Raw genomic sequence first — 144,179 nt, 5'->3', positions numbered from 1 at the left:
TTGGTGACTTATTACATCTGGTTTGGTGTCAATTTATTTCCTTGATGTTGGGTATGGCTGGGTACACTATACAGAAAATGTATCCCGATGCAACATCTTTAACAATTTTATCAACAACAGATATGTAATCATGTAATGGTGCTCCACTGGCATAATAATGTGTGAGTGCTCTGCTGGTATAGTAATGTAATGGTGCTCCACTGGCATAATAATGTGTTAATGCTCCACTGGTATAGTAATGTAATGGTGCTTCACTGGCATAATAATGTGGGAGTGCTCTGCTGGTATAGTAATGTAATGGTGCTCCACTGGCATAATAATGTGTCAGTGCTCCACTGGCATAATAATGTATGAATGCTCTGCTGGTATAATCATGTAATGGTGCTCCACTGGCATAATTATGTGTGAGTGCTCCGCTGATATAATCATGTAATGGTGCTCCACTTGCATAATAATGTGGGAGTGCTCTGCTGGTATAATAATGTGTTACTGCTCCGCTGGTATAATCAAGTAATGGTGCTCAACTGGCATAATAATGTGTGAGTGCTCTGCTGGTATAATAATGTGATGGTGCTCCACTGGTAAAATTAACTAATGGTGCTCAACTGGATTAATAATATGTGAGTGCTGCGCTAGTATAATCATATAATGGTGCTCCACTGGCATAATAATGTGGGAGTGCTCCACTGGTATAATTAAGTAATGGTGCTCCACTTGCATAATAATGTGGGAGTGCTGCATTGGTATAATAATGTGATGGTGCTCCACTGGCATAATATTGTGTGAGTGCTGCGCCAGCATAATAATGTGATGGTGCTCCACTGACATAATAATGTGGGAGTGCTCTGCTGGTATAGTAATTTGATGGTGCTCTACTGACATAATAATGTGTGAGTGCTCCACTGGTATAGTAATGTGATGGTGACACACTAGCATAATAATGTGGGAGTGCCCTGCTGGTATAGTAATGTTATGGTGCTCCACTGGCATAATAGTGTGTGTGAGTGCTCCGCTCATATAATCATGTGATGGTGCTCCACTGGTATAATAATGTGTGAGTGCTCCGCTGATACAGTAGTGTGAGAATGCTTCACTGGTATAGTCATGTTTGTAGCACTGCTGAGATCAGAAAATTGGTCCATAGGATCTAATACCTTGCCAAACACAGTGTAGAGTAAATTAGCTCAAATGATGATACATGCTGCAATGTAGTTGCATTTCTCAAAACTATGCAGTTTCCCTCCTCATACATAAATTCTATTCAAAAATATAAAAGTATTAAACTTGTGGGTATTAGCAGGCAACTTCTGATACCTGAAACTGAATCATAGATTTAACTCCCATGGGGACTTCCTAGTTATTTTTTTGGTTTGAGACTTGGTACTCGCATAAAAGATAGACATATACAGAGGAACATACAGTCCTGACTCTCATGGTGTACCGTCTATCAATATTTTACAGCTATATCTCAGTCAATAATATATAATAAGGTTTCTGGGGTTATACCACAATAAGGATGTTTGAGAATGAAAGAGTGATATCTTAAATCAGCTGTAGCTGTACTCTATTATGCAAAGAATATAATGTACATCTTATATACACAAGTAAAGTTATTAAAATATATACATTACATTATACACACAACTACATTTTGATTTAAAAAAAAGCATGATGACAAACACTGTGATGACTTATTTGGAAGTTTAAGATGATTTAATCACGTTATGTTATGATGATAACAAAGAAATAGGGTCCGAAATAGAAAAAGTGTCACCAGTTGACTATAACTAAATGTCATGAACAAGTCTATGAAGTGCAGAAAGGTCCGTTTGGATTTTCTTTTCAATTTCCAGGCTCAATGTATAAAAAATGGAATGGTTACCTAATGTACTCCAAAACAAGTCAATTATATTGATGTTTTACAATTTTTATTTGAGGAAATCATTTAGATATTATATACTGTATAATCACAGATGACTAAGCAACCAGTGGAGGATTATGGCACAGAGGGCCTAAGTCATTAAGGAAAGTAAGGCAAAAATAAGAAGTAAATGTTCTACGTCAGGGGCTGGCTGGCAGACTTTAGCCCGGGGGCAAGCACACAGCACATAGCGGTCCTTCCTTAAAGGGTGGTTTTCGGCACAATATATATTTATCAATATAAAAAGAGGCTATTTTAGTGATGCTTAATCCAGCGATACTTTATTATTATAAATAATAAATCTTAAATAATACAAATAAATAATGCAACAACAAAACAGACCTCACTTGATATTGCATTTTATTTTATATGTTCCTTCTCCCTACACCATTTTTTTTTTCTTTTAAAACATACCTGGCTGATTAAAATGGGATTTATCAAAATGCAAAAAACCCTATATACTAATAGGGTTATTTGTTTTAGGGTTAACCTAAACCAAATAATATTAGGGGTGGTACTGGAAGGAGGAGTAGAGCACTAGGTGACAATCTGACACCCTGGCCCAGAGCTGGGGGGCCAGGGTGTACTTTAGACAGGGGGCCCCTATGATGTAACATGGTTATCATTTTAGACAAATACACAGGCAATACTGTATGCACTACAGTTAGGTGCACGCAGTTCTGCTTTCACAAGCAGTACACGGTGAAGCGGGACATACCTCCCAACTGTCCTAAGCGAGACAGTCACCCAAATTCGGGTTTGCTCCACCAGATTCAGGACAGTTGGCAGACTGTCCTGCTCTCTCCTACCTGTTCTTGTCATTTTCACCAATTGTGGCTGCTGGCTTATTAGCTCATTTGCTGCTTGTCTGGATCCTGGAATGTTGGATGCTCTATTTGAAAAAAAAAATGGGTACATAAAATTTAGAAAACTCCAAACAGTCCCGGTGTTAAGTTAATTGCACTCACGATTAATAATTAGGCCTTCCTCCAGCCCCAACATTAAAATAATAATATTCACATTTGCTAAATAGATCTATTTCCCTCCAACCAACCCTGACATTAGGTAGCAAACACATTTCATATATAAACCTATTTATCTCCCTCCAAACAACCCCACCAATAAATTAAATTGCCCCCCCAACACCCCACAAACAAAATAGCACCCATTAAATAACTAGCTCCCTTCTACCTCCCACACTAAATTAAGACCCTACTTCCCTCACACATAATAATGACATACTCCACACACACACTGTACTGACATCACACACACACACATAGACACACTGTACTGACATCACACACACACTGTACTGACATCACACACACTGTACTGACATCTCACACAAGCACTTTACTGACATCACACACACACATACACACCACTTACCCTGTTCCATCCGCGCGTGCTGATCTTCACACATGGGGCGGCACCTGTCACGTGGTGCGCGTCCCATGTGTCACTGGGGAGGGAGGGGAGAGACAAGTGGAGCCAGTGATGGATTGTGGCTGGTTCCAGAGGAGGGGCCAGCCACAAAGTAATAGAAACTTGGGCCAGTCCCTGTACTGGCCTAAAATTGCCTTTTTCTTGTCCGTCCTGGGGGGCTGGGCTGGGCTGGGCCCCCCCGGCCCAGCCCAGCCCGTTCCTGTTCTCCGGGACAAACCATGTTACAATGCAAGGGGTGCAAATTAGTTTATTATTTTGCATATAGGTTAAATACTGGCTGATTTTTCATCTAGCACACAAATACTTGATAGTTTTATTTTTACACAGAAATTTAAAGTTAATCGAGGGCATGCCCTACCCCAACTATAAATCTGTCCTCACATTTTAAATTTACCTCCCCCTCCAATGCAACATGTTTTTTTGCCCAGGTAATAAGTTACTCCATTATTATACAGACCAATATTCTCTCCTCACCTTCCCACTCACAACTCACAAACACTCTGCTATGTCATCTAGCTCCCTCATTTTCCTTCAGCCGACAATATACCTACTTAAGGCCACTATCTATCTACTTATCCACTATCTATTTCAAACATGAATGTTTTTGATAGGTCATGGTTAACAAGCACCTGTAGTTCTGTCACTTCATTGTCCTCAACGTGTTCAACACGTTACCTGATTTGCAGAGAGCTGTGAAATTATTGCAACAAAGTAACAACCTAATTGTAGTATTGTCTGCCTGCCTCTATATTTCAGCGTAAACTTTCAGTGTAGAAAGTCATTAGAGGCACCACAAAAGTTATCAACAATTTGATAACATTGGTTGGGGAATAAATATTATTTTAAAAAATATCATGTTGTTTAAATTCCAATATAATCTACTAAACAATTCAATAGCTTCCATTTTCAGCACAGTGCAGAAGAAGTGTTACTAGGTCCTGACACCGGATGGCCAAGTATCAAGCAAATGTCCCAGATCATTTGTTATTTTTATTTGTTCTACTGAAATTGCTAAGTGATATCAAAAGCCTCCATACAGTGATTCCAAAAATTCTGCACAAGTAGACGTGCCCACAATATAGCCAGTACTATCTTTTATTTTAATTACACCTTTGTTTTTTTTTTAAATCATGCCAATATTCCTTAAGGACTTACAACCATACGCCCAATAAAAATGAAATATACTGTAGTATTCAGCCATAGCTTGCAGAGAAAGGGTTAATAGGAGCTGATGTGTATGTCTGTGTCTCTCCAGATTCCTGCAGAGTATCAAGCAGCCATAGAATCCCCTCCTCTGAACCAGCTCACTCAGCACAGGACACATAAAGTGCACAGGGATAGCTAGAATGAGCCTGGCAGTAGCTCAGTGGTTACTTCATGACTTCAATTTATTGAATGAATCCTCTGGATTCAAAACCCATGGGGCACTGCCTGACATTTTTTTGTATTTTATTGAACCAGATATTTACTACACAGTTTCCTTATATGGTTCAGAATGATAAGAAAATAACCCACTGTAATATAATGTTCACAGAGGTTTAAAAGGTCCTCTCCACTTCCAGCAACAATATTGAGTGATTAATTTCTTTTTTTTTAAACCAATGCTACTATGTGACTCTGATGCCTTCATAAATGCAGGTGTTAATTTTAAGCGTTTAATGCACTTTGACACGGATAGTCCAGAAAATAAGAGAATATATATATATATATATATATATATATATATATATATATATATATATATATAATACTTATATAGACTTAATAATATACAATGGTGTTCTATAGGAAAGTCCATTAAGCACAGTACACGATGTTGCCATAAGGTTTTGCTAACACTTTGAACACTCTGTAAAAGCGAGGACAGAGTATACAATTGTTTTTCAATGCCTGAGCGTAGGAGACTTAACTGATAAACAACCACAGTCACATAGTTAAAAGATTCCTGACCCTGATAAGCTTTACAATATGAAACCTTCAAATTCAAACTCATATTGGTCTTAAGCGAAGGATGAACATGTTATTGACCCTGTAGCCTTAAACTCAGAATTGATTGTAGAGTTGAATAGTCACAGAGGTGAAATGAAGAAAACTTTCCATTTAGCCTTAGGAGTATGAAATCCCTATTCTAGAGGCTATAACATCTGACAGTGATTGTAAAAGGTAGAATAAGTGACACTCCAATGGGGCAGGGACTGATGTGAATGAGTTCTCTGTACAGCGCTGCGGAATTAGTGGCGCTATATAAATAAATGGTGATGATAATGATGAGATGCACTCACCTCCTAGGTACAGGAGTTTACATCTAGCAAGGGCTGGCTTGTGAGCCACATCCAAATGTGCCTTATATAGGCTTGATGGACAGCTGCTATGGCAATAAGGCAATACTTTGAATTATGCTGCATGGCATTATATTGTCACGCAGCTGGTACGATATACAATATGGGATATACCGAGCACGGGCTCATTTTGTCTCTGGTCTCATTAGAAATGTGGGCAGTCCATGACATAGGTGGAGGTGAATTGTGTGGTAATACAGACAAAGGGCACCATGCATTAAGGAGCGTAATTTGAGATTGGTTGTGTATAATGCACACAATTAGCTTGCGCATGTCCAGAACCAGACCATATGCCATAAAATGCAGTAGCTTCCAATTCACCTTCGAGTGCAAAGGACACCTACTACAGCCTAAGATTTCAGGGAGGGAACGGGGTGGGGGAGGGGCGTATGCACATAATCAATCTACAGTAAGGGCGTGCCAAGCTCAAGTGCACATAGCAGCATCTGATTCAAGTTCTGGGCATTTCTAATGCACGTGTTTTTCAGCAGTATTTCTTGCTCCAGATATAGGTCTAATAATTTTCTTTCTGTGCGTTCTTTTGCGAGTTTATGTTCCTTATATATATTGGACGGATCCTGCATCTACTAACGCAGAGCAAACCTACATCCATATTCATAACCGCACTGGGGCACAGTCATGTTGGAATAGAAAAGGGTTTTCCCCAAACTGTTGCCACAAAGTTGGAAGCATAGCATTGTCCAAAATGACTTGGTATGCTGAAGCATTAAGATTGCCCTTCACTGGAAATAAAGGGCCTAGCACAAACCCTGAAAAACAGCCCCATACCAATATCCTTCCTACACCAAACTTCACAGTTGGCATAATGCAGTCAGGCAGGTAAAGTTCTCCCCATTTCCGCCAAACCCAGACTTGGCCATGTGACTGTCAAACAGAGAAACATGATTGGTCACTCCACTATATCCGTAGGAGGGAGTAGGGCTTAACCTGACAATTTACTTAGGATTTCTACTACTAGAGACTAGGATAGAATATAACTACTTTATACGCCATTGCCCTCTGTGTAAAGTAGGTAGGTCTCCCATCAAACAGATTAGAAAGAAGAATGGGAATTAACAGAACAACTTACTTAGAACTGAATGGGGGTGGAAATATGAAGTTGAAAAAGGTAGATATTGTTTTTTAGGGACACACATCACTGCATTTGTAAAACAAGTGACTACAATAACACATAGCCACAAATCCATTTTAAGTGGTTCCCTAAAAATAGGAGTATTTAAGTCTATGAATTTTAAAATACCTTGTATGGTGTTGAACAATTTGTTTGTAAATTATAATTACATTAACATTATTGCACCCTGCATCAAAATACATCTATATGCCCTGAGAGTGACACAGAAATGCAATATTATATGTATTATAATTAAGAGTAAAATTAGAAACTGCCTAATCTTAAAAACAAATGACATGTAACACGGCTAAATTAAATTAAAAGAGACATCTATTAATTTGTTTAGCATAATGCTAAATTAACACAAAAAAATTCTTGATTCCTGCAGTCACCTTGATACCATCAATATAATGCGGTTTTGCAAATTATGGCAATTAAGTCAAGAAGCAGTTTAGGCTGAAGTGTCCTTCCGGTCATGATTTCAAATCTCTAATTAGATGGCAAAAAAAGAAGGAAGAACTCTCTGTATCTTTTTCACTGAAATTGTAATGAGATTATTTTTGTGCCAGGGAAAAAGAAGTAAAAATAATGCATGAAGCTTAATATTAGGAGCTAGGGAGAAATGACAAAAATGACCGTTGGCAATAAGATCCAATGCGCCTTGGTGCTGAGGGGCATTGGGTGAGTTGTTGAACTTCAGACTGACCGAGTTACTGTACAGCCTCCAAAACCACTGCAGGCAACAGTGAAGAAAAATAGATCTGTCTAACAGAGCAACAGAAAAAAAAAAATCATTGAATACTTACCATAATCTCTTTCTAAAAATACACAGAGCTAAAATAGAAATAATATCAAGGGAGAAGTCTGGCAAATACTATCATGCAGACCTCCTTATTCATGATTGCTCTCAGTAATCATTCCCCAGCACTCCCACACCTAGTGTGGAATTATCTGTAGCCAGAGTGAAATAAACCATTGTAATTACCCACTGACTGCTGAACATAAATTAAAACCATTGTAATCTGTATTACTAATTCCTATGGGGGACTCAAATCACTTTAAGAGTAATCAGCTGATTTGTGTTCTTGTCATTAACCCATTTGCTTCCACAGGTGCCTGCAATTACCTGACCATCATGTACAATACAAAGTCTAATTATATTGCGACAAGATTGGCAATTATGTTTGTCAAGTGTATTCTACGCAAGGTGTGTTTTGCAGAATGCAGTTCTGTTCCTCCTTTCATTTTCAAATGTGTTATTATTCTCTTTGATTTCCCTCTCTTCTGTTAGATATGCCAGCTTGGTGAAAAAAATATGTGGATTGAGCCAGCCAGCATTATTGTAATTGCAAACTGGAAGTTGTATAAAGAGAAATCAAGCATGCAAACAAAATGTAATGAAGTATATTTACTAACATTGCTAAAACATGTACATCTGCAGCAAGCCATAGCAATCGATCACATATTTGCCATCATCATCAGACTTGTACTACACGGTTAAAGGGCAGTTGCTGGCTGTTTGCCATGGGTGACTGTACATTTGCAACTCTGAGCAATATTCGTAAATAATCTTTAGTAAATTTAACAGCAAAATTTATGACAAGGGGCGGGACATGGTCTCCATAGCAAAATCTGGGGGTCGGCCCTGAAACGCCATCTACTCTCCACAGGCCAACGCTCTGCTCTTCTAAGCAGACAGCCATCGTAGCTCAATGCGCCAGCCCCAGAAGAGCAGAGCAGGGGCTACAGAAGGGGTCCCCAAGTGCTGTCTCCTTCTCCCCCGCCGCATGTATAACTATCTGGACTTGCTACACAGTAAATGCTGGGCTATTGGTGCAGCAGCACTTCCACAGGCACATACCTCCCAACATTTAGGTATCCGGTCTTGGGACAGGGGTGTGGCACATCAAACTGGGGGGGTGAGCACATCATGCTGTGGGTGTGGTGACACCCCAGGGGTGTATCTAATGCTTATGAAGTGCTAGACTACACTACTCCCCTCCAAACACCATTCATTGCCGTGAGCACCAGTATGAGTGGCACCCGCTCATCGCTGTCATTTAGAGCAGCAGTGAATGAAATATACTTCCCACCCACAGGAAAAAAACAGATGGCAGGACCAAGCCCTCAAATTGGACTGTCCCTCCCTATATCGGGACAATTGAGAGGTATGCTTGTATATGGAACCAACTGTTTGAAATCTGTAACTCAAGATCTCCATCTAGAAAGTATACCGTGTCTATTCTCTAGGAACCACACACCCCATGTCCATTTTATCAGTGACACCAAGGTACGCTTATTAAAATGAATGAGAAGTGTGCAAGTAAATGAAATAATTTGAAAAAGTGCAGCCGGGACAATTAAGACCACTGTGTATGTGAAGACAAAAGAAAAGAGAGTCTGCCATTCTGAAACAGATAATATATAAATCACTATGTGTCAGTATAGACATAAGTAGGAGAATTCTTGTACCCAGTATAGCTATATTGGTTTAAGCTCACCTGCCAATGTCAAGGCATCTCCTGTAGGTGAGTCACTAGTATGTGAAACAAAAATATATGCTGAGTGTTACAATTAAAACCTTCCCTGAGCCTCTATTTTTAAAGCATCCAGGATCTGAGGTGCCTCAAATTTGGGCACCTTCATTAATAAACAGTGATAAAGTGTCTAATCAAAATATAGATTTATTGTTTGATTATTCACTTCTTACAAACAAAATAACACATTCCTAAAAGTGTGCATAAAAATGCACATTTGACTGACATCTGCCAAGTAGTAAGACTACAAATCGGCATATTTTGACTAGACCACAGAAGGACAGAAGCAACTCTCCTAAAGCCTCGGGGAGGGCTGCAACTAAGACCCTGTGATTAAGAGCAAGAACATCCAAAAACATAACATTATATGCCATAAACAAAATCTAATATGACAGTAATAATTCCCATCAAGATCTTAATGATGATGCACATTGAGATCTAATTTGCAATTGTTAATGCTCAACAAAATTAATATACTGTTGTTCATGTCTAGCAAGAACTAAAATGCCAGTGGTAATACCCAGCAAAATATACTCTGGTAAGTTCAACTGCTATTGTGTCCATGGTCATTGCTATTGCCAACTCAGTTCCTTCTTCAGTGATCTCTACAGTCTCCTTGATGACAGCAGCTGTCACCGAAAAGTAGGGTACATTGGCCTTGCTCTTTCGCCAGTAAGATGCCAGGCTACTCAGAGCTACTCACAGTAGGCAGCTAATCACAAGCGTACCTGTGCAGCATGAAAACAAATGCCTTCTCCACAACCAGAAAAGGATGGAGGTTCAATCAATATAAATGATATAGGCAGTTATGCTTGACAGCAGTTGACTATTTTGAGGTTTATAAAGTGACTGGTTCTTGTTTCACGGATGCCACACCTGCTATTGGTGTGTATTGCAATGGTGGAAGGGAGGTTTCTACAATCATGGCCAAAAGTTTTGAGAATGACACAAGTATTGGTTTTCACAAAGTTTGCTGCTTCAGTGTTTTTAGACCTTTTTGTCAGATGTTGCTATGGTGTGAAAGGCTTTTATTGACAATAACATTAAGTTTATGCAAAGAGTCAATGTTTGCAATGTTGACCTACTTTTTGAAGACCTCTGTAATTCGCCCTGGCATGTTGTCAATCAACTTCTGGGCCACACACTGACTGATGGCAGTCCATTCTTGCCTGATCAATGATTGGAGTTTTCCAGAACTAGTGGGTTTTTGTTTGTCCACCCGGCTCTTGAGGATTGACCACAAGTTCTCAATGGGATTAAGGTTTGCAGAATTTCCTGGCTATGGACTCAAAATTTCGATGATTTTATCCCTGAGCAATTTAGTTATCACCTTTGCTTAATTGCAAGGTGCTCCTTCATGATGGAAAAGGCTTTGATCATCACCAAACTGTTCTTTGATGGTTGGGAGAAGTTGTTCTTGGAGGATGTTTTAGTACCATTCTTTATTCATGGCTGTGTTCTTAAGCAAAATTGTGAGTGAGGACACTCCCTTGGCTGAGAAGCAACCCCACACATGAATGGTCTCAGGATGCTTTACTGTTGGCATGAGACAGGACTGATGGTAGCGCTAACCTTTTCTTCTCTGGACAAGCGTTTTTTTCAGAAGCCCCAAACAATCTGAAAGGGAATTCAGCAGAGAAAATTACTTTACCCCAGTCCTCAGCAGTCCAATCCCTGTACCTTTTGCAGAATATGAGTCTGTCCCTGATGTTTTTCCTGGAGAGAAGTGGCTTCTTTACTGGCCTTCTTGACACCAAGCCATCCTCCAAAAGTCTTCGCCTCACTGTGCATGCAGATGCACTCACAGCTGACTGCTGCCATTCCTGACAAGCTCCGCACTGGTGGTGCCCCAATCCCGCAGCTGAATCAACTTTAGGAGACGGTCCTGGCGCTTGCTGGGCACCCTAAAACCTTCTTCACAACTATTGAACCTTTCTTTGAAGTTCTTGATGATCCGATAAATGGTTGATTTAGGTGCAATCTTACCAACAGCAATATCCTTGCCTGCAAAGCCCTTTTTGTGCAAAGCAGTGATGACTGCACATATTTCCTTGCAGGTAACCATGGTTAACAGATGAAGAACAATGATTTCAAGCACCACCCTTCTTGTAAAGCTTCCAGTCTGTTTTTCTAACTCAATCAGCATGATAGAGTGATCTCCAGCCTGTCCTCGTCAACACTCTCACCTGTGTTAACGAGAGAATCATTGACCTGATGTCAGCTGGTCCTTTTGTGGCAGGGCTGAAATGCACTGGAAATGTTGTTTTTGGGTTAAGGTTCATTGTCATGGCAAAGAAGAACTTTTAAAATTAATTTCAATTCATCTGATCACTCTTCATGACATTCTGGAGTATATGCAAATTGCCGTCATAAAAATTGAGGCAGCAGACTTTCTGAAACATAATATTTATGTAATTCTAAAAACTTTTGCACATGACTCAGGCAGCTTAGTGCTTTATAGCGCTAGGCAGCATTCTGGGGATTGACCATACCCACATCATGATGTCACCACTCCCCCGGTCCTGATGCTATGTTGATGCCAATGTTGGCATCAATGTCCTGATGCCTGATGCCAATGATGGGAGATATGGTAATCATGATAATATGAGCAGTAGTAGCAACACCGGGTTATATATGTTAAGCAGTATGTGTGTTAAGTACGAAGCCAAGTAGAAGTATCGTCCACTTTTATGGTAATCAGTAGCAGTGATTATAATATATCCATCAGTAGTATATTCATATACAAGTAACCCGAAATGACTGAATCTGTTCAGTGTCTTTTCTGAGCCTGTTTTCTTCACTAGTTTTCCAGTTCCAGAATGAGGTAATTGGCATTGGATGCAATGACTGGCAGAGAGTTGCAGCATTAATAAAACAATAAGGAAAATCAGTCTGGAAGCCACATTTACAATGGATCAAGGCGGTGATAGTTTGGTTGATGTAAGGCCGATTAGCAGAGGGTTAGAATAATCAAGCCAGGAAATGATAAGTGCATGTATTAGTGCTTTAATAGTAGTTAGTGAAATAAAGGCAGATGCTAGACATATTTTGAGGTCTAGGTTAATACAAACAGATTGTATTTCGATAAACTGTAAAATATAGAAATCCAAAACATAGCAAATCTTTAAAAAAAAAGTCAGATCTCCATCCTTGAGTTTTTACAGCGGATTATGTTGGTGAGATGCTGTATTGTGTGTCACCTAGGGAGATATACATAAATGCACGTACCCAGCAGCAATATGTCACTGGGATTTTATTGCAATATTAGTATCTATGCAGGCCTATGGCACCCTACAAAGAATCTTGATTTATTCATGATTTTGTTTTATTCAAAAACTAGATTTATTGTAGCATTTGGAACAGTAAAACATATGCCCATCAGTAAGTTGGTGTTTTTTTTTTTACTACTATATATATATGTTTATATTGTATGTGTAATTATTAACTTAAGTTGACAATACGATTGGTTGCCATAGATCATAGCTTATTTTTGCACCATTTTATTAACTAAGCCCCTTAAACTTCAGTGGCACTGCTGTCATTGTGAAATGACTGTATATCTTTACTAAGTCTTACCTGTAGAACAAAGCCCCTTGCAGACATAAATTATATCCATATAATATATAAAATGAAGTTTCTCTAAATTGGTAAACAAATGGCTGTGTGGAGAATGTTTTGTTTGCTGGGAAATGCACAATTAGAGGAAAGAGGATAGGAATAAATTTAAATTTACTAAAGAAATGGAATCAGAGTATTTGATGGCAAACAATTGACCCACCAGAAAATTCCTTTAATGCCACATAATTAGCCTTTCCCATATGCTATTATCTTTTCTTTTTTTTACTGAAATTGCATGTACTTATAGAAGGATTGAGAAGTGAAATTGGCAGATGAATGCTTAATGCAGACATATTGGTCTTACTAGCATGCAATTAAGGCAGTCCATTGCTTGAAAGGAAAATTAATCTGAAGTACAGATCCAATCAATGTTAGTGAACATACTGGTCTTTGTGCTACCTGCTCAAAAAAGAAAAATGTATGGAACCTTTCACTGTCAAACTGGCGTATTCCCTGGAGCTTATATTCTAACAACTTTTTGCATTCACCTATGCCTCTTTCCCCAGACCCAAAACTACACCTCGATAACACAACCCAGATTCCTATCATGAAAAGGCTTTTCCTGCACTTCTGCTTTATGTCATCTTCTTTTTTTGCTAGTATAAATTGGGTGAGCAACAGGTTTTGTAGAAATACTAGAGAGTCACCTATAGGTGGTCTTGTGCAGCCCGGGTGAAACTAGGTTAAAACCACCAGCCTAAAATTATGTAGGTCCCTCTCGTGGCACCAGAACAACTCTGACCCACCGAGGCATGGACTAAATATGTCTGAAGTCCTGTGGTATCTGGTACCAAGACATTAGCAGCAGATCCCAGGGCCCTCTTAAGACCATCTTGGGCCCCCGGGCACAGCAGTGCACCGGCGCCCCTATATATACAAAAAAAAAAAAAAAGATTATATATATATATATATATATATGGGCCCTGCAGCCCAGCGGGGCCGTCGGAGGCAGCAAAAAAAAAAAAACCTGAAAAAAAAAGAAGAAAATACTTACCTTGCGGTCAGCTGGCGATCCGGCTCCCTCCATGGTCTCCTCCTCCGTCGCGCTCGCAGTGCATGTTGGGCGTGATGTCATCACGACCGCCAGACATCCATTGCGGAGCGCGACGGTGGAGGAGACCATGGAGGGAGCCGGATCGCCAGCTGACCGCAAGGTAAGTATTTTCTTCTTTTATTTCAGGGTTATTTCAGAAGTATCTTTCCCTCCCTCTCCCCTAATACTATATAGATTATATATAATATATATTTTATGTAAAGAAAAAGTGATTATATGTATGTGTGTGTGCATATATATATATATATATATATATATATATATATATATATATATATATATATATTATATATTAGGGCCCCCCTTAACTTACCTTTCAATCGCCTAAATCTGACCCCCTTCATGGAAGAGAGGACCAGGGAGGGAGCTGGATTATGACCGCAAAAAGTAATTTTTTATTTTTTTATCTACAGAATTTTTTTTTCATTGCCTTGGGCCCCCAGGCACCTGCCCATCGTGCCCAGTCGGAAAGATGGCCCTGGTTCATGAGCTGGAAGGGGGTTCATCGGGAGGGGTCATGGGGGGTGTGGGTCATTGGGGGGGCCCTGCCTGCTTCATTGTACTGGGCCCCACAATTTCTGATGGCTGCCCTGGCTCCATGGTCCATTTCTGGCACTCATGGCCACTGTAGGCACTTTCGGCAGAGGACAGGGATCAGCATGGGGCACTTGGACCGGTGTGTGGCTATGCAGCCCCAACTGCAGAAAGCTGCGATGCACTGTGTATTTTGACACCTTTTATCATAGTCAGCATTATCTTTTCAGCAATTCGAGCTATAGTATTTCTTCAGTGGGATTGGACCAGACAGGCTAGCTTTTGCTCCCCACTCACATCTACAAGCCTTGGGCGCCCATCACAAGGGCTGCCAAGAGGAATTTGGGGCCCTGGTACAACAATTCCCTGCCCCCCTTCCCTCACAGCCAAGCAGCACGGGAGCTGTTTTCCGCCGCTCATCCGCGGCACCGCCGAAGGGGCATGGCTGCATAGTGTAGGGGCACGGTCAACATGGAGCGTGGCTGCACTACTTTAGACCTGACAAATTGGGGGAGATTTAATTGTCAGCTATATGGCACGCAGACATCACACAGCGCCCATTGATGGCAATTGCAGTAGAAAACTCTGCCCTTTTGCCCTTGCACCCCATAGAGGTGCAAGGGACAAAGGGAGATTTCTGTAAAATTTCTGCCGCTAAGTGTCTCTGGAGACACTTCACAGCTAATTGAATTCCCCCATTATGTAATAAAATCGCGTTACTCACCTACCTTTTATTGCATATTGCAGCGGTCACTACCTTGTACTGGACTCTTGCATGGATCCTGGAATGTTGGGACCTGTTGGAAAATGTAACTATGGAAAACTAAGCAATAAGTAAACATGTGCATCCGCGCATGGTGGCTCAGTGGTTAGCACTTCTGCCTCAAAGCACTGGGTTCATGACTTCGATTCCAGACCATGACCTTACCTGTGTGGAGTTTGTATGTTCTCCCTGTGTTTGTGTGGGTTTCCTCCGGGTGCTCCTGTTTCCTTCCACACTCCAAAAACATACTTGCTGCTAGTGTGTGTGTGTGTGTGTGTGTGTGTGTGTGTGTGTGTGTGTGTGTAGGGCCGCCGAGAGGGGGGGGGGGTGGGTACTAATTACCCGGGCATGCCAGGGAACCCGGCACGGGCCCTCGCGCCAACGATTTTTTTTAAAAAAAAATTTGATTTTCCAAAACTAATTTTTTTTTTTCTGTGGCAGGCAGGGGGGGGGGGGGGGGGGGTTTGGTCATTGGGGGGGGAGCAGGGTAGTTAAAGAAAAATAAACTTACTCACGTGATCGCGGCGCCCCTCCTCTCTGCAGCTCTCGGCTCCATCTAGACTGAACGTGACGTCATCATGTCACGCCCAGGATTCAGTCTGAATAGAGCAGAGAGCAGCAGAGAGGTCCAGAAGAGAAGAAAAGGAAATGGTAAGTAAAGGGAGGAAAACGGGAGGGGTGTCGTGGCACAGAGGGGTTAAAAAATGAGTGGGGGGGGCAAAGCACAGAGGGGTTAAAAAGTGAGGGAGGGGCATGGCACAGAGGGGTTAAAAAATGGGGGGAGGGCATGGCACATTGGGGTTAAAAAACCGGGCAGCATGTCACAGTGGGGTTCAAAAACAGAGGGGAGCATGTCACAGTGGGGTTAAAAAACAGGGGGGCAGTATGGCACAGTGGGGTTAAAAAATGGGGGTCAGCATGGCACAATGGGGTTAAAAAACGGGGGGCAGCATGGCACAGTGGGGTTAAAAAGGGGGAGGCATGGCACAGTGGGATTGAAAAAGTGGGGGAGCAGCTTAGTATAGTTTGATGAAGAGGAGCCAGGTGAAGGGGCAAAAGCAGAATGGAGGACGCAGTGTGATCATAAGGTATGGCGATGATGAAGGGGCACATTATTGTAATGTTGGAGCTGGAGGAAGGCCTAATTATTAGTCGTGGGTGGTATTGATTTAACGCCAGGGTTGTTTGGAATTATCTAAATGTAGCCATTTTTTCCCAAATAGGGCCCCCAGCATTCCAGGATCCAGACAAGCCGCAACTAAAGAAATCTGCAACCACAGGTGGTAAAAGTGAGAACAGGTAGGAGATAGCAGGACAGTATGTGAAATGTTGTGATTCTAGTAGGGACAATGCTAATTTTTGGTGAGTGTTTTGCCCAATGTAAGGTGCAGGCCAAGACTGAACTCTTTGTGTACACACTGCATTATTTCTATACTACACTGTGGTGCTAGATGTCCTGAAAGTCGGGAGTGCTTGGACATATGTGACGCTATGGCGAATTCAGAGCCTAGTGATTTTGATGTGTTAGCCACGCCCCAATGATGCGTTTGCCACGCCCCCAAATGCATGACCACACCTCCGAAAAATTTTGCACCGCCGTAAGGCGTCGCAATTTTTTTTTAGCCTACTCGACTATAAAGTGGGCCCTATGAATTTGTTGTACTGGGGCCCTGAATTCCTCTTGGCAGCCCTGTGTGTGTGTGTGTGTTTGTGTTTAGACTGTAAGCTCCAAAGGGGCAGCGACATGTGAGTGAGTTCTGTGTACAGCGCTGCGGAATTAGTGGCGCTACATAAATAAATGATGATGATTGCACATAAAATATTACATTTTTCACACCCTCCCCAGCCACATCATGCCACCCCCCCGGGCACATTACCACCACCCCCTCAAGACACATTATAATCCCCCTAGCCCACTGTACGTACCTATGTTGCTGACGAATAATGTTACGCAGGGAAGCCGTTAGTCTCGCAAGCTTTCACAATTGCGGGCGATTTGAAGATCCTGACTTACTCTGCAGGCTGTTGGACAGTCCCTACCCAGCACAGAAAAAGGACTTTAAAAAAAAAAGGAAAAAGTTTTTTTCTTTTTATTGTTTGTTTTTAAACTATAGGCAGGCATGGGCCCAGGTAATTTGTATTCAACCCCTCCCCCCCTTTCTGCGCCCCTGCCCATGACCCTGTCGCCAGTTCATTTTTCCTTGGACCACTTTTGGTACCACTGCATACCGGGAACATCACACAAACCCAAAACCTGCCATTTTGGGGATGCTCTAACCCAGTCGTCCAGCCATCACAATTTGGCCCTTGTGAAAATCGCTCAGATTCTTATGATTGCTTATTTTTCCTGCTTCCAACACATAGACATCAAGAACGTACTGTTCACTTGCTGCCTAATATATCCCTCCCCTTATCAGGTGCCATTACGAGATAATCAATGTTATTCACTTCACTTGGGAGTGGTTTTAATGTTGTGGCTGATCAGTGTATACACAAACATCTCTCTCTCTCTCATATATATATTATATAGTCTATATATTTTTATCTAATACCTAATATTTCCTCATTAAACTGTTTAGTAGTGCTCCTCATAGTAACTATAGAATGACACGTGTGCATGTATGACTCATTGAACAGTAGCAATTATTTACGTTTTGTCTTATCTGGCTTCCGAAACAACAGATTCTATACCTGGAGAGACAGAGTGTGAGTATCACTTGTAACACCCCCCCCCCCCCCCTCCCTCCGTCTCATCTAAAACCCCAAGGCACACGTCTCCTAGTCTTCTCATATATTCAGATATCCAGTAGCTATTTTGCCCTCTGATGGGAATTTTGAGTCTATTTTGTTCTAACTGCCATTAAAACTAACTTGCTCCCAGCAATGACGATGGCTACAGAATAGAAACCAGCAAATCAGCTATGCCACAGTAAGAGTCCCTCGAGAGAAATTATATTTTATTATAGAGGAGAGGGGGGGGGGGGGAATGTTATTATAAATATTACAAAAAAAAATTCCCAAGATGACAATGTTTGAAATGTGCTGTGGATAATCCAAAATAATTTATGTCATGTTTCCAAGAAACATTATTTTAAGCAGACTGGGCATGTAATGTATTTATGATTGTGGCGCTGTACCAGTAAACCTGGTGGCTTATTCCGCATACAGTATCCATAAACATGTCACTATTACAGTTTTTCCTCCAGGAAAAATCTTTTTATACAGGAACAAGAGAAAAAACAAAACAATAGCAAATGAAGATGTCACTACAAAGAAAATCTAATTTCCAATGTCCTTCCCTGACCTTGAGAAAGAACAAGGATGAGGATATGGATTCATTCAACTCAGGGTCTTGCTGAGGAATTGAAAACAATTTGTCGAATGCATGTATGTACGTACGTTGTGTCCTTCATTTATGCAATACGGACGCTACTTGCTGCATTAAATAGATACCAGCTGCTTGTCTTCTGTACTCTGGCTTGAAAAACATAAATTACAAAAATTAAATTGCCTTGGAAGAAAAAAATGTATCAAGAATCACCATTAGCTGTAGTCACTCGGTTAGGGTAGAGCGCAATATTGTGGCAGTTGGAATGTAGGATTTTACATTTAAAGTGTTTTTAAAGCTTAGCTATATTCCATTGGCTGGCAAAGTATATTATAGCTAAAACGAAAATGGATGATATCAGTGTCGTCTATTTGCAGAACACTGTCTCAGGTCTCGCCTTTAGTGGGCCCATCAGGTGAAGATTTAAAGAGCAAGTAAAGTCTCGATTTAACATTTATATACTCTATGTCATAGGCTGTGTATTGTCAATATGATCATATATAAAAGAAGATTGGAATGTTTATACTTAACTAAATGTGTCCAATGGGCTCTTTTTCACTCCTCTGCAGCAGTTTGCCATTGTAGAGGAAGTTGTTACTTCAATTTAAGCAGCAGTGAGTGACTGATAGCTAAACAGACTTGCTTTGGAGAAATGCACAGGTATTCTGGTTTATTCATACACAGGAGCAGGACCAGTGATGTCCCAACCACTTAGTCTCAGCTTTTTTTTTACCTGAAACATGTCCCATTAACACACTGTTCTTTAGGTTTGGGGAGGTAATACTTTTTAGCAGAGCTGCAGTGTACAGTGGGTTCAAAGCTGCACCGCAGGAAGAAGCAGAGTATTACTGTCTCACCACTTTACAAAGCCCAGGGGGCTGCTACGTGCAGCTATTTTTCCGTGGGCTCCACTGTTAGTCTCACAGCCCTTAGGATGTAAGCTCGTGTGAGCAGGGCCCCTCTGCCCTCCTGTCTCCATACCTGTTCTTCTGCTCCGTCTTTACCCAGAGTTTGTGATGTATTGGTACTTTTTGTTTATTGTTCTGTACTATGTCACCCTGTATGGTCTACTGTTTATACTGTGTACGGCGCTGCGGAAACCTTGTGGAGCCTAACAAATAAATAATAATAATAATAGTTGAAAATTGGACATGGGACGTTTTGGAGAGGAGTGTGAGTGGTGGGAGCAATGAGAAGATGCAAGCACAGACATGGCTGGTTCTCATTGGTCCATCCACTCACAATGCAGTTTTGCAGCCATTGTGAAGTGCGAACAAAAGTCTTTACCACTTTAGGGGGTACTGCAGCTTGAACAATGTATTTTACCTTCATGGTTCACACACTACCTGACCAAAAATATGGGGACACCAATTCTAAATAGTGTGTTGTTGATTTCTGCCAAAACAGGTGCATGATAATAAGCATACAGCCATGCAATCTCCACAGTCAAACATAAGCAGTAGAATGGGTAATACTAAAGAACTCAGTGACTTTAAACATGGCATACACATAGAATGCCACCATTCCAATATTAAACATGGCTTGCTCATAGAATGCCACCATTCCAACATTAAACATGGCTTGCTCATAGAATGCCTCCTTTCCAACATTAAACATGGCATGCTCATAGAATGCCTCCTTTCCAACATTAAACATGGCATGCTCATAGAATGCCACCATTCCAACATTAAACATGGCATGCTCATAGAATGCCACCATTCCAACATTAAACATGGCATGCTCATAGAATGCCTCCTTTCCAACATTAAACATGGCTTGCTCATAGAATGCCTCCTTTCCAACATTAAACATGGCATACACATAGAATGCCACCATTCCAACATTAAACATGGCTTGCTTATAGAATGCCACCTTTCCAACATTAAACATGGCATGCTCATAGAATGCCTCCTTTCCAACATTAAACATGGCATACACATAGAATGCCACCTTTCCAACAGGTCAGTTTGTTCACTCTTTGCTCTGCTAGAGCAGCCCCAGTCAACTGTAAGTGGTGTTACTGTGAAGTGGAAACATTTAGGAGCAACAACAGCTCAGCCATGAAGCAGTAGGCCACACAAGCTCACTGAACGGGGCAGAGTGCTGAAGCACATAAGCAATGTCAGCACAGAAACTGTTCAATGAGAGCTTCATGAATTGGGTTTCCATGGCCTAGCGCCGCACACAAGCCTCAGATTACGATGAACAATGTGAAACAACGACCAGAAGGATGTAAAAGTACACAACCATTGTACTCTAGAGCAGTGGAATAGTGTTCTCTGGAGTGACGAATTACGCTTCGCCATCTGGCAGTCTGACGGATGATTCTGGGTTTGATGGATGCCAGGTGAGCACTTACTACCTGAATGCACATGGTGTGGCTTGGGGCCCTTCGTTCCAGTGAAGGGAAATCATCCAACCTCACTAATGCTCATGGCTGAATGGATTCCATTGTTCCAAAATCTAGTGGAAAGCATACGAGTAGAGTGGAGGCTGTCATTAATATGGACCAACTCGATATTGATGCCCACAGTTTTGAGATCATATGTGCAATAGGCACTTTTTTACATTGTTTTCATAAGGTTGACATATACTTGTAAAGGCTCATTTACAATATGGCTTACAAGTGGTGCTCACAGGCACAATATTCTACACTCACAAGAAAGGACACCATTATATAATAATATTCTCACAACTTAATAAGTCCCCTAAATTAATGCATACTGAATTTTAAAAAATGCAGATGTAATTGAAGCACTAGTAGTGTAAATTGATGGAACCCAAGAGGAATATATATTATATAAATTCTTCTTTAAATGCTGATTGGCTGAACACTTTCAACCATTTAGAGACAATGTAATAGGTTCCACACCGTTTCCAAATTTCTGGTTAGTTAGAAGCGTGTCCTAGTATTCAATTAAAATGTAGGAATGCCTAGATTTCCCCCAGGGCCTTACAACTCCGATCCCCACAAGGAGACAGCGGCTAGTCGAGAGGAGCCTCTGGTTAGCAGCAAGGGGCAAAAATATATCAGAGTGACAACCCTGTTTATTCTCATTAACTGTTTGACCTCCGAATCACCACTACTTTTTTGCTTATTCCCTACAAAAGTCATCAGTGATAAAATTAAAAGTCAAACAAAAAACTGTTGCCCTTTAGTAGAAATGTAAAACGTGATGCAAAGCCTACAATGGAGAGTGAATAAAGAGTGACGTTAAACAGAGGTCTTTAATGAGAGTAAATGCAAACTGACACATAAAAAGGCACTACCTAAGAAGCAGTATATAAATCAGAAAAAAAAAAAGAAAAAAAAGATTATAGTAAAGGCACCTGTACACTCTAAGATTTCAATGACTGTGAATATTGTGTGTGAATATAATTTAGAATTGAATTGTCAAATTTTTCCATATAGAGCAAGGAGTTAACTAGACAATTTAAAACTAAAAGTTTTAAAACGCATTGCTGTAGGATGAAACCGAGCACAAGATTAATGGTATGAGTGCAGTGACATCAGAAGCAGGCAGGCCTAATTTATCTTAATTAGTACAGTCTGTAACTAATCACTTGGGACCTCATTCACTTAAGGATGTCTACCATTCTGTGCCCGTGGCACATACATGTATTGAATATGCTGCTTAATGAGCACTTTTAATAAGGTTAGGAATGTGACTATTCAAAGCTTCATTCACTGCAGTTGTGGAGAAAAATCATGCCAAAAGATGAGGGATAATGTTTAATAAAATGTCAGCTCCCACAACCCATTGTTTTATTAATGAGTAGTACCTCATTATAAGAGATAATGGGCACTCGGTTGGAGATGTTACAGAAAACGCATTAAAAAGCGATTAGCAACAGGCATAGGATTCAAACTGTGTATTATGTGTTTAGTGTGCATATATAGTTAACAAGAGGCGAGAGAGGACTGACAGATGTCCAGGGCTGGTGAGAGAGCTGTATTTTCAGGCTAGGCAGAGGTCACTCACTAAAGGACACATTGTATCAGATGGCACTGCCAATGGTTGAATAAACTCAATGATTTTCTTGCAGGGATTAAGTTCTGACTTGGAGGAAGTGATGTCTCCAGCAAGACAGCTGTCAAAAGAGGTCAGCAAATAAAGGATTACACCAGAAGAAAAGCAAGGGAGGTATGACGGTTTATGAAGAATAATGGCATAGGCTAATTCTAGATAAACATCTGCATGACAAGAACAGATCGGGGAATTGTGCTTAATGCAGAACAACATTTAAAACCACTATTGCTTCCTGCAAACAACCTGTCAAGCAGAATCATCGAAGGGCAGAGGTATGAAGGTGTATGATCGATGGATGTGGAGGGGGTAAAGCACAAAAACAAATATCTGTCAGATGTGTTAAACATCCCTCAAAGTTCACTAATCTAAACATCTATGGAAAATGGCATAAGGCATAATTTCCTCTCCAGCTGTCTCTGGCAAGGTGATCCTCATGTCTAGCTGTGTTCTGGTTCTAGTGAATTTGCTTTACATATATAAAAAGTGCTTTCAAATGAAGAGACATCATGGTGCAAGTAGATGGGGAAGTCATGGTGCAAGTAGATGGGGCTTTCCTGTTGCAGACATATAAATAGATGGGAAAGGGCAGGTTGGGAGGCCACTGGCAAAATACACCTCAAAAGCAAATAATAAAGTAACCATTAAAGAGAAAATGTAAAAATACCAAAACACATGCAAAGTTTATTGCTGTCTGTAACAGTTATCTATCTCATTTTAGGCTCAGATAGGCTGATTGAAATGTCATTCAATGGTCATGCGGGCAGGAAGTATTGGGTGCACAGGAAAAATGCATCCCCCATGCTGTAACCTATAGCTTCAAGGTCTTCATTTCTGATAACCATTTAAAACCTTGTGTGTATTTGTTAATGTTATGAATAGCTCCTTTATGTAAAGGGACCTGCATTTCATGTTTAGTGGTCTTTCAAGGGGAAAACAATAATTAAGAGGCTTTTTTTTTTTTTTTTTAAATAACTTGAAATAAAGTGCAATTTTTTGTTACCCCATAGCCTGCCCACTGCTGTGTAATGATACAATATGTCTTCCTCGCGAGGAGGACCTGGTGGCACAACACTGGGCACATGTTAAGTTTCCTGCAGTTTACTTGCAAATTCAGAATCCCTACAGTGCCCCCACCCTCCCTTTGTCATTACCTTTGTGTGCACCAGTGGCAGGCGAGCAAGGATACACCGGCCAACTTCCCCAGAGTCGGGTCAAACATGCCGACTCTCAGGACAGTTGGAGGGGATGGATTAGAAGACCTGCAAACAGTGGACTATACTTTCCAGGGACTCTGTGCTGCTGTGCACATGGATTTATGGACATCATATACAGTGTATTATTGGAAGACAGAGAACTAAAACCACCAAATAATAATGTACACTAAACCATAATCATAAACGCCATTGTAAAAGTATCTTAAATAAAAAAAATACAAAGTAAAAGTGGGTGCCGACAGGTATATCCAAAACACATAAGATAAATGGCAGTGAGCAGAATAGTAAAAAAAAAAAATTTGGGATATTTATCAGGAACAAAGTCCAGATAAACAGTGAACTGGCCCTGATGTTCTTTCATAACAATTATGAAATAATTCTGTTATTTTATGTAACTTATCTGTTGACCATTGTTTTTTGATGTTCTGCACATCTGCCCTAGAAGCAGTAAAACATAACTATAATACAGCAAATAAAAGGATCTGAAAACTAAAAAAAAAAAAAAAAAAAAAAAAAGGGCACTTTACAGGACGACATTGAAACATGCCCAATGTACTGTAGATCTAAAATATGGATGATGTAAGTGCATTTTGCAGAAAAGAAACACGTGGACCATCTGTCATTGAGTAAGCATCCAATTGAAGGCTCCAGTGTCCTTGAAAGTGCATTGCAGAATATATGAAGACAAAAGAGCTGGTGTAAGGATGACTTTCTTTTTTTTTTTTTTTTTTAATTAAATAATGCTTTAATGCTTCAATTTTCTGAAAGCACTGTATGACCCAATTGTTCTAGTGGATAAATAATATACATAAACCTTAACCTGCTGGTGACATTCCTTTCAGTAGCTTTTATATCATGCAATTAAATCTTTTGAAGAGTTTATTTGCTTGCAATGTTATTTACAGTATATAAAATTCTGCTTTTAAAATGAACTACACTGTATGCAGTGGATTGATCCAATGTAGTTAATTATGGTTAGTGACAACCCAATGTTGTCTCTCATTGCTATTAACCAATAGAGAGCAGCTTTCCCATGCTGTGACCAATCAGAGAGAAGCTGCTCAGTATTAAGTCAGTTTGGTTGCAGCTCTGCTAGGAGCAGGTCATCCCAATGGATTTTCAATCTGGAAGAAAGAAGAGGAACTCCCCCAGATTTTGGCAAGCAATAAAGTGGTGAACAACACTGTAGGTGTTTTCTTTTTATAAAGTACTTATTCAAAGATATTTATAGTACGCTATCTTAACAGGTGCACTACAGATCTCAGCAGGATCTACAAATGTCACCATGTCAAGACTACACCCCAAACTTGATGTTTCTCCCATAGGCACTGGCCACACGCTTTGTTGCCTATATAATGGAAACAATTTGATATCCAAATTGTAAATGGAAATAAAAATGCTTTAAGAGGGCTAAGCATAAATACCTAGACAAGAAAGTAATACTGAATACGGTTTTTAAAATGTATTTCTTTGTTGTATGGTTCATTAGCTTTAAGCAATTTAGGGGTCTATTCATTCTGGCGGTCGATAGTCAATGGGCTGACTTAGCTTTTGTGCCTGAGAAAAAGAGGTTTTGCATGCTTGGGCTATAACCATTTTAAAGTGCTTATGATGTAATCTGTGCTACATAGGATCAAGAAATAAAAGATTGTACTTCCACTTTGAACTAAATATACCAAGAAACATTACATTTTATAAAGTGGGTTTGGAGAATCGTCTATTCAATGAAAGTTTATATTAAAATAGTTTGTTCGTTTTAATTATTATACAGTTTTGGTATAATGGACATGGATCTTAGGGCACATTAGAAAGGGGCCACTGGGGTATTGGGAAGAGCCATGGCACTGTCCATAGAGGCAGCCCTGCCCGTTACAGCCTAGAGTTGGTTTTCACTGTAGCAACGTTCTCTCTGTTAAGGCAGAAACCAGCCTGGGCTTTCTAGCATTGGCATCATTTAAGGATTTGGGGAGTGGAAATGCCACCCATCTTTTAATGATTTACAAGTTAAACTGTCTGTGGGAAGTGTTTTATCTCATGCCCCATCCACAAGACTTGTGTTGGTAAACAGTTTCTGCAAAAATTGCTATGAGTGTCACGGGATGAAGTTACAGTGACCAAGAAGAGACACGCATAGGGAGGTGGGGCGACTGTCAACACAAGCCTTTCTTTACACAAGCAAAAGAGTAAAAAAAAAACAAAAACAAATGATCTTTAGTTAAATAAATGACTACCGAAACCCTTGTTTCCCAACTGACCGCCACACTAAGTTACGTCAGGCCACAAAGCTTGCTGGAGGATACATTTGTATGCATAATATGTATTGTCCTTACAGAGACAGCAAATGCATTGCAAAGAAAAACAACTCAGTTTAAGGCATCAGTTGGGGTAGTTCAACAGCAACAAAAGCAAGAAAATTCAGCATTAGGGTTCAACACCAGGCATGTAGGTAAAAGCCCAAAACATAACCAGTGACAAAGTAAAACACAACTGTATAAATGTACTTCAAGACATCCACACCCACCTGACCAGGTACTGCAGGCTCAGTGAAGACAAGCAGCAAAACTGAGGCCATGTACACAAATCGTACACAGCCCTGAATGCGGGTACACACAATGTACCACACCGGTTACATGGCCTCACTTGATGAACTCTAACACTGAACTTTATGTTTATGTAGCTGTGGAACCAAGAATGCAATTGTCCTGGATATAAATTCTACACATACCAAGTTGTGATGTACGGGATAATGTCAAATACTGAGAAAGTCCTTCTCACTGAAATCATTGACTTGGGTACTGTATACAAACTAAACTTATGGTTACCAGTAACATCAAAGAGGTGCTCAGAAATCATCATGGCAGAATTCATTTTTAAACTTTTAGGGGCAGGAACAGTTACCACGGATGTCGTTTTAGCACAGGTATTTTCATTTACTATTTGCAGTTCCATTTAAATGAACCAGTTGTGGTTCCTCTCCAGCAACCAGTGCCCACACATCACTGTCAAACCACCTCTCTCCAATCCCTCTACCCTCCTGATACTCCTCACTAATGGTAGTTGTTACAGAGGAGGAGAACTATAAAATTACTCGCCAGATTGTCCGAACGCTTAACACACACCACCTATATAAACTATGGTAAATACAATCTGCATATTCCATAACAGTACTCACTCATCGCCTACCTCAAAATTAGGTTTTATGTTGTGAATCTAAAGTAAAACAAATTAGAAGCGTTAACTATAGAGGTTGACAAGACCCGACAGGTAAAATGATGATGCATAGTTCCTTGGACGCAGTTGCATAAACAAAATTTAAATAAAAGTGCTATAAAAGAAAAGAGTGTCTGGACTCGGCCTAATGTTAGCTTCAGTGCTTGTGTCCACTTGAATATTTTAGTTTTGCAGTTGTGTGGACACATACAATCATTGATCCCTCAATCAGATGTTGCATATGGACTATTCCTATGAAAAGCAAAGCCGTTAATATTATCTTCTGTTCATAAACCAGGCTAGGACCGATTCCACTTATCCTACAATCCACGCCTTGAACGGAGGCCCCAGGCATATGCAGATTGTTTGCACTTCATTGTTCAAAAGAAACAGCGGGAGATCACGGTTACTTAAAGTTCCGCTGAACCGGCATTCCCAAGACTTCATTTGTTTGTTTAGCTTTCTCCTTTAATATGCAAAATAAAAAAATATTATTTTTTTATTTTAATCAATAACTCCATATTTAAAATTTATTTGCAGAAAACAGAACTCCATGATATAAAAATGAAAAAACAAAAACCCACATACACACAAAAACCCACTATATTTCAAAAAACACAAATATGAATCCATTACCACTGCTGGGTAACCTGCTGAATTTAAATGCCTGACCATGTTTCAAACCTTAGAAAAACCATAAACACCAGCAGAGAAAGAAGACGACGAAAAAAAAAATATTAATTTTCCGCCTAGGTGCTTCAAAACTGACGTACACTGCAGAAGGGAAAGAATTATTTTCTTATGTCATAGGCGAATTGCTATCATAGCTCATTAGCAAAATAGTCGGGACTGGATTTTATTAGTGTTTATCAACACAAAATGTACCTGATGCAAGGCCATTGAAGCAAACATTGACAAATATTATGGAGCGCTGTGAAGATTTACATGGCAGGGGGAAGGGGAAATGGTTTGCCATAAAGAAATGCTCAGCTCCAGACTCCTTACAATAGATGGCAATAATGAAATTCAGCAGGCGTGACAGTGGCAATGAATTTATTTTAAAGTGTGTTTGTGGGAGCATGGATGCTGAAGACACGGGTCATTTCCAACTAATTTAAGGTTGTTTTTGCCTTTCATTTCATTTTAAACTCAACAGAATAAAAGGAAAAAAAGTGGAAAAATATTTACACACATAAAAACGTTGCAAAAAAACAGCATCACGAGCGTCCAGAAATGCACTTTGATATCAGTTGCAGAGATGTCCAGGAGGATAAATGTTTGTTTTTATATAAAGTTATTTAAAAAAGAGAAAAAAAAAAGTTTACATAGACTTATTAAGCCCTTCAATGGTTCTGACTGTACCCCATTTCCTGCTTCCTGCAAAACCATTACCAGCTGGTATCCGAGAAATCAGCAGTCAGTGTCAGCAGCTTTATCCGGAGACATTCCCTGGTAATTTGTAATCAATAAAACAGTCTTTTTATATTAAACAAAGCCTTTTCATGGCCCCAGTGCCCCTCAATCTGGGGTACGCACGGATTTAATATGACAATTTACTTTGTAACATTGACAAATGTGTATTTATTTTACAGCATACAATTAAACATATGCAAGACCATATGCCAATGAGTGGCGTTTAATCTTCTATAAGCAGTACCGAGTGTCCTGCAATCAACACTCATCATGGCCACTTCACTGTGTGCGCACGTTCCTTTTTTGCTTATTTTATTTGTGAATGTTGCAAGTAAAACCTTATATATAAAGAAAAGTATTTCCTATTTATGAGGCAATTAGTCATTTAATGGACTTCTATTGAGCGCTGTGGGAGAAGCAGGTCTCCTGTGGCACTATGGGAGAGGCAGAGGGGGGTAGACTAGTCTAAGTAGAACCTGTCCAAAAATAGACCTGTCCTTTAATTCTGGCACAGTTTAGACACTTTCCGTAATATAAATGGGTCCTGAGATGTGGGATAATCAGTTCACAAGAGCAAGAGGTTATTAGATGGGTTGTAAGTTAATAAGAGTTTGTGTATTATTGATTCACAGTTTTGGTCATTACAAGGGTTTGCTAGATCAATATGTTCTCCCATCATCTTCTGCTCTGTGCTGAGTGATAATAGATAATGGTGGTTTTTCAAATGCTCTGGTTCAATATAAAAAGACGATTTCTATACGAAAAAAGTGAAACATTATCTGCTTGGTAATTAGACTGCTGCTTTCAAGTTCGATCAGTGACTCTTCTTGGAGGAACCAAACCCTGAGAAACCCATGACAGCAGCCATTTCATCATCTTCTTCAAAACCAAGATCTTCCTCTGCCTTCCGCTTTTTCTCCCGCTGCTTTTCTTTCTTATAGGCTCGTGCTTTTTCCTCCTATGGGTGAAACAGAAAACACGCTTAAATGAACACAAACTGTAAATATATTTATATATATATATTTATAATTGTATTCTTGTTCTGCAATTGTACAGCAGGTGTTTCACCCAACTGCAGAGAACTCACAAACCATGAGAAATATGCATCATCAACAGCAGCTATTTATATAGCGCCACTAATTACGCAGCACTGTACAGAGAACTCATTCACATCAGTCCTTGCCCCATAGGAACTTACAATCTAAATTCCCTAACATACACAGATAGAGAGAGACTAGGGTCAATTTGATAGCAGCCAATTAACCTACCAGTATGTTTTTGGGATGTGGAAGGAAACCGGAGCACCCAGAGGAAACCCACACAAACGAGTGAAGAACATACAAACTCCACACAGATAAGGCTAGGATCAGGAATCGAACTCATGACCCCAGTGCTGTGAGGCAGAAGTGCTAACCACTAAGCCACCGTGCTGCCACATGCATGCAAGCTGTATTACTAACCTGACTAGTCTATCTATAAACAGTGATGGTGACCTATTGAAGATTCTACTGACATTGCTAATCCTAAGTGTCCCACATGCACTACAAAACCTTCAATTGTTCAATTTTAACCTCTTCATGTCCGCATACCTTGGTGATCAGACCACATTTGATGAGGTCATAGGATTTTCTCTGCTCACTGGAATTCCCCATGCATAGCGATCACTTTAAATGCTATGTATGGTGATGAGGTGGCCAGTAAGTGACCAGTCTTCCTGGCTACTTCGCTTTTGAACCCAAGACAGTCGTTGACCACCATACTAAGGTGCTCTGAATAAAAAATACCAAAAAGGACCACCGGGTTGTGCGTTCTGACCCGCAAAATGAGCTTAAATAATAAAGTAAATGATATTCAATAGTCCTGTTCACTTCCGTAATCACATGTGTTTGTGCATGGTTACAAACACTTCATATCTCAGTTTTAATACTGTCAGATGGATACTCTTACCAAATAAAAAGGAGAACTGAATGAACATAAATATATAATAAATAAAATGCGTCAAATTTTAAAGTGTGTCACCAAACTATTTTTCATTCAGGAAAATTCTCTTCAATCAAGACCATCGATAAAACGTAGTAACCATATTTTCATAATGGATTTCAACAGATCTACTGGTTCATCGGAACTCTGACCCCAATTCTTCTCTTTGGTCTGCTGGGACCTTTAGTCCAGCAATATTTGCGTGTGACTAAGCCGCCCTAAAAAGCACTTGTCACCTACGCACAGTGGAAGCAGTAATTTTGTGGGGTGAACGCACCCTATCAATTAACCAACCTTCCCACAAATATTGGCAATTAAGTAGTATCTCTGTCAATTCACAGGCTCATGAATATTGGTTTAGCTCCCAAAATGGATGATTCCATTGTGTGTGAACAACACAACAGGTGCTCTTTAAACACATCTGTAAGTTTGCGGGGCTGTGCAAGATCCGCTCACCTCTTCCCTCAGTTCTTTCATTCTCTCCTCAAAGTCATAGTCCTTTTGTTTCTCTTCCATTTTCTTTTTATTTACTTCAAATCGTTTTTTTACTTGATCCAGCGTAGAACGTTCTACTCTCATGGACATCCCCAAGTTCCGCTGATCTGAAACGCAAGAGTCATTGTAAAATCAATAGCAGTTTAGGTGTCTAAGGGTCTTTAAATTCTGAATGTGTCTGCACAGCACTGCTGTACAACATCTACTGAGCGCTTTAGCTGAGAGGCATTCAATTCATCTCTAGTCCAGAGAATTAATGGCAAGGACAAATCTAATTTACAGAAGAACTTGCAAAAAGCTGGTGGCAGGAAGAACAGACCAATGTTGTGCCAACATAAGACCATTCACCCAGCTCAACAATGCAAAGTGATTCATAATGTATAGAGCCATTATGAAATTATACATGTACATAACAGAGCGGAACTAAATAAACAACTGTTTTCTTTGATCAGTTTGGGAGTCGGTGACAGTTCATTCAAGCAATTCATTGCCTGTCAGGATGAACAAATCGGGACCCAGCTCCTCTTAGCTGCGCTTTGAGATGAATAATTAAATCTATGTATTATCCGACAACATGCAGAGAAAAGTATAACTATAAATAACGGTAAACTGTTTAAATTGTTTTGCCGTGTGCACTTTGTTACATCATCTGTAAAATTCGTAAGGTAATACGCTTAACATTTAAAAATTAAAATGCTACAGAGACCTGAAAAAACTCACAGCATAATGAGAAACCGTTCAGGTGATATGTGACCATATGTCTGCAATTAACTTTTAATTTGCCTATGTTTGAAGTGTTATATTATTTAGGACCTGGGTGGGCAACAGACAATCCATGGATTTTGTTCAGCAGTCTCTATCTAGAGTGCTGGCGCATTTGTAACACTTTACGCCACATCCATCCCATTACCAACTTCCTGATAGTAATGAGCAAAATTTCACGCAACGTGAATATTGGCGGTTCCGCATAGTGGGGCGAGGTATTGGCAATACAATCTATTGAGTTTCGCTTTTGAGTAACCATCCTGTTGAATACCGTTACGCACTGTATTTGTACTTTTGCATTTCGCAAAATTTATAGTCTGAATAGAGCTGGGACAACAACGGTCAATTCATTCTGCTGTATGGTGTGGTTGGGGGGGGAGGACTGGAAATACGGAAATTCAAATTTTCACAGTGAAACGCGGCGAATATTTCCTGGAACAGTTTTTAAAGTCTCTACTCCCGGTCATAAACGCTTTAATGCAACAACTCAACAGAATTGTGTGACTGGACCTATATCCTGCCCAATTAATATGTTTATGGACCAAACATTAACAACAAGAAATTAGTAGTTGATTAACACAGGATAAGAACAGAAGGAGGTCTCTCTCTTTGTTATACATTACTGATTATACTGATTGTTGTACTGATGCATGATTAAACATTTATTGTACTAATCCATTCAGTAAAGCACCATACAAGCACACTGAAAGACCACCTACTTCTCTGTACTTTTTATTTTTCCCTTTTATGATATATATAAATATTCAAAATTGGCTTTTAGCACTACATGTTAATTGCTATAGGTCCAATGTATTCAAAGGGTAATTACCTCTTTTCAAAAATCCATCAGGTAACAAAGCCATACCTAATTATTTTGTACAGAATTACAGATCATTTTAATTGAAGAAATAGTAAACCTCAGAGATCACTGTTCTACTTGCTTCCAGAAGGAAGGTAACAAAAGCCATCAATGACTTAAGCTTGCCAAACACTGAGCAGCCGGACTGGTAAGTATATGGGTGGCCAAATAGCACTATACTGGACTGCACAACTGCACTGAACGCCTGCCCCTTGTGTACTCCTCTCCCCTTCTAGGTCATCTGATGGAATTAGATTAGATAGCATCACATATCCTACAATTGGCCAATTTGGTCAAAAATGATTCTAATACAGCAATGGTACGGCATATAACTTAAGATTAATCTGTGGCATCATTACTTCCTTCATACTCCTCTTCTGATGCTAAAATAGTCAAGAGAACATACGGTATACCGTAAAGAGAATGTAAAGTTACTATTTTACATTTATACATCAAAACTGATCTGAAATATGCTCTGCTGAGTACAATGTATTGCCACAGACAGCTATATACAGCTGGGTACTACAAGGTATAAATGGGTCACCAATGGATAGAATAGCGGGCACCATTTGTGGGCACTGTGGAAGAGAATATGCCATTTTCTATCCTGGTCACTGCTCATCACTGGGTATGATATGCTATGTTAGTGTAGAGAATTGGTAGGTGTGTAAGATGCAGATTAAGACAAATAAAGACACATACACTATTTTGCATAGAAACAGACAACTTCTAATCTTGAGAACTTTTGGACATTGCATAGACTCCTATACTTCATATTTAAAAATGTCACTTTGGGGTTTGTCATTTGATCTATTTTTTATTTTTTTTTAAGAGACCTAATATAAAATTATTTGAAACACAAGCCTGCCATCACAAAAGGTAGCACTACACTGTTTTATTCATATAGCTCCCTTCCTTCAGACTGACTGTTCCACACGAATAAAACATCAGCAGCTCCAAGCAACACTACAGGAGGAACATTTTATACCAACTTCTGTATCAGAGACTCTAATTAAACCTTTAAATATCACTGAAATGATTGACACATTGTCTGCAGACACTAGAAAAAGAAACACATTTTTAAATAACATTGGATTGATTGCACAGAACAACCAATGCCTGTTCCTCCAGGTAAAGAGCAGCACATTTCTAATAACGCAGAACTGTCTAAGTAAAATGTCAAAGTGTCCATTCACACCTGCTAGAACATCACTAGTGACCAACAACATATACCCTCATTAGCGGAATACTGCCCAAAGCAATGCAACATTCCACAAATCAGTGATAAAGAGAGCAATAAAAACAGGTTTGCAGTATGTACTAAATTTGCACAGTATTGCTTACATCAAAGCCCATAAAATATAGCAAGAGAATAGCAACATCCATAAGTTGCCCAATTTTTGGTTATACATACACTTTTCATTATTGCTTATGATCAGAAGTAAATACACAACTGCAGTATAGGCAATTGTCCTTTAAACGAAGTGTAACCTCAAATGCCTAGTATACGGTAGTGTATATGCCAGCGGGCAGATTTATTAAAAATGTCTAAAAAAATCAAAGTGGAGGTGTGGCCCATAGCAACCACTCAGATTCTAGCTATCATTTCTAGCCTGTAGTAGATCAGTAGTGGTCATCATTGCAGCCAGTGGCCCGACAAGCCTTCTGCGGCCCCCAGAGAATGAGACAATTTCTTTCGCATCACGTGACCACTTCTGCACAACACAGGGAAGTCAATGCAGCGTAACAGAGAAGATGGATGGAGTGCAGTGTTCTCACCATTCCCTGTCTGCGGACTTCACCATAGAAGTGGGAGAGGTGTGAGAAGTCATGTGGATGGAGTGTAAGGGGTATATGAGCAGGTCTGAGTGTCATGTTGGGGAGATTTGAAATGAGATACGAGTGTGTTTTGTGGCAAGTATGGGTCTGATGGTAAGTGGTGGAATTCTGTGGCAAGTGAGGATGATGAGGGCATGGCTAGGCTTTAGGGGCTGTTTTTTTCAGTCTTGAAATTAAGGGCAATGGGCAGTCCTTTTGAAGGGTCACACTTGCAACCCTTGAACTATATCAGGTTGTCCATCACTGTACTAAATAAAGAATAGCTAGAATCTGACGGATTGCTATGGGCAACATCTCCACTGTTCCTTTTTAGAAGTGTTAGTAAATCCACCCCTTGATGTAGTTTTATCTTCTCTCTATGTACAGGTTAGGAACAAACTTATGTTTTTGTAACAGACCTTGACAGATTTTGTCTACTTTACATTAAGCAAAACCAAGAGCAAAATATAGGGATTGTGTGCATATAACTGATGAAATTATAGAAACTTTTTTATTACTAGCTCCCACAATGACACATAAGATCGCTATACAATTATAAATATGCCGTTTTTCCATGCAGCTATATACACGCTTATTTCAGGATGCCTGCTAAATGAAAAGCTAATTATTCTGTTTATTAGACACAAAGTAAGGTTTAAAATACCCCAGTCATGAAGAGGTTAAGCCTTGTGACTGCCATTAAGGAAGGACATCTTGCAACTTTGATTCTATATGTTTTCTACTACCTAATTAGTATTTATTAAGTAAGATTCTGTTTTTCTATAGCAACCTGGGATCCAAGATGGAAAACGCACAATATAAAAGTAATACTAGTGGCACCACGGACAATTTCCAACTTCACCCATGAGATAGCTTATGTTCAAAATGCATATTCACTATAAAAATCAAATTATTTTTCCTATGCTCAGCAGACTTCATATCTACTGCAGGACAGAGACAGTGGGCTTCTCTCTCTCGGAAGTGGCTGATAAGTGCTCACATTCAACACATCCTGGTAAACGCACTTTAATGCTGTCAGTCCAAAAAATAATGCTTGTATTATTAGTAGTAGTAGCAGCAATGATAATTATAATCTTTATTTATAAAGGAGCTACATGAGGTCCGCAGCGCCGTACAGAGGGAAGACAACAACAGAGTGTATGGAACAATACAGAATACAAACAAGTGTTCTTGTACACACTTTCTGACAGGTGCTCGCTGTCCATTGCCTACAGTAGTCACAAGTGTTAACAATCAATACAGTAGATTTCTACATGACATTGGTATACTAAGCTGCAGGGAGGCTTTGAGAAGACCCTTCCAACAGCTGCATTTTTTTGCTTTATATTCGGCTTCATTTAAACCCCCAAAAACTGTAATCGGAATTCAACATGTGTTAATGGAATGGATTCATTATTATTACCACACTTGCTGACTGCAGAATGTGAGAGTCAAAAGATTACATTCTAGCATTTCTATATAAAAAAGGAAAAATAATTCTTCAGCTGTAGCAGTGGGTGGTATGCAACAAACTTAGTAATGGCATAATTATATTTTGCATACATGAAAAGGAATAGAAAAAAAAATAGAATGTTTTCAGGCTTTCATGCAAAATACTGAATGAAAAAGATGAAAACCAATTGATCTTTGTGCTCTGCTCATTTTCCGTTCTGTTTTTAAACACAGGAACTTTATGCTGCTGTCTTCCCAACACCCTTAGGTTAGTGTCACACTGTCGCTTTTCATGCTAGCGCTTACAAAGCAGCACAGACGCTCATACCTAATTTTTACAGTATTTTTATCCCAGCTGGAAAAGAGCAGCGCAGCTTTAAATGCTCACAGCTCATACTGAAAATGCTCCATGTGACAGGGGTTGCTCAAATATTAGATATTGCAGGAAACCGTTATAAAATGCTGCCCTCAACGTTTTCAAAACCACTGGCGTGGTTACAGCTGTCATGTGACATCATCTCCATTTTTCGAATAGAAAAAATCCCAACAGGGCACGATACCATGCTCCGCTTGACAGACCCCCTGAAAAGTTTCTGATGTAAGAATGCCCAAAAAAAAAGACGCAAGTCTGAAATCAATTATCTAAAGTGTAACCGCATCAAGGATCAGGGTCTCAGTCTCGGGCTAATTGTTTTTAACCCTTTATTAACTAGAGGTAGTTTGCAATAGAATGAGCAGACCCATTTTTACCCTTTTGTACTAAATAAGGTTCACTGAGAATAACATTTTCATATCTACATAAGCAAAGTATTTTATTACAAGTTAACCCCTGCATGATACTCATGCATTCTAGTCAAATCAAGCTACTTAAGGTGTTAAAAAGGTTCTTGTCATGCATTTGGGCCTAGCCCAGGCCTCCTCAGGGGAAGAGCGTTACTTCCCGACGTAAGCGCCCTTTTTTAACGTGGTTTTGTCCACATGTCACCACCTCATCATTTTTCTCCATCACCTCATCCTTCATCTTCATCGCCACATCCTTCATCAAGCTACTTAAGATGTTAAAAACTCCCCACTGTCACCCCCAGCAACCACCAACCACTCCCAACTGTCACTTCTCCTTCAAGAAATATATAGGTCACTGTATAACTCTGCCCAGCAGGTGGCGCTGCAGCTTGGGTTTTTTTTCCCCACACACGCCACTAGGCATTTATATAGTAGATTATTTTTTAGATTGTTATTTTTTGGGGGGTGAAGGGGGGCAGTTAGAGATTTCTTTTGATAGTATATTGTATAGCAGATGAGGACTAAGTTTGACCACAAAAGCTACCACCAGGTCATGTTTTCAAGATATCTGTGTAAAGAAACAGGTGGGATAATAACGGACACAGCCAAGATTAACTCAACTGTGCATGATTAAAGAAATCCTGAAAACATGAACTGTTGGTAGCTCTTTTCATTTTAACTGTAACAGAAAAGAAAAAACAAATTGTGGCAAAGGTTGTAATTTTTTTTCTGAATGTCAATATCTCACAATGATTACTACCATTATCATACTTTTTATAATAACTGAGTTTTGTTTTAGCTTTACTTTGCCAATCAGCTCCAGAGCTGCCACTACTCCATCAGCTGCAACATTGCTTCCTGCTGCCCTATGAGAGGTGTCTAATTAACAGCTGATGCTTCAGCCACAGATGCAGACGGGAGCATTAGGTATATCATTCTCAGTGGTAGATTAGAAAAGTGTACAGGACGATCACATGATTCCAGCATGCTGGGTTATTGTGTGTCTGACCCCCAATGTAAAGTGAACATGATGGTAACGGACATTTCACTTCTTTAACTTTCTAATGCATTAGTGTTTGCTTCTCATTAGAAAAAACAGGAATATGGTGATGGGGCTGCCATTTTAAATAGCCATTCTTATGTGTGTTTTGTAAACAGCCCAATACAAAAATCAAAGGTCATCTACCAATTTTGCTGTAATTTTTTTTTTATTTTGTTTTTAAATGTACTTCAAAAGTACATGGTGTCAAAATGCTGAAAAACAAAAAAACATAAACCAACTTTTCTCCGATTTTCCGCCATCATTCCTCTCTAGCAAAGAACTGGATTGACTTTGAGGTCTCCTAGTTGGGCCGTATAACGGCATTTAAAATGATTTTTTCACTTATGTATATTTTCCGCACTATACCATATATTGTGCCAAAACGACTGATGGCTCAGTTTCACACGTTAATGGCGACATATGTAGGATGACAGAAACGTCCCCTGCTCAGCCATAAGCTTATGACTCTACCTAAGGCTCAGGCTGGCTTACTGCTCCCCAACCAAACACATTATCATGAAGCTTGTATACTGAACCACCTACGGGAGTGGTCGCTCCCACAGGCTTCTACCCATGAGTTGACATGTGTGCAAACTATCCCCTAACAGATCTCCTTTGGACTCCCAAACCCGGCCGCCCCCCAGTCGTACATAGATCACTGTCCATTTCAGATGCCCTACAGATGTGGGACAAAATCATCAGGTTACAAAGAAATTTTGCACTCCCATCCCGCAATCTTTCTCTTCAAGCAATATCTAAACTCATCCTGGACCTGAATCTCACTATATGGAGAGACAAGGGGATCGCCTCTCTATCAGAATTGTTTGCCCAAAGTTTTTTTCTCCCCTTTACCCTGCACCAAGACAGATATACCCGCATCTGACACACATAAATATTTGCAAATCAGACATTGGGTGGTGACTGTCTCTAAGAACCCTGGTACCAGTACCTCCAGTTTTTGTTTCCATCCCCTAAAGCCCCAGCCCAACTTCGCTGGGAAGCAGACATCGGTCTGACCCTCATCCCACAATAATGGGAGAACATTTACACAACTTCACACCGCATTTCAAAGTGTATTAATCATACTGAAATGCAGGTCAAGCTCCTCAATTGGCTCTCTCTCACTCCAGACCTATTACGCAAGATATGGCCAAGCCAATCAAAATTCTGCTGGCGTAAATGCACTCAGATAGCTAACATTTTCCATGTCTTTTGGGCATGCTCGGTGATCCAGCCGCTCTGGAGGAAGGTCTTTGCCCTGATATCCACTGTCTTAGAAACTACTATTACCACAGACCCGCCTTAGCTCTTCTTCATATATACCCGACTTTCATCACCTACGCATGACCGCTACCTCTTAGGACATATACTGATAGCTGCTAGAGCGGCGATAGCCCAAAACTGGAACTCCCCCCAGCATCACCCGAGTTGTCTCCAAAATTAAGTACAGCTTTGAGATGGAGACAATAGACATGCACTATTCCTCATCTGCATAAACACCACATCATGAAATGGTTTAGATGGCATGAATATGTCACGGACGACCTGGGCAGACCAGCGGCCCTTATAGAAGATCTCCAACCCAACGAATATGCTTCACCTTCTTGATACACCATGAGTATTGTCAGTATGTTAAAATAAAGAATATGTTTGCTATATACCTGTTCTTTACTGTAGGTACACTGTTGAGATTAGAATGCTGTTTCAACTGAGTGATTTCCCCCTCCCCCCTGCGTGGGGATTCCCATATGTTTTCCCTTGATTGACTCGCTTTCATTTTTAAAAACAATTTTTTTTATTGTTCCCCCCTTTTTTTTTTTCTGTACCCCATATGCCTTGAAAATTTCAATAAAAACTATTGACGGAAAAAAGAAAAACAAAACACTTACTGCACTGGTTTCCCAGGAGATTACCCGGAAATTATTCTATCCTCCCTCACGCTCCAGCAACCCTACTAATTTTATCCACATCTCCCAACATCCTTCCCTTCCTTTCTCCTGTGCCCTCTGGAATGCCAGATCCTTACGTAATAAACTGCCCGCTATCTATGACCTTTTCATCTCTAACTCCCTTAACCTTCTTACCATTTCTGAAACCTGGCTCTCCTCTCTCTCCCATGGGGGCCTTTCCTTCACCCACTCCACCAGACCGGATGACTGTCAAGCAGGTGGTGTGGGCCTACTCCTAACTGTATATTTCGGGTTCTTCCCATGGTGCCTTCCCTCTCCTTCTCCTCCTTTGAAGCCCACTCCATCCACCTCTTTTTTCCCATCCATCTCAGTGTCTGTCATCTACCTTCCCCCTGGCCCCACTTCCCTCTTTCTTGACAATTTTGCAGCATGTCTCCACTATTACCTCTCATCTGACCTCCCCTCTATCATAATAGGTGATTTTAACATCCCAATTGACAACCCCACTGACCTCGTCTCCATTAAAATTCTCGCCCTTTCTTCCTCCTTTGGTCTTACTCAGTGGACCTCTTCCCCCACCCACAGTCTTGGTCACTCCCTTGACCTTGTTTTCTCCCATCTTTGTGATCTCTCTGATTTCTCTAACTCTCCCTGGTCAAAGTTATAATGACCTCATCTCGGCTAAATCTAAGGGCCACTTCTCCCTGCTCATCCTCCTGGACCTCTCAGCGGCCTTTGACACTATCGACCACCCCCTCTTGCTGCAGACCCTTCATTCTCCTGGCCTTTCTGGTTCTGTCCTTGCTTGGTTCACCTCTTATCTCACCAACTGCTCCTTTCTTGTATCCATTTCTGGTTCATTCCCCCCCCCCCTCTGCCCTCCCTATAGGAGTACCTCTGGGCTCGGTTCTTGGACCTATACTCTTCACTACCTCCCTGGGTGATCTCATCACCTCTTTTGGTCTCTAATATCACCTCTATGCTGATGACATTCAACTTTACATCTCTTCTCCGGACCTTTCCCCCCTGCTCCTCTCTGGTGTGTCTGCCTGCCTTTTCCTCATGTATGTCTTCATGTTTTCTCAAAATTAACATTGCTAAAACTGAGCTCATTGTCTTCCCTCCTTCTAAATCTTCTTCTCATCCTGATCTCTCAATCACTGTTAACAAATAGCACCATATCATCTGTTCCTCTTCTTGGCTGCCTGGGCGTCACACCCCTGACTCCTCCCTCTCCTTTACCCCCCACATTCAATCTTTCGCCCAATCCTGCCGCCTTCAACTCCGCAATATCGCCCACATCCGGGCAATCCTTTCTCAAGATGCCACTAAAACCATTATCCACGCACTCTTTTCCCGTCTTGACTACTGTAACCTTCTCCTCACTGGTCTCCCCCTCTCCCACCTTGCCCCCCCTGAGGTCTATACTTAATGCTGCTGCGAGACTCATCTTCCTCTCCCGCCTCGCCCTTCACTGGCTTCCTTTCCCCTACAGAATCCTCTTCAAACTCCTCACCCTTACCTACAAGGCACTCTCTCACGCCACTGCCCCTTACATCTCTAACCTCCTCTCTACCCACACCCCATCCAGTTCCCTACGACCATCGCCTCTCCTCCACTCTGATCACCTCATCCCACTCCAGAGTCCAAGATTTCTCCTGGGCTGCCCCCCTCCACTGGAATGACCTCCCTCGCTCCATTCGACTCTCCCCTGATTTGTGTACCTTTAAGTGGTCACTTGAAACTCACTTCTTCCTCAAAACATACCAGCCATCCACCTAACCTGCTCTCCATGCCTTTTTTGCTCTGTTTACCTCCATTCCCCTGTCCCACCTCTCGCTTCTCATGCGATTTTTCTCCTCCAACTCCCTTTGTGCCTCCTGTCTGTTTGCTCTTCCTTTAAGATGTAAGCTCTCACAAACAGGGCCCTCTTCCCTCCTGTCTCTACCTATTTTTCTGCTCCATCTTCAATGTATATGCTATGTTTGGAGCTTTCAAGTCCTGATACTTTTCGTTTATTTTTTTGTATGTTTTACCCTGTATGGTCCACTGTCTAATTTGTACGGGGCTGCGGAAACCTTGTGGTGGCCTATAAATAAATAATAATAACTTATTGATCCAGTATGTAAATGGAAAACATGGGGCCACTGACAGCTGTGCCATCTTCTCTTTTGCAGGTCAGTGGTACCGATGCTATAGGCCCGTAAGTAGCACTAAGAGGAGACATTACTGGAGGGACAAGGGTCTCCCCAGCGGTGACTGTCTTATGCTTTCAATCCCTGCAGTACAGAGCCTGTCTCAAACGTGGCTTCCAGCATACACGTCTTCCCGAACTAGAGCACCAAGAGCGGTGAGGTGTAGCAGGGGATACAACGATGGACAGTAGCCCCTTATTTAAAGTTGGACGTATGGTGTGTCACATAAAACTTGTCACACTGCACTTGTACACAACTTGTACCAGTATTTTTGAGCTGCCCTAATATAACAATTGCAGCTCCTTATGATTGGAGAGGTGGATCAGGGGCGTTCATGTGCAGTACAGTGAGGGCGTGTAAGCGCAAGTTAAACACACACACACCTGGATGCGCATTTAGGGTTAGAGCTAGGTTTGCAATTTGTGCCTACTAGATGTATTGGCAAGTTCTATGCTGGAAATGCCAGTACTAACTTGTGAGCTGTTTAAATCTGTAGCTAGATTGTAATGAAATTCCATTATAAATACAGGTGGATGCATTTAACTTGCCATCCCATATTTCACCCCATACACAATCAACATGCACTTTACTATAGCTAAAGAAAAATCTGTGGTGTTGAGTGCTCTTTATAATTTTTTCAGGAACATAAGCTTTCCTTAACATCTCTCTGTGATTACGGTCACATTTTTGAAGTAGTAGACAGAAAAAAAATAGTAGATGTAGAGTCCTACGTATCCAAAAGATGGAATTGCAGACCCCACTAATAGGTGCAGTGATTACGGTTTCTGATGATACAGGAATAAAATGACCAAGAAAATGCCATACCGAATTCTCCAGCCACTTAGGCTGGTCAGTATGCACTGCTGCCACCTGCAGATAAAATAAATATTACAGGCATGTGGAAGACAGTGTGGTTAGTATTTCACAGAGACAAGAGTAGGGGCTGCTTGATGAATTTGACTGCATGGGAAACCAAAGGGGCCTGTTTATTTTTACAAATCAAACTTACGCTTTTTGCCATTGATATGGTCCAAGAAGTTGATAGAATCTTTCACTACACAGTCGCAGACATTGCAGTAATAACTGGAAAAGAAAAGAAAATACAGAATTTTAATCACTTCAAATGTCATTTCAACAAGTGTTTTGAATCAATGGTCATTTAACTTTGATCAAGACTATGTAGAAGAGAATAGTGATGTTTTCTTCTTAAACAGAAGATATGAGGAAACGTATGTATTGTGAATGCAATATGGTCAGAATAGCTCTATTTGAAGCTTAAAGCAACGTAATCCACCCACACTCCAACTAGTTACTGCATGACTATGTCAAATAACTGTCCTAATATTCAGCTGATGCTTGAGTTGCTATGTTCATTAATAGAGGTTATTAGTGCAGAGAACTTGAGTGTTTGGTTCACCTACTCAGTGGAGGCAACTATAAACCTCTACTCTGTACAGCGCTGCGGAATTAGTAGCGCTATATAAATAGCTGATGGTGATTTATGAGACACAGTCTATCAATTAGGAACCAGTAACATAATTTTGTCATAATTTTGTGCTTCCTGTCTCTGTGATATCACTAGTGATTGTTCAAAAAATATGCAGTAGTATTATTGTCTTTTTTTTTTTTTTTTTTAAATGCGCACCTTAATTCTTATCCCCAATTCCTGTCAATGAGATCTTCAGCTCCACACACTGGCATCTGGACCTACTTCCCTCCAGGTTCAGTGCATGTCCTCGTGTTTTAATACCACTCTTCCTTTGATGAATGTTTCCCTCATGTACCTTGTTATAACCATTGATATATTTGAAAATTTCTATCATGTCCCACTTTCCCTTCTTTAGTCTTTCTGGATAAGTTCTGTGCTGTAGGCCATGCACCATTGTAGTTGCCCTTCTTTGTACAGTCTCTAATGTATTTAAATCCTTTTGGAGATATGGCCTCCAGAATCGAACACAGTATTCTAGATGAGGCCGTACCAATGACCTATACAGTGGCATTATTACGTCTTTCTTTCTGCTACTGATTCCTCTTCCTCTTCCTCTCCTCATTGCTTTGTTACATTGCTTACCAGCCTTTAGGTCACCTGAAATAGTGACTTCTAAATCCCTTTCCTCCTCAGTAGGTTCCATTATAGTGCTGTTATTACTATATTTAGCCTTTGGGTTTTTAAGACCAAAGTGCATGATTTTGCATTTTTTTTTAAATTAAACTGTAGTTGCCTCTCTCTCGACCATTCCTCTAGTTTACCTAGATCATCGATCATTTGTTTTACCCCAACCTGATGTGTCTACCCTGTTACATATCTTTCTGTCATCTGCAAAAAAAAAAGCATACTTTCCCTTTTATACCAGTTGCAATGTCACCAATAAAGATATTAAAAACCACTGGTCCAAGTACAGATCCCTGGGGTGCTCCACTGGTAACTATTCCCTCCTGTGAATGTACTCCATTTACTAGAACTCCGTTTTCTATCCTGCAAACAAGATCTTATCCATTTAACCATCTTAGAATCCAATCCCAAGCTTTTGTTTATTTCACAGTCTGCGATGTGGGACAGTAACTCCCCCCAGTAAATCCATGCTGTTTGGGAACCTGTAAGTTACTGGATTTGAGATATTCCGCCACTTTTTCTTTTAAGAGTGTTTCCATCAATTTTCCTACTACTGATGTAAGGCTTACTGGTCGGTAGTTACTTGCCTCTTTCCTGCTTCCACTTTTGTGGAGTGGGACTACATTCGCTCTTTTCTAGTCCTCTGGAATTACTCCTGTAGCTAGTGACTGGTTGAATAATTCTGTTAATGGTGTTACCAACACCCCTTTAGGCTCTTTTAGTATCCTTGGATGTATTCCATCTGGACCCATTGATTGTTCCACCTGGTTTTGAGAGTTCTGTTTGGACCTTCTCCTCTGTAAAAGTACTTGTATCTACCTCACTTTTATGAATATACTTGCAATTTAAATGTGGCCCCATCCCCTCTCTTTCTGTAGTGACCACCGAGCAAAAATAATTAAAATGATCTGCAATTACCTTGACTCAACATGACTCTCACTCCCCGTCTTTAGTTCTGTTATTCCTCCTTTTGTTTTTCTTCCTTCACTTTTATACTTAAAAAAAAAAAAAAAAAAAAGTTGTGCCCCTTTATCTACTAACTGGGCCATTTTCTCTTCAGCTTGTGCCTTTGCACATCTGATTACCTTCTTAGCATCCTTCCGAAGTGACTCCGGGACGTGCAATCTCTACCGTAACTGCTGGGAATGTGCACGGCACGATGTCCATGCGCCACTTCGTCATCAAGTCTGCTTATATTACCTAAAGACCATCTTTTTTGCTTTTACAATACTTGCTACTTCTTTTGTAAACCACACTGGCTTCCTTTTCCTTGTGCTTTCCTAACCCTTTTAATACAATGGTATGTTGCTTTAAGTATTGCATTTTTTAATTTTTCCGACCTCTCCTGCACTCCTTTCAAGTTCTCCCACTCTGCCAAAGAGTCTTACACATTTTCCCATCTCTACATAGTCAGCCTTCCTAAAATCTAACACCTTTGTTTTTGTGTGGTATGAGTCGGTCTCTGTCTTTATACTAAACCATACTGATCATGGTCACTGGACCCTAGGTTCTCTCCAACATTTACATCAAATATTTTGTCACCATTTGTAAGACTTAAGTCGAATACTGCATCTTTGCGAGTGAGCTCCTCACCATTTGCTTGAGGGATGCCTTACTTCTAGTGGTACTTGCAAAAGACCACTCCCAGTTCACATCCGGTAGATTAAAGTCTCCAATGATTATTATCTCTCTCTTTAATACAATTTTATTTAAGTCCTGCTATGTTTATTTTGTTTTCATCTGCATTGTCTTCTGTTGCCGATATGTCTCCTGTTCTAATTGTGTGCAGAAACGATAAATCTTGGTTGGGGGATCAGATTGCTTTATTCCTGTTCAGTTCACTGCCAGCCTCTGCTAGCTTAAATAGTTCCTGATGAAGCTTCCAAACTGCTCACTTAATTTAGAATTCTGATTTCCCCTGAAGGTGGGTGTAGGATGTCACTTCTGTATAAGCCCCTATCATGCCAGATGACATGACTATGGTCTATTAATCCAAATCTCTTCTCTTTACAACACTTTCTAAGCCACAGATTGAAGTGTCTGATGCAATGAGCCTAATGTACTGCTTTATTGTCCCAGGTTTAAACAATGGACATTTGAAGAGCCTTTGAATAGAACAGAACCTATGGTATGGCATGGCTGCTGTTATCAGTGCCAGAAGGTACATAAACCATAGGTTTCATTCTGTTTTTGCATCCAGAAAGCTTCCCAAATGGTAGGTAACAGGATGCAAATCTGTGGACCAAACTGCCTGCTCTCTTATGGGACAGGAAAACGCTGTGAAGTAGAAGAGGATTTTTTTTTATTTTTTTTATCTAGTACCTGCTCCTGATGGCTCATGGTGTAATGCTGTGAATGCATAGGAAAATTTAAATAATGGGGCTTTGGTCCTTTAAAGCCATGCGCACAGTAGCGGAACTACCCTTGGTGCAGTGGGTGCAGAGCACTGGGGCACATGGAGATAATGGGGCCCACTGCACGGCAGATGTAGAGGGTCGGAAGGAACAAGCTGTGGTCCCTCCTCCACGGTTCCCTGCACCTGCCCATATCTCGCTAGTTCTGCCTCTGCACGTGAAAATGGAATATCGCTTTAAGGTGTCAATCAGGACATGTATCCTTTGAGTACAAACATTGAAAGCACCCAAGCACTGTACTCAATAACACTACATTCTTAAGCACCATTGGCGACTTCCTCCTGAGACTTGGATACGTCTATAAGAGAATATATGGCCAACACACTGGTTTTATAACGGCAAAGCTCTGTGTACCGACTGAAGAGGTCATGGCCTGATATTTTGCTCAATAAATAAAGCCCAAATCCCATAAATATGAAACATTCTAAGTGATGTTTTGCTATGCAGCAAATATAAGACATATTGCTCTCACAGTCCACATATGCTATTTACTTTTTGTTTGATATTTGGACAACCGTGTCTTCAAGAGAATCAATAGATTTTTATTAGTTGCAGGTCAGCAGCCACCACTAAAGAGTACCGGGTATTCTTTTATTGGAAAAAGAAGAATATAAAATCAGTGTACGTGCCATGAACACTTAAGGGTCTGGAATAATAAAAAGCAAAGTCATCTCTTTAATACACCAAAGATATTACAGACATGTTAAGAACAGCTGCTGGAATAAATCAGTAATTTTTGTATTCACAATTATTTAAATAATTCCTTGACACACATTATATAAGAAAATCATTTTGATAATAAATGGTTACTAAAGTAAAACTCTGGATTTTTCCATTGTATTAACAATATTATTGGTCTTACCAGAAGATATTGTTGTGCATAAGGTAAACTCCTTTCCCCTTGATTAAACCCTCAACTCAAAAAGCTTTATTTCTAATAAGTTGTCACAGTTATTACAGAGGACGCTCTTTACAAGTAATGTGCATATGCAAGATCCAGTGTACTTTAACCTCTTTAGTGATAAGGATGAATCCCCCTCGTCCTTAGCATTAAAAGCGGTTCAAAACAGTTTAAATTATACTTATTCTCCCACCACCAGTACTTCCTGCCAGTGAGGGCCAGGAAGACATCTCGTCAGCGCTCAATGACGTCACTGAGAGTGCCGATGCTCAGCCCAAGTCTACCAGAAAAAAAAATTGTATTGCAGGGGATAAAGTGAGGGCACTACAAGTGCCTGATCTCCCCCATTCTGGCACCTGCAATACAGACAAAAGGGCCCCTAATTTGAAAGAGGGGAGCCCCCTTTCAAACAATGTGGTCCGTTAGAAGTTATTGTCTGATGATCACATGTGTTCATTAGACAATAACTACACTACAGAAAAAATAAATAAGTCCACAACCCAACCTCTTTCAATGATGTGGCCCCTTAGTAATTATCTGGTGATCACAGACAATAACACTCTACAATACAGAAAACATTAAGGAGCACAGGATGGGGACTGGGGTGGAAATGCCCAGATCTCACCCACCTTGGCTCCAAGAACTATGGCGACCCCTCATTTTAAAGTGGATAGTCGCCTTTTCAAATGGTGTGCCCTTTAGTAGTTCTTGTCTGGTGATCATGTGACAACAGCCTACACTACAGAATTTTTTAAGACGACCAGAGATGGGGGAGAGGTTTAATGCCCAGATCTCCCCCATCCTGGGTAAGTGACTGCGGTAGGATAAGGAGTGGTTTTACAGGACGCTAGACAGGGGTGTTGAGTGGTGCGAATACCGAGCACCCAAATTTTGTGGAAGGAGGCCACCTTGTTGTTCTGGAAACTGTTGATGTATTCCATTCAGGATACGAAACAAATACATTTAATTACCTCCTGGCACGAGGGGGGGGGGCTGATATTTTTCCAGTTACGGGCAATTTGAAACTGGCGCTGGCGATATGGAGAATCTATTTGTCTGTGGCTTTGTCATCCATTATGAGAGCTCTAACTATGGCCCAAAAGGAGAACAGCTTGTGGCATGCCCACCAAGTGTGCATGAAGTCACCTCGGTGTCCGTATTGCCTCCAGCATGGGTCTGAGGTGGTGGGGAACATAGTATGTAGGCGTGATGGGACCAGATACCACCTAGGGAGAACCTTGTAAGGGTTTTCTTTTATTGCCACACTGATAGAAACTCTTCGAAATTCAAGTGTGAATTGTGTCCCACTGTTCATCGCTTATGTATTCTCCCAGGTCAGCTTTCCAGTCAGTTATGTATGGGGTCTGTGAGGGGATTTGAGGGACCAGGACAGAGTGGCAGAGAAGGGAGATAGCCCCAAGACAAAAGTATTTATTACTAGTGTTTAAAAAACAATTCCGCACACACATTTGCTTTTAGTTTTAGGGTAGGTTCTTGCAATTTCAATGAAAAACAAAAACACTTTTTGGCCATTTTGTGTGGATTGCCTTTGCTGTGTCAAGAGGTATAAGCAAACTAATTGTGTTCAAGGTAAAGTTCGTGTGGGTTCTGTATAACCAAATTACAGATACTGCTATTGGAAGGTGATCAGCCCAAAAAGTGCCAAAATTGCAGCACCTGTTCTCCAAATTGCCGTTCCTTCCTGCCCCCAGCAGGGAGTAACGCAATGCTGTGTTATATATCAAAATATCATATGAAAGCCCATAAAAAGAGGTTTAAAATGAGACATTGCCCAACTCTCTAGCTCAATCAGGTGAGCTACAAATACAATTTAAAATAAAATGTTAAAAGCAAATTGTTTGTTACAAAAGTGCAAATTTAAACGCGTATAACTTAAAAACCAGTGCACATATCAGCCCAAGATTTGGGGGGGGGGGGGGGGGTGTTTTCTTTACACCCATAGCAGCATTTATTATACAGAATGTAATGAAAATCAAACTCAGTTTGAAACCCTGTGTTGATTTGATGACCCAGTATAAAGCATAATTTATCCCAAGAAAAAAAAAACCTGTACCCATTGGCTGTGTGTCTATTTCACTGTACACATTTAACACTCATGTCATGTTTTGTTTGGATTACTAACGGATACATTTTTTAGTCTTCTGTTAGTTAGATCCTTAGTTATTTAAGCTCATTACTTCTCAGCTCATACGTTACTCTTCTGATCAGATTCCTTACATCTGGCATCAGCAATCTGTATTTGTTCCTTTGTAACATATCACCGCATTATCTGGCTGTAGGCAGGGCCTGATGAAGGGTTGAGGTAACCCTAGGCCAGTTTCTCAACTCCAGTCCTCAGGACCCACTAACAGTGCAAGATTTCCAGGTGAAAGGGAAATAATTATACCACCTGCTACACTGTGTCAGTCAGTAATGAATACACCTGTGCTCCAGCAAGGAGATATGGAAAACATGTACTGCTAGGGGGTCCTGAGGACTGGAGTTGAGAAACACTGCCCTAGGCCAATATGCTCATAGGGCCTCCACTTCTTACACACCAGGCTAACATGTGGTAGGTAAAAACAAACTTGTCCTTCATTTTAAAATCCGGCTTCCTCCACTCCCCCCACCAATGTTTATGTTTATGTGTTTTTGAATCTCTGCTCCACTTGGCTCTTTAAAAGGGTCACGAAAACCTTTGCATTAAATTAGTTATCATTAAAATCAGAACTGTATAGCAGAAGAGAGGCGTGACTGAGCACTACGGAGGGTGAAGATGAGAAGGGGAGGGTGCTATCACATCTGCGCCTGTTGTCATACTTGTCTCTCATACTCATTTATCCCAAAAGCCAGCCCAAGGATAACTCATAGGATCTAGTTCATAAAGGCAAGCAAAGCAAAGAAAAAGAAATTGCACCTTGGTAAAAGCACGTTGCAACATAGGGGGAGGTAAATTAAAAATGTGGGGACAGATTTATAGTTGGTCGTAGATAATGTCGTAGATCAACTTTAAATTTAAGTGTAGGGAATTTAGATGACGAGTTCCAATGGGGCAGGGTCTGATGCGAGTGACAAATATTCTCTGTACAGCACTGAGGTGGTGCTGGAAAAATAAATGGTGATAATGACAATGAAGTATTTGTGTACTAAATGAAAAAGCATCCAGTATTTTCAGTATGTGCAAAGCAATAAACTAATTTGCACCTCTAGCACTTCAACATGGGTTGCGCAGGAGCAAATTTACTCCAGTCTTTTAGCTTTGCTTGCCTTTATGAATCAGGCCCTTTGTCTGCAGCCTTTACCATGGGAATAGGTCAGGAAAATAACCTTACTACATTTGTCTTTCAGGTTTTCTTTTTACTCTGGAGAACAACGATTATACCTCTCCTTGTCACAATGTTGATACTCCTCCCCCTCCTCCTCCTCCTCCCCCCCCCCCCTTCCCCTTCCCCAGGATAGGCTGTATCCTAAGCAGCCTATTGGATAACAAGTCTCTGTCGGTAGGTAAAGTTGCCATAAAAGCCACATTTGCTTCTACAAATGTCTCACACTAATGTGCATTGTTGTATCACTTCACTTGATGTGTCCACGCAGACAAACAAAAGTCCCATAGGTTTATGCCTCTCCAGAAAAGTGATGCATCTCTGCCATATTTCAGAGGGAAGAGCTTACATTAGAAATGTGGATCATCATTACTCCTAACACGTCTACTGCAAGTTGTCTGGATCTCACAGACAGTTTTTATTACTAGATGGGATTCACTAAACTCACTGGATGGCACCAATTTGTCAGTTTAATGTACCTGACCAGTAGACTAAATGTGAGCAATGGGGACAACTGCAAAGCACTTGAGACACCTTATCTGGAGTGAGTACATAAAGCTTATAACTTGAAAACAGCCTGTATACAGGCAGCAGAGGGGCTATGGGGGGGACAGGGGGGGGGGGGGGGACGACGACACACTTCGTTGTTTTAAGTAGTGACTGCATTTACAATTCTCCCAGGTTTTCATAATTTAATAGCTAAGAACATGAAAAGGGCACTCTTTTTTTTTTTTTTAAACAGAAACTTCAGAGAAATTAAATCACAGCCTTATGAGTCAACGGTTGGCTTATTGGCATTCAGAGCATGGCACAGGCAGACAGGATCACAAACAGACCATTTAGAGCACATCAGTGTAGAACAGAGATACCTTCTCAGCATGTGAAGTGACATAGGAGGCGCCTTACAGAAACAAAGAAATATAATTAGGGAGAGTTTGAAGCGACTCCAAAGCATCTCAGCATCGCCCATTGCCCTGTGCATAGGTGCCAACATTTTAAAATAGTTTCCAGGGACAGTTTACTGCTGAGAAGGTGCCTCTAAACACGTCATGTGTGCTAGTGTCTAAAAGGATCTTCATGTACAACCACCTTAATCATGGTATATGTATAGATGCTGGTTGTAACAGTTTTATTTTTTTACATTTTAGATAAAATATATATATGGACTGATAAAACTGAAGAGAAAAAGAACAGATAAGGGATGCATCCAATACACAGGATGAAAGCAACTGAACTGTTCAGTTAGTCAGTCTTGAAGATAGGGGACATTTCCCTAGGCACATATTAAATCCTGGTACTGTCACTGCAAATTAGGCAGAATTAGCATCTATGTCTGTGTCATGCTCTGAATGCAAAGCATAGACATAAAAGGCCGTCATGTAAATGTTATAGTCTGTGATCCAACAATGCTGCAGCTTTTTATGCTTATTTGTCTATATACTTTGCTTCGAAATCTCTCAACTCTTGCAGTATGCTTGAAACATGATATACCTTAAAACTGATAAAACGCAATGGTGTGAACACAAAAAAGGGGTGGGTGTATACCGAAAGATCATCAAATGACATACTGGTGACACATGGACATGCAAGAGATGACGAATAACAAAACAATGCTTTGACTGTTGGCAAACGCACCAAAGACGGCTGCATCACAACCAGCTGACTTCATGGACCTTTCTGAACCTATTTAGCAAATCAGTAAATAAATGAAAATTTCTGTGATGCCGGATGCACAGGAAATTTTCATTTCCAACAGGCGGTAGAGACACACAGGGGTATATTTATTTATCAAGTCTAAGAATGGAGGTGTTGGCCACAGCAACCAACCAGATTCTATCATTTACTAGAGTGTACTAGATAAATGATAGGTGGAAACGGATTGGCTGCAATGAGCAACATCTTTCCTTTTTAGAAGGTTTGATAAATCTTCTTCAGTGGCATGAACCATGAGAATGCATTTATATGACAAATTACACACTTCAAAAGAAAACAAAGAGCCCTGTTTAAGCTCTTATACAATAACTCAGTTAGTGAACATAAAAACAAAACACTGGTATTTTTTTTTTTTTTTTTTATCTATTCTCCAATCACACCTTTATCTACTTCCCTTCCAAGCATCTACTAACCATTCAGTAAGACAATATTTAACCGTATAACCAAACTCTGGTCATCTCTTTTGCAGTCAGTACTAAGAGTGATGGATACTCTTAGTTTGATTTTGCCATGTGTGACCAAAGAAGATATTTATAGAAATAGCAGAGACAGACAGAAGTGTGTGTGTGGCCACTAACACTTAAATACAAAATTGATCCAACATGAAGAGACATCTTGTGACATTCATATATGTGAGAGTACAAATTCTCACACCATCGTAGGAAAAATAAATAACACACTCCAATGTTTTATAGAGATTTAACACTTGTTTTGTGAAAACTTTTAGGTTTCCATAACTCCTTATAGCAGTCATCAGTAGGCTTATCAACAGTAACTCATATGCAGTGACTAAAATGCCTCCTCTAGGATTTAAGCCTTTTCTCAAACCTATTTGCAAACTGCGCATTGGCTCATTAGAAGTATATAGCAGTGAATGTTATTGGTGCACCTTTTATATTAAACCACTTGCATTTCATGTCAGAAGTCCTTTAAGAGTGTGTTTGAACATTCAGATCAACCTTTCTTGAAACATTATTTCCATGCTGATCTCACTTTTAATCCCGCACAGGTCCACTATTCACCTTTACTGCAAGCATTTTAAATGCAGATTTAAAACCTACCCTCGTACAGTCATTCTAATGTAATGTATTCTATGCCCGATTCAAGTCCAGACGTACGTCTCTTTGCATTGGTATCTTTACTAAATTGCGGGTTTGATAAAGTGGAGATGTTGCCTATAGCAACCAATCAGATCCAAGCTTTAATTTATGTAGTGCATTCTACAAAATGTCAGCTAGAATCTGATTGGTTGCTATAGGCAACATCTCCACTTTTTCAAACCTGCAGTTTAGTAAATCTAGCCCCTTGCGTGTATATAAATATACACCTACTGTGCATACCCAGAAACGAACGTTGCTCCAATGAGAGCAATTACAGGCACTTCCTATCAGCACGCATCTGACACTTACAATTTGAGAGTTGGGATGGGGCAGATACACACAGCCCATGTACATTAAGGGTGTACTGATGATAATGTGGCCAATTCAAATCCTGTGTTTAATCGGCAGTATGATTGTTTTCAGCTGTATCTTTAACACCAGCTACAGGGTAGATTTAAATTCTGGATGATAATAATGATCAACTCGGCATAGTCTGATTTAAAAATTACATGTATGTGTCTCAGTAGCTATCACAGAGCAACTGTACGCACTAAAGTTAGTTACATTATGTAAAATTATTTATGAAATTTAAAATACAAATAGATTATACTTGAAAGACTATCATAATATTAGCAGCTATTTTATTTTCTGATAAAAAAGACGTTACGTGTGTTCTGATGTGAAATTATTGTACATACGCATATACAGTCTGATATACGTGTCTACATATGGAGAGTACCATTTATACAGAGTGTATTTCAACCCTTATTCAATCCTTAACTCATCTTAAGAAGCTATTTGAACTGAATAAGTTGTATGCTCCTTTTAAATATGTCATCTGCTTTTAGACTGGAATCAGGCCCATAATCTCTACAACTAGTTGGTAATGTAGAACTGTCCGACTGTAAATGTTGTTTATTAGGAGGAGTTTTGGAAGTCATACTCTATTTGCACTCACTCAGTGCGATATTAGCGACGTATAGAAGGAGCCAGCTGTCACTGTGCCATCATCAATTAGCACTTAGCAGAAAGCTGAAGAGTGCTCATATTAACACTGTGCTCATCATCTACAACATCAGACGCCCGTCTCATGAGGGAAAGCAGGATACAAGTAAATTCTAATCATTATTACAAACAGTGGTAGTAAATAGTGTTCTTACCCTCCCATCTCAGACTGTGGGGTGGTCTTTGTAATGACAATGGTTTTCCCCAGCTTAGACTCCAGATCCACCTTGTAGTCTCTATGTTTGAGCAGCTCCCTCTTAATAGGGGGCTGTAGGGGTTTGCCTACGAATAAAATATTTTAACAAATTGTGATTAATAACAGAACTTAAAAAAATAAAAAAAATTCAGCCAATACAATGAACAAACTCTAGCATTATATTAAGTACACAAAATCCACTGGGAAGAACCCAAAGTCCTAAGATCCCATTGAAGAAGGGATAAGACAAAGATAGTATTTCATTACATTTATATACATAGTTTTGTTAATTTAATGCCTCTGATAAATGTTTTGCACTATTAGATCCAGTGTGCTCTTCACTCTGGATTACAGTGGATTTAATATTGCTAGGGTGCTGGGGAGATCCTCCCCTCAGGGATTCTGAGATAAGGTTATAAATCATTAGAATTCTCCAGACTGAATTTAGAAGCTCACATTAATTTTACATGACAGTGATCAGGTGGAAGAGAAACAAAGCTATTAATTTCTAGTCACCTTACCGACCCCAAAAGACTCCAGCCATGAATGCACTCATGGTCACCAAACTTATAAAAAGTTTATACAAGTCCATCCGCATAGTCTGTACATCTTCTAAACAGTCTAAACACTTTAATTTGTTCCCTAATGACCTAGAACTGGCAAATCATCATCACCAGTTAATTATATAGCGCCACTAATTCCGCAGCGTTTTACAGGCAACTCATTCATATCAGTCCCTGCCCCAATGGGGGGGGGGGGGGGGGGGGAGATGGATACTATCAAATTGACCTTATTCTAATTAACCTACTAGTATGTTTTTAAAGAGTGGGATGAAACCGGAGTGTTCTTCTGCTTTTACTTGACAGCCGGGCTCTTGGAAACCCCCGCAAACATGGGAGAACATAAAAACGCCACAAAACAAGGCATAAAGTCGAAAATACCCCATCTACAGCTAAAATCCAACTCTATTATTTATCAATTCAAAGTGTAAATGGCCTATTCCAAAGTTAGACATCTAAGGGATACATGATGCATCTTGAAAAGTGTTATGTGGCAGCGCATTAAGACATATGGAAGAGTTCCTTCTAAATCAGATACAAGTCCACCTTCCACGTGTTGGCACAAAAGCACAGATATTACTAGGACTTAGGACTCCCTCTGATTAAAGGGAATTTCACTTTCAGACAATCACCCCCTATGTTAACAGCCCCGCTCCCAGTTTCCTGAAGTCAAACTAACATAGGCTGTACACGCTCCTAAATTCAACAGGGGGATTACATCCATGTCGCTCTCCCATACAGCTCAATAGGAGCCCTCTGCAGAGGAGGCATGGAGAGAGTTCACAGCCTTATTCACCCCTGGTAGCCCACAATTTCAGGGAAGGGGGGAGATGGGGGCCACCCACCCCCTATAGGCACAGATTTTGGGCAGAACACATGGTTTTGAGCCAGTGTACTTCTGGAAAGGAGAAGTATTAGGATATATTCAATCTAATTGCATATAGTAGGATGACATCATACTTTCTGAACAGTTAGGAGAGGTCTATAAAGTTTATAAGCATGCATGAGAAGTTACACTAAGATCAGAAACTCTGAATAGAATCCCATCAGGGTACTAGGGAGACGTTTAAAGTTATGGAAATATACATAATTCATTTTTGAAAATGTTTGTTTTAATTAAGAATTAGATTTTTAAGCAAAAAATGTATTAAAAAAAAATGTACAAACCATCTTTCTTTTCTCTCTCTTCCGTAATCCGCTTCTGTGCAAGTTTCTCATATTCATCTTTATCCCACTTCCGACGAAAATCTATATTCTTTGACTGGAGGAAAAAAAATAAAAAATCAGTTTAGAACTTGAAAACAGAACAGTAGATTTTATTTTGGGCAGAGCGTGGAGATGACAGGACTCAATTACTAACATTTCATTTAGGTGAAATATTTGCATTAAACTGTGGTAACCAATCAAGCAGTACAAGACAAATAAAAGATAATTGCTGGTTGGTTGCTGTGTTTCAGTGCAAATTGTGCACCTAAATAAAATGTAATTGAGTAATGTGCAGGAAACATGTAACATATACCGTTACCATGCCAACCATTCAGGCCATTGCCTTCGATTTAAAGCTATGCTATACCAGCTAAAATCTAAATGGCTGCTATGGGCAACACCACCTTCAGTGTTCTTCCAAGCATCTATTTTTGGGTGCTCCACCCGGCTGCTTTTACTTGACAGCCGGGCTCTTGGAGCTTAACAGACTACTATAATAAAGTAAACCATTGTTTCTCCTATTACAGGGTTGGCTAACCTGTGACACTCCAGGTGTTGTGAAACTACAAGTCCCAGCATGCTTTGCCAATATATAGCAGCTTATTGCTGGCAGGGTATGCTGGGACATGTAGTTTCACAACACCTGGAGTGTCACAGGTTAGCCAACACTGTCCTTTTAGAAGAGGCACTATGTGAGCACTACAGCCAGCAGTGTGTGTGTGTGTGTGTGTGTGTGTGTTAGACCACTAACCACCAGTCCTGGCAGGTGAGGGCAATAAACTCCAGCATTTTTCAATACAATTGCAAAGTATTAAAACTGCGCCCACCCGGCTACCTCTTAATGCCACTTGGCTGGCAAAATTTTGTGGGGAGAACACTGATCCTTTTCTGCACCGTTACCTGTGCAACAAACTTTCATAACTGTCCCCTGAAATCCACACTACAATTCTGAAATTGCATGAAAAGCACGTACCACCCTTTTCCTTTGTCACTTGAGAATCATATGACATCACCACGTTCATATTTAAGTGATAAGTTAGGAGACAACACAGAGAAGGGAAATGAGGGCTGGAAGTGCTGCTGCAGCACCACAACAGAAAGGTATTGGCATCACTGAACACAATTACAAATGGTCACATTACCAGTCTATGAGGGTTATATACTTGCTAAAGCCATGGCAATATATCAACAATTAGCTTGCATCTATCTATTGCAAGTTACACAGGGAAAGCATATGTTGCTTGATTGGTACATTTTTAGCACAAATTTGCACCTTTGAGTAATTTTGTTAAAGATCCCTCTATAAGTGTTCCTCCAAAAGTGTTTAACATCAGAACAGTGCACCCTATAATACTCCTTGGTTTCAGAAATTTATAAAAATATATATATATAGCCATCCAAGTGGCTTGAATTAATGGCGGCAGAGCAGTACCAAGTGGAATGTTGACTCTAATAGGGAATGAATTCTTGTCAGGACCCTATGACCTAATGTGACAGGCACAAATCACAAGCAACTATACATGTGCCTGGCCAACGCAACCCATACATCACTTTCACTGTGATTCAGACTTATTAAGGACATGTATAAAATATACATAACAGATGTCATGAATATTTATGAAGTCTCAGGATCTGAAAATCACAGCTTTAAGGTAAATGTCAGAGTTTATGGTCAAAAAGACAGGACCATTCATCCCACGTGCTTTTATACCTTGTTTATCACTGACTTTTTAATGTGTTATTTACTCTGTTTTAGAACTACTGGTGCTTCTCTAGAAATAAATAGGACATTGCTTTTGAAAGCTTCATATTGTAAAGTACCTCAGGATCAGTTAATTGAGAAAGTTCCCAGCTATACACACACAGCAGAATATCTTCAATCAATTGTAGGCATCCAGAATTTGTCTGAAATAATTCCAGGACAGCCTGTGTGTGTTCAGTATTACATGACTGGCAAACCTACCCATCACCAGAAATTACCAGGTATCCAAGGATTAGAGGCACTGCCAGGATATCTTCAACCAAGTGAGAATTTTCCTATGTGCCAAGCTACTTCACCCAAACGTTTAGGTGCAATGTAGCACCTAAATGAACACTATTATGTCTAACTTTAACCCAGCCTCTTATGCACTTTTAATGTCTTTTGATAACTTCCCCAGCATTATTAGGGCAACCGGAGAAAATCAACAAACAGGAAGCAGAATTGATGGAGGTGATCACTGTGCAGTCAGGACTATTCCCTACTGGTTATATTGATATGTGATTGATTTTTTGATCTTTAACCATAAAAATATAAATTTTTAACTCCAGCAAAGCAGGCGGTAAAAAAAAAAGAAAAATTGGATGCTAAAAACGTTACTAAAGCTCTTTCACACAGATATCTGGTGATTGGTATCTTTACCTTTAATACTCCCAGGAAGTAGCGGCCTGTTTCACATGCACATTCATAAGGTGCAATAATGTCAAAAGCTCCAATAGACTTATTACCAGCAAAACCAAATGCAGATACATATAGCGCTGCATAGTTTATTTTTGTATTCACAAAGAGAATGCCTGGTTTGTTCTTGTGACAGAAAAGCCACTATTTTTTCTTTCATGTTAAACACACAATTCTGAAGGGACAGTGATAACAGAAAAGTACGAAGACTAAACAATATCTTAAGAATGGCATAGACCAGGTTGAATTTGTTTTGGTCCTTTGTGTCCCAGATAATGCAAGCTTTTAAGGTTTTTCAGAATTTAGTTGAAATTAAATTTACCCCTAAATAGTCTGGCCCAGCAACCACAAAATTACAAAAACAAAACTAGTTATAATTCAAATTGATATCACAGAAAGCTACACTATCATTCTTAATAACTTATTCACATTTTGAACGTGCTTTTGGGCTAACATATCCACTGACTTTGCCTTTACTTTCATAACCCATATCTAAACAACAAACATATTGTGCATTATACAATTTTATTGGATGGCTAGGAAAGACTATGACACTAAGAAACAAGAGAAATGGGAGAACATAAATATTATGCAGTACCACAATAAAAGCAACACAGCAATGTGAATTGAAAAGCATATTCTATGTATGATTATAAACACCACATAACATGGCTTGTGAAAGGAGAGAGACAACAATTGTCAACATTTAAGCAAAAATTTACATATACACATTTTATGTGACCCCAATGGGAAATTAAATAATTGTGTAAATAAAGGCACTTTTGCTTTATGGCTGCAAGCATACATCATTGAAAACTTAAACCTAAATTAGCTTTAAATAATTGCAGACAGCTACAAACTCCAAACACACAAAGCATCAACACAATAACACTTAAGATCTGAACTTGTTAACTACACATCAAACTTAAAAGAAACACATTCTGAAAGGGCAACAATATTTAAGTTTAAAGGAAGAGCAGCTGCTGGATACATGTACCAGATCTGAACTGTTACAACTATTGTGGGAGTACCACCATGTCTGCAGGTTATGCAAGGACTTGATGTCTCACAGTGCTGTACAGCACCTTAGTACATAACTCTGGATGAAGAGCTCACTGCACAGACAACTTGCGGGAAAAAAAATAAAACTAAATGGGATCATTAAGTCAGAAGCCAAAAAAGACATTCACAAGCTCCAGGAATTACTCACCCCACTTCCCGACGCCATCTTGAAATCTTGAAGCCGCCGGTCGCGCAAAATGACGTATTAGGAAAGACAGCTCCTACCGTCACCATGACCACGGCTTACGCCCAGCCCACAGAGCGCTAACATAGTGTTCTTCCGTGTGGCTGGAGAACCTTGGTTAATTTTAAACTGCTCAAAATAAATAAATCAGATATCCGATGTACAGATTATATGATAAGATGTCGTCTCTAAATATAAACGTACAGAAAATAAACAAGAAATATATCCAGTAATTCTACGTCCACGAACTGTTTCCTACTGTCACGAAGCGCTCAGGCGCCATTTTTAATGTGGGCATTTTTTACCATTGTTACGAGAAAAACTATGATCAAACATTCAAATAAATCTTACATGGTATATTATTGTGTTCATTACAACGAATAACCATCGCTGTGTTGTAAATATTATCTTGTCGATAACACACAGCCCTTCATTTTCTTATAACCATTCACAGATATACTGTGACGTCTCTTGCCCGGGCAGCTCAGTGAGCGTGATGCCCACAGTAACCATAGAGTATGAAATGTAGCAAGACAAGACTCCTGTGCCTTTGGAGGTGACATATTCACATGGGATGTCTGAGGGATTGTGGCAAAGCAAATGAATAATATATTGATCTTATTTAAAGCCTTTACATACGTAAAGGCTATCAAATCTGCAATCTTACATTTGGAATAGATTATTATGGAGAGAAACGCATTTCAATTCTATTTTCTAGCCATCTGATTCTAGGTAAGTTTTGTATAAGTAAATACGTGTAAAATCATAGTTTGTATTGATATTCTTATATGTATTCTCATCTACAGTTCAGAATTGTCATTCCTTTGAACAATTCATATATTGGTAAAATAAGTTTAGCAGTAGCATGCTATGTACTTCTTAATGCAGCAAGTGACAGTTTGTTTACTGCATCATACACACAGTTTGCAAAATATATATGTTATGTTTTTTTTCCAGGTTTGTGAACTAACTAGCCTTGTTGACATTTAAGGCAGAATGCCTGATGGAAGGTTGTAAGAATTTAAGCCTAACTAAGCTCTGAGCTTAAAAAATATATATTCTTGGAAAGCTGAGGATCTTCATTAAAATTTATCATGGTTCCTATAAAATGCCTATCCTCATCATGCTGGAGAGTGATGGTTGGCCAGAGAAAGGCAGTTTATACAACAGCAGCTTGTTCATTGAGCAATCTTTCCAATACTCAGGTGAGCTAAATAAAACTGGAGTTCCATTAATATACTAGTCGTGGGCCTGATATTAGATAACATCTGAGGGCTCCTTTATACAAGCATTTTCTCAGAATTTCCAGACAGAATGTGAAATGAGCCAAGAGCAAAGAAAATTATGTAGGTATAAAGAACATTGATCCCTATGTCTGGAAGTCATTGTTGTTCAGAAGAGTAGCAGAGGGGTCAGAACGATGTCCTTGAAAGTCACGCTTATATAATTTTATTACATTTTACAGTGATGTGCAGTTTCCACTGCCATTCCAACATCAGGAGGTAAATGTATTAAGCTGAGAGTTTACCGATGGGTTTGAAAAAACAATCGGATTCTAGCTATAATTTATTTAGTACATTCTACAAAATGACAGCTAGAATCTGATTGGTTGCTATAGGCAACATCTCCACTTTTCAAACTCTCAGCTTGATACATTTACCCCCAGAGGTGTGCTGGCATCGGGATCAATGATATCGATGTCCACTCTGTTTTCAGTATGTTGTGACATGAGTAAAAATCTAACAAGTGGTCCAGTGCTAATTAGCACTAGACCTTGGGATTGTGTGTTCTTGGCAAAATTTAAAGTTATTCCCATATAAAAATATCTTTGAAGAATTCCCAAATGTATATGTAAAAGGTAGAATTTAATAAAACGAAAAACATAATCGGATATATTGCAGATTTGGGTGAACTATACTTTTCTGCATTTCCTCATGCAGTACTGTCAAAGTTATGTGAAAGTCCATTTCAAGTCACTGACTTGGATCAGCAAATAAATGGGTCTATTAATAGCAATGTATGTAACCACATACTCATTAAGGTGTATTTGACTAAAGGTCTGAGCACCTTTTTGTAATCCATCTTAATCAAATGCACAAAGAAAAGCCCATAGCCAATCAGATCATGAGACTGTTCACATCGGACCATACTATTTCAGGACATGAGTGTGCTGATCTTGTATTCGGTAGTGGCCTGTCTGCTTGACATTATGTTAGTGATCATATCTCCCAACAGTCCCTGGTTTGGACTGTCCCAATTTGTGGACCTAGAAATGGGTGATCAGTGCCGTAACTAGACACTTTAGTGCCCTGGCCGAGACAGGGCACCGGCGCCCCCCATCTAAGTGGGAGTGGCATTTGACAAGTGGGTGTGGCCAACCTAATGTGTGGGGGTGGTTAGCACTTTACTGAAAGAAAGAGAGAAAGACTTAACTTACGAGAGCGTTTGATTCTTCATCCCTTAAGTTCAGCAGTGGAACGCATGTGCGTTCCACTAACAGAAAGTTCGGCATTTGGAACGCAGTGTGAACTTAAGGGATGAAGGTACAGAGGCAGGTAGTGGCCGGCTGCTGCGCCCCCTTGGCCTTGCGCCCTGGGCGACGGCACCGCCCGCACATGCCTCGTTACGGCTCTGGGGGTGATGTATTGTGACAAGGTCGGCATGGTTGGATAGAACTGGGTGCAATTTGGTGGATATGGGCATGGTTTGGGTCGATCTTGGGATGGGCTTATTGAATCCCAATTTTGCTTTTTAAAATGCTGAGAGGTGTGAGTGAGTGTGGAGATGGATGTGACAGGGGCAGTGTGTGAGGAGGATATAAGCCCATTGTGTTAGTGGAAAGAGCAAGACCTCCCCCAGCAGAATTGAGCATTGATGTGAGGTACCTGTCAAACTGATTTAGGAATACTGTATTGTCAAATGCATCTCTGTAAGGAAAAAAATAGTTTACACATCCAACTAATTTTACCTCTTTAACCCGTTTACATATAAATTAACATAATTAAAGCATTTCTATTGTAGAACTTCATACATTTTGGCAATTAACTGGCCACAGTTATCATGAGTAAAAACACAGTTTTTATTACCAAACAAACGCCCGTCCGACAAAGAAGTCTAACATTTTCCAAATAAATGGTGCTTGAAATTAAAAATCCATGAAAAATTTCACAACACGATTTTGTGTTTTTAATCAATTAACATTGATCATATACATCTTGCGGATGTATTTTCAAATGGTGATAAACTAATTGATTTTATTTCTAGGTCACCAGGAAGGCATTTATATATCAAGATGCAGCTACTCAAACATGTTATGTGGAACCAAAGCAGAACTTTCTACTCAAGACTCCAAAAGTAATTTTTCAAATAACTTCTTAAAAGAAAAAAAGAAGTAATAATGTTAAGAGGAGACCATTTATTTTGCTTATTTTGTACTGTGTTTTCAGGGTACACATGATGTTCACCCCAAACAAATGGCCATTCGAGAGAAAGTGTTCGGCACAGTGGTGAATTGTTTTAAACGTCACGGAGCAGAGACCATTGACACACCGGTGTTTGAGCTAAAGGTTAGTCTGTTACCATTCTGTAGATCTAAAGTTATTATAGCAGTGTCAAATGATGTAGAGCACAGATCCCAGAGTCTGGTCATATTTTAAAACATCCAGTTTGTTGTAACAGATATATATAGAAAAATATATAATGTTCAATAGAACTTTATAGATGTAGTTATGTGGTGTTTTGTTATGTTCATTGTTTTATTGGAGTGTTCATATAGGTCTGCAGGATCTTCTATCTGTGCTTGACTCATTGCTCTTTTATCTATATTCTCTACTAGAAAAAATAACCAGGTTCTTGCCTATGGCATAACATTTTGACAGTCGTGGGTTGGAGTGAGGCAGTGTATCTTAAGCATACTTGCCAACTCTCTAGGAAGGTCCGGTAGACTCCCAAAATTCGGGTCAGGCTTCCGTGAGAGCTGGCATTTCTCCCGCATCTCGTAATTCCCTTGTTAAAATGACCGATTCACGCGACAAAACAGCATTTTACTCATGGGGCAGGGCCAAAATGACACGATTCGAGGTGCCCGCCCCTCCCGCCAATTAGTCACGCCCCTTTCCCGGACGTCGCCTACTGAAAGTAGGCAGGTATGATCTTAAGTGCTTTGAATATTTATATGGCATAGGGCAACTGGGAGGGGGGGGGGGTAAGGGGGCTTAGACCATGGGCAGTAAGAAATCTTGATCAGTGATTGGGTTTCACTGATTGTGGAGGGAATGCTGTGTAGTGTTTGAGGCAGTACAGATCTAAGTTTAATGTGTGGGTTTGTGGATGAAAAGGAGAATTTCTAAAAGTCTACATTTTCCTAGACATGGGTGACTTGTCTACTTGGTAATGGATATGATCTGTACAGATTGCTGTAGGGCTATGACCAGTGATGTCATAATAGGAATTGGCAGGGAATGTACTGCATACTGCCTTTTACCTTCATTCTTTATATATATGCAAATTACTTTTTTGGGTTTGTTGTCATTACTTTGTTAGGTTAGTTCATTCTGTGACACATTTTGATGTTTACTGCAATATTTGTATATCTTAGTTTGTGATTTCATAAAAAAAAGTCCCACCCACTATCCATCCTGTGTTCTCATATAAGCAGCATCTATTACAGTGTTCAGCTCCTCCTACAGACTAAGGGGCAGATTCAGTTCACTAAATATCCGCGTGAGGTGCCTCCGGATCGGCCGCGAGACACTTCATGTGGACATTTTTGACAGAAGTACCGCTGATTTTTACTCACACCTCAAAGAGGTGCAAACAAAACTTAGCGTTACTTTTTACTGTAATAACGGTAATTGACTCTGCCCCCTAGACTTGCTGCCGCTGTGAAAGAAGCCCAAGAAATCTGGCTGATAATTAAATCCTGTGTCAAACATGAGCCCTACAAATCAACATTTGAGATGTCTGATGTTGTTTTTTGACAATATACGTGATAAGTACAGGGCTATATATATAATAATGGAAGAGAATATATTTACTAATAAGGAGCTGCACTGAACACTTTAAAAATGGTTTTAAATCTTGGAACAGCCTCCTCTGTTTATTAACATCCCCGACCGTGTAGTATTTCCATGGGTGTCACCTTCTGGCACTACCATCATGACCCAATTCTAGCTGCCATGTCACAGAAACTTGAACAGTACTTTTTTTTTAAGTACACTTTTGCCTGCAGAGCAGAGGCAGCCATTTGTTTGCTATGCAACATTTGTAGCCTAGCAGTTCATTAGATATTCATAACGTGAATGAGTGTAGGTAATTGGTCCAGTTTAAGAATGTTCAGGTTGGGGATGTGGTTTCCCTTGCCATTACACCCATATGTGTTTCGCTGAGATCTATTGCAATTGGGGATTCCCCATCCCCTGACTGAAGATATCCAGCAATACTGTGTTTGCAAGTATATAAGCAGCTGATAGAACCTGTTTATTATCCCAATCTTTGGCGCCAAAGCAGAACTATGCATCGCATCCTACTGATCTGGAAAAGTCTGGCACCACATGTGTCCCGGCCTTATCATCAGCCAGTGTGCAGATAGGACTTACAAGAGCCAGCTACTTGCCCATTGGTAGTGGACGTGGCCAATCTTCCAACGAGGAGAGCATCCTATTCAGACCATAATCGGGCGCCCACAGAAGCTCAGACCTTTGCTCTCTCACACTCATCTGAACACGAGAACCAACCGATTCAGAGACCACGTAGTCCGCGTTAACATCTGGAAGTACATCCAATTTCAAATATACTCAGCAGAGTTAAGAAGTCTGGAGCTAATCCTGCGTTTACCTGTTGGAAATCTCCACCCCTGCATTCCTGAGAAACCAGCCCAAACCAGAGCCTCTGCTGTACCCGTACCCTACCGGACACCTCCTCTCTAGACAGCTTGAAACTCTGAAAATGTTCCGGTCCTTTCAACCAAACAGAGCATTAAACTAGGAATAGGCCTAAAAGCAGGCCACTCTCATTAACATTGTAGTCTTCCAGCCCTGTAATTCCCCAGCTCTTTGCGCCATATACGACCCATACATAATATCACCACAAATTGCTCCCGATGCCTAGGAAAGGTCTGTAAGCCGGCCACCCAATTATCCAGGACATCCCCAACTCCTGAGTGCGATCACGACTATAACAACCCACTCTTCTTCTCTAACCTCATCGTGACCTACACATAAACGAGATACATCATTGATAAACCACAAACAACATGTTGGTAGATACTGAGATTCACTAACCTTGCCTTGATATCTCCCACATCTAATCCACTAAATATCTCATTGCATCTGGATTGAAATCACCCAAATTGAAACAAATTTCACCAGTGAAGCAATCCAATGTGGGAAAAATTATATAGAGTTTTAAGACTTCCATACAGTATCCTAGTCAACACACTATCATCATCATCATCACCATTTATTTATATAGCGCCACTGATTCCGAAGTGCTGTATAGAGAACTCATTCACATCAGTCACTGCCCCATTGGAGCTTACAGTCTATATTCCCTAACATACACACACAGACAGAGAGAGAGAGAGACTAGGGTCAATTTTGATAGCAACTAATTAACCTACTAGTATGTTTTTTGGAGTGTGGGAGGAAACCGGAGCACCCGGAGGAAACCCACGCAAACACGGGGAGAACATACAAACTCCACACAGATAAGGCCATAGTCGGGATTTGAACTCATGACCCCATCACTGTGAGGCAGAAGTGCTAACCACTTAGCCACCGTGCATCTCCCACTTCTACTGCTTGAGCGTATATAAAGATCCAAACAGGTAAAGAGACTGTGTCCCAATATTGCAAAATACTGCTCTTAACAATTTACCATTCTTTAACATTCTAATCTGCCATCTAAAAACATAAATTACAGAATTTAAGACCTGTGGTTTCTGGTGACCTTAAATCTATACCAACCATAGTCCTCAACTCTTAATATAAATGGATGCTCAATTCAACTTTTTCTTCATTTCCAATTTACTTTCTAAAAGGCCCTGATATGTGGAACACAATATTATTACCCAAGAAGCTTGTCCCTCCAAATCTTAAAAATTGTCTATTCTTTTGAAAATGGTATCAAGTTTATCTTCACAGAACTAATTCCTGGCTACCTGATATAAATCCTATTATTAATATGCCTAGTTAGGGCATTCTCCCAGAAACGAGGTCTGAAAAACCTGATACCTTTCCCAGTCCCTTTAGCGTAAGAATCTGAAATGAAGACCCTACTCCAATTTCCGGAAAATACTTTTTTCTATAGAGATTAAGGAAACGAGGACCTCAGCCCACATGGAAGTACTGAAAGTTATCTCTAAAAACTGAAATAACAACTATCAGTGAAAGAACAGACTAGTTAGATAGAATAATGTAAGACATTAACTTCTACCAACAGGAATCAGAAAATGGCATATTCCAAATGAAGCAAGATATCCTCCAATTATAGTAAAGCTACGAGGATCAAGATAATAAGACAAGGGGCCTGATTTATTAAGGATCTTAAATTAAGAAGTATCTTATTTAAGTCTCCTGGACAAAACCATGTTACAATGCAAGGGGTGCAAATTAGTTTTCTGTTTTGCACATAAGTTAAATAATGACTGTGTTTTCATGTAGCACACAAATACTTGATAGCTTATTTGTACACTGAAATTTAAAGTTGATATTTGTGTGCTACATGAAAAACAGGCAGTATTTAACTTATGTGCAAAATAGAAAACTAATTTGCACCCCTTGCATTGTAACATAGTTTTGTCCAGGAGACTTAAATAAGATACTTCTTAATTTAAGTTTCTTAATGAATCAGGCCCAAGGTCTGAATCAAAGGTATAACAGAAGAAATTGAATCTTGTTCCCAAGAACCTACATAAGGAGGGTCTTAAGTCAATTTTCCCCAGCCATCCCAGAATACTGCTTATTGCTTGCATAGGACCCATAGTTCTCTAAGGCGTCCCTCCCGAAATCATTCCCAGCCTCGAGATGAAATTTTCTGATTTTACAGCAACAGAACGTTCAGGTTTTTAGGACTAATGCACTGCTATTCACAAACACACTATTCTGCATCTTACGAAATTTGTTTCCTCTCCTATGTTACGTTAGATACTTGTTTAAATGTTTATTTTCAGATGTTTGACAGCAGAATCATTGGTAATTAGTATTGAAATTAATCTGAAAAAATGTTGAAATGCAAGTCCTTTTTCATTAGGTGTTTTGTAGCTGTTCTTCAGAATAAATTATGTTCACATTATTATTCTGCTTATTTAAACCTACTTATGAATATTTTATATTATAACTATGACCGAGCACCCGGTGAGAGATCGTAAAAGAATCAGCCAGTGATTAATTCAGTTGTTATTCAGCATGGATAACATGCAGCATGCGTGCTTAAGGATTGCAGTGATTAAGCATTAACTAGCGTCATACAGTAAAAATGTTGATGGCAACACAGTGGGTGCTGTTATGTATTAGTCACTATCTCCTGATTGCCAGAGGAGCTTTGTTTATTTTCTGTTTGAATTTCAGTTTTAAAGAAGAATTCTGACTAATTTGTTTATTAATGATTAACCCCTTCTAAGAACTCTCACACTCCTCCAATGTCTGGTGCCATCAAACTTTCATATTGGTCCTCACCAGCAGTACTTCTTCAGCGCTCAACACCTCAAATATTAAATGGATACAATGCTCATTGCAATTTGTCAATAAGGCTCATTGGATGGAGCAGTGTATTCTTTTAAACTTATGCAGGATGTCGAGCATTGGAGAAGGTTCTGTTACCAGGGCAAGCGGGGGTGAGAATCTCTGGGACTTTTGGGGGTCCCATACATGTTATGCCCAGAGTTCTACCACTTGAGAGAAGTTGTTTTAATCCTTAAAGGAAACAAACTCACCATTTTTTTTCAAGTTATGAGAAACTTTCTAACTGTTTTTTAGACTTGCTTGTTTCCCCACAATAGTGCAGTAAGCTGATATGCCGGCAGCTTTGCAGTATTCAGCAGCTTGCTCGCCCTTAGCAACCAATCAAATTCTAGCTGTCATGTGTCAGCGCTGCTTAGAAAATGAAAGCAGGGGGTAAATGTATCAAGCTGTGAGTTTTCCGGCGAATTTGAAAAGTGGAGATGTTGCCTATAGCAACCAATCAGATTCTAGCTATCATTTTGTAGAATGTATTAAATAAATGATAGCTAGAATCTGATTGGTTTTTCAAACCCGCCGAAAAACTCTCAGCTTGATACATTTACCCCCAGATGTCTGATTGCGTAATTTGGTTACAGCACTCTTGTGGGTAGGGTTGCCAGATGTTCAGTTTTGTACAGGCCCTTTTTTATTTTTAAGTGGCCCTGTCACTATGCAGAGTGGAGGCATACATTGTGGGCTGAACTAATAACAAACTTGTCTACTTTTCATATCTCTCTTCTGGGAGATGCAGAGAAGAGGGATGGTGGAGGCTTGATGACATGACTTGATGCAATATGCTTGTTCATCCACTGGATGCCGCATCACTCTTCTGCCGACTCTACTGCAACATATCATATTTTATTTTCTTAACCCCTGATTATGCCATAATCACAGCAATATGCATCACTGCTGCATGTCCCCGCCTACCTTGTACAAGTAAGGTTCTTCTGGGATACATGCTCGTTGGGAGTTCTGGAGGTCTCTCCACAACCCATGTGTTTCCCGGATCTACTGGGAAAGTAGACAACTGTGACTAATATTTATGACCATGTCATCCATGAATTAACTAGGAATCATGAACTGTAAGAGAAAGACAGGCCTCATGAATATTAGTCTGGCAATGGTTTGTGATGAATGGTTCCTAGAAAATTGTGAGGTTGCTTACTGGTTCAGCCTGCAAAGTGAATACTGCCATTGTGTGTACGTAACTGATCTTACCTTATCTATGCGCGTATATGCATATCTTGATTTAACTGTGACATCCTCCTGTAACCCACACATATGCACACACAGACACTGCATCCACATAGAGGTGCACTAATGCATTGATACACACATTGCAGTAACCATTAAAAATATATAATCTTCCTGAGAAAGTGAGCACTGGACTCCAGATATGCATTGAAGTAAAGATTAAGAGGTGGACTGGATTTAGCCGATCAGTGGATTCTGATCGGCTATAGATGTAGCCCTTTTGAAGGCTAGAGGGCCGCTCATATGGCCCAATAAGTATATCACATTGCCCATCACTGATATAATGGTGAACGGTGCACCCAGAAAAAAAAGGGGCACGATATAAATTAATATGCACGCAGTAAGCTTTAACACATTTAGGTGGACTTGTTCTTTAAGGCACGTCTCCATTGGATATAGCATCAGTTTAATGACAAAATATTGGTTTATTTGCAAAACCTCAATGCTACATTTTGTGAATCTTGACAGACACAGGGGGTAGCAGTGTTACATTGATGTTTGCACTGTCAAATCAAGGTCTCTACGTCTCTTATGTGACTTTGGCATAATATGAAAGATAATTTATATAATGATGCATCCCTTAGGATTATGTTTATATAAATGTATACCCTCTACACAGAATTGTACATTAGCACCCTAGGTAAACAGTTCCTCTAATTTATTTATTTTGACTGTATACACTGAGATATGTTTTAGTTTATTTTTACTGGATATACTAGACCCAGAGCTTCCACGGTGAGATTGGGTTTATCAGTCATTGGATATTAATTTAACCTACACTGGCCAAATTAGGGTGGTTTTTCTAGTATAGTATAAGGCTATACAGTATGTACATACACAGACAATTTGTGGTAGGAATGAGTTTTGCACACACTGTTATATTAAAGGCTTAGCTTGTGTTGTATGTGTAGAAACACCCTTTCCCAGGGGGTGACACTGGAGTTCTGAAGCCAAAAAAAGAGAAAAACCACCTGGGCCCTATAAATACAGACCCCAACCTGCTTAATAGGAAAGAGCAAGTTTGACTGCTCTTTACACTTAAATATACACACCTATCACAGAATCAATGTGATCACTATAAGCAGCTGGTATTACTGACAAAGGTAGCTGTGCAGTTAGATCCATATTGTTGAACAGCACATGTGCAAAGCTGTATATAGTAGAAACAGTGTAGCCAGTGTTTATCTGTGGTGAATAAAGCTGTTAAAATTAGCTCTGTTAGATGTTTGAAATTAGGAGAGTCTAATGTAAGAAGGCTACCGGCGGTTGTATGATATTACCGCAGGCTGTAATTCCTGTCGCTGAGGGCTCTATATTCAGATCTCCCCGTATACCACCAGTCTCCGCAAAATAAAACTTCCCGATGACTCGATCAGCGCATAATGGATCCCAGCCTACTGCGCACTGTTCCGTACAAGACTCCAACGGATTAAATGGTTGCAGTTCACCTTGATAGTTCTGTCCAAAGTGAATCTTAATATTCTGGTTAGTCACAGTTGGTTTGCGATTACATTGAAATTCATGATGCGTTTTTGTGCCAACCAGCACTTTCTTCAGAAGGTATCCATTTTTGTTTGTGTCAAGTATTTAATGGTGAGCCTGATGGAATGCTGCTAGAGGTAGTGAGGTTGGGTAGTCCAGGAGCACTGTGCATTGTGCACGGCTTATCAATAATCTAACCCAACCTGCTTAACAAATTCTCTCTAAGCTGCAAAACCATCATCATCAGCATCATTTATTTATATAGCGCCAGCAAACTCCGTAGCGCTTTACAATTGGGAACAAACACAGAAATAAGACAATACTGGGTAATACAAACAGAGCGGTAAGAGGTCCCTGCTCGCAAGCTTACTATCTAAAGGACAATAGTCTGATACATGAGGTCAAGTTCCACACACTGCATATTGGTCCAGCCAGAATGCAGTGTTAGGGGCATATTCAATTGTTAAAAGTATTACCGTTATTACGGTAATACTAAGCCGGATTTCAGCTCGCAGCGCACTATTACCGTAATGACGGTAGTAGTGCGTCTGCCGCGTTACTTTAGGCAGTAACGCCAACAATTGAATATGCCCCTTAGAGTGCCTAGTGGGCCATATGATCCAGTCACACAGCAGTGTTGTTCAGGGGCTCATAGTGTTATAGGCTTGTGTGAATTGTGGGTGGTAATGGGGTAACCTCGGGAGGTGAAGAGAAAAGAAAGACATATCTATGATGGAAAAAAAAAGAAAAACATTTGTATTAGTTCACTGATATACTAATTGATTACTTTTCCAGATAAGTCCACCCAAAGTCAAATTTAGTTTCTGTTGAAGATAAATAAAATCTGAAAAATGTACTTGTCTTTGCTCACCTAATCCCCCATTCCGACGGGTCCCCCAATAACTGTAAAGGTCCAATGAATGTGAAGCTTGTCATGGAGGAAGATCCTTAGCAATTTTACCAACCCCTGCCCCAAGCAGGAGAGAGGTACTCCTTTGCAGTCTGCTACCGTCCATTAGGAGACTTGCTAAGAGGATGGCGGGAGCAGCTGTTAGTCGGTGTATCTTATTTATCTCGCTGACCTACTCTGAAAACATTTTTTTGTTTTGTGTCTTTTTACGTCTTGGGTCCTATTTCAGTTCGCTTGGATACCTTCCCCAATGTTGTCTCCTTCCAAAGACAGATTAGACTAGAATAGATTTATTGGCAAGTTAAGATGGTTTTAGAATATCTCCTTGTCACTAAATTCGATAACCTATGAAATGTTTTGTCTTTTATAAAAGCCTTAAACTGAATACTGATTTATAACTACACAATGTATGTTGTAAAACTAGAGGCTTGAATTATAATGGCTGTCATCTATCATCTGTCCCGGCACAATCTCTAGGCCCCTAGAAGAAGAGGGTTATATGTTTCTTATTACTTGTAACACACATCACAACCTTGGTATGTGATTGTGGTCTATATCTTTTAGGCTGGCATATATGTTTTTTAATTGTCCTCTACTTTAAAGTTCTCAACGGTGTAATTCATTGGGAAAAGCTATATAAAGATCTTATCCAAGGCATTATAAATCTGTCTTAGAGTATGATTCATTATTTATTAATATATCACATTAGGTACGGTGTGATCATGCAGTGCCCTTGGACTGCTTTGTGGATAATTATGTGTGTAATTTACTGTACAGCGTCTCTGGAGAATCTGCCTGGTGCTCTAATTTGTAATACATAATTCATTCATGCCTTCTTTTTTTTTCTTGTTTATCCCATGCTGACTTGTTGGCGGATGCCAGATATTTATGCCTATCATTTTAGCGTTGGCCCAGTAACCTATGAAAAGTAATTATATAGAAAAACTTCTGTTTAATTATGTTGTAAACATGCATGTGCTTTGTGCTGCCATTAGCATTTTGCTTTTGCAGAATTGCAGTCTTTCTTCTTTGCTTGTTCACTAGGCCGCTGCCACGCGACTACAGTACATTGAAGGAATAGGCAGAACTTGTAATATTAAAACGGAGTTTTCGATAGGTCTGTCAAAGTAATGGCGTTTATGACAACTGTTGTTTTTACTGTGCATTTAGTCATTGTTGCTTTGCTGTATTATGTGATGTAGGTGTCTGTATATGCATAATACTATGCCCACTAACATACACCTATAGAACGTAGGGGAAACCAACATGTCTGACATACGGCCTCTGTCACTCAATAATATTGTGAGAAGATTAAAGGAGAACTCTATCCCCAGATATTATTGTCCTGCGCCCAGTAAGATAAGTTTGCAACAACTTGTGGAAACAAATACTAACCCATACCTCAGAAGGCTGTGTCCAATTATCTGCCTCTTGAAAGTGCCTTAAGCTCCTACGTAAATGCTGTATTCCTCCTACTCAGATACTCAAGGAAGGGCATATTGTCAGCGTGGAGTTCAAGTTTCATATAATCAAGTTATTTAAAATATCTATTTGTATTTATCATTTTGATTGGGTTAAGTTTTGCATATGTGTGAGCTGGTATGAGAGTCTCCAGTTTTTATCATCAATAGCCACCCCAATGTGATGGTACAGCAGGTATGACTGATTGCAATAGGCCTTCAAATATCAGACTCTATGTGACCTGTTTTGTTAATTTTCCTAATTCACACTCCATTTATTGAGCCATAGATTTGTATGGTTTCCATAGTCTATTCCAGGCTTGGCTAACCTGGTGTTGTGAAACTACAAGCCCCAGCATGCTTTGCCAATATATAGCAGCTTATTGCTGGAAGGGTATGCTGGGACTTGTAGTTTCACAACACCTGGAGTGTCACAGGTTAGCCAAGCCTGGTCTAGTCTATTCTTGACATGATGGCGGCTTGTTTGTCACGTGACTGAGAGAGTTTGCTGATGGAGATTAATACTTTTAACCCTGGAAACAATTCCTCTCTAGCTTGTGGTATCTTTGGCCTGCAAGTACTGTTTGCAGCGGACCTTAATAAAATACAAAACTAATTTCAAGAGTTCATGGGTAAAATAATCCAAGCTGGCAGACTGATTCTGCCAATGTGATGTGATTGTTTTTGTGTTTGTTAAGGTGATCATTTTTATATTACATACTGTTATTAAAGTGATGTTCTTGTAGTTCATTCTTTATTTATTTAACAGTCTGGTCATGTAACTTGAAGGTCAGCTGGTGCTGCTGCAGCTAACTAACCTCCATTGCACTGTTGTTGTAGGAAACACTCACCGGGAAATATGGAGAAGATTCAAAACTTATCTATGACCTGGAACACCAAGGAGGGGAGGAGTTGTCCTTGCGCTATGATCTGACTGTATCCTCTTTAAATGCCTTTAAAACACCACTTGGTATGTTAATTGGATTTCCACTTTAACTTTTTTTTAAACCCCACACCCGTGAAAAGCTCATAACGGGCCGGAAGAGATACGGTAAGATGCACTGGCTTAAATTGATGATGGCCTATTTGCCTTTTAGGGCAGTACCAGTATGGGGAAATTTAGGTTTAGAAAAAATATCTCACAGTGGAAAACACATTTGAAGTTACGAGGCATTTCCTAATGATACCCAAACACAATACAATCTTGTGTGGGCTGGTTGTTCAGTCCAAAATCTTGACAGGATCAGGCTGTAAATACTTTCAGCCACTAACTGTAGCAGTCTGGCTATGTGTCCATCGGCTGTCAGGAAATTGTGTTCCTCGAACGACCCTTGTTCTAGCGGCTTGCCGGATGTCAGGTTCCATCCATTTGATTGGCCTAGGTCCAGACCGACCCTTTCCTTCAGCAGGCATGGCAGACAACCGAATCACAGCATGTGGAGAGGTTTACAAATATTACGCATACTTGCCAACTTTTCCTCGTTGGCTTCACTGAGATCCCGGGGGAGGTGGGTGTGCGGGGACGGGGCTTGATGAATTGCATCATTTTGGCCTAAGATGACGCAGTGTTTGCGTCAATAAGTCCCGCCCCCCGCCATTTATCTGTTGAGGGGGCGAGAACCGGGAGGTTGCCCTGTCTTCCCGGGAGGTCTCCCAGAAATGCGGGAGTCTCCCGGACATTCTGGGAGAGCAGGCAACTATGCGTTAAAGAAAAGCAGCTAATGAATCTCTAGAGACTGAAGTGTCTTTTACATTTCTGTCTCCATTATGGAAGTCATGTTGTCTTACCTGTCAGTCTTTAATTAAATCTTGGTCTCCATGAAAATGGCCACCTCCATAGGCATCAATATATGGACACAGGAAGCAATTTCTGAACTGTGTCATCATGCCACAGATGGTGAAGCCAACCACGTCTTGTACTGGTTCAGCATCAGGGCGAATGCCAGGCTCTTCAGAGAGTGAGGGAGATCACCCGTTTTTCAGGAAGTCTCCCTGACATTCAGGGAGAGTTGGCAAGTATGATATTACGATTGTATCAAAATGCAAAAAATGTGTTTATATTTGGGGGGCCCTTAAATGTCCACCTAATCTAAGTTGATTCAGTATGATTAGACGTACAGAAACTAAAGCTTGATTCAGAAGGCTAGTCTGGCTGTCACAAGATCTCTCTGACCACCTTCTACTCTACCTTTATTAAAAGGTGTTTTTTTGCCAACTATATAATGCACAAAACACTGTAATAAAGAAATTAAAAATAATATTGAAGGATGGAGTGACATGATCTCTTTATCTGCACAGTACTCCATTCCCTCATCTAGCTCTTATTTATATAAAACAGGTTGTATTTTAGGTTTAGTCTATGTATGTCTGACCTCTCATACATGCAGAAGTGTTTTAATAACAACAGATTGTGTGACATTTCCTTAACTCCTTTAATAAAGGTTCCCTTAGCACGCTTTTTGGCCATGAATAAAATCACCCATATCAAGCGCTACCAGATTTCCAAAGTTTACAGACGTGACAATCCAGGCCGGGGGCGCTACAGAGAGTTTTATCAGTGTGTAAGTATCGGCACAGCAACTCATCAGACGGATAACTGGGTGTTATTAATTGTCTACTCCTAGGAACTGCATCCTTCTAATATAATGTAAATATAGGAAAAATGTATTATCCACAAGTGAAACTACATTGGTGTATTTCAGTCTTCATATAAATAAATGTTTATCTACTTCCCTGTGCAGTAAAAAATGCAGACATTTGTAATTATTTTGTTTTAATCCCTCTTGCCACAGATACATGGGCTATCTCTTAATCTGCTAGAATGCTCAGTAAATGTATCCTCTAACCATTCTGTTTTAATAATGGAAAGGAAGAAGATTGGCAAATAAATAAAAATAGATCTATATGCATATATAAAACTTAATTGTATCAAAAAATGTTAATGTCAGTTTATGGTGGCATATCCACTTTATCAAGACACCGGGGGGTATATTTACTAAACTGCAGGTTTGAAAAAGTGGAGATGTTGCCTATTGCAACCAATCAGATTCTAGTTATCTTTTATTTAGCACATTCTACAAAATGAGATCTAGAATCTGATTGGTTGCTATAGGCAACATCCCCACGTTTTCAAACCCGCAGTTTAGTAAATCTAGGCCCAAGACTAGATCACCACCTGCCTTCTAACACCCACTGTTACCTGTTAACAAACACTTATCTATCTTGTATGACCGCTTGGAGAGGAAATGGTTGTCAAGGATACACTGAGCGCAACGTAGTATATAGAACATTTATTGCATAGCACCAGATTGGATTGGCCACAGCTATTGTTCAATCAGATGCCTCGCTCACTACACACCTTTAGCCTGGACAGTTTGAAAATCCCCCCCAGTCACATTCTCCTCCCATGTTATTAGATGCAGCAGTTCATTGCAATCATCATTGAAGCTCGATAGGGAGTGTCAGGGTCCTCAAGAAAGGACTACTTTGGGATAGTTAGTGCGTGAAGGGAGTGACCCTTTTAAAATTGAGAACTAGAATTCTAAATTTTAGGCACTAATTTAAATGTGACAATATCAAACTGTGACTGTCCTGGGGAAATAAGATATATTGGAGACTAAAGAAGTATAATATTATAATTGTATTTGTTATAAAGACAGGTGCACTGTTGTGTCTGTAATAATGCTCATTGTTTGCTTTGCTGGTTGTTAGAAGGGACAGTATTGCACATATAACTTGCAACAATCCAGCAATATAAATCATTGTTTGCAATACTATTTATCTGTTTTAAAATGTATGAGTTGTAAGCTGTAACCCCATCTATCTTGAATCGCTTGGCCTGTCGCTATTGATCCCACCATGCATATTCATGCCAGGATTTTGACATTGCTGGACACTACGACCCCATGATCCCTGATGCCGAGTGTCTGAAGATTATGTATGAGATACTCAGCGAGCTGGAACTGGGAGGGTTTCTCATTAAGGTAAGTGCTGATCTGAAACAAATAAAAATCACACTTAATGGAATGAAACTAAATACATATGTTTTTTGTGTTGTACATTGTAATGGGTATTCACACTTTCTGCTGTTTGTGGGGAATATATAATTGCTATTAAATGGAATTTTCCTGGAGTGTTCTGACACAGCACCTTGTTTCTCTGTGTTCTGCAAGAGCCTTTATATTTCAGTCTGCTCCCTAAATGCTCTTAACTTCTGTACACGTGACTCAATGGACTATCATGGTCATGTGCAAATTCATATTTGGACAGACCAAGTCAATTTTAATTGTTTTCTAATGCAGCTAATTAAACTATAAATTTATTTCTACTTGCTTTTTTTGTTTGCCAATAGAAGTCTTCAGAAGTTCAACAGCAACCCCTCTCAGCCTCATTGCATAGGGGAAGCCATAGACATAGTCTGCCCCCTTCCAATTTTTAATGATTCAGGCAGTGTTAATGTTGGGGGAACATGCTGGGACTGCCTTGATCCAAGTGCAGTTCTATCTCTGCAGCTCATGGTAGATCAATACCAGCCTAACACTAGAGAGTTTTGTTTGCGTAGTTTAATGTAGTTCTGTAGTGTTAACTCTTTGCTGTACTGCCCCTATATTGCAGGTTTGGGCAATACCTGTTGCCCGGATTTTTACATGCTGTTCTGCATCATTTGCTAAATATATTGCTTTTGGTTTCTAGTTTCTGTGCTTTTTAGCCAAGTCTTTATATGACTACTTTTGCTGCCCTGGGGTTTAGCTGGATACAGTTGTACCCAATGCAGAGAGCTCAGCAGAGCTGTGTTAGCAACAAAAATAAACTGCTCTGCCTGATTTATATAAATACATGGCTGAAAAGCACAGAAGGAAGTTCAAGTGATAAAGCAGTGTGTTTGCTAAAAGTTGCAGAAGGGCACAAGCTAACATATTAAATTCATTAGTGAATTGAGATGCCTAATCTACTATATGCAGGCCACACACTCTTAAATATTCTTTCTCCTCTTCATACATACTCCACTCATATCATTATGTTAATACACCTGTCTATACTCCCAATCACTAGGACAGTAAATGGCATAATGTATTAGATCATTATAATGAGGGAGCACTGTGTAATAAAATATTTTTATTATTAAGCTCTATCCCTTATATTATTCTAGCGTCTGGATGTACACAGCACCCTCTTCAGGCAGCAAAGCAGCATAGACATTTTCTACAAATCTTTTTTCTAACTAATATATGTTCAATAGGGAACACTTCCAAGTGTGTATAACCAATCGGCCACTTAAATGTGAACATCTGAGGAATAATCATGTGGAATTGCTTTATTAGAATTATTTCAAAACCTTTTTGTCTGTTTGCTTATTAACCATTGCATGAAAATAGTGTAGAGTTTGTTTTATAGATAAGTAACTGGAGTAGGGTCCAAGCATGTGAAATATTTGAATATCTTACATTAAGTATAATGCATAAGATACATACATTAACATATCTAACTTCTAATATAAAATACACACTTACCAGCTCAATTATACCCAGTTGCTTAAGGGCTTGGTTTTTTCGTTGCGTTCCAAACATGGGGAAATCTCAAATGTTCTCTAGCCTGCTGTATTTTACCAAGTTGCAGTCCGCCTAGAAAACAAACTTTTTTTCTGTGGATGAATCCTACAGGAATCGGGCTGAAATAGTCTTTCATCATACAATGTCTATATACAGTAAAGGACAGGGGATGACCAATTGAGACATACAGGGAAAATGCAGATTGTGACCTCGTTTTTGTTTTCTCAAAGTAGCCAGAGCTTTCAGGCCCATCGTGGCTTAATTTATGCTCTATGCACATATTTATGCACATTTACCATAAACATGTCTCCGGTTTAATGTCCACTTTATACTGTGTTTATGAAAATATTTGTTGGTGAACTCAGAGATACGTCCAACAACATGGACTTTCTCTGACAAGTTTCTTTAGAAAATATGGGCAGTACGTGTTATTTTCCAGCAAAGATACAAACGCAACCCACAGCAATCAATCAGACATCTGCTTTTATAGTCAGACTTGCTCTAGACCAGTGTTGGCTAACCTGTCACACTCCAGGTGTTGTGAAACTACACGTCCCAGTACACCTTTACAGCAATAAGCTACTATATATCGGCAAAGCATGCTGGGACTTGTAGTTTCACAACACCTGGAGTGTCACAGGTTAGCCAACACTGCTGTAGACCAATCAAAGCTAATTGCTGATTGGTTGCAAAGGGTCACTTCACATATTTACCCATGTTGGTAAGCAGCCCTCACTGCTATACTCACCATGCATTATACTGAACAGAGTACTCTGTGTTTCCCGTAGGTAAATGACAGAAGGCTTCTATCAGGAATTCTTTCTGTTTGTGGTGTTCCAGACTCCAAGTTCAGAACTGTGTGCACCTCCATCGACAAGCTTGACAGGGTAAATGCATTAATTTTCTATATTTTTCCTAAATAAGCAGAATAACCTATCCCTGTTTGTTTTACTGCTTGATTTTATTTATTTTTTCTGCAAAATAAATGAAAGCAAACCTTACTTATGAATATGATATACACTTTAAACTGAGCATACATATTAAGATAATTTTATAACAGAACCCTTCACTAACGGTATGTGTATATATACTTCACCAAGCAGTGTGTCACTCATAATCGGAATCAATCAACCCATGATTGCCGAGCCCTTTCCAATAACAAGACTGTGATCAGAAATCCATCATAATGTGGCGTTACTATTACTCAGTACAAAGTGGACATGCCACAAATAATTGTCAGTCCTGCCAGGTATAGATTAAGTTGTGCAGGGCAGATATTAATCTCCTGGTCGGCCTGTCTGAAGTGTGTAATGATTGAGCATGGTTGTAATGATGCAAGAGATGCATAACAGTCCATCGTCTGCATTGTGATAAAGTACACATTGATCTGAAAAGTATCTTCCATATTTTTTCTTCTTCCAAGCAGTGCATTCATCAATCTCTTAATATATTCCCCCGTGAGCCACTGCTGTGTTTTTGTGAGAGTTGATACATCAGTGTCACAAACAGGCGCTGAACCAGCCCCACAGAATCACATAGCAGAAAGTTATATTATCTCATGGGAGATAAGAACCTGGTCTTTGATAAATACCAAACACCCAGTTCTTGAAGGTTCCTGTGTAAATAAGAATTGTAGGGCACATACTACTTTCTGATGCTACTATACATACATATTTAAACAATGAAGGCATCTATTATATGGGCTGAACCAGTATTTGTGTTGTTGCTCTGAGGCACGAGGCATTAGATGCCTCTGTGATATCACTAGTTCCTAGTGAATTTATAGGCTGCAGTCTGATGAACACATATATATCTTGGTAGCAGCTATTTTATAGATTGGAACAATATTTCTAGCAATCCATCTTGTTAGTTTGCTAGAAGCTCGTGTCCACATGGAGTGCCTCGAACCTGTAACTAATACTAGTAAATTGGTTAGCACTTCTGCCTCACAGCACTGGGGTCATGAGTTCGATTCCCAACCATGACTCATCTGTGTGGCGTTTGCATGTTCTCCCAGTGTTTGCGTGGGTTTCCTCCGGGTGCTCTGGTTTCCTCCCACACTCCAAAAACATACTGGTAGGGTAATTGGCTGCTATGAAAATTGACCCTAGTCTCTCCCTGTCTGTCTGTCTCCCTCTCTGTGTGTGAGTGTGTGTCTATATTAGGGAATTTAGACTGTAAGCTCCAATGGGGCAGGGACTGATGTGAATGAGTTCTCTGTACAGCGCTGCAGAATTAGTGGCGCTATATAAATTGATGATGATGATTGATTAGCTGCATTTTTTTTAATGTTGGTTCAGCCCACAAGGTGACTTTATCTGCTATGTTTAAGGGCTAGGTACACAGGGCCACATTAGAAGACTGTACTCATATGAAGTGATTGAGTTTACTGCAGGAAAAGAGGAACTTCTGTGCAGTAATGTTATATCTGGCAGCATTGAGAGAGTCCCCACGGGGATGGAAGCATGTGAACCACCACGAAGGTGCCACGGAGGGCATGCCCCTCCCCTGTATTACATATAGCCCCCCCTCACCACTACTACATATCTCACAACTCACTCTCAGCACATATTTCTCCCCAGTCCAAGGGCCACCACCCCCATAGCAGCAGCGAGAGCCGGCGCAATGTGGGACAGAGCAGTTAGAGGGGGTCATGTGACCCGGCGGCAAAAATACTACTGTAGCGTTCCTGTTCCCTTCTGTGTCCTGCTTCCGGTGGGCTGCAAAAAGTGACCTTATGGGCCTCATGCTGTAAAGGGATTCTCCACAGCTTGGAGAATAGTCCATGGCAGTACATAGTATATTTTTACTGTGGGTTGACACATTTTTTTTTTAAACAAACAGTCCCTCTTCCATTTTAGATAAATTAAAATCATTATTTGGTAGATGTAATTGATTTTTTCCGGCTCATACAGGAAATATTTAGGTCACACATAATACCTTTTACACCAGTAAACTTTAGAAGAAGGTGCGTGGAAAACCGAGATACTATTCAGTGTGCAGTGACAAATAAAGCAGCGAAGTTGTTGTACCAACTGCACGCTGTTTATGAGGTGCTGTATATCACAGCCTGCATGTGCAGGGATTTGTTATATTCTATAAGCAGCTGCAGTGCCATCTTCTGGTCAAATCTGCCATTTCAAGTTTTACTATTTCCTTAATGGGGATTTTGTTGAAGTTACTTAGAATTTGCTAGCATTTTAGAAAGCAAGGAACAGATATTGAAATGATGCCTGCTATATCTCTTTCTTTATATATTGTCATTGTTTTTAGTTTATTATAGAATTATTTTATCCCTTATTAATACAGTCCAGACACATTACGCAATGCTGTGCAGAGGATGTTTATTCACATCAGTCCCTACCCCAGTACAGCTTTCAAATCTAGTTTTCCTACCACAGGTGCACTCACACCTGCACTGCTATCCACAATACCACAGATTGTAAGGTGCAATAGGCTTGTCCTCATCTCTTACACATGTGTGTGTCTCCATTGTAGAATTGGGCAGAGAAAGAACAACCTGTAGCCAGTCAGATAATTAGAATGGTCTCGGAAACACATATGAGTATGAGCGCGCAGATCTAGTGGGGGGCAGTGACCTCTCCACTTGTGTGTGTGTGTGTGTGTAATATATATATATATATATATATATATATATATATATATATATATATATATATATATATATATATATAATTTTATATTATACAATGTGGTAAGAGCAGGACTATGTATGACCTGCAATTTACAAAAAATAATAGTAAATTTATTTAAATATATATATATATATATATATATATATATATACATATTATACATACACACACAACTTTATTAGATAGCGATAGGAGGACAGTGTGGGTTCTTGTACCACCACTGTCTTTTTGAAATGAGCTTCACCAGAGGCACCTGGAGAAACCTAGCGCCTGTGATACCCGGTGAGATTCTGCACTGCCCAGGGGCTGTAGTAAATAGGGAGAAGCCCTATATCCTACGTAAAGTTGCATTTTCGCTGGATCTAGGACTTTTTATCCATTGATTGCCCCTGAATCTCTGTGTTAAAATAAAGCTGCCTAATATTTGTGTGTTACATGCAAAAGTGAGGAGTATTTTCCTTGAAGGCAAAAAGCAAATTGCATCCTTCCCCCCTCGCAACGCAGCATAATTTGATTATGTGCAATTCTGCACCCTCTGCTAAATTTACTTCTATCTCTAAATTAAGCCCAATATGTTGATAGCTTGAATAGTACATTTTCCTTATATAACAGTTTTATTAATAATTCAACTAACTTTTGATGTATTCCATGAAACTTGAACAAAAGGTGTTTTGAATTAATAATTATATACATATATTAGAAGGTCGATGAAGAAGGTATTTGTGTGATTTTGTATAGTAAAGTGCAGAAGGCATGAATGTGACAGGTTATAATCACCTCTTTGAACAGATAAAGTATTGGGCATGTTTTTTGTTGTTTTTTTTGGGGGGTTTTTTTGCCGACAAGAACATTTATTTTTTATTTTTTGTAAAGCCCATGTTACAGTGTTCTTACGGTGGTTGGAAGCTTTACTGGTTAACGTTTATGGTCTTTTTTGGTTTACAGTGTACTTTCAAATGTGCTCCTAGTGCTTTTCAATGATATCCTTTAGTGTTAAAAAAGTTTGAGCTATTAAAAATACAGATTACCTTAACATCCGTTTTTATTTGTACTTACAACTCCTCTGTACTCACCTTGTAGTTTCTTAATAAATACGACCATTTGAATAGAATCACAAAATGATAAGTTTTTGATGTCCGTATAACATACATGGTCTTGACCTGACTTGTCATTGCAGCTCTAATAAAAATTAAAATGTGTTGGAGTTGGAATTAATACCGCTCCATCCCAAACAACTAAAGACATTTCTAACAGCTTTAAGACATTGGGTTTGTTTCTGATATTGGAGGAAAAAGCCTAAATTATAAAGCATAGTATATCATAGCATAGTGTATTGATCTTTCTGGCAATGTCGTGTGTGAGTACACCAATCTGCAGTTTGCACAGAGCTCTTTTGTTACCTAGGAGATTGCAAGGTAACACAAGTTGTAGATTATGCACTGTGTCTCCAAAGAAATGATAGGTAAAGAAGCACCACCCTTCTATAAATGTCTACCTTCCAGCAAGGGATGCTACAGAGATCATAATAAACAGATTTAGCTAAGTAGAAGCCTATCAATTTTTACTTGGTCTTTGATACATAGGCTTTGATTTATGCTAATTTGCAATAATGTTTCTATTTAAGAAAATAAATGGTTATATTATTATTAACACACACTACATCAGACTTTTTAGGTACAAATTTGAAGGCTGTAAAGAGCTGTTAGAGGGTTAGAAGACTGAGTGGATATTAGCAAGCAAACATTCTTCGCTTCTCTAAGTGAAAGATCAGTGTTGTAAAATAAGAGGATGATTTTATATTTCAGGAACCTGATTGGCAGCTTATGTACAAGTAGCTGCTATAGTAGACAAAATAGATTCTGAATTATTGAATAGGACTGATTGGATTGTGTCACCCTGTTCTATAAGCAGTGTGACAGATGCATTGGGAAAGTAGTAAATGGCAGATATGTAAGTGCGGAGTGTGTTCGGAATATAGGAATAGCCAGTATAAGGGTCCCTGGGGTATGAATAGAGAGAAGGGCGGGCTTCATTCAAAAAGGCTAATTTCGGGTTTACCAAACAGTCAGCAAGTTGCTAGTAATCAGGAGTTGCACTTGATGAGGTGCTTTTTAAAAACCTGCTAGGCAGTCCATTCACTCTCTCAATACCTTAGTGGAGGGGGAGGTCAAATGGTTCCTAAGAGATACTGCATTTGGTGTTCTGTACGTTCTGTTGTTTGCATGTGTGTGGGTCCCTCACTTCTAGACTATGAAACCCGATAGGCAAGGACTTTGTGTGTTTTATTTTCATGCTAGTGAATAGCTGAGGCTATTTAAACCAAAGCCCTGGACTTGTGTGACATACCTGGCTGATTGTGTAGCAGCCGTCTACCCCAGGAGACGGTACCCCTAACCCGATCTTATGACAGCAGGGTGCACATATATAGTGCTGCCTGTCTACTGGTGATTCCTGCCTGCACGATACAACTTAAAAAAGGGACAGGACTGCTTTCAAACTCCCAAGGGCCTTCAGCGCTGTTTGCCGATGTATGAAAGTATTCTAGAATAGAACTGTCAGATGCATGTGTAAAAGGTACATCACATACTAGGTAAATAGGCTGTGATTGCAGCTTTGGATAAGTTAGGAAGTAACAGGAGACTTTCTAAGCGACTTTGCTTTTGCTGGGGTTTTAGTTCTTTATACAGTCTATGTGGTCTGTTTCATACTACGCCCACAGCAAAAGGATACAATCATGGCATTGCGCCTCAGGGGCTGATATGAAACAATTTGCGGCTCCACGCCCCCTCCACACTTGCACTTCACCTCCCTTCCCGGGATCTCCTAGAGGGAAGAATAATAAAGTTGACAATTAAAATTTGTTTTGATTAACCCTTTCACACACACGTCACGCATGCTCAGGTGGGTCTTGTCATGACTATGCCAGTACCTCAATATGAGGATTGAGAAGAATTAATGGAGGAGAGAACAGACAAGAAGGAAACTGACATAGTAACATAAATAATATTGCACATCTAGGTACATACAAAGACCTAAGCAAGGATACAAAAAAAAAAGAAATGTCTCTTACTTTGATAAATGTATCTGATTATGCAGAGATATCATTTAAACCTGACCTTCTAGTGACACTTAAGGTCTGTAGTTGACGTACAGACAAGTTTTCGGAACCCTGCAGAAATTAGCATGCGTCTAGAAACAGCAGCCGTCACATTCTATTTTTAACCTCCTGATGTCACAGACTGTTTGGGTGACATTTTTTTTTTCAATGATTTCTTGCCTGACTTTTTGTCACTGCGAAATAGCAAGTGCTTGGTGACACACCTATAATTCAGACGTTTTTAAAAAAACAACCAAACACAACGACTAACTTATGTATTCCAGATTCCTTGGGACAAGGTCAGAAGTGAAATGCTTGAACAGAAGGAGCTCAGAACTGAGACTGTAGACCGAATAGGCGAATACATCAGACTTAACGGTATGAAGCATGGGAACCGTTCATAAAGGTGCTGATGATAAATGGAAGGCAGCAAGACCAAAGGGCATTTTGTGTACCTTCAGCGCTTCTTTTTGCATACGTTGCAACACAGAATAATTAAGTCTCGGACTGGCAAAAGATTTCATCTAGTGGAAGCTAATTAAAGTGCAGTTATGCCTGTGGAAATACATCAGAAAAATGTAGAACCCCAGCACATTGAGACAGATGCATAAATTATGGATCTAATAACGGAATTCTTCAGCTGGGGCTAGGGAAATATATTAAAGCAGTCAAATAGTATATAAAGCATCATGCATATTCAAGGACCATTTTAATAGGGTCTTCTAAACAAAACACTTTTGCAGTTGAGAGAATATCACTTATTGCTTTGTTGGCCTCAGTAATACGTGCTTAGTATTTTGCAGGATATTTTTAGGAGAATGTTTAAATTACATCACAGTCCAGAAATAGCAGGTTATCTTTTAATTTAATTTTAGCTGTTGGAGGTGCATGAGGACTGGAGTTAAGAAACTCTACTCTAGGAAATGCTTAATAATATTTGCTACAATGTTTTTATTAAAAAAATTCTAAGGGTGGTATTTAATTGACGGTGGGATCGCCGAAAATCCCGCGCTCAAAGAATATTACCGTTAATACGGTAATTACTCGCTGGATTTCAGCTCGCAGCTCCCTGATCTGCGAGCTGAAATCCAGCGAGTAAATTACCGTATTAACGGTATTTAAGCACAGGATTACCGTATTAACGGTAATATTCTTTGAGCGCGGGATTTTCGGCGATCCCGCCGTCAATTGAATACCCCCCTAACAGACTAAGAAATTAAGCGGTTTATTCCCATTTAAACGAACGCATCCCAAAAAGTGCTATATGTTCTTTTATGAAGGGGCAAAACCCTGTGATCATTTAGTGGTTAAGGACCAACAAACTTAAAATACTAATGTTAGCAAACCTGTATATGTAAAAGTCCATACCTTTCCATAATTTGAATTGTTTGACATTGTAATGCTGCTCAGTACAAGCCACAGTTCTTTGTTATCAGCAATTTCATAATCCATAAAGCAGCACACTGTCTGTGTGTACCTGCACAAATATATAGACCAAAGCTGTAATAAAGTCAGTGCTATCCGCAATAAAGAGGGAAAGTCATTGTCCAAAATAGTCCAGTAAAAGTTTTCCTTAAATCAGTAGTAGAACCTTAATTCCAGCTGCTCCGTCCCAAATAGAAACAAGTATGAAGACAACACGGTTGTATATGTTGTAGTGTCAAACTGGAGAGAAAGGCGCTCAGAGAAAAAACGTCAAAGAAACCATCATAGATCGATTGCAAGAAGGTTTTTGAACTATAGAATCATACTTGGGGAACAGATAGTACATATTTACACACAACCACTGATATGGTCAGTATATGTGTCTGATCCCCGAGGAAGGATCTAGGGCCTGATTCATTAAGGATCTTAAATTAAGAGGGTCCTTATTTCAGTCTCCTGGACAAAACCATGTTACAATGCAAGGGGTGCAAATGAGTGTTCTGTTTTGCACATAAGTTAAATACTGACTGTTTTTTCATGTAACACACACATATCAACTTTAAATTTCAGTGTACAAATAAGCTATCAAGTATTTGTGTGTTACATGAGAAAACAGTCAGTATTTAACTTATGTGCAAAACAGAATACTAATTTGCACCCCTTGCATTGTAACATGGTTTTGTCCAGGAGACTGAAATAAGGATCCTCTTCATTTAAGATCCTTAATGAATCAGGCCCCTAGTCACTGGACATAAACTCAGGATTTACCAAAGTACTGTATATCTGCACAAACTGTAAGTCCATAGTTTTATCTAAATTAAAGTATTTTGCTACTTGTTGCCCTTACTAATTCCTTCCATCTATCTTGCATCCAGATCAGGGGAACAAGATAACCAAAGAGGCGAGGGCCTGCCAAAGTGCCCAGAGTCTGCTAGATTTAGCACCATTTTGAGTAGATATATTTTGTAGCTCTAAAACCTTCCTTCATTTCATATATTGTGGCTTTCTTTCATGTTCTCCTAGCACCTATCCCTCCATATTGATCCTGTCCTTCCATAGACAGGCATCCTGTAGTTCCCCCCACTTAAACCTTAATTGTGGCCTGATAACTGGAAAAAACAGTGATCTGGTTTTTCTACAGAAAAAAACTGTATATTTTAAAGTAACCTGAGACATTTTAATATGTCTTGTGTTAGATATTCGCACATATCTCACACAAGACACTGCAAAAACCTTAATTCATGCAATCTCCCGCATTGATTATTGCAATTCCCTCCTTACCGGTCTTCCCCAAAACAGACTCAAACCCCTACAATCTATTTTGCACGCAGCGGCAAGATTGATTTTCCTTGCAAATCGTTATTCCTCTGTTGAATCACTCTGTATGTCTCTACACTGGTTGCTTGTTTTCTACCGAATCCAATATAAAATACTTTTTACTAACCTACAAGGCCATCAACAAAGCTGCACCAACATACATCTCCTTTCTTGTCTCAAAATATCTCACAACTCGGCAACTCCATTCTGCACAAGATCTGCGTCTCTCATCCACCCTCATCACATCCTCCCATTCCCCGTTACAGGACTTTTTTCGGGCTGCACCCACTCTATGGAATTCTCTCCCTCGCACAATAAGACTCTCCTCTGGTCTATAAACTTTCAAGCGTTCTCTGAAAACCCACCTCTTCAGACAAGCTTATAATATTCCTCAACCACCCTCTTAACCTCACTACATTACCCTATTACCATCCGTTACACAATTTCATACAAGACAACTACCCCCTGACCAACATTGTTGTGTGACAGGATCATTTAGCTTATGAGTCACTTTTAACTTTGCAGTCTGGGTGGGCCGAAATGCAAAATGTAGACTTCACCTCATGTGTCAAACTCCCATTGTCCCATAGATTGTAAGCTTGCGAGCAGGGCCTTCTCACCTTTGTCTGTTTTACCCAGTTTGTTTATTAGTTTACTGTGTTTGTCCCCAATTGTAAAGCGCTAGGGAATATGTTGGTGCTATATGAATAAATGATGATGATGAGATGTATCGTTTGGTACCTCTTTTACTTATTTAGAATTTACATACCGTCTTATTTCTGTAAAAGTCTGTCCCACATGCCAAATCGTTGACTTGGATCAATTAATTATTATTAATGATTAGTAATAAATTATTTCCCTGTTTTAACTTCTTTTATTCTGTTCATATGGACATACTTTGTAAACACACAGGCAGTTATATATATATTTTTTGGCTTTGCTTACGCTTCACATTACTTTTTATTAGCCAAATACATTAGCCTAGGCATACAGTACTACTTTTAAAAATTGCATGAATGAATGCACCTTTTAGAGTATCAATATAAATTAGTTTTTTGTTCTGCTGTAATGGATAACTGTATTGTACCTGAGTAGATCGTGAACTTTATATAAAATATGACACATGAACCGGTGTATTAAGCTCCACCATAAATCTGTATATCCTTAGAATGCCCTACTTAAGACTACTAATATTAGTTACAGCTCTAGTTTATATGCTGTTAAATTTGCAGCCTCTACAACAGTTGCATCTTTTATAGCATTTTAATAGTCCTTATTTGTTTTTCTTCCCCTGACATCTTGATACAAGTCTTTCAAAGGAGCCAATAAATTGAAATGTTGACATGAGGCGTTTCATGTGCTTTCTCCGGCATGAATTGTGACTATAGAACTCTATTATATACAAGCTGATTAAGACCATGATTAAATTGCCCTTTGTCTGGACTATACTTCGGTTTATTGGGGCTATTTAGCTCCTTTCTCTCCATATGGGTGAACTAATAATACTCCTGGTCGGTCAGGTGAAAAAGCAGCATGTTTTTAAAATTGCATCTGTGATTTATATGGTCATTGACTTTTCCTGTGTCTTTTTCGTCCTCACACAGACAGTTGCTTTTTGTAGAAATCCTTTAGTTATATCGTAATATAGGAAGTATTCGCATACGCCTGATGGAAATAGCCGTACCTTACAATACCCAAATATTATGATTCCAGCCTCCGTTAACGGGCAGCATGGTGGCAAAGTGGTTAGCACTTCTGCCTCACAGCGCTGGGGTCATGAGTTCAATGCCCAACCATGGCCTTATCTGTGTGGAGTTTGTATGTTCTCCCCGTGTTTGCATGGGTTTCCTCCCACACTCCAAAAACATACTAGTCTCTTTCTCTTTCTCTTCTCTTCTCTTTCTCTTCTCTCTCTTTCTCTTTCTCTTCTTTCTCTTTTTCTCTTTCTCTTTTTCTCTTCTCTCTCTTTCTCTTTCTCTTCTGTCTCTTTCTGTCTCGCTCCACTGGGGCAGGGACTGATGTGAGTTCTCTGTACAGCGCTGAGGAATCAGTGGCGCTATATAAATAAATGGTGATGATGTAGATGGTGACATGCAAATCATTCTTTATATGTTCCTATTGGCTAACTGTGCATCCTGATCTACAGGTATAGCAGCACAAGAACAACCAGATATAATGATTATTATTACTCGTATAATGCCAATATATTATTCGGCATCGTGCAGTTGCAGGTGGCCCACTAGTGGTGTCCTAAAAGCTTTTGTGTTGTTTATTTACTTGACTGTAAACTGGTTGCAGACTGAACCATCATCATCATTTATTTATATAGCGCCAGCAGATTCCGTAGCGCTTTACAACCATAGCAGTCACCAACCACACTACCAAATCAGACTTATTTGTCTTATGTTCAGTTGTTCATCCAATCCATACAGCAAGTAAATACATGTTACTGAATTAACGAGCTGGCTTTACTTTATTAAAGCTATGTCACAGGTTTTTTTTTCATTTGAATGAATGTAATATCTTTGTAATGGAATCCAATATTTCTCAGGTCCCCAAGAAATACTATGGGGTAAATGTATTAACCTGCACTATTGTAAAATAGCTATTTTTGCATGCATGATTTAAAACCAAACTTTAATTAAACCCAAAACAATGTTGGGTTTTGCCCTTACTTAAATTGACGTTTTGAATTTCCTGCGTCTTCAAAGACATATTTTTACTGTTGTTTTTCTCATATTGAGCTTTTTACTGTGCTAAACAGTATATCCAGCCAATGCTAAAGTAGTGGAACATGTGACATAATTTAATGCTTTGGCTTTTTACATAAATTCAGCTTAAAAATACCCCAAAAAGTGACATTTTACCGCAATCAGTTGGTGTTTGTGTATTGGGTATTTCAGCTGTGGTTATATTCATGGCTGCACAGAGAACCCGCTAGTTTAGTGGTGGTTTCAAATAACTCTGTGCTGACACATTGAAGTGAATGTTACACAGGAGCAATTTACACTCAGAAAACATTACATGCAACGTCTAGTGCGCTTAAACGCTCCCATGTGATGGGTGCGAGTGTTACCCATTTACCTAAATGTGCCAACAAGGTGAGTTTTCATTGCTAGATGGAAGAGCCTAAAACATCATCAATATTGTATATAATTAATAGTTCTATTTTAAATACTATTTACCATTTTGTTTTTTTTATTTGATTGATGAATGTCAGAGTGGCCCTAATGTCTCATATTTCAGGCAAGAATTTTTAAATTGCAAATGTTTTCAATTATACAGAAACACTGTTCATTACATTGGATAGACCACAGTAGCGCTAACATTGCGTGATAAAACAAAGGGATTGTTTGAGAGGTACTTTACTAACAACTTGTGGGAACGTGGTACATTATTTAGGACAGTTGCCATGTCGGGGGTGCTTTGCTGCATATGTACACAGACATTTATATTTATAAACCTGCTGTGCATGTATGCCTTAATTATTACATGATCATTATATGATCCTGCACTGGAACACTACAATAAATATAAGTTCTGCTGTCGTCTTAGGTGGTGTGGCCCTGATAGAGCGGCTGTGGAACGATCCTGTGGTTTCCCAGAATACGCTGGCTATGGAAGCACTGAGTGACCTGAAACTTCTACACCACTACTTGGAGATCTTCGGGGTGGCAGACAAGGTGTGAACATAGAAGATACAGGGTTCCATGCCCAGTTATTAAAGCGAGTAAAGAATATTACTGTGAGATCTCTGTGTGTCTTTCATGTAATCACAATCTCTCCTGCTAGGTCACTTTTGACCTGGGTTTGGCCCGTGGATTGGACTATTACACTGGAGTGATTTATGAGGCTGTACTACTCCAAAACCCAGGAGGACCACAGAGTTCAGAGAATGCCGCAGCTGCCAGGGTGGCTGGCCTTGGTAGCGTAGCCGCAGGGGGCCGTTATGACGATCTGGTGGGAATGTTTGACGCCAGAGGCAGAAAAGTGCCCTGTGTGGGGATCAGTATAGGAATCGAGAGGATATTTTCCATAGCAGAGAAAAAAGCAGAGGTAAGTGGAAAATATATGAAACAATGCAATCATGCGATTTATTCTAAATGATTTGAAGTATGATACTTTGATTTCTTCTATTGTGCTGTGTTAGATTTTCCTCAATCTTAACCCAGTGGTTCCCAAACTGTGCGCTGCAGCGATCTCACGGGGTGCCATGTCCAGGGCAGGTAGTAAGCAAGTCGGGGGACTACTTGGTAATTATTTTGGCTTAGGGGTGCCTCGAAAAAATTATGGAGACCCTAAGGATGCCCCGAACTGAGAAACTTTTGGATCCACTGTCTTAACCAACAACTAGACGGAAATTCGTTGGGCTTGGTTCATATAAGAAGCTATTCACTAGTAGGCAACTGGTGATTCGATATTTTGGAACTGAACAATCGTGCTACAATTTGTTATTTACTCATCTACAGACTTATCCGTGTGAACTGTAAGGACATTCGTTAGTTAGTTCAGTAATGCTTATTTTAGGTGAGATCGGGGGCCTGTTATGAGGTGGAGTCAGCATGATGGATACATTAATCTGTGTCAAGCTCATATACAAATGTATGTGTGAGTGGAGCTATTTAGGTTTCACACAAAGTGTTGGATTGTGCTTTATGGCTGTCCTTAGTCTGCAAAAGCAATTGACACTGTAACTTGTCTATAGGAGTCTAGTAAAGATGTCCGGACAACTGAAACTCAAGTGTTGGTTGCAACAGCGCAACCGATGCACCTAGAGGAGAGGATGAAACTTATTACCATACTCTGGAACTCTGGGATTAAAGTAAGTCGATTCCTAGCTCTGAATATCTGTATGATTTGACTTTGAAAAGATTTTTTCTCTATTGATTACTTTTGAATTTTTATTATTCATAGTCCTTTTCAAATGTGTCTCAAACTTGTATTTTAAGAGTTTGCAAAATAAGATATGGTCTGTTTTTAGATAATTTTTCTACTTGTAACTGCTTAGGAAACTAGGATTGTTGTGGTCAGGATACTTTTATTAGTAAGTTAAGTGATTACAAGGAGAGAACCTTGTGTGCTTGATCATACAAGTATATTAAGTTTGATATGATATTTCAATTAATGAAACTATATTTTATTAATGATAGGACAGGTAAAAAGATAATCATGAACAATACAAGTATATGAAAAATACACAAACTGTTCAATTGATAAATATGCAGTAAGAACATAAAGCATATAGCAGTCCTACACATTTGCTTTGCTCTCCTTAATGACTAAGGCCCTTTAACTTTTTCCTCAACTACTTTTTATAGATACATTCTGAATAATAAAGAGCAAGTGAAACCACTATTTGACATTACTATATATTGAAAGCTGTGTATTGTGGCTCTAACAAAATCATAGGAATATCTTCTCAAAAATAAAAAGACCAGTTTATTTAGTGGGAACAATTAGAGCACGGACATCTATCCAGACAGCTTTTGAACATCAAGGAAGTATATGAAAAAGTCTAAGCCGATGCTAGTAAATCCCATGCAAAATATATTAAATCATATCTTTTAAACATCCTATGTTACCCTTAATCTTGCAGTCTTCATCAGTGTGATATTGAGCAGACAGGGAACTAAAGCAGGTTACAAGGAGCAGGATAGTCGGCATAGGGCTGGAGCCCCCTAGGAGGTGAAGGGGGAACAAAGAAAGAACAAGGGTGGTAGTTATACTTTATATAAAATGTTGTATTCATGAAATTGCTAATCCATTAAATCACGGGTATATAGTTGTATGCGCTCCTGCATATTTATGTTCCAGTGGGTATAAGGCAAGACAAAACACTGTCTCTATACTTTCCATGCACATTATCAAAATATAGAAATTGAGGTCAAGTTGACCTGGATTGTTTCCATTGGGAAACTAACTAGTGACAAAACTTCTGAGAATGTAGCCATTTGACCTATTGTGACATCACTGGCCCTACTCCTGTGTATGGACCAATCTGCACAGTGCATTTCTTCAAGTCTGCCATGGTGTCATTCACTCTGTCTCTGTTCTGTTAGAGAAGCATCTCCCTCCTAAAATGGCATCTTGCTAGAGAGGAGTGAAAGAGAGCATGATGGAATTAAATATTGAAGTATAAACACCAGTTATTTTATGTATAAAAATTAGAACCATAATACACAGCTTTCAGTATATAGTAATGTCAATTAGTGGGTTCACTTGCTTTTAATTATGTAGATTGTAGCTATAAAAAGAAGTTGAGGAAAAAGTTTAGGGGTCTGAGTCATTAAGGAGAGCAAAGGAAAAAAAAAATAGAGTAACTGCATCTGGACAAAACCATGTTGCATTGTAGGTGGAGGTAAATTTAAAATGTGGGGATAGATTTATAGTTGGTGTAGAGCATGTTCTAGATCAACTTTAAATTTCAGTGTAAAAATAAAGCTATCAAGTATTTGTGTACTAGATGAAAAAGCAGAACGTATTTTCCTTACATGCAAAATAATAAACTAATTTGCACCCCTTGCATTGTTTCATGGTTTGTCCAGGAGCAAAGTTACTTTTTTTTGACTTGCTCTCCTTAATGACTCCAAATGTGAAGCTCCACTTTTCTAACACTGAGCTTCAGACTGCTTTGATTGTAGCTGTTGTTTTGGGTCCATAACTAATCAGATTTAAAATTCTTTTGAGATCTGCTGATTTTCTTCACTATTCACTATTATTGTACATAATATTTATTGTTCACATTTTTATCTGTTAAGGGTGGATATATTACAGACCAGGCTTCGCCTTATATTATCAATTACTTTACCTGCTATAAATTGCCTTTAACTAGGGCAGCACAGTGACTAGCATAGCCACCTCACATGCTCGAGTCATGGGTTCTATTCCAACCAGGACTCTATGTGTACAGGGTTTGTATGTCCTCCCCTATAGTTCCGTGGGATTCCTCTGGGGTGCTTCTGCTTCTTCCCACATATAATGTTAGTGTGTGGTAGAGAATTTAGACTGTGAGACTGATGGGAACCATTAAACATTCTCTGTAAGTGCTGGGTAATATGTTAGCGCTTTTTAAATATAACTAATGTTTCCCTCCACGCAGGCTGAAATGCTGTATAAGAAGCACCCTAAGTTACTCACCCAGCTGCAGTACTGTGAGAAGACAGGGATTCCACTGGTGGCCATCATTGGGGAGAAGGAACTGATGGAGGGTGTGGTCAAGCTGAGGGATATTGCAACTCGAAAAGAGGTACAGTAAATACTTAAATTATAAACTGGTCAGATAAATAAATAGACAATAGGAACGAAGACCACTATAGAGAATTAAATATGTACACAAAGTTCACTCGGCAATCACATTGCCATTGTTATCACTGTACAGCTTGATTGACCAATCATATCAATATGTGTGAACTCGTCCTAATCAATCAAAACCTGATCAAATGCCATCTGGTTTGAAGACAGGGTAAAAGTTGATCACTGTTTTTATGTTGAGCCATCGTCGACATGAGCCTGTGCTCAGTTTTGATTCTGGTTTGTTTGGCTTGTGGTCTGAATAACCATATTGATGCAATTTGATAACACAATGGGATGGTTAAATTGCTCACTTATCTGTTGCACTTTTTTGTTTTTAAGCCTGTACACAAACTCAATTATGCTTGTGAAAGGATTTCTAGGGTCCTCAGTGATAATGTTAATAATGATATGTGAAGGAGTTAAAAATGTTGGTATTTGCCTTAAAAATACATTCAGCGTAATCACCAGCTCTAGCCTTGAACTATCTCAAAGACCCTGGATGGAGGCCTAGGACATGGGATAACGAATGATGACATTGGGAGTACTGGTGCCAACGAAAGTTGATAAGAAGAACCCAAAAATGTGACATGAACATGAAGAGAACTAATACCACTTTCATATTGCCGCCCCGGCAATATCCCGGGTTTTTCAAGCCGGGTTTTTGCCGGGGCTCAGAGCGTCCCAGCTCAGAAACACCATTCATACTGCACCTCGGACCCGGGAATTTCCCGGGTTGACCCCATTCATACTGCACAAGTCTGTGCCCTGGCAATTTGTGGGAGTCATCACCAGAGCAGTTTTCATTGGCTGAAAGCTGGAAAATGAAAAAAATTCTCTCTCTCTCCCTCCCTCCCTCCCTCCCATTCATAGTGCAGGCGACCCGGGAATTACCCCTCGATAAATCCTGGGTTGAAGACCCGGGATTTTTCACTTGTACCATTCATACTGCACCAAGACCCGGGTCGTTTCAGCTCGCCCCGGCAAAAACCCGGGATTTTGGTGCAGTATGAATGGGGTATAACTAGCTTTGTCAGAAGGTTTATATTTACTCAGGAAAATATCAATCATGTGTTTCTATCCTATAACCAGATCAAACGCTTTTTCATGTATTAATGTAGCCCACTAATAAATGAGTACAGCTCAGTTCCATCTTGACATTGGCATGTCTGTGTCTTGATTACTGATCTCCTGGTTAACCAGCATCTTATCTCACTGATATCTGAAGGAACTTGATAAAGGAGAGGTAAAATTACCCTAACATGCTTATGATGCAGTCTTAATAACAAACACTATTTTACATCTTTTTCCCTTCTTTGTCAACAGGTTGATGTCCCCAGGGAAAACCTAGTAGAAGAAATCCGAAAGCGCAAAAGTTAACAGTATATTTTCCACAGATACTTAGTAATTAAATGAAATGAGAACACGTTCTACTTGTCAAAAATAAACGAAGGAAACCTGTGTAAATATGGGTACTGACAAATATTTGTTCTTTAGATTGAAAAAGTTTATAAAAAAAAATATAACAAATCTGTTATACTATACATATTGTCTTTTAGTTTTGTGGGAGTGGGTTTATTAGAAAGTGTGGCCATTCTCAATAACATTTCCATGGTGCTGTTGACAGCCAGCTGGCTCAGCCAATCAAAATACAGCTGACAGCTGCACCATGGAGACTGTCGTCAGATGGCTTAGTTGGTAGAAAACGCATATGGAGCTGAATGATGCAGCAAGATCTATTTTAAAACTGTTAGGTGGAGCTGGTGAACATTTATTGTGGGCGGACATTCCTTTTGTTGTTTTGTTGTTCTTTTTGATGCAAGGTCCAAATGCAACCCTTGCTAAAAGGCAATAAATAAATAAATGTGCCAAACTTATAAAATAGCATTGTTGAGCCAGTGTTCACATTTTGCACACAAAGAATTAAAACAATAGCTGGTCAGTATGTTTCACCACTTTTATTCGGTGAATCAAGTTTCTGCAGTGTAAGTTTTGGTCTCTGTACAAATTAGAAGAGCTAAGTGTAGCTGTATTCTTGCAGAACCTGAGCCGGTAGAGCCATTTTCATACATCATATTGTTCAAAGCAGCCACTACCCTGTTTACTGCTAATTTGCCTATTGGTTTACTAACCTTCCTGTAGATCTGCAGAGTATTACAGATATGTTTTGCAGATCATCTCATGCTTAACAAGTAGGTATATTTCTTACAGCAATTCATCAGTTGCCCCTTACTTGTACCACTTGGGGTAGCAGAAAACTGGGAAGGTTGAGGTAGAGGCACAAACATTAACATTTGATATAAACTATACATTAATATAATATTACCCACAGCTAGTAATATGTTATGTTAATGGTGCTGCCGAAAACCTTATACATGCAGCAGACATTTCAATTCAATGAAGGTAGAAAATCAGCCAGTGTTCCTGAAAACTGACTATAATCTAAGATGATCAGGTGAAACAAGTGATATACAATGTGTACAAACAAAATCACAGCTCTATGGCACGGTGCATTGGGATCTATGGGAGCCATGAGCAAAGTCACAGTTATCCTCATGGGATGATACAACTGCACATTGTTTACCAGGCCATTGATGGTAATAACAGATCCAGATACAAAGTTATATGTGCTTTCTTGAACTTTATACCCTGTTGGTGCTACCATGAGCTACAGTATTTACTTGTGGTCCCAAATTTTTCTGGGTCAAGTTAAAATGGAAATACTGAAGTTTATCCTATCGCACAACCTCCCTTTCACTACTAAAGGAGAGTGGGTAGCTCCATCTCAACGCAAATCTAGGAATACAAAGTGTACTACAGGTGGTGCTACACCCCTGACAGACTCTCAGAAATATTCCCCACCTGTACTCCAAGCTGTTGGCAGAACGCTGGCCAGAGGGGTACACTCCTTCATATTTGGTGGACCTGTCCACGCATAGTCCCCTTCTGGGATATAGTCCTGGCTGTCCTCAACTCCCATTTCAGAACAACCGTTAACTAAGGACCCTTGGACTTTCCATCTCTCCTGCCCTATGCCTGAAGAGAGCTCCCCATCTAATAAATTTAATATCTCACATCCTCGCGGCTACTAAATCTATAATAGGCAACCACTAGAAAAACCCGAATCCTGCTACTCTACTGGCCCTTAAAAACTATGTGTGGCATATTGCAGGCATGGAATGTATTACTTACTACCTACATGACAAACGCCTTAAGTTCGACCTCAATTGGACCCCCTGGTACCTTTGGGAGAGCCGGGACTCTCTGCCTAGCTCCGCCCCGCCTAATGTTCCATGACTCCTAGCTCCGCCTAATATTCCGTGTCTCCTAGTTCCGCTCACGACTTGAGCCCCGAGCCGCCTTGGGTTTCTCCGGCCTGAACGTTCTCCATCTATTTCCCAAGAAACAAAATGGGCTCCTTATGGTTGTCTGTTTGTTCTTTCCTTGTTTATGCTGATGTGTACATGTTTTATATTGACTAACATTTATCATTTGTCCCCTTTCTAAATAAAGAGTATAAAAAAACAAAAAGGAGGGTGGGGTCCGAAGCCGGAAACCACACATTTCTCCATTAATAGATTCACCAAATTAGACAGGTGCCACTGCCCAGATATTAAGTACCTGGTAAACTGATCTAGACTCCATCCAATTTTCCACACACTGATTTGTATACCATTCTTGGTAAATGGCCAAGAATGTAAACAAAAGGGTTAAAAATGTGCTGTCCTTCACACTGGGGTTCACCAAGAAATGGCTTCCAGGGCAGTGGTGGGAGGAAAATAGTAGATTCTTTAATCCTGCAAAATTGTCTTTGTTGTTATGAGGCATAAATCACCAGAGTAACAAATGTCAAAGCCTGCAGTAAAAGTCACACTTATTTATTGTAACAAATGAGTTCAGATAAGAGACACTGCCGTAATGAACTGTTTGTCTCAGGCTCATAAAAAAACAACATGTTCAACTGATTGACTTTGTAAGTAGTATTGGTAAAACAATTGAGCAAATAAACATCCTATATAAAGTTCTGACATCTTTCAATACACAGAAAAGAGAGTGATACACCAGAGTCACTATATTTTATACAATAATGGGCTATTCGTCTGTTACACAAATAAAAAATATTGTTTAACTTGATTTTGGATAAATATCCACATTTTGGATTGCACTGTACAAGTATGTATTAAACAATGGTTATGGCCTATTTACAAAATAAAGTGCACATCAGTATCAAGATTTCATAGACTTTAAGGCTTTGTCTGAAATTTCCACCATTACTTTACTGAACATGTATGCTCCATTTGACAGATAAGCGAGCCATACGTGCAACTAGGAAGGAAATTATTACAACTGAGGGTATGTATGTGTCACCTCTTTGGACAAATCAAGTTACAAGAACAGTGACAAGTAGTGGAAACCCCAAGAGGAGCTTTATCACAGTGGGGCTGGGTTAACTAAAGAGATTGTGTTGTCCAAAAGTGCATAATCACTATAAGGGCCCACCTACAAAGATCTGCTACAAATAGCTGAATAGGGGTCTTTTATTTCTAAGAAAAATATAATAAAGGACACAACAAGCATATTCCCCAGATGATGATAGGAGTGTGGATGTCTAGTCCTATTTAACAGCACTAGGACTGGCAGAGGTTATGCTGTACTTATAGACCGGACACTTTCTTCCTAGTAAACCAATTTAGACTGAGCTGTCATACTTTATATAGGACATAACCCAGCCCTGTGTTGTGAGGAAGGGGTGGAGCTATCAGACTATGAGGATTCCGCCCTCACTCATGACAGATATCCAGCCTTCCACAGACCTCCATATTGATATTTTCCATACTTCTAAGCCAAAAACCTGGAATTTAAGTATACTATTGTAAATTTTAATATTAATAATAATATTAAAATAATAATAGTAATACAATAATGAGATTTCTCTAGGCCAGAAGACCCATCCATTGCAGGAACCAGTAAGATTGTATATCTACTGAACCATGGAAGTCCTTGGCACTCTATTAGTTGGGGATAGGGAAGTTCAGGTTTAAAAGTTCAGATTTTGCTTGGAGTTCCCCTTTAAGATCATTATAAAATGATATTGATGGCAAATTGTAAAGCTTCTTGGTGTCAGCTTGTTTAGAAAATGCTCAGCTCTGGTAACTGGTGTTCGTTTCTATTGTGTTCACATGCTGTCATTTATTTTATAACTATCTAAAGTATCCGGCGGTGCCCGAGTTTAAATCTTCAAGTTATTAAGTTATCAATTAGCAGCTCTTCCAACAAACCCACGTTTTGGTTTTTGGGGTGTCGCCAGTAGCCCTAATCCCCAGTTTTCCTTTCTGTTCGGTTTTATAATCACTTTTACATGGCGAGATGGGTTTAAAGTTCTCCTTCTGTTATCAATGTTGCTATTCCAAGGCTTTTGGGTACAGAATATTTGTTGTCTTCCCACCAGGTGCCAAGACATATAAGTACTTACCTGTGCCAACTCTGGAACATGCAACATACAGTTGGTCATGAGGAAAGCAGGCGCTCTCAAGATTTATGCCAGTTTTGAATAATTGTCCTTGTGCCTTAATTATGGTCATGGCAAAGCCAAGGGGCATATCAGTTTGAACAAGAGGAATGCGAGGTATAAACACATCTTCACCCTTGGCACAGCCAGTCAGTATTGTTGCCTCGATGACATTAGTCATTATTCTTTTGACACAAAGCCTTGTGCCATTGCAGAGCTTTGGAGCATCAAGATTTCTAAGCAGCATTATAGATGCTCCAACTTTTAGAAAAAGGTTATGTGGAGGCATCCTGATGGTTCTAAGAAGTTCAGAAACTCAGTTGGGTAATTGACAGCTTGGTCTTGCTCAAGAACCATGTTAACGGACTTATAAAGTGAATGATTCCCTGGAAGACTGTTCAGAATTTGTTGGTTGATCTCGTTCACATTATCATTCTTAGAGGCAAGAATTGCTCTCTCACAGAGTGCACTGATGGTTTCTAAAGTTCTGTACTATATTCGGAAAGACATTGCTCTTTAGTTCTTCAACTGACTTATCAATGTGGCAATAGTTAGTTGGAAATGTGATCAAGCCATTTGCGTCTTGGCCTGTGCTTCCATTTCCAAGAAGTAGTAATAGCTATGAGAAATGACTGGAAGATGCATCTCCAGTCAAGTGAGCTCTCATGTTGGTATTGAGGCTCATTTTTAGAATGTCTCCTTAGGCACAATAGCTTTTAGCAAGATTTAAGTTCATCTGCTGGAGTCTCCTTTGAAACGACAGGTAAAGTCTGCCTGAAGTCACCAGCAAAAAGCAAGACAATGCCTCCCATTAGGGTCTTGTTATACTTTAGAACTTGAGGTGTGATCAAGTGCCAATTTGAGACATTGTGCACTCATCCTATTTTACAAGCACACACTCCTGCAAAACCCTGGCTGCTCCACTTTCTCTACTTATGCTGCAAGTAGGAGCTTCTTCAGATTAAAAGACAGTATAAAAGCTGAACTGGCTTTTCTGGCACTTTAAAGCAAGGTAGTGACAATGCCTGATGATGCAACAGCCAAGGCAATTTTTGACTGATGGCAAATTTTTCCCAAGACCTAGTTGATAATAAATGTCTTCCCAGTGCCTCTAGATTCATCAATAAAAACAATCCCACCTGTCTTTCTGGTCACCATGTTCAAGATTCCGGCATTATTATTATGGCTCTCTGATCATTGACCAAGAGAGGCTCATTGCTTGCGATAAACTGCTCTAACTGGTTGACATCATAGCTTGTCTCATATAGCATCTCTCTTACAATCCGTTTTTCATGGCTTCATTAGGTGCTGGAAGACCAACCTAATTCAGAGATTTTCCAGCCATTGCCAGGATTTTATCTTCCAGCAAAACTAAAGACTGGTTAAACATGGCAGGGGTGAGATTAAGTTGCAATCCAGGATTCTATCTGCGAGCATGCAACAGAACATCGTTAGAGAGTGATTCATTGTGAGTTTCGCACGGGATTTGAGAGACCTCAAGTTGTCAGCATACTAGCAAATAGCTTTAAGACTTGCTGATGAGTGGCTGACTGCTGCTTCAGTCTAAGTTGCATCCCAGTGCACATCACTCTTCAGCAATCCTCTTACCTGACATGCTTCCCTATATGTTGCTTAGACACGCCTATTGACGATCCTCAAGGCTTCAGAGGAAGTTGACCCTTACACATTGTGGAGAAGAAGTCGAAGAAAGAAGCACACAAAGTTATTGGGATGTACAGTGTAATTTCAGCAAGCACGTCACATACCCTTATTCCATCAAAGCCAGGAACTGGTGCTCCCTGTACTCAATACTTAAAAACTTTCTTTGATGCATCCCAAGTGTAATACTTAGGGACATCTGTTAGTGTGTGTGGGGGGGGGGGGGGGGGGGGGGGAATGGCTTGACAGCCATACTGGGTGGATGGATATTCTGTGAGCTCACTACAACAGCTATTAAAATCGCCTACCATCTGCATGTTTTGGCCTATGTGACAGCTAGAAACTGTTTTGTTAATCGGCATTTTTTGCCCCCCACTACCTGGCACCTTTTATTTTTTTTGTAGCAGCCGAATTACACCAGCGATGACCCACGATATATTTACACTTGAAGTGTCCCCGACTTCCAGACCATTCCAGGACTCCGGACGTGGTGTCCCTGACCCCTCTTCAGCGCCTGGCTCCCACATACCTTGGACCACCGTGGCTGACAAGAACAGACGGACCAACGTGATGCCTCCTTGAATTGGCGGTGGCCTCCAGTGATACCCTCGCGGGCTCCCGGCTGACCCAGCTAACTTGTGTGGTGTCCTTGGCCACTCGTTTGGGTCTCCTGTGCGTGACCCTCCGGCACTTCTGAACCGGACATCTTGGGACTTACGAACTTTCTGTCTTAGCCGTCGGGTCTCCACGCCACCAAGAACTGAACGGTGCTGCACCCAACGGACCTTGTGGGCTACTCAAGCTGATTATAAAGGGTATCATCCTGTGCTGACCCTCTGCTTAAGTTAGTCATCAGGAAACTCGACCTTAGGCTCTATTTACTGTTCTCCCAGCTGCTACCAGGTCAGTGTCTTGGGACAGTCTATTGGTACAAACCCAGCTGCCTCTTATCTATTGACCTGTGCATCTATCTCCTACTGGAGGTTACATTACACCTTCCCAGCGCAGCTATCCACTTGAACAGAAGCCTCCATTCTACCTCAGTGTCTAGAGTGCTGACTGCTGGATGCATATGTGACTCACATCAACAGCCCACAGCCACGGTCTGTATAATATGTTGTTTTACTTCTATGGCATATCCTTCCTATCGCAATATTGCCACATTGTGGCTGTCCCTGTGCTTCGATTGTCGGACCACCAAGAGCTATAAACCAGTGGCACTCATTTGTTTCATACCTGAGACCTCCTTTCCGAACACTGGCCTCAATTTTCTGCTCACTACACATATAAAGGTCATGTGATCATCTCCACTTGGCCTGGACTCAGGCGGACCCCTCTCATACGAGCTGAACACAGTGTGTGTCCCTCTCCCCTCCCTTTCACCTTCTTCCTCTTCTGCCTTCTCCATTTCCCCAAGCGGCCTAATAGTTTTGTCAATCTTACTACGTCTGCCAAACCAAAGAAACCTGGGTCTTCGGCCAACTTCTTTGGATCTAAATCATAGGCTTCTCCTCCTCATACAGACCACCAAGAGTTGATGGGCCCCTTCCTACTTTCTGAGGTGGAACTGGACCCTCAGATCCAAGCAGTTATGACTAATCTCCTTGAGAGGGTAAAAGTGGCGTTCCAACAAAAACTCTCTAAAGCAGTCATTGACTTTAATACCGAACTGAACTCACTCGGCAACAGGACAGACGCCCTGAAATCAAAAACAGATGATCTCTGCCACTCTCAGATGGTGCTATCCTGACTCCACAACAAAATTGAGTCCCTGAAACAGAAAAAGAGGACTCTGAAAAACGCTCCTGCCACAATAGTATTTGCATTAGAAATGTTTCTGAAGACCTCTTGCCGGCAGAAATTCAAGCTTTTGTTAAAGGCCTCTTCCTTCACATCCTTCCGGATCTCACCGATGCAGACTGCCTTATGGATCGGGCTCATCAGGCCTGAGAGCCAAAACCACTACTGGTCAACTTCCTTGGGATATTATTGTTCGCTTGCATTATTTTTGCACCAGGGACTTCATTCTACAAGCAACCAGAGATCAGTCTGTTCTCTCTTTTCGAGACATAGACATCCAGCTGTTTCAGGACCTTGTTTCAACAATGATCCAGAAGCGTTGAGACTTACAGCCTGTTATAAGGATACTCCGCCAGCATCCGCTATCACTGGGGCTTACCTTTCCAGCTCCAGGTTTTTGTGGCCAATTCCTCTCATCTTGTTAAAACCCAAAACCAAGGACACGATCTGCCTGCCAAATTGGACATCCTTCCCACGTTATCTACCTTGCAGTCTACACCTCCAAGGGCCCAACATTCATCTCCCCCACAACCTGATTGGTCTCGTACCTCTCGCCGCCGGGCCTGGGATGCTACTCCACCCTGACGTGCTAATTATTATTGTTGACATTTGTTGCTTGTTCTTCATCTGTTTTACTTTCACAGGTGGACCACTTTGAGTAATTGGACTTTTAGTCACTGATTACGGCTCCACTCCTCTTGCTTCCATCGCATTAAGTATAACATATATTTTGATTTCTTATATTATTCTTCTTTAAAAGCTGTTATATCATGTTGCCTTAAATTCTCTCCTCGTTCCCTCTTCCCTTCCCCCCACACCACCTATATCCCTTATTCCTTTCCCTCACCTAATTGTCTAACTGTTTAATGCAATATTCAAAGTCATCATATCTTTTACACACTGTTCTTTGGTTTGGTATTATGTTTCTCTAAAGAATTTTTTGTCTGTCCTCCGGTCCTGGCACTTATCCTCCTCAGGCTTAGGATTACTCCCCCACGCAACCTTTGATATTGTTCATTGAATTATGCATTGCTTCTCCACTATGTCTTTGAACCCTCTATGGGTTCACTTCACTCAGGGTTATTGGCCAATTGGGCTTACTGTTTCTCCTCCTCTCTTCTTTCTTCTCTGTGGCTTTTTTCCTACTACTGGCCTGTATTTTACTCTTTATCTCAGGGACGGACTAATTAATTACACCTTCCTCCTCAGCCATTAGTTTACCTTTGCGAGATTCGACACCCATCCAGCGCCATGCCTTTAAAAATCTTTTCTATCAATGTTAACGGCCTCAATACTTAGGGACATCAGAGTACAGGAGAGACTGTGTAAATGTATCTTGCTGGCAAAGAAGGAAAAATGCAGTTAGTGTTGTGTTTGGAGACTGCAGCACTCTCTGCTGTACATTCTCTTCAGTGAAGTACACTCGCTGGCTATTTTCTAAGTGTACGCGACAGCCGGGTATCGCTCATGAATAGGGAAACTGAAGATGCGCCATACAGCCAATTGAGGCTAATGTAGCGACCCAGTTAGTATTAAGTTATTACAATAATCCTCTCACAATGTTGCAAACCAAAGACTGCCTGATCTGAGCCTCTATTTACATACATGCAGATGTACTTAATTGCCTGAACATAGTTATAGTACTCGACATTTATATGGGCCTGGAATATCTTTGATAGCAGTGGTGAGTATGGCACTATCCGCCTGTTATCAATCTCAATTTCTTGAGTGATGCTGTTGATTTTTATTTAAATTTTTGCCGTGAAGCCCCCATTCCCTGGCTGCCTCCATCGATAAAGTGGGTAGCCATTATCACCGGTCTGAGTCTCTTTAATTAATTGTCTTGGAAATTATTTAGTGCAAACACCATCCTGCATGCTGGCAGATCTTGGGTTTAACATTCACGGTCCATGAATCATGTTCTTTACAACAATGTCGTAAAGACCTGGATCTTCCCTAGCATTATGTATTTCTGCTCTGATGTCTTCATCAGTGTGATTAGGCCTTATCTTTTCCTTTAGCCAATCTAAAGTGTGTGTGGATGACCTCTTTTTTGCCACTCAATGGAGTACATTAAGCATCAAGGCTGACCAATGACATGATACTTATTGATGATGTTCATCAACTTTATGAGTTTTTGTCGGAAAAATCTGGCTGTTAAGTCAGGTCTGTCAGTAGGAACTTGTCCATGGAAGAGCAATAACTGTATTTCTGGCCATGGAGGATTGCATTTGAAGGTAATGAAAATGCCAGGCCTTCCTGTTAGGAACCCCTCCAGCCAGTACAACAAAACCCGGAGTCTGCTCCGAAAGTCTGGTGTTCACGGTTGCCCCTAGTGGTGGGGACAGACTTGGCTGCAGACAAACGGAGGGTTGTGAGATGTGTACCGGCTGCGGAGAACCCAGGAATAGAGAGTTATGGCAGAAAGCAGAGTGAAGACCAGGCAAGGTTTGAGGGCCGGCAGCAGACAACGTATCCAGAGAACAAGCCGAGGTCAGGGGTCACTTGCTTGGTAGAATAGTCAGAAAACACGCCAAGGGTCGGGGTTACGAGCAAATCAGCAGTATCCCAATTTCAGGCCAAAAGGTAAGGGGCACAGGCAATAAGGCAAAAGCCAGTAAACAGGCAGAAGGGTCAAAACAGGAGTCCAGCAGAATATCAGAGCAGGTCAGCACAAGTAACACACTAGGACGCTATAACCGACAGGGAGGCTAAGCCCTCCCTGCTTTAAATAGTGCCATAGACCAATCAGGGCATAGCCCTGCAACCGAACACAGGGGTAGATAATGCCCTAATTAACTTAGATTAATTAGCCCACAGACTGTATGGTTGCAGCGCATGCGCCCGGCTGCTCAGAAATGCCAGAGCGCGCTGTTAGCTGTTTTTGGCGTTTGGCTGTTGCCTTGGCAATGGTCGGAGCCGCGAAACCTTTTAGAATGTGATTTGACATGCCCACTCTAACCATCAACCTGTAGACATAAAAGTCCATGCAGGATACTTTTTTACCTGCAATTTGGTTTTCCGTCCTGAGATGTCTGGGGAATGAAGAAGTGATATTCATCCTCTCCCTGCAAGAAGATGAGTGGATATTGGAGAGCATCATAGGACCTGTGGGTCTCTGCCACTCGCTGTAGCTCATTGTTCTGTGTCTGCAAAACAATATTTCTCTTCTCAAATTCGTTACCAACTATGACAATGGCAACCTCATTTACAATGTGGGTGCACTGTATCGATGCTCATGCTCTCCATTAGGTCTCTTGTTAGCTTGAATAACTACCATCCACTCTTCAGTGGGCATTCTTTCTATTGCAGTTTTGAAAAGTTCAACATAGGCATTGTGCTGATGAAGCATGTGATGCAGCCCCAACTCAGTATCAAGTTGGGTGCATGGAATGTTGTTACAACATTTCTTAGCTTGAGATAGCTCATCACCAAGGGAAAACATTTGAAGAAACTGTGGTTGCTCATTGGGAAGAGGAAGAAGGGACCCCACCTGTTGACAAATTAGTCTCTGGATCTTAAATGTTGGCATAAAACTAGGTTCTCGTACCTCATGGTTGACCCCAAAAGAGGTCATATGAAAGCAGGAGTTCTATTTCCTGATATCTCCAAGAAATGCTTTGACTGTGCAGAAGACCCACACATCAAAGATTTTAGAGGCTCAGAATGGTTGTTAAGTTGAGGCAGTTTAACCTTTCCATTAGAACAACACATCCTGTTTGCCTCTGCCTTACACTTAGGTGCACCACAATGTGTGCAGCCTGCAGTCATTCCCACGAATGTAACTGCAGTTTTCTGATTACCTGAGTGTAGGATTATACCGAAAGGCTTCCATGTTGCAGTTGATTTTGTCAGCTTGACTGCAGCCACTACAGAACAGCCAGCCTCAATTCGAGCTTGCCTCAGTTGAGGAGTCTCTGATGGACCACTGGTGGCTGCTTGCCTTTCACGCTTGTTGTTGCCTCTAGCTTGTGCAACTTGTAGGGCCATAGCTGCTCCTGTGGCAGCTTGTCTTGCTTGATCAGACTGCTCTCGATCTTAAAGCTGTCTGTCTTGCTTGTTGGTCAGCAACTGGAGCTTGTGACTGCTGAGGAGTCTCAGCTGCTCTAGCAGCAGCATGTCTTGCTTGATCAGACTGCTTTTCAGCTTGCGCCTGCTGAGGAGTCTCAGCTGCTCTTGCTGCTGCCTTTGTTTTGGTATCAGACACTCTGCCCAATGGAGCATTTCTTTCTGGAGGCATTCTAGGAATCCTGAAAAGTATTTTTTTCTTAATGCTTTTAAATTGCCTTAATCATTATTGTGTAATAGAATTTAATATACTCTGTTAAAAATATTTAAGTATAGTAGTTTACAGTTACCCCATCAAATTTTATTAAAAATAGAAAGAGTGGGGCAAAAGAAAAGATTATTTTAAACTCTTAGGGGGGTATTCAATTGTTAGCGTTAACGGGAAAAAACGAGCGCTCAAAAAATATTACCGCTTATACGGTAATATTGCGCTCAAAAAGCGTTAATACGGTAGTTTACTCGCGGAATTTCAGCTCGCCGCTCAAGGGGCTGCGAGCTGAAATTTCGCAAGTAATTACCGTATTAACGCTAAGATTTTTTGAGCGCTCGTTTTTTCCCGTTAATGCTATCAATTGAATACCCCCCTTAATACTTAAAAAACATAGATGTTTACATCTGATCATATATTACAGGTATAGGTACCATACCACGCAGCTGCTTGACGATATATACAGTTTTTGTTAATAATGTCATTCACGGCCCTAAGAATGTCGTCAACGCTATATTCCGGCGGTGGTCTTTTTTTTTTTAAATAAACTCTTAGGATTTTAAAAATAAAAAAAATATATATGTACCAGTGACGGCGCGTTGAAATTTGGATTACAGAAGCAATTAAAATAGGGTAATCATGTTTTAGGTTAATTTTCAGTAATAACACTAGATAAAGTCAGGGTTCTAAAATAAATTTCAGAATAAATATTTTTGCTCCAATTTGTTCATTATTTTATTATCTAAAACACCATAAAATAAAATTTATACACCTGATAAATATTATTCACAAATTTAAAATCTTTAAATTTTCTAAGACATATACCTGGAAAAATGTTATCAAAGAAAATGTCAGTTTTTCACTTTGAAATTAAAAATATGAAAATGAAACATATTAATTATGAAAAATTAAAATGGAACATATCAACCGTAGTACATAATTAGGTAATTGTTTTAGGGTGCTATCTTCATAAAAAAATTGTTTTCCTTTACCCCAAGTTGATACAGTAGACATCTGGTGTGAACGACTGATGAAGTGAACTGCCCAGTAGAGTGAACCCAAAAAATTTTTAACTGACCAGTCGAGTGAACACATTTCTTAAAAACAAATTTTGTTTATTTTTCTTTCAAATATTGTTCTCTTTATAACTGTACATTCAACAATTTTAGAATTTAGCATACTCTAGACCAGGCCTGTCCAACCTGCGGCCCTCCAGGTGTTGTGAAACTACAAGCCCCAGCATGCTTTGCCAGTAGACAACCTGTTGATAGCTGGAAGGGCATGCTGGGACTTGTAGTTTCACAACATCTGGAGGGCCGCAGGTTGGACAGGCCTGCTCTAGACCACCAGCGGCATCAATTCCGGGGTCCGGCCACTCACCCTCCTGTCTACCTTTAACCCTACCCCCACAACCTTAACATACAATATTGTTAAGCTATCACTCACTCAGATACCTGACATTGCTAGAACACAACATTTTTCAACCATTAATGGTTTCAAGCAGTTCTGTTGTATTTGAAATGTATGTTCTACGTTATATACTCATTTAACTACCATTGCGTTGATACTTGTTAAATCATGTACTGAAAATTCAAAAGGAGTCTTTTGGTAATCAAGCCTAAGATAAGGGGCCTGGCATCTGGAAATTTGGCTTTAAAAGGAGAAGGTTACTTAGGCAGGTGAAATATTGTGAGTGATCCTGGCACAGCTACACCTGGGGAAAATCTCATATGCACAGATAAGCCTTCACTTTAAAAATGTAAGTCTTGTGCTTTCTGGTTTGGAAAGTGTACTGAAGCATGGAGTGGGTTAAGCAGCAGGTTGATAGAAGCAAGCATGATATTGCTTTGTGGGGAGTCAGTTGCAGAGTTAATCAGATTCTAGTTATTACTTATTTAGTACATTCTACAAAATGACAGCTAGAATCTGATTGGTTGATATAGGCAACGTCCCCACTTTTTCAAACTCGCAGTTTAGTAAATCTACTGCCAAGTGTTGAATTGAATATGCAATATTGTGGCATTGCATTTTTCTGTGCAGAAAAAAAGAGAAGACATTGGTTTATAGAAGTTTATTGCTAGAAGTAAATAAATTCAAGAGTGCATAGTGGTAACTATTTAGAAAATATTGAATGAAGAACAATAGAGAAATAATTATAGTCAGATAGATTAAATTAGAGAAAACTAAGATTACATGATGAGGTGTATCCCTCACTGTTTGTCTTTAGAGCAAGGATAACTGGTCATATTTGAGAGGGAAGTCCAGAATAGTAATGGGGAAATATGTTTTGGATACTGGCTCAGCTGTATCTACCATGGTCTGTCTTGGCTTATGCCCTAATGCTGAGAATACATGCAGGAGCTAGCAGGCAAATATTAGCATGGGGGGAGGGGAAGGCAACATCTTAAAGGGAAAAAAGGGACTGGCCCAGGGTGCAAATGCTCCCCAACCCAGCTAGCCCCTGAATATAAGGCTCGTAGGTTTTTTAACTGACTCACCCGTGGTCAAGAGTCATCTGGTAAGTGTCTTTTTAGACTCTGAGGGTACATTGAGGATAATGTCATTCCAATATTTTGGTTTTTATTGTATGCCAAAAAGTTGACATACTATTGATACTGACATTTTATATGAAAATGGCATTGTGGTTGATTTGAAAAGACAATGTTTGTTGCAATATACAGATGATATTTCTGTTGCTACTATACATACAGATGTGGCTATGATCATTGAGATAAGAGACCTATTTTATAGTCTGTATTAGAAAATTATAGATCAATTAAAGCATTTGTTTTAACATAGAATACATTTGCAGGGAATCATGGGAAAGGAAAAGAGACTTATGGGACATGCGCAAGCCAATGAAGTGGCAGATTCCAATCATTGAAAATAATCAGATCTTTCTTTGTTTAATCTGTAATGGTGTGGGACATATGACAGATTAGAGTCACCAGTGTTAAAAAGATTCCAAATTATAGTAACCGGATAATGGTTTGAAAAATATTTGATAAAATGCCTTTTGCCACTTGTTATTTATTTGGGCAAAGGCGGCAGATCATATGTTAGAGGGAGGATGGAAGTTAAAATATGTTATAGTCAAAAGCAAATTTAAGTTATCTTTTTAATTTAATATTTCAAAGGGTATAGCAGGCGAGAAGGAAAACGTTTCACTGTATATGTTTTATTGTAGTTTTTTAATACACAATGATTTAGCCATAATAATCATTGGTAGAAATATTTGAGGGTCTATGGGTGTCTTGGTAGACTGTTGGAATTTAGTCCTTTGGAGTGACTGGTTGATTTCAGTTTATTACAGTAATTTCAGCATAAATTTGTGATGTCACTACGAGGCATTAACTTAAAAAAGAACACTGGAATAGTTTTATAATCTTTAGGATACAGAGATACATATTTTATTATATGAATGATATATTGATATAAACCGAACGTTTTTAAGAAAATTAAATATGATTTTTTTTTTTTATTTATCAGACATTACAAATTTTTTAAATTAACATTGACAAGTTTCACTTGATGGTGTTCAGAACACTCTGATATTAGAGGTAGACTAGCTATTATTGAATTTGTTGTTTTAAGTAAATAAATTTTCTGCTCTCTTTGAAATAATAAAAAACATATATTGAGTTTAATTAGGTGATTATTTTTTTAAATGTACATTGTAAATACCAGGAAAGTGTGTCGAAAGATCTATGTCTTCTCTATCTTCAAAATAATGTAACAATTAAAAAATGTTTTCTTCAGTAAAGTTGCTGATGATAGTTGATAAATTGATGATATTGGAACTTGTCAATGGTAAAAGAAAAAATGTGTTTTCTAAATGGGTTTACTAATAATACACTTTAATCAAATATTAGTTACTGTGGTGATGTGATTTCTCTTTATGCACCGTATGTTATTTAAGAGGAATACAACAGAGATTTCATGAGTCCCACCATTATTAATAGACTGAAACGGTAGAATACATTAATTAAAAGCTCTATAACAAGGACAAAAATAATACAATTATAACAAGGAAAAAATAATACAAGAAAATTGTATTCTAATTAAGAGAGTTCATTTGTCATTGAAACAGACTATAATACTATATTGTCATAATGATTAGGAAACAATAGCAACATTGATTAAAATGTGTTTTATTTGATGAGAAATGATGATGCAATTTGTTCTTACAGCAGCAGTTGGAAAAGCATCAACTTCTGGTAGCGCTTGAGTATTTCTACAAAGCATGTATCCCTGCTTCTGCTAGACACTTTATTATATATCTATCATTATTATTACCATTAGTATTATTATTATTTTTAGCAACATTTAATTATATAGCACCAGTATATACTGTAGAAATGTCGAACTCATTGACGGGGGGTTGTTTTCCTACTTGTAATAATATATTGTTTGATAAAGTTTGGTTTACAATGGCTAAACAAGGCTCAAATGTATCTAATGTTACAATTGTGGGAGTCAAATAATTGGCTGAATGATTAATATTGCTTTACTGTGCGATTGCAATTAGTACGCTACGCCATACCAGGGTTAATAACGCAATCGCACGGCTAAACAATGCACACTTACATTCACATACATAATAATCTACGATAATAATGATTCACTCTTACATTTTGTAAATAGTACACATTTATTAAAGTTCCAATCCACATTCATTTATTAGTAAATATATTAGAGATTATTTATACATAGATAATGCTTCAGTAAGGGTTACTATGGTTCAGGTCCTCAGAAATGTGTGGAGTTTGGTCTCATATTAATCTATATTTTACTAGCTGAAATCCGGTGTCAATAGGGAAACGATCACATATTGTGATCGCAAGTTATGAATGGTTTGAGATTAATACTCAAAAGTACTTTGTTTATGGGTCAGTTTAAACTGGTTATTCGGCAGGAAGACACGTAGGCAACAGTTGGAGTAAATTGCCCCCTTCTTTAGGAGAAGATCAAATGAACTGACCTATGACCAGCAGTCTACTGGAACATCGTTAACCCTGGGCCAATGAAGACCTCTCTTAGTGTTATCTATGTATATTTGTGACATCATCACTGTTTATGTTAGCTCAAACTGTATATAAGCAAGTCCTGGGCCAAGGTTAAATCCTCCTTGCAGACTACAGGACTGAATCTGGACCTGGGCCCAGGACGCGCTTGCATAATGTATTTGGTTATACTTTCCTGTATATTGTTATACCTTTTATGCATCATCATGGTTTGCTGTTATCCTGCTATCTTTGCTATTGAACATCTTTGTGCATTGGAACCACATTAATCGCATCGGACAATATTTATTGGTAACGACAAGATGAACATTACACAATGTAGGGTGTGTGCCCAAGTTCCTGTTCATACAGAACGAGGGTTTTCTATGGCAAGAGTTCATTTGTTACTGAATAGAGCAGGGAAGGTGCTGTTATAGGAATATTTTATAGTCTTATAGGTGAGAATAAGAGGTGGTTATCAGAGATGAGACAAGGCGCAGGTCAGAGGTAGATCTAAGAGGGAGGGAGAAAGAGTATTTTGATATGAGATTTGACATGTATGCAGGGGTGGTGTTGTTGTTGAGGGCTTTGTAGGTGAGGGTGAGTAACTTGAATTTGATTCTGGAGGACACAGGGAGCCAGTGTAGGGATTTGCAATGTGGTACAGCAGATGTGGAGCGGTGAGAGAGGAAGATCGGTTTTGCAGCAGCATTTATGATGGATTGAAGTGTGGATATATGGGTGTCAGAAATGCCAAATAGCAAATAGGTGCAATAGTCAAGACAGGAGCTGATGAGAGAATGGATTAGAGTTTTGGTAGCGTGCTGGGTAAGAAAATGGCTTATTCTGGCAATGTTTTTAAGGTGGAATCGACGGAGCTGGGAGAGAGACTAGGGGGTAAATGTATCAAGCTGAGAGTTTTCCGGCGGGTTTGAAAAGTGGAGATGTTGCCTATATCAACCAATAAGATTCGAACTGTCATTTTGTAGAATGTACTAAATAAATGATAGCTAGAATCTGATTGGTTTTTCAAACCCGCCGGAAAACTCTCAGCTTGATACATTTACCCCTAGGTGTCAAGTGTGACACCAAGGCAGCGGGCTTGAGGCCTGAGGAAGCTGTGGTGTTATTGCCGGTGACAGAGATTTGTGGGGAGGTAGTGAATCTGGAGGTACAGTGTAGGGAAGCTGATCATTTCTGTTTTGAACATTTGAGCTTTAGGTAGCATTGGGAAATGCATGTGAAGATAGCAGAAAGACAGTTTGTGGTCAGGGAAAGACATATAGATCAGCAGCAGCAGCTATTTATATAGCGCTACTAATTCTGCATCACTCTACAGTGTGTCGTTAGTACAGAGGTGGTACTGAAGGCTGAATGAGTGAATTACATCCCCGACAGAAGTGTACAGTGAGAAAAGTAAAGGGCCAAAAATAGAGCCTTGAGGGACCCCAACAGATAGTGGAGGAGAGCATGTGCCAGAGGTAGAAACACTAAAGGAGCGGTTCGATAGGTATGAAGTAGGGATGTGCACCGGCGACTTTTGAGGTCTCGTGTTTTGTGTTTTGGATCCGGATTTTCGTTATTTTTGAGGTTCGGATTTGTCTCGCAAAACACTTGACGAAAGGTCTCGGTTCGGATTTAAGGTATTGGATTCGGATTTTTTTTGAAAAAAACATAAAAAGTTTAAAAATCAAGTTTTTGGGCTTATTTTCACTCCTAGGCTATTATTAACCTCAATAACATTCAATAACAAGCATTTCCACTAATTTACAGTGTATTCTGAACACCTCACAATATAGTTATTAGTCCAAAACGTTGCAACAAGGTATCTTTCTGGACTGCGTAGAGGAGTGGGTCACCACAATATATATTAAAAACCCTGAACTTTTATGATTCGCACCAATAATTGTACCTGGACTGCGTAGAGGAGTGGGTCACCACAATATATATAATAAGAAAACCATCAACTTGTTTGATTCGCACCAATAAATGTACCTGGACTGCGTAGAGGAGTGGGTCACCACAATATATTAAAAACCCTGAACTTTTATGAATCGCACCAATAAATGTACCTGGACTGCGTAGAGGAGTGGGTCACCACAAGATATATTAAAAACCCTGAACTTTTATGATTCGCACCAATAAATGTACCTGGACTGCCTAGAGGAGTGGGTCACCACAATATATTAAAAACCCTGAACTTTTATGAATCGCACCAATAAATGTACCTGGACTGCGTAGAGGAGTGGGTCACCACAATATATATAATAAGAAAACCATCAACTTGTTTGATTCGCACCAATAAATGTACCTGGACTGCGTAGAGGAGTGGGTCACCACAATATATTAAAAACCCTGAACTTTTATGAATCGCACCAATAAATGTACCTGGACTGCGTAGAGGAGTGGGTCACCACAATATATTAAAAACCCTGAACTTTTATGAATCGCACCAATAAATGTACCTGGACTGCGTAGAGGAGTGGGTCACCACAATATATTAAAAACCCTGAACTTTTATGAATCGCACCAATAAATGTACCTGGACTGCGTAGAGGAGTGGGTCACCACAATATATTAAAAACCCTGAACTTTTATGAATCGCACCAATAAATGTACCTGGACTGCGTAGAGGAGTGGGTCACCACAAGATATATTAAAAACCCTGAACTTTTATGAATCGCACCAATAAATGTACCTGGACTGCCTAGAGGAGTGGGCACTGGGCACCACAATAAAATATATAAAAAACCTTCAACAGGTCTGCATTACACTACACATACGGCTGCTCCTCCATCCTCTCCATCATATACATGTTGGAGTTTTAGCGTGTGACAACCTCTTGTTTTTGATAATGTCAGTGCATTTTGAATATTTTTCAATTTGCCCCACACCACTGAATGTACTTTATCTATGATACGCATCTATCTATCTTGACTGCGTAGTGTGGTGGCCCCGGTACACAATTTGGTACCGAGGCCACAATATAATTAAAAAACCCTCCACGTGTCAGAATTCCACCAAACAAGTATCTGGACTGCGTAGTGGGGTGGCCCCGGTACCCAATTTGATACCGGGGCCACAATAAAATAAATACACCCTCCACGTGTCAGAATTCCACCAAACAAGTATCTGGACTGCGTAGTGGGGTGGCCCCAGTACCCAACTTGATACCGGGGCCACAATACCTCCTCCAAACATGCTCCAGACAATTCGTCATTGACAGACCCCAGACAGACAGGGTCGTAGTGTTATTGTTTGACTTTGTAAACCCAAAAAAATGTCCCTGTTGCACATGCACATAGTCGTGCAATGAAGACTGACTTTTTCATTTAAAGGCACGATCTTTCAAGTGTAGTGTTTGTAAGTCTAAGTCATATTATACTTTTGGTAAAATTGGTTTTTTTTGTTCCTCTTTATGGTAATTAATTAGTAATAGAATTAAAGTAGGAAATAGAATTAAATAGAATTAAAGTAGGAAATAGAGTGGTATAGAGTTGTAGTGTGGTATAGATAGAGTGGTCCACACAATATAATAATAAAACCCTCAACTGGTCTGAATTCCACCAAACAAGTATCTTGACTGCGTAGTGTGGTGGCCCCGGTACACAATTTGGTACCGAGGCCACAATATAATTTAAAAACCCTCCACGTGTCGGAATTCCACCAAACAAGTATCTGGACTGCATAGTGGGGTGGCCCCGGTACCCAATTTGATACCGGGGCCACAATACCTCCTCCAAACATGCTCCAGACAATTCGTCATTGACAGACCCCAGACAGACAGGGTCGTAGTGTTATTGTTTGACTTTGTAAACCCAAAAAAATGTCCCTGTTGCACTTGCACATAGTCGTGCAATGAAGACTGACTTTTTCATTTAAAGGCACGATCTTGAAAGTGTCAGAAAGAGAGAGAAGACACAGGAGAGGAGAGTTGTAGCTGGGGACCTGGGGTGGAAGCTCCCAGGCTCCCCCAGCATTGCCTGGAAGTCTGAGCGTGGTGACTGAGCCAGGGCAAGGAATGTGTGCCCTGGATGAGGGGGAGAACTCCATGCCACTATAGTGAACCCAAGAGAGAGGGGGACACTGCACATGGAAGAGGCCCTGGAGTGAGGGCTGCTACAAGAGGCATGGTAGCTGTAGTGTCAGATCCTGAGGCTGAGAGTACACAGAGTGACGTGTCAGAGCACAGGAGACATTATCCCCGCAGAGGAGGGATGAGCTGCAGTTGAGAGGTCTGTTGTTGAAATAGGACATGCACACTTTAACAAACCAATCATTTCAGCGACAGGGCCTACCAAACAACTTTGACTGAAATGATTGGTTTGTTTGGGCCCCCACACCAAAATAACAATTCATCTCTCCCTGTACAAACTAAACAGGCTCTACTGAGGAAAGATGTCGTCCTCATCCTCAACCTCTGATTCCTCTCCCCCTACAGTGTGTACTTCCTCCTCCTCACACATTATCAATTCGTCCCCGCTGGACTCCACAACCACAGGTCCCTCTGTACTATCTGGAGGGCAGTGCTGTACTTCATTGAGGAATTGATTATTCATTTTTATAAACATCATTTTTTCAACGTTGTGAGGAAGCAACCTCCTTCGCCGCTCACTGACTAGGTTCCCTGCTGCACTAAAAACTCTTTCCGAGTACACACTGGAGGGGGGACAACTCAGGTAAAATAGAGCCAGTTTGTACAGGGGCTTCCAAACTGCCTTTTGGAGTTCTACCACGTCACTACCTCTAGTTAATTTAGATTGCAAGGCTTGTAAATACTTTGAAGATAAAAAAAGCAGGCTGCACAGACTGTGGAGCTAGAAAGTGAAATTAAATGGACCACGTTACTTTGGTGGCTATCTATGCCCCCCCCCCCTCCCCGCCCTACACTTGTAGTTGAATATAAAAAAAGCAGCCTGCATAGACTGTAGAACTAGAAATTCAAATATACAAAAAAATGGACAAAGGCAGTTTGCTATCTATCTGCATCAGATCCCCTCTCCACTAGGAGTAAAATAGAAAACTATTCAGCCGTTATATAATCTAGAATATAAATAGAAATTGAGAAAGGCAATTTGGTATCTGTCTGCATCATAATCATCAACATCCTCCTCAGCGCCAGCTACATCAATATCCTCCTCCCGGTGTACAACATTCACACCTTCATTAGCCAAATCTGTAACTGGACTGTGGGTGATCCTTCCAGCATATGCAGAGGGCGTGCTGCAAATGCTGGATGGAGCCACCTCTTCCCGTACAGTGATGGGAAGGTCAGGCTTGACAACCACCAACATCCTTGGACTCACCTTGTGGATTTGTGATAATTTCTCTTTAGAAGGCAGAGTTGTTTGCTGTTTTGTTGCTGACAGCATAACTCTCTTAAATTTTTTGTAGGGGGGGGGAGGAGGAGGAGGGCTAAGATCCGTGGGTGAAGCTGAACCACTAGTCATGAACACGGGCCAGGGCCTAAGCCGTTCCTTGCCACTCCGTGTCGTAAATGGCATATTGGCAACTTTACGTTTCTCCTCAGATGATTTTAAGTTTCTCTTTTTGCTACTTTTTCTTAACTTGGGCTTTTTGGATTTTACATGCCCGGTACTACGAGATTGGGCATCGGGCTTGGAAGACGACGTTGATGGCATTTCATCGTCTATGTCATGACTAGTGGCAGCAGCTTCAGCATTAGGAGGAAGTGGGTCTTGATCTTTCCCTACTTTATCCTCCAAATTTTTGGTCTCCATTATATGTAGCACAAGATACTGCAGAATGTGTGAACTTGGTAATATTGCAGTACCAATGGACTTATACTGCTGGATTGGTTTTGCAAATTTGGTTATAATTATTATATATTTTTTTTTTTATTTATTTTTTATTTTTTTTTACTTTTTTTTTATTTTTAAAAAACTTGGGAATAGTGGGGAAATAACTATGCCCTTAGAAGCACAGAGCACAGGACACAGCACCACTGGACTGAACAGGACACGGCACAGGACCCAGCAGCACTACGGAACTCAGCAGGACAGAGCACAGGACACAGCACCACTGGACTGATACTGCAGAATGTGTGAACTTGGTAATATTGCAGTACCAATGGACTTATAATGCTGGATTGGTTTTGCAAATTTGGTTATAATTATTATATATTTTTTTTTTTTTAAATTTTTTATTATTTTTTACTTTTTTTTTATTTTTTAAAAACTTGGGAATAATGGGGAAATAACTATGCCCTTAGAAGCACAGAGCACAGGACACAGCACCACTGGACTGAACAGGACACGGCACAGGACCCAGCAGCACTACGGAACTCAGCAGGACAGAGCACAGGACACAGCACCACTGGACTGATACTGCAGAATGTGTAAACTTTGTAATATTGCAGTACCACTGGACTTTTACTGCTGAATGTGTGAACTTGGTAATATTGCAGTACCAATGGGCTTATACTGCAGGATTGGTTGTGAAAATTTTGTGGTAATTAAAAAATATTAAAGTAGTTTTTGGTATTTTTTAAAAAAACTTTTTTTTATTTTTTTAAACACAGGGGAATATTGGGGAAATAACTATGCCCTTAGAAGCACAGAGCACAGGACACAGCACCACTGGACTGAACAGGACACAGCACAGGACCCAGCAGCACCACTGACCTCAGAAGGACAGAGCACAGCACACAGCACCACTGGACTGATACTGCATAACACAGCACAGCACAGCACAGCACAGCACAGCACAGCACAGCACTAAACAGCACAGCACTAAACAGCACAGAACTAAACAGCACAGAACTAAACAGCACAGAACTAAACAGCACAGAACTAAACAGCACAGAGGACCACCTAACACACCCTCCCTCTACCCTGATCAATGCCCGAGTGAAGATGGCGGCGACTAGCGGGGAATTTATAGGATCCGAGTATCGCGAGATCCGACAACGGGATTATGAGTCAGAGCCTCAGTTTCACTTTTGAATTTGGCGCCAATACCCGGATCTGTCTCGGATCCGACTCGGATCCGCAACGTTCGGGTGGGCTCGGATTTCAGAAATCCGAGCGCGCTCATCCCTAGTATGAAGTAAACAAGGAAAGAACTATGTAACCAACGCCAATGGAGTTAAGGGTGGGTAGGAGAAGCGGGTGATGAACAGTGTCAAAGGCAGCAGAGAGGTCCAGGAGGACGAGTAGAGAAATGACCCGTAGACTTTGCTGTACGTAGATAATTGATCACTTTTGTGAGAGCAGATTCAGTGAAATGTTGGGGGCGGAAGCTTCAAGGACAAGTTTGATCATTTAAGAAAAGGGCTTTAATTAGTAAATCCAAACAAGTGTATCTAGCCATGAAAGGGATAAATTAATTATCAAAAATGTTGGACAAAAAAATGTATGAATATGTAATGAGCATAACCATGCCCCCAAGAAGCGGTTCCACCCTCCCAATGCCCTCTTCTTGGGGGCAGGGATAGCTTTCAATGATAACATATACACATACTTTTAACTGTGATTAACTACCTGTAAACACTAGCATCAAAAATTCAAAACTGCTAAAAAAACATTTAAAAGTAAAATGTAGCATGTCAACCTTAGATTATAGGAACTACACTAAAGTGAGAGATTTTGTTTTCTCTACTGTCATTCTAACACAGCTGCCATAAACACCCCCATCTGAGTCTGCTCTGACTATAATATTTTACTGACCTCTATACAATAAGATAGATTATTCTTACTAGGGTCTCATCCACTGTCAACCTACCACAGTTTTTAAATTTCCACAGCAGTATAAAAAAAAAAATCACATTGCCTCCGCCTACCTGTACCCAAAACTTTAGGGTGTTCCTGCCATATTGGTGGACACTTCTTTGCCCCCAAGAATAGATTCCAGCCCTCTAATGCCCTCTGTACATGTTCTTGGGGACAGGGGTGACTTTCAAACATAAAAAGCACGTACTTTTTGAAAATAACTGTGATACTTGTGAACTCTAGCATTAACAATTCAACATATGCATTTTTTTGTTTGAAATAAAAAAACTTTTGCATAATTATTTGCCATGTACTAGCCATAGTTATACAATACAATGAGTATACTACTGACATACAATTGAGAGAGCATCATAGTGCCTGATATGCAGTACAGAGCGCATTCAAGAGACTTATATACAATACAGAGAGCGTTCTAGTTACTGCCATAAAATATCAAGAGCATTCTAGTGATCAATATACAATGGCATCCAAGTCACTGCCATATAATGGAGAGAGCAGTGGACTATCACATTTTCAGTGATTGCTCAGGCTGCACTTGGCACAGATTGTCTCTGCCTTCCCATCATGAGAAAAAAAACCACAATACACACCTTAGGGTGGGTTATATATCCACACAGCTACTTACCTATCTGAACTATCTGAATCCAGCCATATTTTCTCTCTGCTTCAACTGCTTGTCATCACCTTCACTACAAAGGACAGTCTGCAGACCCCACCATCTGTGGAATAGAAAGCGCTCACTGGGGTACAGGATTCCTGTGTGTTGGAAACCAAGAGCCAGGAGATGGAGTTACTCTATTCCTTCTTATTCCTCCATCTCCATCTTTCTCCTCTTCCTTTTTCCTCCTCTTCATTCTCCCTCTATCATCCACCTTCTTCATTCTTCTACTTCAACCTCATTCCTACTCTAACCACTTTCTCCATCCTCTTTCCTAAAATCACAGTGCAGCTGTGCACCACCCCTGCACTCGGTGACTATGTGTGCTGAGCTCCTCACATTACTGAGGCTGAGTGTCAGAAGAGTTTTTGGTAAGCCCTGATTTGCGGAGCTTGCACAATTGGTTACTGAAGGCTGGAGTGGTGCAATTAACATTCTAGGAATGTCTGTACAATACAGAGAATATTCTAGATCATCTACACAATAGAAATATAGAAAAATGTTCTCTATAGAAAATAGAGAACATTTTATTGACCCCTACACGGAATCTGCTGCCACTATATAAATACGTGTTTATGATGAGGATGCAGATATCATTCTATTGGCCAATACAGAGAACATATTAATTTAATATATAATACAGAGAGCACATTAAGAACAAAATACAATACATAGACCATTCTAGTCATCTCTATATAATACAGAGATCATTCTGTTAAACCAATTGCAATACAGAGAGCATTCTAGTGACTGATGTACATTAGGGACATAATTTTATTAACAGATATGTAATACAGAGAACATCTTAATAAACATGAACAATGCAGAGAACATTCTAGTGGCCTATTTACAACACATAGACCATTCTGATATACACTTAATATATATTGTATAATAGAGACCATTTTAATAACCTTTATACAATACAGAGAAGATCTTAGCAATCTCTATACAATGCATAGAGCATTCTAGTGACTGATATACAGGGCCTGATCAACCAATAGGCTGATCAGGCTGCAGCCTGGAGCGCTGGAGTCTGGGGGCCGCAGCGTCCCCGAGGTTAATTTTTTTTCCCTTTCATTTTTTTTTTTTTTACTTAGGCAGCGTTGGTCCTGAATCATCGGGACCGCCCCTTGTCTAAAGGGGGGCGGCCCGACTACTAGATGATAGGCAGTCTGGCAGCGATCGCTGCTAGCTGCCTGTCAGCGCGGCTGCGGGAGCTTCTTTCTGTGGTCACATGAGATCAGGACTTCCACATCTCACGTGACCACAGTAAGAAGCGCCCGCAGCCGCGCTGACAGGCAGCTAGCAGCGATCGCTGCCAGACTGCCTGTCATGTATAGCGCTGGAGAGAAGACTGCTGCCCAGGAACAACAGGTAAGTCCTAATGTCTGGGGGCGGAGGGGCTGGTAACAAAGCTAAAGAGGCAAGTAAAGAGGCTAATGGTGGCAGGTGACATTGCTAATGGGGGCAGATAATGCTAAAGGAGCAGGTGAAGAGGCTAATGGGGGCAGGTAACAATGCTAATGGGGCAGATAACAATGCTAATGGGGGCAGGAAAAGAGGCTAATGGGGGCAGCTAACAATGCTAATGGGGGCAGGAAAAGAGGCTAATGGGGGCACCTAACAATGCTAATGGGGGCAGATAATTCTAAAGGGGCAGGTGAAGAAGCTAATGGGGCAAGTAACAATGATAATAGGGGCAGATAGCAATGCTAATGGCTAAAGAGGCTAATGGGGGCAGGTAACAATGCTAATGGGGGCAGATAATTCTAAAGGGGCAGGTGAAGAGGCTAAAGGGGGCAGTTGACAATGCTAATGGGGTCAGTTGAAGAGGCTGAACGGGGCTGATGAAATGGTTGAGGGGACTATTTAAAAAAATAGAGCAGCTTTGGGGGGGGCATAATCTTTGTATTGTGTGACGGTTATGAGGATGGTCTCTGTGGTTCTAGGGTCATTAAAATGCAAAATTTTAGTCAAATGGGGCTGATAGAGGTTTATATTTGATTATAGCTCTTTGACAACAATTTTCATATATTTTATTGCCTACATATGCCTGTGCTATGGGGTAGTTTTATATATCCATAATGGACTGTTGTGTTTTGGAGTCTAATCATTCAGGCTTTGTTAACATTTAGCATTATAAGAGAAGTGTGGCCATCAGCCTGAACGCAGTTAAAATCACGTGGGTGAGTGATTAGGTGTTTAGCCTATGGGCTTGTGTTATATGTGAACCAATAGGCAGAGAGGGGGGGTGGTTTTGTTTTATATAGGTTAAGGTTCTCCTCCATTTTCCCCTCTCTGTTTCCGGATTTCTAGCTGTGCAGTTGGATCCCTAGCTGTCAGTCGGTGCGGTGGATTCAGGCCTTGGAGAGAACATTGTGGTATCGTACTCAGCTCTGTGTATTGTCCTTGTCCTCTGTGTTTTGTCTGTGTTTTCCCTCCTTCCTTTATTCTTTTTCCTCCCGTTTTTTCCCTCCCTGCTTCCTCCTCTTTCTCCTTCCTCTTCCCTCTCCCTTCTTCGCTTTCCCCCCCCTCCTCCCTCCCTCCCTCCCCCATCGTTTTTCTTTTCTTTTTCTTCTTTCCCCTTTTTACCTCCTTCTTTCTCTCCTGTCCCCGTGTACTCTTCCTTCCTTCAGGTTTCTTCCTCCTCTTGCCAGGTATGTCGCGTCCCAGCCGTGTGCGCAGTGCCCCCTCCAGATACCGCGAGGCGGGGCCTGGCCCTGTCCCCCTCGCTTCTTCCCCGTCTCTCCGGTCAGCGGGGGCCCCCTCCTCCGTCTCAGACGGCGGTTCCCTCAGGGAGTCTCGCAGCGCCTCTCCCCCTCCCTCCTCCACTAGAGCCTCTTCCAGCAGGGGAAGGCGGCATCGGGCTGTCCTTACAGGCGGGCTTATCCCACTCCCTCCGGCGGGGTCCACGGCGGAAGCGGGGGTGGTGACAACAGTGCCAGATCCCCAAGGTGGTCCCCCCATCAGCTCCTGTCCCTCCTCTGCCACCCCCCTGCCCATGGGCTCTAATGGGGTCTTTAGAAGTTGGGAGTCTTCCCCTTCCCGGGTTCCTCGGGCAGACCCCCTTCCCAGGCCTCCTGCCTGTGCCGTGTCTTCTTACAGAGGCCTGGGTCCTATTATTTGGGACCCCCCCATTGCCGGGGTTCTCCCCCTTCCCCCTCCTTCCGGCCCTTCCGTCCATAGGGTGTGTCCCGCCCCCCCCCTCCCTTTGGGCTCCTTTAGTGGGGTTACCGGGCTGGGTTTACATGGCCCCTGGCAGGTGGAGGCCCCTGTTCCTCCGGCGGGGGAAGGGGGAGCGGCGGACTCTTCGGATCTCGGTCCCCTTTTTCCCGGGTCATCCAATCTCTCCCCGGGTTTGGGGTCTTTGGCCGGGGTGGTTTCCAGGGTAGGTCCCCCCTCCTTCCCGTCTGTCCTTCCCAGCCTTCCCCCCCTCCTCATTTTCATCCAGATTTGGCGGCTCCCCCTCGGGTCCCGTGGGATTTGCCGTACCCCCCGGCGGGCGGTTCGTTGTTGGTCCCGTCTGGAGCTGGGGAGGGTCCCCCTTACCCCATCCCCTCTGGGGTCTACAGGCATTATTACCCGGTGCCCCTAATACCCCTTCGGGGGGAAGTTTCTCGTCTTGGGCGTGACCCAGGCGCTTCATCTAACAGACCCCCCCCACCGGGATTCTTAGGGTTAGATAATGAGCTCTTGGGAGCTAATAGTTCAGTGGCGGCGGTAGAGTCATCTATAGAGTTTCGAGCTAGACTGTCAGATTCTAACGTGCCTCTTGTTTCAGATTCACAAGCTATGGTTGGAGGGATGAAAGCTCAGACATTACAGGTGGTCGGTGCCGGGCCGGGAGCAGCGGATAGCCTGTCGCAAGTTGCAAGGACAACAGCCGATCCGGCGGGACTGGAAGTTCAGCAGGCGGACGCCGCGGAGGTCGGAGCAGTATCAGGTCCTTCCAGGCCGTCGGGATCCGGGCCGCAAGCGGAAGCTGTCGTCAGCGGTGAGTTGTCTGAAGTTGTTATTCCGCAAGTACTTACACATAGCCCCCCATTGTCCTCCACGGACAAGGATTCTCCCTCTTCATCGGGGGAGGGCCCTCGTAAGCTTATTAAGTTGCTTAATACACACTTTGGCAGGTCTAGATCCCAGGGTGGGAGACGGGGTGGGGCAGTCAAGTCAGTAGCGCCCCAAACCCCTATGGTGCTTTGTGAGAACACGGCCCTCTTAGCAGGATTACGGCCCAGTATTAAAGACAGGATTAGGAAGGGTTGGTTCGTTAACATGTTCGAGATAACGAAAGCAGCAAAAAAAGGTCTAGACGCAGCTTGCAAAAGAGGGGGTATCGGCGAAGAAGCGTATAAAACCTTCTCCAATTGGGTGACCGGTTATTGTGCATTTGCGGCCTGCTACATCAAAACGAGGCCGGAGGCACATGAGGATGTCTGGAAATATCTGCACCTCATTAATGAGATGTTCATTAATGACCGTCCAGGAACCTGGCTTAAATATGATGAGTTATTTCGAGAGAGGGTGGATGGTCGTGTTGACATGCCACTGGGGGTAAAGGATGTCGAGATTTGGATGCAACTTAACCGGGCTAGTTTAGCTTTTGGTCCAGGGGCACAAGGGAATCGGTTTCCGCAAGGGGGGGGACGTAGTGCTCCCCAGTTTGCTAAGAACAGATTTTTCGCCTTTAACAATACGTCCTGTGGGCGGGGGGAAACGTGTAGATATCGACACAGTTGTACGTATTGCCGCGGACCGCATTCTGCCAAGGAGTGTCCGAGGAGTGCCCTTCGGTCTTGGCAGAGGTCGTGGCAATGACGGAAATATGGGTTAAGGGCCCCTCCCCTATTCGTATTGAGTATTTAGAACGATGGCTTAGATTATATCCAGATGCAGAACAGGCTTCTTTTCTCCGGGAGGGTTTTTGTTACGGGTTCCGGTTGCCAATTAGGACAGCAGTCAAAGCTAGGGCGGCGAGAAATTTAAAATCGGCTTATATTTTTCCGGAGGTCCTGGAGGAAAAGATTCGCGGGGAAATTAGCCTAGGACGCATGGTCGGCCCTTTTACCTCACCCCCCTTATCAGATTTAGTCATTTCTCCAGTGGGGATTGTCCCAAAAAAGGTTCCGGGTAAATTTCGTCTAATTCAACATCTGTCACACCCAGTAGGCGAGTCGGTTAATGACGCTATCAATCAAGATATAAGCTCGGTAGTTTATCAATCATTTGAAGAGGCCCTATCGATGGTTAGACACTTTGGCGCGGGAGCTCTCATGGCGAAACTAGATATTGAATCCGCTTTCAGATTACTTCCCCTTCACCCAGATTCCTTCAAATATATGGGGTTCCAAATTAGGGGAGGGTTTTATGTGGATAGATGTCTGCCCATGGGTTGTTCTTTGTCATGTGCCTATTTCGAAGCTTTTAGTTCCTTTCTTTATTGGGCAATTCAGGCAGGGACGGGGCAGGAGGGCCTCGCTCACTATCTTGATGATTTTTTATTTGTGGGCCCGGCCGAGTCACCAACGTGTAAAGATCTATTGTTCTCAGCACAGGCCCTGTTCTCAGTCATGGGGGTGCCAGTGGCACAGGACAAAACTGAAGGTCCACTTACATGTCTGGCTTTCTTGGGAATTGAGACAGACACAATGGCGGGCTGCTGTAGGTTGCCAGCAGATAAAATCATGAAGCTAAAAGGAATGATAGATAATGCTTTGTCTTCCCCCTCTCTTAAACTGAAAGAAGTTCAGTCCCTGTTAAGGCTTTTTAACTTTGCTTGCAGGGTTATTCCAATGAGTAGGATTTTTTGTAGAAAATTACAGCTTTCTACGGCGGGTATGAACAGGCCGCATGCGTTGATCAAACTCAAAGAGGAGATTAGACAGGATTTGTTGATTTGGACATCTTTTCTGGGGAGATTTAATGGCATTAGAATCTGGTCTCCCCCCCCTATTTCCACCAGGGATTTAGAGTTGTTCACAGACGCATCCGGGTCTAAAGGTTTTGGAGCATACTTTCAGGGCGAGTGGTGCGCTGGCTTGGCCCCAGGAGTGGGTTGACAGTGTCCCTGGAGTTGTGGGCTTCTCAGCTTAAAGGCCATAATGTTTAATTTGGTGCGACAATTTGGGAGTGGTCCAGGCAATTAATCGCCAGAGTGCATCCTCTAAACCAGCAGTGAATTTATTGCGGGTTCTGGTTCTTCGTTGCTTGGACTACGACATTAATTTTCGCGCTAAACATGTCCCGGGTATTGAAAATGGCATTGCTGACTCTCTTTCTCGCTTTGACTGGGTGCGGTTTAGATCACTGGCCCCGAGAGCTAATCCTGTAGGTATAGATTGTCCATTTTATATTTGGCAGATGATTGGTCCGGATTAAGATTTTTGGCTGAAGTGGCCCTAGCTCCCTCTACGCTGAAGACTTACCGGTTGGCGTGGCAACGCTGGGAGAATTATTTGGTAATTTCTGGTAGGCGATTGTTGGCCAATGGTTCAGACATAGAGGAGTTCATGTTGCGGTGTTATCAAGAAGGTTTTAGCAAGGCATCTATGTCTTCCACTTTAGCAGGAATATCTTTCATGTCTAGAGTTCGGGGGTTAACGGATCCTACGAAATCCTTTCTGGTTAGGAAAGCCCTTAAAGGATGGGCTAGGTTACACCCTGTTCCAAGAGATCACAGACGGCCCATTGACGCTCGTTTGTTGTCCCGTTTGATAGATGTACTGCCTGGTATTTTGATAGATGCTTTTGAAGTTTCCCTTTTTAGTGCTGCCTTTTCCATGGCTTTTCATGGGGCTTTGAGAGTAGGGGAGCTGGTTGCTCAGTCGAAAAATCAATTAGGGTCAGCTATTTTAGCAGCTAATGTCATCATAAATTTGGATTCCGTTCAAATTAGGATTGCCCGGTCTAAAACAGATCAATTGGGAGTCGGTCATTGGTTAACCCTTTCAAAGCAGGTCAATGATAGGATTTGTCCGGTTAGTCTATGTCATCAATTATCAGAATCCCGCCCGCAGGCGGAAGCTTGGTTAGTTCACAAAGACAGTTCCCCACTTACCAAGTTTCAGTTCCACTCCATTATGTCCAAGGCTCTACAGGACCTGGGCTTCCCCCCCCTCTGAATTCGGAACACATTCCTTTCGTATTGGCGCAGCGACAGAGGCAGCAGCAGATGGGGCTTCTAATTTAGCTATACAGGCATTAGGCAGATGGAAATCTAGTTGCTATAAGAGATACATTAGACCTGATGTTTAACAATTGTTTTCTTCCCTTGTACGCAGTCTCCTTTTTCTTCGCTTTTCTTTCTCAGGTGGTAGACCCAGGGGCTAGCTGCTCGCCGCTTTTTGCGGGTGCGTGAAGGGCTTTTTCCCACCGGGTTTTCACCTTCACCTGGGTCGCTGCCTTTCCTTTCCGTTCTATTTAATGTTGGAAGTAAAATCACCCTTATTGTTAGTTTAGGGTTGTTTTCTTCCCGTTTGTTTTGGTTAGTAGTTTCATTAGTTTACAGTTTTTTTAGTTATTTGTGGCATTTTACATTTTGGTTATTAAGTTGTTATTCTCGTAGGGGTTGATTCCAGAAAAATATCGGTCTGGTTTTTCGGACATTCCTTTATCTTCTGGGCCGGTATACATCAGTTTGCGGGTTTTTGTCCGTGGGTCCCGGAGAATTCGGACATCATTTGGATAGGTCGTCGAGGTATGAGATGGAGGCAGTTCTTGTCGGTTTTATCCTGTGAGATTGCTGTTCGCGGAGCCCCTGATATCCTCGTGGTTCACCTAGGTGGTAATGACATTGGTCAAATTAAATCCCTGGAACTCATCATAAATATCCGTGATGACATTTTATCGGCCTCTGAGTATTGGCCGTCTATAAAGTTTTGTTGGTCCTACATTGTTCCCCGTAGGACATGGAGGTCTGATTTGCCTCCTACGGCTATTTCATCTGTGGTCCGAAAAGTGAATCAGGTGGCCAGTAAGATTTTTCGGCAGTCTGGAGGTTTTTCTATTTCCCATCCTTTGTTAAAAGCCGAATATATTCATTTATTTAGATCAGACGGGGTTCATCTGTCGGATTTAGGCATTATCCTTTTTATTGATCAGTTATTTTGGAAACTTAGGCCTATTTTTAGGGCTGTGTTTGGCGGGCTGCATTTATAGCATCTCTGCAGCGTGGGTGGGAGAGCAGTGCAGTTGGTAAGTTTGCATATGGTGCTTGGTTTATATGTCATAGGTCACTACTCCCCCTTTCGTATGGTGTTGTCATCACGTGTGTTGGGTCCAGTGAATGGGACTCTGGGCCAGTATGTTGATTATCGCTGGCCGTTTATATAGGGGGGTGTAGTCTTGCCGTTGGACATATATTTCGCACCGGCCAATAGATAAGGTAAATCCTGGGTTGGTGGTTCAATGGTCTGACCTTTCCACCGTTATTGGTTTTGTTTTTGCCATCTGCCCTGCTCTCGTCCGCCTTCAGCCCCTTTAGTTTAATATATCCATTTAATAAATATATTAATAAATATATTTTAATTCCAACGTTATTCTGGTGTCCGTGTCGTTATTGGTTTAGAAGGTATTATGGTAAACACTATGAGCTTCCGCACTGTGCATTTTATACAATTGCTGCATATTTTCAAAACAGGACCCTGACTTTCCAGAAGCAGCTAGAAGACAACAAAGCTGCAAGAACAGGGAAGAGAGAAGAGCAAGAACAGGTAAGAGAGAATGCACAATCTGTCTAATTTTGAATGCTGGCGAATTCTCCTGAATATACATATTCAGGAGTATTCCTATACACTTATATTTGGGGGGGGGGGGCGCTGCGGCAGTAATAGCCTAGGGCGACTGGAACCCTTAATCGGGCCCTGCTGATATATAATATATAGAGCATCTATATGAGCATCTTAGTAAATAACAATACAATACAGAGAACATTCTTTTGACCTTTATGCAATACATAGAGCATTACAGTAATATCTACATAATATGGAAAGCATTCCAGTGATCTCTATACAATGCAGAGATAATTCTAATAACTAACATACAATACAGAGAACATATTAATGATCAATATAAAATACAGAAAGTATCTTAATAAACAATGTACAATATAGAGAATATTCTTGTAATCCCTATACAATGCAGAACATTCTAATAATTCAGCACAATCAAGCATTGTAGTGAAATCCACACCTTAGTGTGCATTATGATGGTCTATATACAATACAGAAAACAATCTGGTGATTTCTTTATAATACAGAGAGTATTGCAATGACTGATATACAATACAGAGATAAACATAATAAACAACATACAATACAGAGAACATTCTTGGGTGCTATATACAAAACAGTGAGAATTGTTGTGACTCAATGATATGGAGTTTTGTACAATGACATTATGAATATTATGACATTGTAAAAATTGTTCAGATCATTATATATTACATGAAGACCTCTTATGTATTCTAAACAATACAGAGAACACACTAGTGACCTCTATGCAATAGAGAACATTCTAGTGACTAATACACAATAAAAAGTTTATCTAGCAATCTCAAAACTCCCTCCGCTACAATGTGCCAGTTTGCAGACCCCACCATCCATGGAATGGAACGCGCTCTCTGAGGCCCAGGATCCTGTGTGCTGGGAACCGAGAGCCGATGGATGGAGTTACCATCCATCTTCTTTTTCCTCCTTCATCTTCCTCCTGTATCCTCCTCCATCATCTTCCTCCTACATCCTCCTCCCTTTTCCTTCTCCCTCTGTCCTCCTCCTTTATCATCTTTCTCTTTCCCGAATCATATGGTAGCTCATTGTGTAAAGAACACAACAATGCTCACTGTATTGCATAAAAGTAATTAGAATATTCTCTGTATTGTGTATATAGAACCCTAAAATGCTCACTGCATCGCTCTGGCACTAACTATGTGTTAGATAGGAACTAAAGTAAAATAGAACATTTTATTTCCTTTGCTGGCTGTCATCCTTACACTTGCACATGCCAAAAACACTTCCATCTTAGTCTGCTCTGAGACTAGGAACTCTGCTGCTGCGTGAAGTCCTTCCACTTGCACATACAGAGCCATCTTTCTAGGTCCAAATCCTCCCCTGCAGTGTAAAACTTGATCACATTGCAATCATCTGCCGCCATTAGCCAAGATATTAGGGTGTACCAGCAATGGTGGTGGGAGTACCTGAAGAGGTTCCACCCTCCCAATGCTCTCAGTGCCTCTTCTTTCAAACATAAAAAGCCCTAATTGGAGGAGCTCAGCACATGTAGTAACTGATTGTTGGGGCGGTGCTTTTAACATTCTAGGAATCTCTATACAATACAGAGAACATTCTAGTCAATCTCTACAATACAGTGAACATTCTTGTGATCATTAACCGATGACCTCAATACAAAACAGTAAGCATTTTTGTAATCACAATACAGAGAACATTCTAGTTACCTATATACAAAATCTTAATGATTAATAAACAACATACAGAGCATCTTAATAAGCAACATAGAATGTAGAGGAAATTATAGTGACCTCTGTACATTACAGACAATATTCTAGTTACAGATATACAATTCACAAATCACTCTAATCACCAATATACAATGCAAAATTTCAACAAATGTACAATACAGAGCACATTCTAACAATTTTTATAACCCACGTCGCCTCTTTGTCACCTTCAAATCTGCCACAAATCTGCCAATCTGTTCACTCGACCCTTTTCCCTCCCAACTAGTCTTCTCCCTCTCCCCCATTGCATGCCCACCTCTAACTCACCTCTTTAACCTGTCTCTCTCGACTGGCACATTTCCATCCTGCTTTAAACATGCACTCATCTCACCAATTCTAAAGAAACCATCTGTCAGTCCAGCCTCTCTCTCCAACTACCGCCCTATTTCTCTCCTACTCTTTGCCTCCAAACTACTTGAGCGTTTAGTGTATAAACGCCTCACTTTCTCCCCTTATTTCATTTTTGACGCTCTGCAATCAGGCTTCCGCCCCCAACATTCCACTGAAACTGCGCTCACAAAAGTGACCAATGATCTACTTACTGCAATATCTAATGGTAATTTCTCTGTACTCATTCTTCTGGACCTCTCTGCTGCTTTTGATACTGTTGATCACCCTCTTCTTCTATACACCTTTCACTCCATTGGCCTTCGTGACACAGTTCTTTCCTAGTTCACTTTCTACTTATCGAACTACTCCTTTAGTGTTTCTACCACTAGCACTAGCACTACCACTAGCTCCACTCCCACTATCTGTTGGGGTTCCACCTGGCTCTGTTCTTGGCCCTTTACTTTTTTTATTGTACATCTCTTCTCTTGAGGCACTAATTTGCTCATTCGGCCTCCAATACCACCTCTACACTCATGACACCCAAATCTATAGCTCTTCCCCTGACCTCTCTCCTATCTCGTGTTACCAACTGTCTTTCTGCTATCTCCACATTGATGTCCTAACACTACCTAAAGCTCAAAATGTCCAAAACAGAGTTTATTATTTTCCCTCCTGCCAGAGTCACTAGCTGCCCTCAAATCTCTCTCACTGTCAAGAACACCATATTTTCTCAGTCTCTCAAGCCCGCTGCCTTGGTGTCACACTTAACTCCACCCTCTGCTTTATTCCTCACATCCAGACTTTCTCCCAGTCCTTTCGACTCCACCTTAAAAACATTGCCAGAATGCACCTTTTTCTTACTCAATATGGTACCAAAACTCTAATCCATTCTCTTATCATCTTCTGTCTTGACTATTGCAACCTCCTATAATCTGGCATTCCTGACACTCATATATCCACACTTCAATCCATTCTAAATGCTGCTGCAAGACTGATCTTCCTCTCTCACCGCTCCACATCTGCTGCACCACTTGCAAATCCCTACACTGGCTCCTTGTGTCCTCCAGAATCAAATTCAAATTAGTCATCCTTACCTAAAAATCCATCAACAACACTATCTGTCACTCACCGGACCGTGAGTGCCTCTTCCCGGACATTTAGGAACCGTGGCCGTCCTCCATCCTGAGGGTCTGCGCATGCGCAGCCCTTTTCTACCCTTCAGTGTATGTCCCTTTAACTTAATTGGCAGATCAGGCAACACTCCCTATATTAAGCACCTGTGGTCATCACCACGTTGCCTGATCTTGGAGTCTCATTCCCCATGAGTCTCTGAAGGTGTTTCCTCGTTTATTCAGCGCTGCTGATTCCTGTGGTTTCCAAACCACTTCTACCGCTGTGGTTTCCAAACCACTTCTACTACTGTGGTTCCCATACCACTTCTACCATCAAGTGTATCATCGTGACTGTTAGCTGATTCCTATCCGCTGCCTCCGTGCACTACAGTCTTCTAAACCACTTCAACTCTATCTCATATCATTGTGACTGTGAGCTGATTCCTATCCGCTGCCTCCGTGCACTTCAGCCACTCTCCACATCTACTCACCTGTTCATCATCAAGACTGTGAGCTGATTCCTATCTGCTGCCTCCGTGCACTTCAGCCACTCTCCACATTTACTCACCTGTTCATCATCAAGACTGTGAGCTGATTCCTATCCGCTGCCTCCGTGCACTACAGACTCCAGCTTGCAACTCGTCTGTGTTTCAACATCATGACTGTTAGCTGATTCCTATCCGCTGCCTCCGTGCACTACAGACTCCAGCTTGCAACTCGTCTGTGTTTCAACATCGTGACGGTGAGCTGATTCCTATCCGCTACCTCTGTGCGCTGCAGTCTTCATCTCATCTCTCCCGTGTTTCCTCGAGACTGCTGCTATTATTGCCATTCGCTACTCCCGTGATCAACAGCTCCTGGTCTACTCTGCTCACCCGTGTTCCATCGCTATTTGCACCTGCTGGTTGCTACTGGTTACCTCCGTGTGTCCGCAGAGTTCTGCTCCTGCTGCCAGCGCTAATCATCCATCTGTTGCTGATCCGCTCTCCACACCTTCCTGTGTCCCGCTGGTCTCTACCCGCCTGTCAGCATTGGATTCGTGTCTCATCTGCTATCCTGCTGCCAGATCATCACCATTCTCCTGGGTCCTCCAAGAGTCCAGTTCCGTGTTCTACCGATTCCTGTGGATTCGTGTCCCTGTTGGTTTACTTACCTGTGCGCTGCACCTACTAGACCTCTGCTTCATCCATCCAGGGACTTCTCATCCTGCCGGCCTCCTGCCGCTCAGGTATCGCTGCACTCCTGTCTGACTGCCTGCTTCTGAACCACGGTATGCATACTTCTCATTGACTGTGCTGGTGTATTGCAAACCTGCTGGACTGTGTTGGTTCTCCTCTGGAGTCTGCTATCCGCTGAGTCTGTTGCCATCATTGACTGTACTATCTTGTTCCGGATTACTTCAAGAGACTTTCCATATTTGCAGTGCTGTTCAGTCATTCATATATCTATATTGTGCATATTACTGTGGATCGTGTTAAGGTGCCGTGATCACCCTGCTACCAGAGTACCCTATTACCACCTACGTTGCTTTGGTAAGCCTACCACCTGGTGATCCCTGGGTAAAGACTCCTAGTGCCCGTGACAGTAAGATCAGGCCATGACAGACCCAGATACGGAACCTACCGCTAAAGAGATGCTGCAACATCTGGTCAGCCGTGTGGAGCAACAGGATGCCCGCCAACAGCTGTTACTTCAGTGTTATCAATCATTAACCTCCCAAGGAACATCTGGACAGACTGTGACAGCCACTACTGAGGCTCCTGTGCTTTCCTCCGTTTCCCCAGTGCCATCCCAGGTGTCTACAGCTTCCACGCTTCACCTGCCTACTCCGTCAAAGTACGATGGGGACCCCAAAACTTGTAGGGGTTTCCTTAACCAATGTTCAGTCCATTTTGAGCTCCAACCTCAAAATTTTTCTACCCATCGTTCCAGAGTGGCCTATCTTATCTCTTTGTTTTCTGGACAAGCCCTGGCTTGGGCCTCCCCTCTGTGGGAAAGAAACGACCCAATATTGCAAGATAGTGCCAAATTCATTTCTACATTCCGAAGTGTGTTCGATGAACCAGGTCGTGTGACCTCCGCTGCTTCCAGCATCCTCCGTTTGCGACAAGGATCTCATACAGTAGGCCAGTACGTCATTCAATTTAGGATCTTAGCCTCTGAACTTCAGTGGAATACTGAAGCCCTAGTTGCCGCCTTCTGGCAGGGGCTCTCCGATAAAATTAAAAATGCACTGACTACCCAGGAGCTTCCTTCGTCACTTGAAGATCTGATCTCTCTTTGCCATCGTATTGATATGAGATTTCGTGAAAGAGAGGCTGAGAAAACAACTTCTGCTAAAGCACCTCTTCGTTCAAACCCTCAATTTCGTCCAGTTTCACCCACTGTGATTCCCATGGAGATAGGACGTTCCAAATTATCTTCAGAGGAGAGGAAACGAAGAGTAAAGAATAGACTCTGTATCTATTGTGCTGATTCCACTCATATGCTCAGCTCTTGCCCTAAGAGATCGGGAAATGCCAGGCCCTAACTAGTTCTGGAGAGGTAAAGTTAGGGTCCCTGGAGTCCTCTCCATCTTCTATGAAATCTAAAGTCTGCGCTTTTGATGTTACGATTTCCTTTGCTACCAAAACCTTTGAGTCACAGGCATTGATTGATTCCGGAGCAGCAGGAAATTTTATTTCCAAATCATTAGTGCATCAATGGTCCCTACCAGTAATTACGTTAAGAACACCCATTACTGTGACGGCTATAGATGGATCACGTCTCATCAACGGTCTCATCACCCAGAGTACGTCTCCAGTAACTCTTCAGATTGGTGCCCTGCACCATGAAGAAATATCGTTTTTAATCCTTCCAGTTACGACAAGTCCGATTGTCTTAGGCCTTCCATGGCTTCAGTGTCACTCTCCCCAGATTGACTGGCGCACTCCTCAAGTTACGTCTTGGGGGTCTGAATGTTATCATCGGTGCCTTTCCCAAGTTATTCCTCTCAAAGTACAGCAATCTTCCTTCTCATCTTCCTCACCGGGACTCCCTCCTCAGTATGCTTCATTTTCTGATGTGTTTGATAAAGCTCAGTCTGAACGTCTTCCTCCTCATCGTTCTTGGGATTGTCCGATCGACCTTCTACCTGGCAAGACTCCTCCCAGGGGCCGGGTCTATCCACTCTCGTTACCTGAGACTCAAGCCACATCTGAGTACATACAGGAGAACCTCCAGCGTGGGTTTATTCGACCTTCCACCTCTCCCGCTGGAGCTGGGTTCTTCTTCGTCAAAAAGAAGGATGGATCATTACGCCCTTGCATAGATTTTCGTGGACTCAATGCCATTACTATCAAGAATCGGTATCCCATTCCGCTGATCACTGAGTTATTCGATCGCATCAAGGGAGCCCGTATCTTTACTAAGTTGGATCTTCGTGGTGCCTACAATTTAATTAGAATTCGTTCCGGTGACGAATGGAAGACAGCGTTTAACACCAGAGACGGGCATTACGAATATCTGGTAATGCCTTTCGGGCTGTGTAATGCCCCCGCTGTTTTCCAAGGCTTCATCAATGAGATCTTTCGGGACTTATTATACGTATGTGTCGTCGTCTACCTGGACGACATATTGATCTTTTCACAGGACCTGCCTTCTCATCACCAACATGTGGCAGAAGTCCTCTCCAGGCTACGGAAAAACTCATTGTTCTGTAAATTAGAAAAATGTTCATTCGAATTGCCCCAGATTCCATTCTTGGGGTATATAGTTTCCGGAGTTGGCCTGAAGATGGATCCAGACAAGGTGAATGCTGTACTACATTGGCCCCAGCCAACTACTCTTCGTGCTATCCAGCGTTTTTTAGGTTTTGCCAGTTACTATAGACGCTTCATTCAAGACTTTTCTTCCATTGCATCCCCTATTGTGGCCCTGACTCGGAAAGGGGCTAATCCTAAGCAATGGTCATCTGAGGCTTTCCAAGCCTTTCAAATTCTCAAAGAGTCCTTCTCCTCGGCTCCAATTCTTCGACAGCCTGACGTGACACTTCCCTTCTTCCTAGAAGTAGATGCCTCTAATGTGGGCTTGGGAGCCATTCTCTCCCAACGCTCGGAACAGCAAAAATTCCATCCTTGTGCCTTCTATTCTCGGGGTCTTCTGCCCGCAGAGAAGAATTATACTATCGGGGACAAGGAGTTACTGGCTATCAAAGCTGCATTGGAGGAATGGAGATACTTATTGGAAGGAGCTCGCCATCCGGTGACGATCTTCACGGATCATAAGAACTTGTCATATCTCCAGTCTGCCCAGTGCTTGAACCCTCGTCAAGCAAGATGGTCTCTTTTCTTTTCCCGTTTTGAATTAATTATAACCTTCAAACCAGCTGCCAAGAACAAAAAAGCTGACGCTCTATCTAGAGCTTTTGTGACGTCCTCTGATGTAGAAGAGGTTTCCAGCCATACTATTCTAGACCCCAAATGTATCTCACTGGCTGCTTCTTCCACCAAAATGCTACCATTTGGGAAGACCCTCGTGCCTCCTACTCTAAGGAGGAAAATCCTTTCGTGGTTCCATGCCTCCCGTTTTTCTGGACACGCCGGTGAACACAAGACCTTTGAGATTCTCTCTCGAAATTACTGGTGGCCTTCAATGAGGAGAGACGTCAAAGAGTTCATTGCTTCCTGTGAGTTATGTTCCCAGTTCAAATCCTCCCGCAGAACTCCAGCAGGGTTGCTGCGACCACTACCCATTCCGTCCAAACCGTGGACCCATATTAGTATGGATTTCGTTACTGATTTACCACCTAGTAAGAATCATAATACTATTTGGGTGGTGGTGGACAGATTTTCGAAGATGGCTCATTTCGTCCCTCTGTCCGGTTTGCCTTCCTCGTCTTTTCTGGCTGAACATTTCATTAAAGAGATCTTCCGTATCCATGGATGTCCATCGGAGATTGTGTCTGATAGAGGAGTACAATTCGTTTCCAGATTCTGGCGAGCCCTTTGTAAAACCTTGGGCATACGATTAGCACTCTCATCTTCTTACCATCCGCAATCTAACGGACAAACTGAACGAGTCAATCAAGATCTTGAGACTTTTATAAGGATGTTCTCTTCAGCCAATCAAGACAACTGGGTAGAATTGCTTCCTTGGGCTGAATTCGCCCATAACAACATGTACCATGAGTCGTCATCCAAAACTCCATTTTTTGTGGTCTACGGTCACCATCCGTCTTTTCCGGAATTTCCTGCCCTCCCGCCCACCCAAGTTCCTGCTGTGGTGACTGTTTGTCAGACCTTCAAAAATATCTGGTCTCAGGTCAAAACCTGTTTAAAGAAGACATCTAACAAATATAAGTCTTTTGCAGATAAGAAGAGGCGGGCTATTCCACCACTAAAAATTGGAGATCGTGTCTGGTTATCTACCAAAAATATTCGTTTGAAGGTCCCATCTATGAAATTCGCCCCTCGTTTTATTGGTCCATATAGGATCATTCAAGTAATCAATCCAGTATGTGTTAAACTTCTTCTTCCTAAGAATCTTCGGATTTCCAATGCCTTCCATGTGTCTTTACTCAAACCTCTTATCATCAACCGTTTCTCAACTCCTCCATCAGCTCCGCAGCCAGTTCAAGTTCATCAGGAGGAGGATTTCGAGATTACTGAGGTATTGGATGCAAAAATTTCGCGAGGAGTCCTCCGTTTCCTCGTTCATTGGAAGGGCTTTGGTCCTGAGGAGCGCTCTTGGATCAAAGCTGAAGATCTTAATGCTCCTGCCCTTTTGAAGAAGTTTTATTGCAAAAATCCGGACAAGCCCGGTTCCAGGCGTTCTGTGCCCACCTTTAAAAGGGGGGGTACTGTCACTCACCGGACCGTGAGTGCCTCTTCCCGGACATTTAGGAACCATGGCCGTCCTCCATCCTGAGGGTCTGCGCATGCGCAGCCCTTTTCTACCCTTCAGTGTATGTCCCTTTAACTTAATTGGCAGATCAGGCAACACTCCCTATATTAAGCACCTGTGGTCATCACCACGTTGCCTGATCTTGGAGTCTCATTCCCCATGAGTCTCTGAAGGTGTTTCCTCGTTTATTCAGCGCTGCTGATTCCTGTGGTTTCCAAACCACTTCTACCGCTGTGGTTTCCAAACCACTTCTACTACTGTGGTTCCCATACCACTTCTACCATCAAGTGTATCATCGTGACTGTTAGCTGATTCCTATCCGCTGCCTCCGTGCACTACAGTCTTCTAAACCACTTCAACTCTATCTCATATCATTGTGACTGTGAGCTGATTCCTATCCGCTGCCTCCGTGCACTTCAGCCACTCTCCACATCTACTCACCTGTTCATCATCAAGACTGTGAGCTGATTCCTATCCGCTGCCTCCGTGCACTTCAGCCACTCTCCACATTTACTCACCTGTTCATCATCAAGACTGTGAGCTGATTCCTATCCGCTGCCTCCGTGCACTACAGACTCCAGCTTGCAACTCGTCTGTGTTTCAACATCATGACTGTTAGCTGATTCCTATCCGCTGCCTCCGTGCACTACAGACTCCAGCTTGCAACTCGTCTGTGTTTCAACATCGTGACGGTGAGCTGATTCCTATCCGCTACCTCTGTGCGCTGCAGTCTTCATCTCATCTCTCCCGTGTTTCCTCGAGACTGCTGCTATTATTGCCATTCGCTACTCCCGTGATCAACAGCTCCTGGTCTACTCTGCTCACCCGTGTTCCATCGCTATTTGCACCTGCTGGTTGCTACTGGTTACCTCCGTGTGTCCGCAGAGTCCTGCTCCTGCTGCCAGCGCTAATCATCCATCTGTTGCTGATCCGCTCTCCACACCTTCCTGTGTCCCGCTGGTCTCTACCCGCCTGTCAGCATTGGATTCGTGTCTCATCTGCTATCCTGCTGCCAGATCATCACCATTCTCCTGGGTCCTCCAAGAGTCCAGTTCCGTGTTCTACCGATTCCTGTGGATTCGTGTCCCTGTTGGTTTACTTACCTGTGCGCTGCACCTACTAGACCTCTGCTTCATCCATCCAGGGACTTCTCATCCTGCCGGCCTCCTGCCGCTCAGGTATCGCTGCACTCCTGTCTGACTGCCTGCTTCTGAACCACGGTATGCATACTTCTCATTGACTGTGCTGGTGTATTGCAAACCTGCTGGACTGTGTTGGTTCTCCTCTGGAGTCTGCTATCCGCTGAGTCTGTTGCCATCATTGACTGTACTATCTTGTTCCGGATTACTTCAAGAGACTTTCCATATTTGCAGTGCTGTTCAGTCATTCATATATCTATATTGTGCATATTACTGTGGATCGTGTTAAGGTGCCGTGATCACCCTGCTACCAGAGTACCCTATTACCACCTACGTTGCTCTGGTAAGCCTACCACCTGGTGATCCCTGGGTAAAGACTCCTAGTGCCCGTGACACTATCCCTGCATACATCTCAAATCTCATATCAAAATACTCTCCATCCCGCCCTCTTAGATCTACCACTGACCTGTACCTTGTCTCGTCTCTGGTAACCAACCCCTCACTACTGCCTACAAGACTTTTCCCGTGCTGCTCCCCACTTATGGAATTCCCTACCACGCTCAATTAGACTTTCCCACAGCCTTCAAATCTTTGGATGCTCTTTGAAAACCCATCTCTTTTTTAGAGGTAACCTTATCCTCGATAACACTATTCACACTAATGTACCCTCACAGCTATCCCAATCTCCACTCTGAAACACATTTACTCTTTGTCACGGCTATGAATAATTATGGATCCCCAGCCTCTACTTAGATGGTGATAGTAGAGGGTGGTGGAGGACACAATGGAATTGAAGTTCTTAACTTGAGAGCATCACAGGGAACAATAACACAAACGATGGTAGTAGTTTTGCAACTTGATATATTGATAGAAGATACAACAGCAGTTATAATAAAATACAATCGTAATCACAGATGTACTTCAGTTGTTAACCAATGGCAACAGCATGCGAAATAGGCAATATAACAGTTCAACGCTAGATGGTAATAGAACACTTGGATCCCACACGAAACACATAGCAGATGAATGTGAACCACTGACACAGCTAGAAGTCCGATGAGAATAGTATGTAGACTTGGCTGATTCAAACGTATAATATGATTCACTTTAGCAGGTGGTTATAGGTATCACAATAGTTCATATAGCGGAACAGAGAACGTTATATGCTATCCAGGAACTTGGGTATAACTGGTAACATGCAGGAAAGTGTTGCCTAGAAGTAACAGCGCGATAACGAAATCCAAACTGAGCGTAGAACTACAGGTCACAGAAGATCCGGTTAATAGGTAAGCGAGAGTTCATCACAATTAGACGACAGCTGGTAATGCACACAACTTGAATTGAAGTAGAGGCTCCCGGCTTAGCAGTATATTCATATTAACAGTCCAGCAATAATAATCAGCAGAATAATAATAGCCGTGCCAGACATAGAACCACAGATGACAAGAGAACTTGATTGTAGTTCAACATAGAATACCGCAACATAGACAACTGAGTAGAATAGTACTTGAGCCAATCAACATGAGCGCAGGTGTAGCAGACAACTCACGAATAGTTCTGTGTGCAGATGAACAACAACACGTAACTTCAGCTTGTAGATGAACCACGAACTGGCATACAGCTGAGCCGATGGAGAGCAATGATGACAGGTAACTTCGGCAGCCGATAGTATTCAGAAAATAGGCAAAAGATCAGATATGCAGCCAGAACCCACGGCAGTGTGAGTAACACGAAGATCAGGCAATGTGTCCATGATTACGGGAGCTTGAAATAGTCCTCTAGGACCAATAGGCTTCAGAAGGAGGCCCAATCAACATAACGAGAAACACCTATTGACAGGTAAAGACTCTGAAGCGAAAGCAAGCACCAACATAGTTCTTAAAGGGCAAGTCACAGCGCCAGCACCTAGCTATGGGACCGGCGTGTGACACTCCTTTTGTTTCAGGTGTGCCCTCTTCCAACTAGAATGTAAGCTATCTAATGAGCAGGGTCCTTCATACCCTTAGTTTTCATGTCTGCATTTATTTTGTCTACCTTGTATGTCCCTGTTTTATGTGTGTACTGTTTTCCCTGCTGTACGGCTCAGTGGAGCACTGTGGCGCCTTACAAATCTACGTTAATAATAATAATTATTTCTATAGCCTACAGTGGATATTATATGGACCTCTATACAGTAAAGAGAACATTCGTATGATTCTTATGCTATTTAGAGAGCATTCTAGTAATATCTATATAATTGAGGTGACTGATACATTTTAATAACCAATATACAATACAGACATCTTAATAAACAACATAGAATACAGTGAACATTCTAGTACCCACTA

At 40.9% G+C, this 144,179-nt stretch overlaps 2 protein-coding genes and 1 long non-coding RNA gene across 3 annotated transcripts in view; 2 read left to right on the top strand and 1 right to left on the bottom strand.

Moving 5' to 3' along the window:
* The window catches only part of LOC142152870 (uncharacterized), a 25,906-nt gene extending 2,681 nt beyond the window's left edge, over positions 1-23,225 (top strand). Inside the window, exon 3 of the long non-coding RNA XR_012691405.1 lies at positions 22,723-23,225. This is a non-coding gene — a long non-coding RNA (uncharacterized LOC142152870). The remainder of the gene's footprint in view (positions 1-22,722) is intronic.
* A 4,640-nt stretch (positions 23,226-27,865) lies between these two features.
* ZMAT2 (zinc finger matrin-type 2) lies at positions 27,866-60,125 on the bottom strand. The gene is made up of 6 exons (XM_075209905.1): positions 60,021-60,125; positions 56,335-56,428; positions 54,567-54,693; positions 42,852-42,925; positions 30,980-31,125; positions 27,866-29,501 (listed from the first exon to the last, which is right to left on the bottom strand). The coding sequence occupies exons 1-6, from the start codon at positions 60,036-60,038 to the stop codon at positions 29,358-29,360; spliced, it is 603 nt and encodes a 200-aa protein (XP_075066006.1). The 5' UTR covers positions 60,039-60,125; the 3' UTR covers positions 27,866-29,357.
* A 449-nt stretch (positions 60,126-60,574) lies between these two features.
* On the top strand, positions 60,575-97,683 carry LOC142152868 (histidine--tRNA ligase, cytoplasmic-like). The gene is made up of 14 exons (XM_075209904.1): positions 60,575-60,788; positions 61,014-61,261; positions 63,321-63,410; positions 63,503-63,622; positions 74,723-74,818; positions 76,324-76,443; positions 77,758-77,865; positions 80,220-80,318; positions 86,469-86,562; positions 92,482-92,609; positions 92,719-92,982; positions 93,632-93,748; positions 96,026-96,172; positions 97,543-97,683. Exons 2-14 carry the CDS (start codon positions 61,151-61,153, stop codon positions 97,594-97,596), a joined length of 1,548 nt encoding a protein of 515 aa, XP_075066005.1. The 5' UTR covers positions 60,575-60,788; positions 61,014-61,150; the 3' UTR covers positions 97,597-97,683.
* Positions 97,684-144,179: the final 46,496 nt, after the last annotated feature.

The sequence above is a fragment of the Mixophyes fleayi genome, chromosome 4 (genome assembly GCF_038048845.1).
Source record: "Mixophyes fleayi isolate aMixFle1 chromosome 4, aMixFle1.hap1, whole genome shotgun sequence".
NCBI classification, from domain to species: domain Eukaryota; kingdom Metazoa; phylum Chordata; class Amphibia; order Anura; family Limnodynastidae; genus Mixophyes; species Mixophyes fleayi.
This window is presented reverse-complemented; position numbering and strand designations above follow the sequence as displayed.

Excerpts from the sequence above, each read along its gene's own strand:
- ZMAT2 (XM_075209905.1), bottom strand. Across the intron at positions 42,926-54,566 it reads CCACAGTCTGAGATGGGAGG|TTATTACTGCAATGTCTGCG; the intron begins GTAAGAACACTA and ends TTTCTTTTCCAG. Across the intron at positions 29,502-30,979 it reads TGAAAGAACTGAGGGAAGAG|GAGGAAAAAGCACGAGCCTA; the intron begins GTGAGCGGATCT and ends TTTCACCCATAG.
- LOC142152868 (XM_075209904.1), top strand. The coding sequence starts at position 61,151 with ATGGTTCCTATAAAATGCCTATCCTCATCATGCTGGAGAGTGATGGTT. Across the intron at positions 80,319-86,468 it reads CCATCGACAAGCTTGACAGG|ATTCCTTGGGACAAGGTCAG; the intron begins GTAAATGCATTA and ends TATGTATTCCAG. Across the intron at positions 92,610-92,718 it reads TCTTCGGGGTGGCAGACAAG|GTCACTTTTGACCTGGGTTT; the intron begins GTGTGAACATAG and ends CTCTCCTGCTAG.